This window comes from Zootermopsis nevadensis, unplaced genomic scaffold, assembly GCF_977971745.1.
Source record: "Zootermopsis nevadensis isolate Lab colony 2312 unplaced genomic scaffold, Znev_1.0 Znev_ptg000066l, whole genome shotgun sequence".
NCBI classification, from domain to species: domain Eukaryota; kingdom Metazoa; phylum Arthropoda; class Insecta; order Blattodea; family Termopsidae; genus Zootermopsis; species Zootermopsis nevadensis.
The window spans coordinates 1-144,179 of record NW_028259197.1 but is presented as its reverse complement, the minus strand read 5'-3'; the positions used below and the strand labels follow the sequence as shown (position 1 = coordinate 144,179).

At 38.0% G+C, this 144,179-nt stretch overlaps 6 protein-coding genes, 1 long non-coding RNA gene and 2 pseudogenes across 20 annotated transcripts; 2 read left to right on the top strand and 7 right to left on the bottom strand.

Moving 5' to 3' along the window:
- The first annotated feature begins 35,477 nt into the window (after positions 1-35,477).
- Positions 35,478-50,722, top strand: LOC147871095 (uncharacterized). Of its 4 annotated transcripts, XM_087341241.1 has the most exons (6): positions 37,458-37,666; positions 39,464-39,631; positions 43,513-43,664; positions 44,071-44,254; positions 45,609-45,696; positions 47,198-50,722. In XM_087341241.1, the coding sequence occupies exons 1-4, from the start codon at positions 37,664-37,666 to the stop codon at positions 44,138-44,140; spliced, it is 393 nt and encodes a 130-aa protein (XP_087197367.1). In that variant the 5' UTR covers positions 37,458-37,663; the 3' UTR covers positions 44,141-44,254; positions 45,609-45,696; positions 47,198-50,722. The 4 variants fall into 4 exon arrangements, with proteins under 4 accessions (XP_087197368.1, XP_087197370.1, XP_087197369.1 ...); XM_087341242.1 differs by lacking the exons at positions 37,458-37,666; positions 47,198-50,722 and adding an exon at positions 35,478-35,576 and having other exon boundaries at positions 45,609-45,776; XM_087341244.1 differs by lacking the exons at positions 37,458-37,666; positions 43,513-43,664; positions 44,071-44,254; positions 45,609-45,696; positions 47,198-50,722 and adding exons at positions 35,478-35,576; positions 40,985-41,378.
- Positions 45,969-61,397, bottom strand: LOC147871093 (ryanodine receptor-like). 8 transcript variants are annotated; one of them, XM_087341227.1, is made up of 12 exons: positions 61,162-61,397; positions 60,682-60,867; positions 60,488-60,593; positions 58,912-59,077; positions 57,616-57,786; positions 56,999-57,169; positions 55,536-55,660; positions 54,547-54,747; positions 53,662-53,831; positions 52,390-52,580; positions 51,540-51,683; positions 45,969-46,900 (listed from the first exon to the last, which is right to left on the bottom strand). In XM_087341227.1, the coding sequence occupies exons 2-12, from the start codon at positions 60,703-60,705 to the stop codon at positions 46,819-46,821; spliced, it is 1,551 nt and encodes a 516-aa protein (XP_087197353.1). In that variant the 5' UTR covers positions 60,706-60,867; positions 61,162-61,397; the 3' UTR covers positions 45,969-46,818. The 8 variants fall into 8 exon arrangements, with proteins under 8 accessions (XP_087197353.1, XP_087197354.1, XP_087197352.1 ...); XM_087341228.1 differs by having other exon boundaries at positions 61,254-61,397; XM_087341226.1 differs by lacking the exon at positions 61,162-61,397 and having other exon boundaries at positions 60,682-61,155.
- Positions 56,103-57,277, top strand: LOC147871094 (uncharacterized). Its single transcript, XR_015532819.1, has 2 exons — positions 56,103-56,417; positions 56,980-57,277. It is a non-coding gene; the product is annotated as an uncharacterized LOC147871094 (long non-coding RNA).
- Positions 61,398-61,917: 520 nt separating the features above from the next.
- Positions 61,918-85,032, bottom strand: LOC147871092 (TBC1 domain family member 4-like; annotated as a pseudogene).
- LOC147871091 (ryanodine receptor-like) lies at positions 85,016-91,260 on the bottom strand. Its single transcript, XM_087341236.1, has 6 exons — positions 90,531-91,260; positions 90,337-90,442; positions 89,588-89,681; positions 87,604-87,786; positions 85,571-85,742; positions 85,016-85,152 (listed from the first exon to the last, which is right to left on the bottom strand). Exons 1-6 carry the CDS (start codon positions 90,552-90,554, stop codon positions 85,120-85,122), a joined length of 612 nt encoding a protein of 203 aa, XP_087197362.1. The 5' UTR covers positions 90,555-91,260; the 3' UTR covers positions 85,016-85,119.
- A 489-nt stretch (positions 91,261-91,749) lies between these two features.
- Positions 91,750-114,864, bottom strand: LOC147871090 (TBC1 domain family member 4-like; annotated as a pseudogene).
- On the bottom strand, positions 114,848-121,092 carry LOC147871089 (ryanodine receptor-like). The gene is made up of 6 exons (XM_087341235.1): positions 120,363-121,092; positions 120,169-120,274; positions 119,420-119,513; positions 117,436-117,618; positions 115,403-115,574; positions 114,848-114,984 (listed from the first exon to the last, which is right to left on the bottom strand). The coding sequence occupies exons 1-6, from the start codon at positions 120,384-120,386 to the stop codon at positions 114,952-114,954; spliced, it is 612 nt and encodes a 203-aa protein (XP_087197361.1). The 5' UTR covers positions 120,387-121,092; the 3' UTR covers positions 114,848-114,951.
- A 489-nt stretch (positions 121,093-121,581) lies between these two features.
- LOC147871088 (TBC1 domain family member 1-like) lies at positions 121,582-135,322 on the bottom strand. Of its 4 annotated transcripts, XM_087341239.1 has the most exons (7): positions 135,150-135,322; positions 131,892-132,163; positions 128,979-129,109; positions 128,418-128,557; positions 124,860-125,021; positions 123,848-124,005; positions 123,539-123,676 (listed from the first exon to the last, which is right to left on the bottom strand). In XM_087341239.1, the coding sequence occupies exons 1-5, from the start codon at positions 135,168-135,170 to the stop codon at positions 124,998-125,000; spliced, it is 588 nt and encodes a 195-aa protein (XP_087197365.1). In that variant the 5' UTR covers positions 135,171-135,322; the 3' UTR covers positions 123,539-123,676; positions 123,848-124,005; positions 124,860-124,997. The 4 variants fall into 4 exon arrangements, with proteins under 4 accessions (XP_087197366.1, XP_087197365.1, XP_087197364.1 ...); XM_087341238.1 differs by lacking the exons at positions 123,539-123,676; positions 123,848-124,005; positions 124,860-125,021 and adding exons at positions 125,958-127,667; positions 127,761-127,917; XM_087341237.1 differs by lacking the exons at positions 123,539-123,676; positions 123,848-124,005; positions 124,860-125,021 and adding an exon at positions 125,958-127,917.
- On the bottom strand, positions 135,285-143,116 carry LOC147871087 (ryanodine receptor-like). Its single transcript, XM_087341234.1, has 7 exons — positions 142,391-143,116; positions 142,197-142,302; positions 141,448-141,541; positions 139,481-139,663; positions 138,178-138,349; positions 137,194-137,272; positions 135,285-135,481 (listed from the first exon to the last, which is right to left on the bottom strand). Exons 1-7 carry the CDS (start codon positions 142,412-142,414, stop codon positions 135,285-135,287), a joined length of 855 nt encoding a protein of 284 aa, XP_087197360.1. The 5' UTR covers positions 142,415-143,116.
- Between the last annotated feature and the right edge of the window lie 1,063 nt (positions 143,117-144,179).

Here is a 144,179-nt window from a genome sequence, read left to right as displayed (position 1 = left end):
TTTGAAAAATTGACTTTCGAATAACCTTCAAAAATTTAAACTTCTCTATTCTGCAAACACTTTGACTTTCATTGACGTGACTTTGGCATGACGATGATATATACGTTTCCTCAATCTGACATATTTTTGTCTCTCAGATTTCTACAGGTAGGGAGATATATGCCTTTGAAAAATTGACTTTCGAATAACCTTCAAAAATTAAAAGTTGTCTATCCTGCAAACCCATGGACTTACATTGACGTGACTTTGGCATGACGATGATATATACGTTACCTCAATCTGACATGATTTTTGTCTCTCAGATTTCTACAGGTAGGCAGATATATGCCTTTGAAAAATTGACTTACGAATAACCTTCAAAAATTAAAAGTTGCCTATCCTGCAAACCCTTTGACTTACATTACGTGACTTTGACATGACGATTATATATACGTTACCTCAGTCTGACATGAGTTGTGTCTCTCAGATTCCTACAGGTCGGGAGATATATGCCTTTGAAAAATTGAATTTCGAATAACCTTCAAAAATTTAAAGTTCTCCATCCTGCAAACCCTTGGACTTACATTGATGTGACATTGACATGACGATGATATATACGTTACCTCAGTCTGTTATGAGTTGTGTCACTCAGATTCCTACAGATCGGGAGATATATGCCTTTGAATAATTAAATTTCGAATAAAATTAAAAAATTAAAAGTTCTCTGTCATTCAAACCCTTGGACTTACATTGACGTAACTTTGACATGACGATGATATATACGTTACCTCAATCTGACATGATTTTTGTCTCTCAGATTTCTACAGGTAGGCAGATATATGAATTTGAAAAATTGACTTACGAATAACCTTCAAAAATTTAAAGTTGCCTATCCTGCAAACCCTTTGACTTACATTGACGTGACTTTGACATGACGATGATATATACGTTACCTCAGTCTGACATGAGTTGTGTTTCTCTGATTGCTACAGATCGGGAGATATAAGCCTTTGAAAAAATGACTTTCGAATACCCGTGAAAAATTAAAAGTTCTCTATCCTGCAAACCCTTGGACTTACATTGACGTGACTTTGGCATGACGATGATATATACGTTACCACAATCTGACATGATTTTTGACTCACCGATTCCTACAGATCGGGAGATATATGCCTTTAAAAAATTACTGTCGAATACCCGTGAAAAATTTAAAGTTCTCTATCCTCCAAACCCTTGGACTTACAGTGACGTGACTTTGACATGACGATGATATATACGTTACCTCAGTCTGACATGAGTTGTGTTTCTCAGATTGCTACAGATCGGGAGATATATGCCTTTGAAAAATTACTTTAGAATACCTGTGAAAAATTAAAAGTTCTCTATTCTGCAAACCCTTGGACTTACATTGACGTGACTTTGGCATGACGATCATATATACGTTACCACAATCTGACATGATTTTTGACTCACCGATTCCTACAGATCGGGAGATATATGCCTTTAAATAATGACTGTCGAATACCAGTGAAAAATTAAAAGTTCTCTATTCTGCAAACCCTTGGACTTACATTGACGTGACCTTGACATGACAATCATATATACGTTACCTCAATCTGACATGAGTTGTGTCTCTCAGAATCCTACAGATCGGGAGATATATGCCTTTGAAAAATTTAATTTCCAATAACCTTCAAAAATTAAAAGTTCTCTGTCCTTCAAACCCTTGTAATTACATTGACGTGACTTTGACATGACGATCATATATACGTTACCTCAGTCTGACATGAGTTGTGTCTCAGATTCCTACAGATCGGGAGATATATGCCTTTGAAAAAATGACATTCGAATACCCGCGAAAAATTAAAAGTCCTCTATACTGCAAACCCTTGGACTTTTATTGACTTGACTTTGCCATGACGATGATATAAACGTTACCTCAATCTGGCATGAGGTGTGTCTCTCAGATTATTACAGATCGGGAGATATATGGCTTTGAAAAATGACTTTCGAATACCAGTGAAAAATTAAAAGTTGTCTATCCTGCAAAACCTTGGACTTACATTGACGTGACTTTGGCATGACGATGATATATACGTTACCTCAATCTGACACGATTTTTGTCCCTCGGATTCCTACAGATCCGGAGATATATGCCTTTGAAAAATTGAATTTCGAAAACCTTCAAAAATTAAAAGTTCTCTATCCTGCAAACCCTTTGACTTACATTGACGTGACTTTGACATGACGATGATATATACGTTACCTCAATCTGACATGAGTTGTGTCTCTCAGATTCCTACAGATCGGTATATATATGCCTTTCAAAAAATGACTTTAGAATGCCCGTGAAAAATTAAAACTTCTCTATCCTGTAAACCCTTTGACTTACATTGACGTGACTTTGACATGACGATGACATATATGTTACCTCAATTTGACAAGAGTTTTGTCTCTCAGTTTCCTACAGATCGGGAGATATATGCCTTTGAAAAATTGACTTTCGAATAACCTTCAAAAATTAAAAGTTCTCTTTCCTGAAAACCCTTTGACTTACATTGACGTGACTTTGGCATGACGATGATATATACGTTACCTCAATCTGACATAATTTTTGTCTCTCAGATTAGTACAGGTCGGGACATATATGGCTTTGAAATATTGACTTTCGAATAACCTTCAAAAATTTAAACTTCTCTATTCTGCAAACCCTTTGCCTTACATTGACGTGACTTTGGCATGACGATGATATATACGTTACCTCAATCTGACATGATTTTTGTCTCTCAGATTCCTACAGGTCGGGAGATATATGGCTTTGAAGAATTGACTTTCGAATACCCGCGAAAAATTAAAAGTTCTTTATCCTGCAAACCCTTGGACTTACATTTACGTGATTTTGACATGACGATGATATATACGTTACGTCAGTCTGACATGAGTTGTGTCTCTCAGATTCCTACAGGTCGGGAGATATATGGCTTTGAAAAAATGACTTTCGAATACCCGCGAAAAATTAAAAGTTCTTTATCCTGCAAACCCTTGGAATTACATTTACGTGATTTTGACATGACGATGATATATACGTTACCTCAGTCTGACATGAGTTGTGTCTCTCAGATTCCTAGAGATCGGGAGATATATGCCTTTGAAAAATTTACTTTCGAATACCCTTGAAAAATTAAAAGTTCTCTATCCTGCAAACCCTGGAACTTACATTGACATGACTTTGGCATGACGATGATATATACGTTACCTCAATCTGACATGATTTTTGTAACTCAGATTCCTACAGATCGGGAGATATATGCCTTTGAATAATTGACATTCGTATAACATTAAAAAATTAAAACTTCTCTATCTTGCAAATCCTTTGACTTACATTGACGTGACTTTGACATGATGATGATATATACGTTACCTCAGTCTGAAATGAGTTGTGACTCTCAGATTCCTACAGATCGGGAGATATAAGCCTTTGAAAAAATTACTTTCGAATACCCGTGAAAAATTAAAACTTCTCTATCTTGCAAACCCTTTAACTTACTGTGACGTTTCTTTGACATGACGATGACATATATGTTACCTCAATTTGACAAGAGTTTTGTCTCTCAGTTTCCTACAGATCGGGAGATATATGCCTTTGAAAAATTAACTTTCGAATAACCTTCAAAAATTAAAACTTCTCTTTCCCGCAAAACCTTTGACTTACATTGACGTGACTTTAGCATGACGATGATATATACGTTACCTCAATCTGGCATGATTTGTGTCTCTCATATTATTACACATCTGGAGATATATGCCTTTGAAAAATTGACTTTCGAATAACCTTCAAAATTAAAACTTCTCTATCCTGCAAACCCTTTGACTTACATTGATATGACTTTGGCATGACGATGACATATACTTTACCTCAATCTGACATGATTTTTGTACCTCGGATTCCTACAGGTCGGGAGATATATGGCTTTAAAAAATTGACTTTCGAATAACCTTCAAAAATTAAAAGTTCTCTATCCTGCAAACACTTCGACTTACATGGACGTGACTCTGATATGATGATGATATATACGTTACCTCAATCTGACATGAGTTTTGTCTCTCAGATTCCTACAGGTCGGGAGATGTATGGCTTTGAAAAATGACTTCGAATACCCGTAAAATATTAAAAGTTGTCTATCCTGCAAACCCTTGGACTTACATTGACGTGACTTTGACATGACGATGACATATATGTTACCTCAAATTGACATGAGTTTTGTCACCCAGTATCCTACAGATCGGGAGATATATGCCTTTGAAAAAATGACTTTCGAATACCCGTGATAATTTCAAAGTCTTCTATCCTGCAAACCCTTGGACTTACATTGACTTGACTTTGACATGACGATGATATATACGTTACCTCAATCTGGCATGAGTTGTGTCTCTCAGATTATTACAGATCTGGAGATATATGCCTTTGAAAAATTGACTTTCGAATAACCTTCAAAAATTAACACTTCCCTGTCCTGCAAACCCATTGCCTTACATTGACGTGATTTTGGCATGACGATGATTTATACATTACCTCAATCTGACATGATTTTTGTCTATCAGATTCCTACAGGTCGGGACATATATGGCTTTGAAAAATTGGCTTTCGAATAACCTTCAAAAATTTAAACTTCTCTATTCTGCAAACCCTTTGATTTACATTGACGTGACTTCGGCATGACGATGATATATACGTTTTTTCAATCTGACATGAGTTTTGTCTCTCAGATTCCTACAGGTCGGGAGATATATGACTTTGAAAAATTGAATTTCGAATAACCTTCAAAAATTAAAATTTCTCTATCCTGCAAACCCTTTGACTTACATTGACTTGACCTTGGCATGACGATGATACATAAGTTATCTCAATCTGACATGATTTTTGCCTATCAGATTCCTACAAGTCGGGAGATATATGACTATAAAGAATTGACTTTCGAATAAACTTCAAAAATTAAAAGTTCTCTATCCTGCAAACTCTTCGACTTACATGGACGTGACTCTAACATGACGATGATATATACGTTACCTCAATCTGACATGAGTTGTGTCTCTCAGATTCCTACAGATCGGGAGATATATGCCTTTGAAAAAATGACTTTCGAATACCCGTGAAAAATTAAACGTTCTTTATCTTGCAAAACCTTGGACTTACATTGACGTGACTTTGTCATGACGATGATATTTTCGTTACCTCAGTCTGATATGATTTTTGTCTCTCAGAATCCTACAGATCGGGAGATATATGGCTTTAAATAAAAGACTTTCGAATAACCTTCATAAATTAAAACTTCTCTATCCTGCAAACCCTTTGACTTACATTGACGTGACTTTGGCATAACGATGATATATACGTTACCTCAATCTGACATGACTTTTGTCTCACAGATTCCTAGAGATCGGGAGAAATATGCCTTTGAAAAATGACTTTCGAATATCCTTGAAAAATTTGAAATTGTCTATCCTGCAAACCCTTTGACTTACATTCACGTGACTTTGTCATGACGATGATATATTCGTTACCTCAATCTGACATGATTTTTATCTCTCAGATTCCTACAGGTCGGGAGATATAAGACTTTGAAAAATTGACTTTCGAATAACCTTCAAAAATTAAAAGTTCTCTATCCTGCAAACCCTTCGACTTACATGGACGTGACTGTGATATGATGATGATATATATGTTACCTCAATCTGACATGAGTTTTGTATCTCAGATTTCTACCGGTCGGGAGATATATGGCTTTGAAAAATGACTTTCGAATACCCGTGAAATATTAAAAGTTGTCAATCCTGCATACCCTTGGACTTACATTGACGTGACTTTGGAATGACGATAATATATACGTTACCTCAATCTGACATGATTTTTTCCCCTCAGATTCCTACAGATGGGGAGATATATGCCTTTGAAAAATTGACTTTCGTATAACCATCAAAAATTAAAACTTCTCTATCCTGCAAACCCTTTGACTTACATTGACGTGACTTTGACATGACGCTGTTATATACGTTACCTCAGGCTGACATGAGTTGTGTCTTTCAGTTTCCTACAGATCGGGAGATATATGCCTTTGAAAAAATGACATTCGTATATTAGTGAAAAATTAAAACTTCTCTATCCTGCAAACCCTTGGACTTACATTGACGTGACTTTGACATGACGATAACAACATGTTACCTCAATTTGACAAGAGTTTTGTCTCTCAGTTTCCTACAGATCGGGAGATATATGGCTTTGAAAAATGAATTTCGAATACCCGTGAAAATTTAAAAGTCCTCTATCCTGCAAACCCTTTGACTTACATTGACGTGACTTTGACATGACGATGATATATACGTTACCTCAATCTGGCATGAGTTGTGTCTCTCAGATTATTACAGATCTGGAGATATATGCCTTTGAAAAATTGACTTTCGAATAACCTTCAAAAATTTTAACTTCTCTATCCTGCAAACTATTTGACTTACATTGACGTGACTTTGGCATGACGATGATATATACGTTACCTCAATCTGACATGATTTTTGTCTCTCAGATTCCTACAGGTCGGGAAATATATGGCTTTGAAAAATTGACTTTCGTATAACCTTAAAAAATTCATAGTTATCTATCCTGCAAACCCTTCGAATTACATAGACGTGACTGTGACATGACGATGATATATACATTACCTCAATCTTACATGAGTTGTGTGTCTCAGATTCCTACAGGTCGGGAGATATATTCCTTTGAAAAAATGACTTTCGAATACCCGTGAAAAATTAAAATTTCTCCATCCTGCAAACCCTTAGACTTACATTGACGTGACTTTGACATGACAATGACATATAAGTTACCTCAAATTGACATGAGTTTTGTCTCTCATTTTCGTACAGATCAGGAGATATATGCCATTGAAAAATGACTTTCGTATACCCGTGAAAATTTAAAAGTCCTCTATCCTGCAAACCCTTGGACTTACATTGACTTGACTTTGACATGACGATGATATATACGTTACCTCAATCTGGCATGAGTTGTGCCTCTCAGATTATTTCAGATCTGTAGATATATGTTTTTGAAAAATTGACTTTCGAATAACCTTCAAAATTAATTTTCTCTATCCTGCAAATCCTTTGACTTACATTGACGTGACATTGGCATGACGATGATATATACGTTACCTCAATCTCACATGATTTTTGACTCTCAGATTCCTACAGGTCGGGAGATATATGCCATTGTAAAATTGACTTTCGAATAACCTTCAAAAATTAAAAGTTCTCTATCCTGCAATCCCTTCGACTTACTTTGACGTGACTCTGACATGACGATGATATATACGTTACCTCAATCTGACATGAGTTTTGTCTCTCAGATTCCTACAGGTCGGGAGATATATGGCTTTGAAAAATGACTTTCGAATACCCGTGAAAAATTAAAAGTTGTCTATCCTACAAACCCTTGGACTTACATTGACTTGACTTTGGCATGACGATGATATATACGTTACCTCAATCTGACATGATTTTTGTCTCTCAGATTCCTACAGGTCGGGATATATATGGCTTTGAAAAATTGACTTTCGAATAACCTTCAAAAATTTAAACTTCTCTATTCTGCAAACCCTTTGATTTACATTGACGTGACTTTGGCATGACGATGATATATACGTTTCCTCAATCTGACATGAGTTTTGTCTCTCAGATTCCTACAAGTCGGGAGATATATGACTATGAAGAATTGACTTTCGAATAAACTTCAAAAATTAAAAGTTCTCTATTCTGCAAACTCCTTGACTTACATGGACGTGACTCTGACATGATGATGATATATACGTTACCTCAATCTGACATGAGTTGTGTCTCTCAGATTCCTACAAATCGGGAGATATATGCCTTTGAAAAAATGACTTTCGAATACCCGTGAAAAATTAAAAGTTGTCTATCCTGCAAAACCTTGGACTTACATTGACGTGACTTTGTCATGACGATGATATATTCGTTACCTCAGTCTGATATGATTTTTGTCTCTCAGAATCCTACAGGTCGGGAGATATATGGCTTTAAATAAATGACTTTCGAATAACCTTCATTAATTAAAACTTATCTATCCTGCAAACCCTTTGACTTTCATTGACGTGAGTTTGGCATAACGATGATATATACGTTACCTCAATCTGACATGACTTTTGTCTCACAGATTCCTAGATATCGGGAGAAATATGCCTTTGAAAAATGACTTTCGAATACCTTTGAAAAATTTAAAGTTGTCTACCTTGCAAACCCTTCGACTTACATTCACGTGACTTTGTCATGACGATGATATATTCGTTATCTCAATCTGATATGATTTTTGTCTCTCAGAATCCTACAGGTCGGGAGATATATGGCTTTAAAAAATTACTTTCGAATAACCTTCAAAAATTAAAACTTCTCTATCCTACAAACCCTTTGTCTTACATTGACGTGAGTTTGGCATGACGATAATATATACGTTACCCCAATATGACATGATTTTTGTCTAACAGATTCCTAGGGATCGGGAGAAATATGCCTTTGAAAATGACTTTCGAATACCAGTGAAAAATTAAAGTTCTCTATCCTGCAAATCCTTGGACTTACATTGACGTGAGTTTGGCTTGACGATGATATATACGTTACCTCAATCTGACATGACTTTTGTCTCACAGATTCCTACAGATCGGGAGATATACGCCTTTGAAAAATTGACTTTCGAATAACCTTCAAAAATTAAAACTTCTCTATCCTGCATACCCTTTGACTTACATTGACGTGACTTTGACATGACGATGACATATATGTTACCTCAATTTGACAAAAGTTTTGTCTCAGTTTCCTACAGATCGGGAGATATATGCTTTTGAAAAATTGACTTTCGAGTAACCTTCAAAAATTAAAAGTTCTCTGTCTTGCAAACCCTTTGATTACATTGACGTGACTTTGGTATGACGATGATATATACATTACCTCAATGTGACATGGTTTTTGTCTCTCAGATTCCTACAGGTCGGGACATATATGGCTTTGAAAAATTGACTTTCAAATAACCTTCAAAAATTTAAACATCTCTATTCTGCAAACCCTTTGACTTACATTGACGTGACTTTGGCATGACGATGATATATACGTTACCTCAATCTGACATGATTTTTGTCTCTCAGATTCCTACAGGTCGGGAGATATATGGCTTTGAAAAATTGACTTTCCAATAACCTTCAAAAATTAAAACTTCTCTATCCTGCAAGCCCTTTGACTTACATTGACGTGACTTTGGCATGACGATTATATATACGTTACCTCAATCTGACATGATTTTTGTCCCTCGGATTCCAACAGATCGGGAGATATATGCCTTTGAAAAATTGACTTTCGTATAACCTTCAAAAATTAAAACTTCTCAATCCTGCAAACCCTTTGACTTACATTGACGTGACTTTGACATGACGATGACATATATGGTACCTCTTTTGACAAGAGTTTTGTCTCTCAGTTTCCTACAGATCGGGAGATATATGCCTTCGATAAATTGACTTTCGAATAACCTTCAAAAATTAAAACTTCTCTTTCCTGCAAACCCTTTGACTTACATTGACGTGACTTTGGCATGACGATGATATATACGTTACCTCAATCTGACATGGTTTTTGTCTCTCAGATTCCTACAGGTCGTAACATATATGGCTTTGAAAAATTGATTTTCGAATAACCTTCAAAAATTTAAACTTCTCTATTCTGCAAACCCTTTGTCTTACATTGACGATGATATATACGTTACCTCAATCTGACATGATTTTTGTCTCTCAGATTCCTACAGGTCGGGAGATATATGGCTTTGAAAAATTGACTTTCGAATAACCTTCAAAATTTAAAAGTCCTCTATGCTCCCATTGGCTCTGGGCAGGCTACACCTTTTACTTCCCTGCCTATAAAATCCAACTCCTCACACCCTATTGGCATATTCATCGCCCTGATGACGGGGGCAGTATGACCTCTGAAACGTTGGTTAACATCTACCAGACTACACAGCGCAATAACCCAGAAGACAAATCTTCATACTCACCGCTGTGAGAACCTCAAGTCTTATATACTAAATATGACAAAGAAAATACAGTACATAGGTAACAAATCACTTTCTTCTCCGGCGAATTCTCTCTACCTGATTCACAATTTACGTTAGGCGTTTGCCGTGTTGAGATCTTAACTTACATGTTTACACAGTCTATTGTTTCTTTCACATTCCATCTCTTAAGTTACATTCGCCAACAGGAGACCTTTATTTTCACAACGAGACACACATGTGGAGTGTGGTCACTCAAATATGCACTGATTCACTTCATGTTGCCATACGCACGACACTATGCATCACTAATCTTGCGGTTGCAATTGGTTTGCCTGTTTAGTAATGCTTCACTCACATAATCATTCATACCCAAGCATTCAATAGACTGAAAAAGTGACAAACTTTACAAACTCTACTCTCATTCTGTTATATTACTAAATTATAGTACCTATAGTTCAACTGGTAACCTTTCTTATTACTAGTGCACGTTATCTCAACCTGGTTCGGGACCGTTTGTTAATAAACTTCAAATTTCAAAAAAAAAGGTTTAACGACCAAACATAAGTAAGCTTACGGGTCCTTAAACGAAAGAAGAAAAGGATAGGGAAGGAGACGACTTCGGCGTTCCAAATTAGCTGTTTCCAAACCGTACCATAATTCAGCACGAAAAAGAAACGTCGAGCGATACTAACAAAAAAAAAGAGAATATAACCGATGATGGACTCGGGTTTAGGCTTCGTCCTCGCTCTTCAAGAACGGCTTTAATGCCCGCTTGTTAAACCGGCCACGCGGCTTCCCATCTTGATCGGCAATCTCGTACGTAGCCGGTGGGCATATTCCCACAATCCAATATGGTCCTTCAAATGGCCGTACGAATTTTGCCGTGATGCCCTGTGCGGCGTCAGACGTAGGTTGGACGCGCACCAGCACCTGGTCATCAACTTTTGGCTCCCAGTTCGCATTTCCGATTTTCCTTTTTCTTTTACGTTCAGCCGCTTTCAGTCGCATTCTGGCGTATGCCCGCAGCCATTTCTCCTCGAGGGATATCTCTCCTGGAACGTGTTCCGCGGTCTTCTTCAGCACATCCCGGAAGAGGTCCGGTGTGGGGTCGTCAAACATCAGCTCCACCGGAGTGTAGCCTGTAGCAGCACTTGTGGTTGAGTTAATCCATCGTTCCGCGTAAGCTACAAGTTCCGGCCACTTCTTATGTGCCTCATGACAGTAAGTTTTGAAGTATGTCCCGAGGCCACGCATAACGCGTTCGCTCGGGTTACTCTGGGGATGGCGAATGGGTGAAAATTTGGTTTCTATTCCCATGTCCTTTAGGGTGCCTTTCCATTTGGCATTGTTAAATTGTGTCCCGTGGTCGCTCAAAACCGCTTTAGGTCGGCGCACCTGAGTAAAATAATGACCTGTTAACTTATTAAGGCAAGCCTTGGTGGTGGCGGCCCGCAATGGATATAGCTTAACGTGCCTTGAGAACACATCCAGACACACCAAGACGTACCTCAGGCCTCCCCTAGCCCCAGGCAAATTCCCATATAAGTCCACTGCTAGGAGATCTCCCGGTTCTCTAGGCAAATGCGACCTAATCTGCGTGTCATAACTTCGGTTAGGGTGTTTCACTTTCTGACAGATCGCGCAGCTAGCAACAAATCTTCTCACTTTTCTCGCAAGATTTTTCACATAGAACGAGTGAGCGATTTGTGCCATGCACTTGTCTGTCCCCGAGTGACCTAGTGAACAATGCACAAACTTTATCACTTTCGTTTCCAAGTGGCTAGGCAAGTAGGGTCGCCAATACGTTTGAAGCTTGCCTTTGCAGTACAAGATTCCATTTTCAACTTTGTGGCTTGAAGCCCCCGAAGATGCGTCCTGTGAGAGCCTTTGTGTGAGTTCCTGGATGCGAGGGTCCTGGGTTTGGTGGACACTAAGGTTTTTAAGTTCCCTCTTCACAGTAGGGTCTAGTTCTAAATTGATCCTAGTAACCAGAACTTCCCTCGGTCTGCTCATGTTTTCAATCTGCCTACCTGTCAGACCAACCGGGTGTCGACTCATTATGTCGGCCAAGAAGTTGTCAGTTCCCTTGATATGTACGATTTCTAAATCGTATTCTTGAATCTGCATAACCCAACGGGTTATGCGATTCGATACCAGATTACACCTTTTCATGAATGTTAACGCCTTATTGTCGGAATAGACTACAATACGCTGGCCAAATATGTATAGTCTGAACTTTTGCAGCGCGTACACGACCGCAAGAAGCTCCAATTTGCACACAGAAAATTTACATTCAGCTGCCGTTAATACTCTTGAGGCAGTCGACACAATGTATGCTCTACCGTCAGTTCGCCGTTGCATCAGGATACCACTGATGCCGTATCGGCATGCATCGGTGTAGATACAATAAGGCGTGTCCGCGTCAGGGTGGATCAATTGAATGCTACGCGCGAACTGCTCGCGTAGCGATTCGAATGCTAACCGCATGTCATTCGTCCAGTTCCACCTTGTCCCCTTTTTCATCAGCGGGAGCAAAGGACCCACATAATTTGCATAGCCGACGATGAATTTGCTATGGAAGTTACAGGTTCCCAAGAACTGACGCAACTGTTTCTGGTTTCGCGGCGCCGGATATTTCAGAATTGCCGCGATTCTTTCAGGGTCAGGACTGACACTTGTCTGGTTTATTCTGTGCCCAAGAAAAGTCACCTCGGCTTGACAGAAGCGGCACTTGGACGCGTTAATAGTAAAGCCTGCTTCTGTAAGTCTTCCCAATATCAAGTCCAAATGAGCTACGTGTTCCCTATAACTGCGTGAGTAGACCATAACGTCGTCAACATATGCTGCGACAAACTCGGCGGTGTCACCACCTAGCACCAGCTGTAGTGCTCTAATAAAAGCTGACATGGAATTTTTATATCCATACGGAGTACGCTTGTACTGAAAATCTGTGGATTCGAACAGAAAGGCGATGTATGGCCTTGATTCCTCTTTCAAGGGTATTTGCAGAAAAGCGGAACTCAAGTCTATGGACGACATATACCTAACTCCATGAAACTTCTGCAAGAGTTCGTTTAGCGGAGGAGTCCTAGCCCTGTCTGGTACGGTTACGTCGTTAATCTTCCTGGCATCGACACATATCCTTGGCTCTTTACCTTCCCTGGGGACAACGGTAAGTGGATTCAAGAATGGCGAGTCGGATACTTCGATAATATCATCCTCCAACAGCTGACTTAGGTGTTCCCTAACCACCGGTCTCAATTTAAACGGTATAGGCCTAACCTGACCTACAACTGGCTTATCATCAATGAGCTTGAACCCATATTCAAAAACCTTACAACGGCCTGGCCTGGATGTTAAGAAAGGGGCGTATTTCATTAGTAGATCTATCAAAATAATCTTCTCATCTTCCTTCAAATAACTATTACCACTAACCAAATTCGAGATTTCCGCTTCACCAATAGCACGAGGATCGGGACATTCGTTACCTACATTGCGAGTACGATCAGGAATCAGCTGCATACTCTCTGGTCTGTACCACATTTCTTCATCAACCATTTGCCTATTTCCCAGGCTACCTCTAACTTCAAAAATATCCACACAATCTACCTCATCAGTAACATGGCATTCGCGCCGTACATCAACATCATCAACACAAAGCGAACTCCGCTCGAACACATTAGCTTCACTAGCTATAGATTCCTCTAAATCGTCGGGACTGCTTAAACTTACTGTGGTCTCAGGTGTTCTAGATGGACTACCGTACCGGCTGTACCGAATATTGCTGCACAACAAACCGTGCTCTACCTGTTCTACTTCGCGAGCTTCCGTCTCTATATTCTGGCTAAAAGTTATAGTCCCCCTTACTCCACCCCGGGCATACTCCATACACTTACTATTAAAATCAAGAACAACGCCGTGTAATGAACAAAAGTCACAACCTAATATCATATCTGACGCTAACTGGGACGTTACCAGAAACACATGTTCGAACTCATCCTCTCCTAACTTAAACTCCAAAAAGGCCTGGTTCCTAACTCGTTTAGACTTCGTTCCAAAAGCATTAATGAGTACCAAATTCTGAAGTGGCAAAACCAAAACGCCTACACCTGCCGTTACTAACTCATTGTAAGCTCTCTCTGACAATATACTGGCCTGTGCGCCTGTGTCTATGATGCTGCTAATTACTATGTCCCGAACAGAAACTTCTACACGCGGGCAATTACTCAAAACAGAATCGTTGATACTACAAACAACCAAAGTTTCTGCTTCTCCTAGGTCCGAATCATCATCAGGATCCTGAAAATTTAAATATTCTGCCGAATTAGAATCTTGAAGATTGCTGGATGCAAAGTGGTGACCCGTATCGTAATGACTAGCGGACAGACGTAGGGTCGTTAATCCGTCCCTTAGCAGTTTTCCGCTTGCTGCCGGCTGGTTGCAGTATCCTGCCTGTCGCCACCGCAATTCCTACTTGTGAACTCATTGGCCGAAGGGTTTAGGCAGTTCGGACCCGTTCCATTTTGCCGTCCTTGTGGACCTGCGTGCGCGTATGGTCTTCCCGAATTCCAATTATCGCTTCGGCGGTGTTGATGAGGTGGTCTATGCTGCACATAACCCTGCCTGACTGGTTGGCCCTGTGGCTGCGGCCTGTTGTTAGCCCCGTTATAACGGCCGTTAACACCACCGTGTGATCTGTCATGGCCCTGATTTTGCGAAGTGCCGGCAGAGTTGGCCCGCCTCAGCTCTTCTCGTATTTCAATACCTTCCAGCCGCTTTAGCAGATCTAAAGCATCTTGAACACCAGTTAGCTGAGCTGCCGCGAAGCTATTCTGAACATAAATCGGGAAGTGAAACTTTAGTGCATCCATAAGCTCCACGTCCGTCATTTTAGGTTCAAGATAACTTGCGAGCACCGCGTACTTCAAGAAGTGCTCGGACATGCTCAAACTCGAGCCCTTTTGGTACCGGTCCTGATAAATTGAACACTTCACAATACTCTGCTTGCTTGCTGACCAAAAATTTCTCATAAACTCTACTTTGAATTGCTCGTAGTCCTGGAGATTGGGAGCAATAGCAGATAGCCAATCAACTGCAATGGGATCGGTGACGGCTTTGCGAGCGATAGCGAGCTGGAATTTAACCGGCACAGCTTTCAGCTTCATAAAGTCGTCTAACTGTTTCAGGAAGAAGACGGCGTTAACTTTGGCACTGTCATGGAAGTAAGGGAGTGTTAAGTCGGAAGGAGCAATAAAGCTACTAGCGCTGCACACCTGGTTGGATGGCATGCACAGGTTCATATCACTCTGAATCCCACTAGGCACCTGGTTGTTACAGAGCGTTGTACCATACGTACCACTGGCATCATCAACATTGACACAAGATACACTGTGATTACCCTCACTTTCAGGGTGGTAAGCAGAACCACACGTCGAATGGCTTCCTACTACATTTTTGTCAGTGGGTGGCAAAGAACTAGCGTTCCCAACCACTGTTGACCCTTCCGAAATCTTCCCCTTGATGCTGCTTAATTCAGCATTCAATTTATCTAGCCCTTCTTTATAAGTTTCAACTAGCTTATTATTTCTTTCTACTTGTGCCCTTGTTTCATTCTGCCACTTACTCACATCACCTCTGAGGCTAGTTTGCACTGACTTAATAGTGCCCTCGAGCTTAGTGAACCTTTCCTCCGACCTCTCTTTGTTTACTACAGTGTTGCTGGTCATTTCCTCAAATTTCTGATTGAGTTCATACGTAAGTTCTTTGGCCATTTCTTTACTTTGGTTGGTCACCCCTTCTATCTGATCGGAAACGTGGTTGACCAAACTACCAAAACTACATTTCATGCCAGAAAATTCTTTATCGGTGTTATCTTGGACCTGTTTTAAATTTGTCTCTAACCTAGAAGTCTCGCTTTCCAGCCTCTCAGTTAACTCTTTGCTTAATTTATGGTGCTCACGATCGAATCTTTCAATGAGTCTTTCATTTTGTACTCTAATGTTTTCTTCCAATTCCCTCCTTAGTTCTGAATTTCCTTTTTCTATACTAACTTTGATATCTTGTATTTCGTTCTGAACTTTTTCACTTAAGTTAACATTGTCCTCCTTCAAACTACGAAGAGCATTAGCGATAAAATCGAGTAAGGAATCGGTATTGGAACTTAGAGTTTCCGTGTTCCTGAAACCTATAGTTGTTTGCTGAAGGTCGCCAGTACTTCCTGTTCCTTCTCGTGTATTTACACCACTATTTTCTGGATCGTCCTCCGTCCTTAGTATAGAATTGTCGATCTCTGAGCTGCTTGCCTCACTGAATAACTGCCCACACCGCATTTCAATTTCAGTTTCTGCCTCACTGTTTCCGCTTGTCTCCATTCTTGGTCCTACAGTTCTACTCCTCAGCTGCTTTCCGTACATCTTTGTGACGACGTGACTGACCTGGTTATGGTAATGCTGATATGATGAGTCCTGCACCCTGGATGCTGTGGTTCGTGTGCGTTGCTTTCCTTGGGTCCTCGGTGCCGTTGAGTTGGCGTTGCGACTGTGCAAGTTGTGGTCGCTCCCCCCGCCCAAGTCACTGACAGCTGCTGTTTATCTGTCGGAAGTGGCCTTCCTTCAATCCTTCGGCTCGGCTGCTGGGAGTCCAGAAGTCGTGCCCCTCGTTGTCGCGCCAATCTTCCTGTAACCGTCCACTGCTCGTGGCCTCGTAACAGCTGCCTTATCAGGGTGTAGGATTTTTAGGGGCTAGCTAGCTAGTCGGGATGTAGCTCTTGTCTCAGGTCGTGTTAACGGCCTGATCACACCAGCCAATAATGATTCGGATTGAAGTTGGAAGGCACTACTATTTATTTGTATACAATATACAGTTTCCAGTATGTCCTAGAACCTTCGCTATCGCGACTTAAAACAAGAGTGAGTCTCTACCCTAATTTTCTTCGGCGCCTGGGTCCCGGGCTTGGTGCGAAGCACCCCCCCGCTGTCAGAGAGAGACCTCTCACTGACCGCCCAACATGATCCTCCACACTTGCTCCTAAAGGCACTTCTATGTCTGTCGTAGACGGAGTCGAAATCGGATTGTTACCCAGATGGCCTAAACATGACTTCTAGCTCTTAGGGCTGAAGTCCACCCTTGTTCTCTGCAGGTGGTGCTAGAATCTTACACAAAGATTTTGAAATACTGGAAACACACACAAAAGAAAAACTAACAAAACCTAACTACTTCCAGATGAGCGGTTACAACTCTGTCTCTGCCTCACCCGAGCTCTGCTTCCCATTTCCTTTGACTCACCACGTCTTCGCCTCACTCTGTCTGTCATACTTCTCTCCTTGCTTTCGGTCTGTGCCTCACCCGGTCTCTGCCGAACCACGTCTTCCACAGACGGCCTGGCAGATGTCGGGTGATACAGACGACGTATCCTGCAGAGAGCGAGTCCGGCAGACACCGCGTCCGACAGAGAAAGAGGGCGGCAGAGACCGGGACGTGCACAGACAGTCCTGGCCGGGATAGTGAGGAGAAAATTTTGATAGAAAATTTTCAAATTTTTCGAAAAATCAAAAACGTAGGAAACCATTCAAAAAGCGCACAAAACTAAGAATTTTTGAAAATTTTCAACTTTTAATTTTTTCAGAATTTTTCGAAAATTCTTCGTTATGTGCGCTTTTCAGGAGATTTGCAGCGTTTTTTGATTTTTCGAAAATTTCGAAAAAATTGAAAATATTTTTTCTAAATTTGACCTGACAATTATTTCCTGTCAGAACTAGGCTATGCCAGACCCCGACCCTGCTATTGTCTACTTCACACAGTCTCAGCCGTACTCTGTCTGTGCCTCAACCGGTGTGATTCACCAGGTCTCGTCATGACTCCGTCTCTGGTTAACAGGGTCTCTGCGTGAATCGGCCTGTGCCTCACCGGTCTCTGCTTGATACGGTATGTGCATCAGCCTGTTCATGCTTGACTCTGTCTCTGCCTCACCCGGCTCTGCTTCCCATTTCCTGTGACTCACCACGTCTTCGCCTCACTCTGTCTGTGTCATACTTCTCTCCTTGCTTTCGGTCTGTGCCTCACTCGGTCTCTGCCGAACCACGTCTTCCACAGACGGCCTGGCCTGGCAGATGTCGGGTGATACAGACGACGATTCCTGCAGAGAGCGAGTCCGTCAGACACCGCGTCCGACAGAGAAAGAGGGCGGCAGAGACCGGGACGTGCACAGACAGTCCTGGCCGGGATAGTGAGGAGAAAATTTTGATAGAAAATTTTCAAATTTTTCTAAAAATCAAAAACGTAGGAAACCGTTCAAAATGCACACAAAACCAATAATTTTTGAAAAATTCCGTTTTCAAAATTGTTGTCTAAAATTTCAAATATTCTTTTTTATCTTCGCGTTTCATGCTATTTGCAACCATTTTCCATTTTTTTAAAATTTCGGAATTTTTTGAAATTTCTCAAAATTTTCAAATTTTTCGAAAATTTTCGAAAAATCAAAAAACGTAGGAAATCGTCCAAAAAGCGCACAAAACTAAGAATTTTTGAAAATTTTGAACTTTTAATTTTTTTCAGAATTTTTCGAAAATTCTTCGTTATGTGCGCTTTTCAGAAGATTTGCAGCGTTTTTTGATATTTCGAAAATTTCGAAAAAATTGAAAATATTTTTTCTAAATTTGTCCTGACAATTATTCTCCGTCAGAAGTAGAATATGGCAGACCTCGACCCCGCTATTGTCTACTCCACACATTATCAGCCGTACTCTGTCTGTGCCTCAACCGGTATCTGCTTTACACGGTGTGATTCACCAGGTCTCGTCATGATTCCGTCTCTGGTTAACAGGGTCTCTGCGTGAATCGGCCTGTGCCCCACCGGTCTCTGCTTGATACGGTATGTGCATCAGCCTGTTCATGCTTGACTCTGTCTCTGCCTCACCCGAGCTCTGCTTCCCATTTCCTGTGACTCACCACGTCTTCGCCTCATTCTGTCTGTGTCATACTTCTCTCCTTGCTTTCGGTCTGTGCCTCACTCGGTCTCTGCCGAACCACGTCTTCCACAGACGGCCTGGCAGATGTCGGGTGATACAGACGACGATTCCTGCAGAGAGCGAGTCCGGCAGACACCGCGTCCAACAGAGAAAGAGGGCGGCAGAGACCGGGACGTGCACAGACAGTCCTGGCCGGGATAGAGAGGAGAAAATTTTGATAGAAAATTTTCAAATTTTTCAAAAAATCAAAAACGTAGGAAACCGTTCAAAATGCGCACAAAACAAATAATTTTTGAAAAATTCCGTTTTCAAAATTTTTGTCTAAAATTTCAAATATTCTTTTTTATCTTCGCGTTTCATGCCATTTGCAACCATTTTCCATTTTTCAAAATTTCGAAATTTTTTGAAATTTCTCAAAGAATTTGAGAATTTTCAAATTTTTCGAAAATTTTCGAAAAATCAAAAAACGTAGTAAATCGTCCAAAAAGCGCACAAAACTAAGATTTTTTGAAAATTTTCAAATTTAATTTTTTTCAGAATTTTTCGAAAATTCTACGTTATGTGCGCTTCTCAGAAGATTTGTAGCGTTTTTTGATTTTTCGAAAATTTCGAAAAAATTGAAAATATTTTTTCTAAATTTGTCCTGACAATTATTCTCTGTCAGAAGTAGACTATAGCAGACCCCGACCCCGCTATTGTCTACTCCACACATTATCAGCCGTACTCTGTGCCTCAACCGGTATCTGCTTTACACGGTGTGATTCACCAGGTCTCGTCATGACTCCGTCTCTGGTTAACAGGGTCTCTGCGTGAATCGGCCTGTGCCTCACCGGTCTCTGCTTGATACGGTATGTGCATCAGCCTGTTCATGCTTGACTCTGTCTCTGCCTCACCCGAGCTCTGCTTCCCATTTCCTGTGACTCACCACGTCTTCGTCTCATTCTGTCTGTGTCATACTTCTCTCCTTGCTTTCGGTCTGTGCCTCACTCGGTCTCTGCCGAACCACGTCTTCCACAGACGGCCTGGCAGATGTCGGGTGATACAGACGACGATTCCTGCAGATAGCGAGTCCGGCAGACACCGCGTCCGACAGAGAAAGAGGGCGGCAGAGACCGGGACGTGCACAGACAGTCCTGGCCGGGATAGTGAGGAGAAAATTTTGATAGAAAATTTTCAAATTTTTCGAAAAATCAAAACCGTAGGAAACCGTTCAAAATGCGCACAAAACCAATAATTTTTGAAAAATTCCGTTTTCAAAATTTTTGTCAACAAATTCAAAAATTCTTATTTATCTTCGCGTTTCATGCCATTTGCAACCATTTTCCATTTTTTTAAAATTTCGAAATTTTTTGAAATTTTTGAGAATTTTCAAGTTTTTCGAAAATTTTCGAAAAATCAAAAAACGTAGGAAATCGTCCAAAAAGCGCACAAAACTAAGAATTTTTGAAAATTTTCAACTTTTAATTTTTTTCAGAATTTTTCGAAAATTCTTCGTTATGTGCGCTTTTCAGAAGATTTGCAGCGTTTTTTGATTTTTCGAAAATTTCGAAAAAATTGAAAATATTTTTTCTAAATTTGTCCTGACAATTATTCTCTGTCAGAAGTAGACTATGGCAGACCCCGACCCCGCTATTGTCTACTCCACACATTATTAGCCGTACTCTGTGCCTCAACCGGTATCTGCTTTACACGGTGTGATTCACCAGGTCTTGTCATGACTCCGTCTCTGGTCTGCGTGAATCGGCCTGTGCTTCACCGGTCTCTGCTTGATACGGTATGTGCATCAGCCTGTTCATGCTTGACTCTGTCTCTGCCTCACCCGAGCTCTGTTTCCCATTTCCTGTGACTCACCACGTCTTCGTCTCACCCTGTCTGTCATACTTCTCTCCTTGCTTTCGGTCTGTGCCTCACTCGGTCTCTGCCGAACCACGTCTTCCACAGACGGCCTGGCCTGGCAGATGTCGGGTGATACAGACGACGATTCCTGCAGAGAGCGAGTCCGGCAGACACCGCGTCCGACAGAGAAAGTGGGCGGCAGAGACCGGGACGTGCACAGACAGTCCTGGCCGGGATAGTGAGGAGAAAATTTTGATAGAAAATTTTCAAATTTCTCTAAAAATCAAAAACGTAGGAAACCGTTCAAAATGCACACAAAACCAATAATTTTTGAAAAATTCCGTTTTCAAAATTTTTGTCTAAAATTGCAAATATTCTTTTTTATCTTCGCGTTTCATGCCATTTGCAACCATTTTCCATTTTTTTAAAATTTCGAAATTTTTTGAAATTTTCAAATTTTTCGAAAATTTTCGAAAAATCAAAAAACGTAGGAAATCGTCCAAAAAGCGCACAAAACTAAGAATTTTTGAAAATTTTCAACTTTTAATTTTTTTCAGAATTTTTCGAAAATTCTTCGTTATGTGCGCTTTTCAGAAGATTTGCAGCGTTTTTTGATATTTCGAAAATTTCGAAAAAATTGAAAATATTTTTTCTAAATTTGTCCTGACAATTATTCTCTGTCAGAAGTAGAATATGGCAGACCTCGACCCCGCTATTGTCTACTCCACACATTATCAGCCGTACTCTGTCTGTGCCTCAACCGGTATCTGCTTTACACGGTGTGATTCACCAGGTCTCGTCATGATTCCATCTCTGGTTAACAGGGTCTCTGCGTGAATCGGCCTGTGCCTCACCGGTCTCTGCTTGATACGGTATGTGCATCAGCCTGTTCATGCTTGACTCTGTCTCTGCCTCACCCGAGCTCTGCTTCCCATTTCCTGTGACTCACCACGTCTTCGCCTCATTCTGTCTGTGTCATACTTCTCTCCTTGCTTTCGGTCTGTGCCTCACTCGGTCTCTGCCGAACCACGTCTTCCACAGACGGCCTGGCAGATGTCGGGTGTTACAGACGACGATTCCTGCAGAGAGCGAGTCCGGCAGACACCGCGTCCGACAGAGAAAGAGGGCGGCAGAGACCGGGACGTGCACAGACAGTCCTGGCCGGGATAGTGAGAAGAAAATTTTGATAGAAAATTTTCAAATTTTTCTAAAAATCAAAAACGTATAAAACCGTTCAAAATTCACACAAAACCAATAATTCTTGAAAAATTCCGTTTTCAAAATTTTTGTCTAAAATTTCAAATATTCTTTTTTATCTACGCGTTTCATGCCATTTGCAACCATTTTCCATTTTTTTAAAATTTCGAAATTTTTTGAAATTTCTCAAAGGGGTACCCTTTTGAAAATTTTCAAATTTTTCGAAAAATCGAAAATCATAGGAAATCGTCCAAAAAGCGCACAAAACTAAGAATTTTTGAAAATTTTGAACTTTTAATTTTTTTCAGAATTTTTCGAAAATTCTTCGTTATGTGCGCTTTTCAGAAGATTTGCAGCGTTTTTTGATTTTTCGAAAATTTCGAAAAAATTGAAAATATTTTTTCTAAATTTGACCTGACAATTATTCCCTGTCAGAACTAGGCTATGCCAGACCCCGACCCTGCTATTGTCTACTTCACACAGTCTCAGCCGTACTCTGTCTGTGCCTCAACCGGTGTGATTCACCAGGTCTCGTCATGACTCCGTCTCTGGTTAACAGGGTCTCTGCGTGAATCGGCCTGTGCCTCACCGGTCTCTGCTTGATACGGTATGAGCATCAGCCTGTTCATGCTTAACTCTGTCTCTGCCTCACCCGAGCTCTGCTTCCCATTTCCTGTGACTCACCGCGTCTTCGCCTCACTCTGTCTGTCATACTTCTCTCCTTGCTTTCGGTCTGTGCCTCACCCGGTCTCTGCCGAACCACGTCTTCCAAAGACGGCCTGGCAGATGTCGGGTGATACAGACGACGTATCCTGCAGAGAGCGAGTCCGGCAGACACCGCGTCCGACAGAGAAAGAGGGCGGCTGTGACCGGGACGTGCACAGACAGTCCTGGCCGGGATAGTGAGGAGAAAATTTTGATAGAAAATTTTCAAATTTTTCGAAAAATCAAAAACGTAGGAAACCGTTCAAAATGCGCACAATACCAATAATTTTTGAAAAATTCCGTTTTCAAAATTTTTGTCCAAATTTTCAAAAATTCTTATTTATCTTCGCGTTTCATGCCATTTGCAACCATTTTCCATTTCTTTAAAATTTCGAATTTTTTTGAAATTTCTCAAATTTTTCGAAAACTTTCGAAAAATCAAAAAATGTAGGAACTCAGATAAAATAATTTAACCACCAGGAATATTTTGGTCATAAAATCTTCGTTGGGATGAACAAGTTTATTCGCTGTATCAAGTCAAAACTTGAACGTGGCAACGAAGGGCCGGATAAAGTTGGAGTCTGCAGTCGACAGCAAAGGCAACTGCACATCATCGACTTGCCGCCAGAGGCGCTGGCTCGCATTTTCGAAAACTGCCCTTACGACGTCTTGGCTAGACGAGTGAGGCCCTTGTGCAGACGATTCTGCGACGTCGCCACTTTAGTTCTCCATCAGGGGTTCTTGACCTTGGGTTCCAAGATTGATCGAGCTATGGTGGATGCCGTGTCTCGTTCTGAAGAAGGTCGAACATTGGGAGAACTGGTGGTAACGACTTTTCCTTTCACTTCAGCTATGGTGGATGTCGTGCCTCGTATAAGACAAGGTCGACCAACTGAACAACAACTGCTGATGGATTAACATTGCATTGCGCTGATGATGATGAAAGTTGAGGTAAGAGAGCGGGGAAGGGCCGAATCTTTGTGACGCGCGCTGAGTCACGAACAAACCCTTGATAGTGTTGACGAGGGTCTAACATTTCTGCTTCTAAAAGAAGGGCGTAACTCCTGTTGTCTGACGCGGACTGAGACGGGGCAGAATCAGACGCGTTCCTGAAAACTGCTCTAGGCCGAAGACTGCTCGTTACATCAGCAACACGAAGCTAAGAGTGCACGTGGTTTAAGACCACAGTCAAAGCGACGTCGAGCTCTTAATCGACCAGAATAAATTGTCAGCGACCTAGAAACTGGTCGACAATCAGGTTACAGTTCTGATACTGTTACTACATAGGCGTCTTTACGGAACAGTGAGACAACAATATTCATATGTTTGAGAATCGGGTGTTGAGGAGGATATTTGGGCCTAGGAGAGAAGACGATGGGGCGTGGAGAAAACTGCATAATGACGAGCTTAAAAATCTGTACTCCTCCCCCAGTATTGTGAGGGTGATTAAGTCGAGAAGAATGAGATGGGCTGGGCATGTAGCGCGCATGGATGGGACAAGAGGTGTGCACCGGGTATTGGTTGGGAAGAAAATCCATGAGGAAACAGGCATGCCTCCAGGCAAACAAAAGTTGCAATGGGAGGTACGTATGTGCATTACCAGTGAGATCTCCGTATTTGTTATCAGTTTATTAATGATTCTGGTCTCTAAATGTGTTTTTTTACAGTGAATGTCTGCAGTAATTGAGGGTTGACGTAGCACAGATGATTACAAATAATGGAAAATCCAAGAATTTATGCTACATTCAGCCCTGAAATCCACTTCAGTATGCTATAAACTTGTGTTCTTCTGACTGTTTTTCAAGAAGTTGACAGTTTCATCATTTTTTGGTTTTATAAGCTGCTGGTAGAATCAAAACTGCTAACAAAATATATTAATTTATTTTAAATTTCTGCTGTTCGTATGTCAATTTTGTATTTGTGGTGGAATTTCCTTCCTTGGAATTCTGTTATAACGTGTAACTAATTTCCTTATTTTGGACTTCATCCAACATCAATTGCGAGTTTTTAAAATGCCTTAAGAGATCACATTTTGAAGAAAGGTGCATCCTTCAAAGTATGATTTTTTAAATTATTTAAAAAACTTACAACAGACAATGGATAAGGCCATAAGAGAGAGATTAGTAAACAGTCATGTTCACAGAGTCTGCTGCACTTGAATTTTACATGATTAATTCTGTACATTGACTGCAGATTGCTGGATAGATAATTTATGTAGTGCAAGACATTGATTTTGGCAAGAGACGGAAAGTAAATAAATTCTGCCAGCCTCTAATATGTAGAGTTAGTAATGGCCAGCTGCACTGATGTCCGAGCAGTGTAATGTCATTTTTAGCTTGAAATTGTTATGATGACTGAATCCCATTATCCTAATTCTTGCTTTGCTTCCCACTTCTGTCCAGAGAAGAAAGTGTCTACAGTAACAATTAAGTTTCCTTGTACAATTCTGTGTTGCAGGGTTTGTTTTTTAAAAGATTCCAATTCCTTGGCATATTATATCATCGTGCCTGGTACAGTCATCATTTTGCAACTGAAGGAAAGAGGTGGCAGGAAGAAATAAGCACCACAGATCATTTAATTGGTTACTATTCAGTACCTCTAATTTCAGATGCTCAAGCTTGGTAGGTTTCATTCATACAGAAATCACTGATTACCCCATTCACATAATTTGATAAGGTAATCCAAAATTCGAGTAGTCGTGGGCACAGAAATTGGAAAGGAGTGATGGTTTCATGAAGAAGCACCATTGGGATAGCTGTGATGTGGTGGCACGCTAAAGTGTTGAAATGCAATGTGCTGAATTCTCCATCGATCGGGCGTTCTCCTCGTCGGTAGTCAAGGCGTCGGCATTGTAGCTTCTTGGCGGATGCCAAGGTGACAGTGCTCGTTGTCTTGCCATCCGGCTTTAACCTCTTCAGGTTTGTGAAATCTCATCTGAAGGGACGGGCAAGGTGAAGGATGCTGCTCTGAAGATCATTCCAGGAGATGGTTTTGAGTGGTACTTCCAAGAACTGTACAGCTGATGGCAAAGTGTATAGTTGCCCAAGGACAGTACTTTGAGGGCAGTGTTGTGTAATCTCAAATTTGCATTATCGGTTGGTGACAATAAATCCACATCAGAATTTTCTGAACCAACTTTATTAATGGAATGCAGCATTCCCTTCACAAATTGGATCCAATTTCTTAATTGTCTTAACAAAAAAATATAAGGTGAGATAAGAAGATATCTGTCTTCTGGGTTGTTGCGCTGTGTAGTCTGGTTAACATCGACCAGACTACACAGCGCAACCCAGAAGACAGAAATCTTCATACTCACCGCTGTGAAAACCTTTCTTTCTGAGGTAAACAGGGTTACAGTCTGAACGGGATCATCACTTGGTCTGTGCTGTGCATAGAATCAAAATATTGCGTACAGTAGCAGACCTTTCCTTTTTAGTACGCATATTTCCTAGTTCTCTTCCTAAATTATAAAAAGGAAGCACGGCTATGTATGAATTCTCTTTAAAATCTTTTTTCAAGTTCATTTAAAAAGTGAATTTGTACAATAAATGTAGGTGCATGATGGCAATAAGAAGTCGTGGAAAAAAACATCTGGGATGATTACAGTCGGATTAAGCGTGCTGACATGCGGACAGGCTGATTGAAGAAAACAGGTTCGCAGATGCGCCTCACTATTGCTTTCTGAAATGTTACTCTATCAGAAGCATTTAAATTAATCACGGATTTTTCTTGAAAAGTTGATGTCTATTCAGCTGTCAAATAATTCCGTACTAATGGAACCTCTACGGCCAGTACTGTCAACAGCCCAGTGCTTGATCCTAACTATAATGTCCATGTTACATTCCCACACACATTCCAGTATGAAGCCGTCATCTGTGCCCGACATAAAACAAAATTACTGCACGTGATTGAGTTTATTACCAAGTCACACTACGTTTTTTCCAGTGCCTTCTTAGTTCCTTGTCATTCTCAATGCCTGAACATATGAAGATATTTGGATTAATCAAATTAACAATTTAGTTTTTTAGGAAATGGTCTGTCCGATAACAATAGTGAATGAATAGTTAGTAACGTGTGTTCGCTGAACTGTGCAGGTAAGCGTGAATAATGAACTGAGCAGAACAAAATTTCAAGTGCACCTAAATCATTTCCACTGACTTCAAGTCTATATTCACGTTATTGCTGCATGAGCTGGGCCTAGCGGGAAGGAGCGTTGTCAGATTCCTGTTTTAGCAGCTGTTCACAGAGATGACTAAAGGAATGGCTAATTCAGGCATTAGGTGGTTCTCAGGTGCATTTGCAGATAAAAATCATGTGCCTATCAGCTTGTCTGCATGTAACAACCTAAGAACTGCTGAAGAGGTTTTCATCACATCAGATGCTCGGCAGGTTTTACCAACATTTGTCTAAATGTGTGAAACTGGACAACCATTACAGGCAAATATCTAGATGCCTTCCTGCACATGAAAATGATGGGAAATCCCAGCCAGCCAAACAATCACACGAGGAAATTCTCACCCAGCAAATGTGCAGATCAGAAAAAGGGTCGTTGGTGCCTTCCATTCACAAAGGGCAGATTACACTGAATATACCAGAATTGGTAAGAGTGAATTTCCTGTCTTGCTCAGAACATATTTTCCCTTCCAAATAGCGTCGAATGAGAGGGCCATTGTGAATAATGAATTGAAAAGGATGTGCAAGGAAGCGATTGTGCCCCAATTTAAGGTATTCCGGAATTTGCCTGAGGGACTCGCTCCTTGTGCATGCCAGCCTTAGAAAGTGCAATGTTTTTCTTTCCTGAAAGTAAACACATTTATTTTATGTAGATTATCCTATACAATATACGAGTATGTGAGCAAATCTAGATCATAGACTGGAAATATTAAAACTATTCCTTGTCAAAGACCAAGGCATGGAGGGGGGGGGGGGTAAATACTTAGCTTCAAGCCAATGGTATCCATTTGATGGCCCTAGGGCCGGAGTGGACCAGCAACTAAGATAGAAGACTTCCTGCGACAACAAACTGAACGCCAATCTATTCAGCAGCACAACCACTACAATGAGAACCTGTTTTTCTACCACACACATATTTTAACATGTAGCAGTCTGTACGCCCGTCCTTTGAGGCCGATAGAATATTATATCCCCCCCCCGTAATAACAGTGAAAATAAAAACTGACCAGTGTTTCATACCAAATATTTAGGCGCTCATATGCTCTAATCAGTGATAAAAGGTAAACCTTGACGACAAACAACTACTGAAGTTGCAAGTCAGAGTCAATCTGGCGGCGGCAGTTTAAAAAGAAATTCCCTCGCTCACCCGGTTGTCTCGGCTGCAACTTAGTCTCTATACAGGAAGAGCCAACTGGCTCCATATCATGGTTAGCGCCATTCACCAAACCTGAAAGGGTTATAAAACAAAAGCAAAATGAAATGGTTGGGGCATAAAGATAGCACTACGCCACAAAGTCGTACTCTTAAAACTCCATATTACGTGGATAAGCAGTGCTTCTGGGGACCACTGAATTGTTACAAAGTGTCAATGGCAAGAATACAAATTGCCTAACTGGAAATTGAATCTGGGAGTAGTGAACATCCAGTCGATTTGTAAGTAATTACTAGCATCCACATTGAGGAACAGAGGGATAACAAGACATTATAATAGCTAAATCCTATCTTTCCTAGCAGTCTCTACAATACACCTTACTTTCTGATTCACTAAAAGTGTGCGAGAATATTATCTGTCAGGCACCGCCTAATAACTGATAAAACAATTTAATCCCTAATCATATTCTCTATGAAATAGTAGTCTCTTCACTCTAACAAGAATAGGTGTGTCGGTCTAGTAGTATAACTTGTTCCTTGCTGCACACAGTCAACTTTATGCTCCGAGCGGAAAGACCTCCGAGCACCACTTGCATAAAAAATAATCTAATCGACATGATGAAGTAAGGCATCCTGGCTTCCTTCTGTCTATAGCCTTTCATAATTCAGAGCTCAAGTAGCTATAGTCATTCTCTGAACCATGCAATATATGACAGCTTCCGAGGATTAAATTTGTAGGACTGCATTCATTAGGAGCTTTGCCAGTAAGGATAAGAGAAAAGTGTACAAGCCCATACATAGAAACTGGTTTATTGAACAATACAAACTTATATAATCACTTACAATTTATGGCTACTGATCGTTTCCTTCTGTAGACTGAATGTGCTGATAGACTCCCATTTCCTCAAGCAATCCGTCATCTCCCAAGTTCGCTGCTTATGCCGGTTTTCAAATATCTATTGATATCCCATACACACGGCCAAACAAATGTTGTCCCGAAATTCACACAAAACAGATGTATCATGTATTAAACAACTTTAAATGTACGCCCCCTCTTTGGAGGACTAGCAATGATGAGCAACATCTTAATTGTCAGCCAACCAACAAGAAGTACCTCACCAGGCAAAAGACGAACAGAAATGGGGTTCTTCAGCACAAATTTTGGTGTTGGGATTTCTGCTGCAAGTGCAGGTCCCACATCACCTCTCAGTCTCTTCAGACAAAGGAAGGAATTGAGTAAAAGTCATGCAAAGACAACAGCTTGGTCAGGGTGTGAGAATGCTGAGCCCAGGACATCATGTAAGCTCCTACAGCCTGTTCTGAAATAAATGTGACTCCTTGGGGCAAAATAAATACTCATACCAACATAAAAAAAAAACAAATGCCCAACACGTGACTAACAGGAATGTGTCTTCCCCCAAATTCCTAATTTTTCAACCAAATGAAACTTTACAATAGCATTTACCATACAAAGTCATGATACATTGTATTACAACAAAATCAGTCCGATTTTTGTATCACACTCTCTTTCACACATCCAAGATGCAACACTGTGTTGTAACTCGATACATCCATCTTTTCAATTTATCTCTTGTTGGCTTACGGGTTTTCACACCACGGCAGAGGCCATGTAACATCTTCTTGGCTTACGGGGTTTTATACCGCGCCAGAGGCCATGAGCACTCATTCAGAATCATTCTCTTGGGTTTCAGTAGGGAAATAGTAAACCAAATATAATAATTTCAGATTTAGATAAAGTCACAATATTAATACATCTCCAAAACCCTAATCATGGCCAAAATTCGGCTTGAACTGACTGACAGCTCCTGGTCAACATTCTCACTTATGTGAACACACTTTTCCTTTGTCATAAACAACTTTCTTTAAATGGCGTTAATTTAACTGGAAGGCTAAGTGACAAATAAAATTAGTATATACAGAGTGATCAAAAAGTCAAGCAACGTGTTCCTGGTACATGGTATAAAAATAAAAAACATTGAAATCAGAAAACAAAAACAGTTATATTGTGTGTCAGAAATATCCACTGTGCTCAGCGATTCACTCTTTAAATGTCTGAAAAAGCCAGTTAAGTGCAACTTTGTTATAGAAACGGTTCATCATACAATATTCTCGATTTCTCTGGCACAGGTGAATCAGAAAATGTATCATTCTGGAAAGTTAAGTTCAAGCGAGATGCCATATGGTGTTTGATGACAAACTCGTTACACTTGATAAAGATATCTTTGCACAACATACTGTTGTAACGACCTTACAACATGATGTGACCTCAGTGAACAATAATTACACATGAATTACTCTACATCATAAGGGAGGTTCACACGAAGTCGTGGACCGGGCGAGAACACGACCAAGAGCACCGGAGGTCGTGCTCACTACCGAGTGGGAACTAGTGGTCGTTGCACAGTTGGTAGTATACGACCTTGAAGACAGCGGTCGTAACCACTCCGGCATGTTGGAGTGATCAGGACCGAGTCAGTCGTGTGCCATTTTCAAACACCGCGACTCTGAAGGTGAGAAGAAGCATTTGCGAAGTCAAGTGGGGACTGGAGACCGGCGTTGTTAAGCAGGTCGTGTGACTCACTCAAATAGAGCAGTGTTCTCACCTGGTCCACGACTTTGTGTGAACCCCCCTTTACTCTCAACAGCTGCTCAAACCTAAAGTATAAACATATCAGGTAATAGTTTTGACATCAAAGAAACACTGAATCTTAATGTGACTTAAGAGTCTCCTTTGTTCCACAGTTTTGTTCTGGAAGGCTGAGGCAAGAAATATGAATAGCCCACAAAAGGCTGGTTCTGTTCCATCTTGGCTCACAGTGGTTGCTGCTTCTTCATCTCAGGTGAGTGCTTGGCTCATCCAAGTTGACGTCTGCCGATGCCTTCACCCCTCCATCTAGTCTGTACACTTATACACTCCTATATAACACAGATTGGTAACTGGTACAGTACACATTAAAACGATGGAAACTTTCGTCTAGAACTTGACAGTTTAAGGCTTTCAGTTTCATTTGTAAATCCTGGACATCTTTAAACTGAAATTCACTAAAATCCACAAAGCTTTCACCAAATTAATTAGTGATAATGAACTGCCGAGTGTATGAAATTCCTCTTTTGAAATAAGCACTAATCATATCAGGCTGATACTGACTGTAGGTGAAGTTTGTGATAATTTCTCCCTCACTAGATGGCAAAGTACTCATTGTGATAACAGTTGTGCAGTGAGTTTGTCAAGGCAAATACATTAATTTCTAGTCAATATTCTGCCAGTGTTCTGGTAGACCATGTGGGATTTGAGGTTTTCATGGCGGTGAGTCTGAAGATAGCTGTCTTCTGGGTTGTTGTGCTGTGTTGTCTGGTAGATGTCCAACATTTCAGAGGTCCATGCTGCCTCCATCATCACGGCCATGAATAAGCCATGCGAGTGGAAAGCGCTAGATTTATAGGAACAGGACATTAAAAGGAATGGCCTAATCCTAACCAGTGGGGACTGGTGTCAGAATGAGGCAGGGGGTGGGAACCAACAGGAAAGAAGGAAAAAAGGTCTAGGAGACAGCCCTTTTGAGGGCCTCAGGGAGTCCATCTGGTGGGACACACTGGAGTTGGGTCAAGATGCAGGGGGGAAGCAGGAGAGTGGAAGGAAACACTGGGCGGGGCCAGATTTGTCTGGAAAATGGCAGAGTAGCGGTGGGTGGGATAAGCAATGCTCTCTGGGATGGTTCCAGAGCCTTAGGAGGGAGTGAATGAGGGGCTTCCATGACCGGCTCAGGCGAAGTTCATCCTCCCTGTTGACGTTGGGATGCAATTCAATTTTGATGGCCTCCCTAATCATCCAATCCATGTAACCAGATTTTGTAGGCAAGGTAGATTTATAAGCAGTTTTCTTAGCTTCCACAAGATTATGATCCGTTGTTTTTTGGACTATGGCATAATAAAAGCCCATACACTGTTCAAAGTATGAAGGATGCAGTATGACTGATGAAAAATGAAGGCTGGCCACCTTACAAAAGAAAGTCACATGATACACCATGTTGCACTCTAAAAGACTACAAAAAGCATCCGGACGATCCTGCAAGTATGGACCTGGAAAAGACTGAAAAACCATTTCTAATCCTTCCAAAGTATGAAGTGGAAGCATAAGGCTGTCGGACTAACCATCAATCAAGTCAGATGGGCAGCCTACAACGTTATTGAAGCTGAAGGGATAAATTATCCATTTATATATGAAAGTCAATGGCTGGTTGGTATTGGTGGTTGAAGAGTTAATAAAATCCCAACGTCAACACTGAAGACGTGCCACCTGTGAGTAAAAAACAGTGTGAAGTGCCTGGAAACAATCCATCTGCAGAAATATTTTCTCGAACTAGGCCCACACCAGTAGCCTCCATCACCCCCCACCCCCCGGCGGTTCATGTGGTGGATTGTATTTTGACAATAAGAAGAATACTGTTAAATGGATTCAGTGATGGATCAATTTCACTTCTCACGTGTGATGGGTGCGAGGACTCAGAAGATTGAATAATTACAGCACGTCTGCAAAATTGGCGTAAACGTCAATTTTGAAATTAACTATACGACAATACGGTGTTACAGGCCAATCTCATTTATTAAACCAGGCCACATTCCTTCACGTTTTGTATTCACTGCCAAGACTCCTCAAGAATGCAATTAAAACTTGTACAGTAGAATTTACCTAACGACAGAATTCACAGACTTACATAAACATCACTAAGTTACCTAATTTTAAATTTTAAAACTTGTTTCAAATTTATTAATTAAAACAACTAAATTCTGCCAGCAGTATAAAAAATTATCACTCTTAATCTGACTCTAAAGCCAAAAGTATACTAATAAATTTGAGGAGATTGTCGATAAGTATTAGCATACAAAAGTAACCTGAACTTCGATTGAAGTTACTCCCAGCAGGGAGTCCAATGATGGCTGTCTTTTGGGTTGCAGCACCGTGTAGTCTGGTAGACGTTTTCTATGTTTCAGAGGTCCTTGCTGCCTCCATCACCACGGCGAAGAATTGCATGGTGCTAAACTCAGAAGACAGCCATCTTCAAATTACCCCATGTTTCCCCAGCCCTTGGTAACAGGCCATAGTGAAGTGAATAGGACTATCACCTGCAACTAACTTTTCAGAATGCCTGTACTTGAAACTGTTGCCACAGCAGTCTGTACTCTCAAGACACTTCCTCAGCAACTCTTTGCAAGTTTCTTTATTCCTCTGAAACAGAAAATATCCAGAAATGTTGGCTGGTGACCGCTGCGCCCCCAGACCTTCACGATCGCAAAGTTCCATGGCTACGCCACTTCTTCTCGGAAACAGCGCTGCTGGGAGGCTGAAACAAGAACAAAACCTGCGGGACACGAGGCTTATGCCTCACCGCTGCATTTGCTTATGTTAGTGGGATCTAAGAAAATTTAATGTCTGTCTGTGGTAACTACAAAATAAGGAACCAGTGCGATTAACTATATCGACAAAGTAGGAATCAGTCCTATGGTTTTGGTGAGTTGCAACTCTCGCACTTGGTACAACTCATGGTATCCATCGGCCAACTTCAGAGGCACGTCTGTGATTATCCAAATCTAATTTTGGTTCCTAATGCATGGACATTCACTGAAAAAAAGTTGTGAGCACATGGAAACCATGAAGGAAAGTAAATTTGCAATCAGTGGAGAATGTGTAGTGCCCAATCCATTTGGGTACAAGATTGCAAATTGTACACAACTACATGCTAATGCAATAATAGTAAAAGTATGGAAGTTGTTTAAAGTGGCGGCCACTATGTTACACGGGCTACATTACAAGTTGGATAATTCAAAATGGTGAAGATAAGAATTCAGCTACAAAACATATTGATGTAGACCACTCTTTCCCACAAATAAATGACGTGGAAAACGGGAAACCTATGTGAATTCTGTTTCCTGTAAAGGCGATTATTTCCATAGGAAGACTTTCAGCGAGGGACAGTGCGTTCATAAGAGTTACTCAGACCAGGTAATTGCTAAATCATATTTTTAAACAAGTTCAATTGAGGTGTAATTTCGCGTTCTACATAAATGTTTCAACATTGGACCTTCATGTCAGCCATATATAACACCTCCATCCATTACGTATTATCGCAAACTCAACAATATGAGTAGTCATGGTTAAGACAAGCTAGATGCTATTAATTAGAAATACGGTCCAAGAAATGGATACCTGTAACAATGTTCAAAAATATGTTTGTGTTAGTAAAAGTAAATATTAGCAAATATAAAATACTTAGTGTTAAAACTGGGATCTAAGTGAGGAGACCGTACAGGGCATAAACATTTCCCGCGTAAGCTAGGCCAAGATAAAGCATTTACTGTTAATAAATGCAAAGTTATTTGTCCACAAGTACAAGGTGAAACACAACGTTACCATTGGAAATTAACCCTTTCACTGTTGTCAAGGGAATAATTGTTCCAGGTGGGAAATTCTGCTCTACATCAATCCCGTATTTTATGTAGGCAACATTGTATTCAATTCCTGTTTAAATTCGCCAATAAGGTGCCGTGTCTTGGACAACCAATGAGATGTCTGCATTCTATGACACCAGAAATTCTACAGCGTCAGTTGTTTGCAAACGTTTGAAGTAGTAACTGTCTTGGACAGGAAAGCACGTAGAAAGGGCAGTTTTTGAGGACTCTGAGCCCACAGTAGTAGGTAGTACTTGGCCTGCACGACACTATACAGAGGGGATGTTGAGCCCCCGGCCACAAACACAATGAAGACGAAGCTCGAATTGAAGTTCGTCAGCAAATATGAAAATGCCTTCTTGGTTGGCGTCAACTCCAAGCCACCGACTGTGGTTCCTGGAGGAGACCTGGTAAAGGCAGAGCGTGCCGTATGCACATTGACCAACACAACCGCCATTGCCCCAGGTATGTGATGGCTTTATCAGCACATTTAACCACATGTACCTTAAAAGAGACCACGTTCAGGAGTTCCTGAATGATGCGGTTATGGAAAAAGTAGAGTTAACAGAAGCTCGTGAGGGCCTTGAAGCCTTGGTTAGGGAGTGTGTGGAGGCTGGCGGGAATTCTGTTTCAGGAGAAGGTTCACAGAAGCAGTAAATGTCTCCTCCACTTTTAATTTTGTGTAGTGAATTAATTTTAGTTAACATATTGTAAATTAGGAACGTAGAAAATTGAACGTAGTTAGAATGAAGTATAGTAGACATTTGCATGTAGGAATGTGTTGATTCATTTCCTGTCTAGAGGAAAGCAGCAAGGCTAGTTCACCTTACTCTCAGGGGAAATGCAGACGTAGTCATTAGGCAGTCAGCAGAAGGGAAAAGTTGACAAGGAAAGTTGAAGAGAGATCAAGAACAGAAGGGATGAAACTTCGAAGATAGCAGGAGGTCACGAGAGTCATCATGACCAAGGTGCAGCTCATCGGGCTACTTTTAACAGGTGAGCGCTGAGGAGATGAATCCACGTACAGTACGGGTGGATTAATAAATATTCAAGATTTACGTAATTAGAGTGTACTAAGGATAAAGTGAATTAGACTAAATTAAGAAGGTAATGTTTTAACTTAAGTGTGAAATTTATGTAGAACTTAGTGTTAGAAATAAATGTGATAGTCTTAGGGAACAAGCTGTAGCCTCATGGACGTATTATCATATTTGGTGAGCATGTTGAAGCTGACATCAGCATCCTTGGGAACTTGCCAAGCCACGCTACCACATGAGTAAGACTAAACCCAAACGAATCTATCCAAAGTAGAACGTTACAATTGGTTTGCAGCGGCGGGATTATTCATTACTTTGTTATAAACACTTTCGTTTGGAAACCAGGACTGAATACTAGATGAAGTGTTTAAGAAGCAAAGTCAAAATCTACACCAGCACAGTTCTCCTGAAATAAAGCACTCCACAGACTATAAAGTAAATATAATCTACAAAAACAAATAGATGTTCCACAGGATCTAACAAGCTGTTCCATCACTGTGTACTATCATAGTCACTGTTACCAATGCAACGATGAGCTGAATCACAGCCGCGACAGAATGCTAAATGCATGCTCGCATCTACTGTTTCACTGAGTAAGATCACATATAATTAAAAATAATAAAATGATTTTCAGAAACCCTTGAAACTAAACCATATATCTGCCACTTTCACAAATTCAGGTTTTTAATTTTAATTACACAAGAAAACATAACCACTATTACATGTTTTTATAATAGCTGACAATTTTTGGTTAAAGGTACAATTTGGCTGCACGCGACAGAGACAAGCGACCGAGACAGGCGACAGAGTTACGAGACCGAGACTGGTCGCTTCCTGTCTGCTCTCTGTACAATCGTATGAAGTACAATTACGAGCGCGAGACAAAGCACAGGAGACCGCTCTCGGACCAGTAGTGTCTCGCGACGGGCTCAGGCAGCACGTGTGTTGTTGAGTAAAATAATGGTAGAAATTAAATTTACTGGTGACCAAGATGAGCAATTGGTAGAATCAGTAGCAGAAAACCGACCACTGACCACCGACAGAAAGATCCTTCTTCACGTCTGGTTTTGAATATTGAACTCATAGGTTTTCTTTGTTTCTTTCGCAACAAATAACACAGCAACACATCATCTTCTTCTTCGAGTAACGTTTTTAGAAGCATTTTTGTACTCATTTTTTACAGAATATGTACACGTATGTCTCAACAAAACAAAGAAAACAAACACTTTGCCGCATGTCTCGGTCGTCACCTCAAAAGTGTGTGTCGACAAGCTGCGATGTGTCCGTCTGCCGTCTCTGTCGCCTGTCTCGGTCGCTTGTCTCTGTCGCGTGCAGCCAAAGTATACCTTAAGGCAGGGGTGACCAACCCGCGGGCCGCATGTGGCCCGCCATGAACATTTTATTATTATATTATCTACGTTTACATGTAAGAATAATAGTAAACACAATAATAATAACTCGTTATGTTTCAATTTTTCACTCCAAAAAAAGTCTATAGTGTATCTAAATCTAATATGGGGATATATAATTTTATATGTGGCCCGCGGAGTTATGATGCATTTCCAAAGTGGCCCGAAAGATCATTTGGGTTGGCCACCCCTGCCTTAAGGTAAATTATTGTGGCGTATACGGAGCTGATGCAACAGCGGCTATTCCATCATCTTACCCCACCCCAAATATTTTATGTACGCAATTTTGTAAAGCCGTTTAAAATAAACAAATATCTTGATTGATATTTGTTTTTAAAATGAATTGTTTCATAATAGATTATGGCTTTATTAATACTTTATGCTTTAATCGTTTATAGATTAAATTGCTGTACAAATGATTCCTGTTTAAATTCGCCAATAAGGTGTCGTGTCTTGGAGGACCGCACCCATACTAACCAATGAGATGTCTGCATTCTATGCCGCCAGAATTTCTATATATCCAATGCACAGCGTCATTTGGTTGCATTGTCAGTGTGTGTTAAGTACTTGGGTGCTGGAAACGCTTAACTATTAAAACTGTTTTTTGTTATCAGTCATCAAATTATCTATTACAACAATGGTGAGTTCTATATTTTGCTCATTTCAGATATTTTAAGGAATTTTTGTGATTGATTGAAATGGTTTTCACGAATGGATGTGCTACCTCTGTGAAATACGTTATTACGTATGATTAATAAAATATAAGTTCTGGCATCTAATTAATGCGAAAGTAATATGAATTTCTAATTTTGTGTAATACGTTTATCATATTATCTAAATTTAATTAATTTTGCTTCCACGTGGCGGTGGCTCGACAGAAAGTTCTGAAGTGTATGTATATTGTATTGTGCTTTCAAATGATGTTCAGTTAGACAAAGAATATGTGGTAATTTGGCACTTATCAATTCTTCAGTTTTTGGGGAAAGTCCTCTGATGTTCTGATGGAAAACCAGGAGATTTTCTTTCTGGGTGGTTTCTAAGTTTTTGGTTGAAAGGCCTCTAATGTTCTGATGATATAACATGAAATTTTCATTTTGATTGTGATCTAATTTTAGAACTGGCTTATTTACATTGACTTGGATATCTTTCAGGAATTTAGTGATACATTTGGGCCTTAACCTAAAAAAGGCCTAGGTCTTACACCAGTGATAACAGGAATCTTACCAGTATTTGGTTTGCTCCTAATCTCATTGGCAATGAGTTGCACAAGCTTCTCCTTACCCCTTGAGTTTAGGTGCAATCCATGTCTGGTGTGGTCATATTTATTCACAGATGGCACATCAATTAATCTAATGTGCGATCTGTCCGCATTCCAAAGCGCACGCTCAAGTCTCACATTTGCACTCCTAACCCACTTGCTCATATGAGGCCTGTCATGCCGCTCGAGAAGGCCAACATTAGTATGTAAGCTTTTCCTGGCAATGCTGTCCATATAATTTTCAATCTTGTAATTTCGGTCCATGTCAAGGCTATTTCCCGGTCCTCCCACTATAATTACATTATCATCCTTAGTGAAATCCTTGCTTAGTGTTTCTAGTTCCCCAACAACATTGCCAAGTGTAGCATTGGGTTTGAATATATTTGTAACCATATATTCATCCCCTAGGACTGATTGAAGACGTTCACATAGTCCCCTACCATGACTACTGCCTAAGAGCAGGACCTTCTTACATTTTTTATTCTTAACAATTTGTTTTGCATCTTTTTCCTTTAACTGAGCAGCACCTTAAGGTTCCGACACAGTCAAAGCCTCAAATTTGTTGCGCAGTTTAACAGTAAATTTTGAACCCTTACTGGAGCAAAGACTTTTGTTTCTGCGTTGCGATTTGGCCTTAAAATCAGTCCAAAGAGTGGACGAATAGTTACATTTAATATTAGAGCTGTTATCAGCTTTAAAACTAGCAATCTGATCATATGCCAAAGCCAACTCCCTCCGTAGATCCAAAATAGTTTTCTCCTGTTCCCTAACTAACCTGGCCTGGTTACACATCAAACAAAACCATGGCTTAGCTACATCTACATTATTAACAGTGATGTTGGCACATTCCCAGTGGAACCACCAATTACAGTTGTCACATAATATACCTTTACAGACTTCTTTCTGGCAGGAGCCACATTTACCTGATAACTCATTAGACCTATTCTTATCTTAAAACTTACTCAAGTTACAAAGGCTTAGACTAAAGAGAACTATTAATAACAGTGAACAGATTGGAGATGTGGATCTAACTTATGTCAAGTTATTATATCAGGAGCAGGTGGTAAGTCTTTACAAAGCAAGATTCTTCAAATTTAGTGAAATTTGGTGTGAGTATAAGTTCTATAAAAAACGTGTCATTGTAAAATTATAACTTAAGGGTTTGTGTTTCTTCTACAGCAAAACCCAGTACAAGACGACCCACCCCTATCATCATCACCACCACAAGACCATGCAAGTCCTCAGAAATGGGTTCTAGCATCATCTTCTGTTTTCAAAGCACAACAAGCACAAATACTACAAGACCTAAAAAATGAAAACGCAGTACTACAACAACAACGAGACCGAGTAAGTCCTCAGAAACGGGTTCTAGCATCGTCTTCTGTTTTCAAAGCGAGATTCTGCAATTTTAGTGAAATTTAGTGTCCGTGCATTAAAAAAATTCTTCTCTGTGTCTGTCTTGCACGCGCATGCACTTTAAACCTAACTTCTGAGCTTGAGCTTCTCACAAAATGTACTGTTTTCTGCAAAACATAAAAATTTGCTTCATATTGAGTTGCATTTCATGGATCCATAAGACAGTCAGATGACGATAGGATGTGGAAAAAGTCATAATAATACAATACATATTATAAAGTACAATTCGTACCATTATATAAATTTCACATAATACAAACTAAGGATTCACCTAAAGAAATGATAAGCTACAAATAGATCTACCCATTACACACAGAAGAAAATTTACCACTTATTTGTAAACAACATAAATTCATTGACAGAGTAAAAAGAATGCGTAAGTAAGTGTCTTTCTGACGCTGCCATAGCTATATATAGCTATAATCATGAAATCTGCCTCGCATTTTTATTTGACATTCTTTCATATCAAAGGCTGGAAGATGTCTCACTATTTTATGGACTGTGAATTGTGTAAATTCTTATGGCAACTATAATTCTGGCCAATCTCATCTCTTGGATGGCAAGAATGTCAATTTTATAATCATTTGTTACTTCAATTAATTGTTCCAGCGCCCCACTTCTATATAATGAAAGCAAATTACACGTTCCTAATCGGAGTTCCATGTTCTTGCTAGGTTGTCACATTTTTTGGGAATTCTCAACAGAATTGCTTTTTCCAAGGTGGGGGTCGTCAACCCCCAACCTGGAAATCCAGGTCCCCGAACTTACATCCCCCAGGCACTGGGTAGCTCATGAACCTCGGGAGCGCTGCTCCCCGCACTCCCAAGACGCGAGCCCCTGAGAGGGTGAATTTGGGTTATGTCTGTTTATTTGTGGTCGTGTGACTGACATTAAGTGAAATAGTTTTATTTGTGGATTGACATTAAACTAAATTAGGCTTTAGGAAAGCCACACACAAGAGCGTTTTATATTAAGAATTGTAAAATTGTGAATAATGTTATAAAAGAGGCTAGAAAGCAGCATTACAGGAGACTTATAGCAAAATCAGACGACGAAATAAAAACAAAGTGGAACGTAATAGAAAGGGAGACAGGAAAAATATACGAGGCGCGTCCCAAAAGTAAGTTTCCCATTCGTCCCACAGCTAGCAAACCTTATATTGCGCGAAGCGACTGTGCGTACGTGATAGAGCAATGACGTAGCATGGCGCATGCACTAACGGTACTTCCCGCGTTCTCACAGTAGCATCGTTGCAGCTGTTGAAGATGGAGATTCTTATTCCAGCTCCCGCCGACTGTGAAGTGCGGTCAGTGATAACGCTAGGCCGCACACAGCTCGACGGACAGCAAGTCTCCTGCAGGAGTTCAGCTGGGAGGTGTTTAATCATTCACCCTACAGCCCGGACCTCGCTCCCAGTGATTTCCATCTTTTCCTACACCTCTAGAAATTCCTGTCCGGTCAGCGTCAGCGTTTTGAGAATGACAGAGAGGCGGAGATGGTTGTCACACAGTGGTTCCAATCCCAGGCGGCAGACTTCTACGACACAGGTATTCAAAAGTTGGTCCCACGGTATGACCAATGTCTCAATTCCGGTGGCGAATATGTTGAAAAATAGCTGGACACTTGCTGTATCTGTTGCAATAAATATTTCCATGAAATTGTGTTTTGTTTCTGTAAACGGCCCCAGGGAAACTTACTTTGTGGACCAGCCTCGTATTTATCAGATCAGACGCCATCTCTTCTAATAAACAATGAAAAAGTAAAGGATCCTGGAAAAGTGGCTTAAGTTTTTGAATATCACTTCTGCCCAAACACTTTGTCACTAGTCGAACTTCACAGAGGCGACGGGCTTCAATTTGAGAAAAGAAAACTCCCGTAATATTTGGTACCTTTTCGATGACGTATCGACGGATGCCAAGTGGCGACTCTTGTGAACGCAATCGATAAAACAGATTCATCACTCTGACGATGCAGCAGTGTTGCCAAATGGGTATCTCATTTGATAAAAGCTGCGACCCACACAGTTGCCAAATTGGCGAAAGAATTTTTGTGCGCGTTGACGAAACCGCGTAGAAATGGATTAAAATTGACTTTCAAACTTTGAAGCTGTTAAGTTTGAAATGCAGTGAAATTTAAGCACTATGTGCGGATGGACGAATGCCCACATTCACAATACTATAAGTAATCAGCCGCGTTAACTGGTTACAGCAGTAAACCGACGTTTCGGGAACAAACTGTGTCCCAATCTTCAGGGTTCTGACGGGACTGGATCCTCGGAAGTCACCTGTGTAACTTCCTGCTCGGGACCAGTGCACGCAGTTGCACAGGCGACTTCCGAGGATCCAGTCACATCAGAACCCTGAAGATGGGGACAGAGCTTCCTCCCAAGAATCGCGAAGGTCCCGGCTAGCCTCCGAATAAAAGTGAAATGTAAAATTTTCTTCCGATGTTGCATTTACAGAGACAAAACTTGGAATCAATTGATGAGAGGGATGGGTAGAAATAACGCAGACTGTTCTATCTGATAGCAAAGGAGATTTGTTGCCTCATTAGGTTATTGCTCTTACATTTGAGCTATTATCTACATTTTAATTTTTAAAAACTCCGATCTAGTAATTCTGAATTCTGGATAATTCCATAACCAATCGTAGAATGTCAGACACTTCGACGCGTGTAGTCGACCTGCGCCAACTTGCCTGTCGATTAATTTCGACCAATGAAAAATGCTGAAGGCAGAAACAAAGCAAACGCTCGCTGCGTGAGAGCGATTCTGTTCTTTGTTTGCAATCTTTTTATCCTCTCATGTTCACATACAAAGTCGCGCAGTTGCGACAGTCACTGAGTTGAGTGACTGAGGAAAATCTGAGGCCAAGTAGTAGTTGGCGTGGCGGGCGGCCGACGCAGTAGGAGGTAACATAACGATAAGTCAACTGGAGTACAACAGCAGGCCTTCTTTTGCTAACCCTTTTTGTCAATGAACTTCGTTTTTCTCTGGCCTCTGCAGTGCGATAACTCACATGGAAAAATTAGCGAAGAATTAAACCAAAATGTGACAATTAAATCAGACAAACATCGACATAAACAAACATTGGCACGCTGTAAATAATGAAGCTTAAGTTACCAAAGGAACGAAATGATTGGTCAATTAAATGAAAGTGATCTTTTAATCCTAATTCTAGATCAGTCGGGTAGGTCATGGGTGTGGGTTATGCTATTCCGAATTGTTTACAACTAAAATACTTTTGTGTGGGCTCTATGTCGATTGGTTACTCTCAACATTACTCATAAGTGGACCTAATGGCACCGTCACGTGATTTTTCCCAGAGAAATTACTTTCTTTAATTTCGAAAAACTACGCTAGAGGTGGGAGAGTCGAATTTATGCAGATTGTTCGTCCTTGAAAGACTCCACATTCACGTAAAGAACTCGGAAGGCGTCCGGCATTTCCTTCACGAGCGAGAATGAGGCACGCAGGCATTCAACTGCGTATTTGCCCTTAAAACACACGCACGGAGAGAGAAATTAGCAAATCAAAATGACCCGGGTCTGAATGTAAGCAAAAACTCGTCTAGAAAACCGGATTTTCCTCGGTTCTTCCGGGCTAATTGCCGGATGTAGGCTGAGAAAGCGTTTTTTATGAACTGGATAATTTAAGAACTTCTTATTGTCAGAGACAAATATTATTCAAAGGTAAATAAATATCCCGTTCAGGGTGCTGGAGTGTCCCTAAGTGACGCATAAATCATCGATCAAGATACGTAATTGCAGATCTTGATCGCAGGGATCAAAATATTTGCACTTTCACTTTACAGCACCCGTGCCTGAAGAAATTTTCCAAGTTTCTGGCGGTGGTCGTCTTAATCGCTGGTTTGATTAACCAGGGAGTGGCGGTTTATGCTGCCGTTATGGATGGCCGCACGAACACCGCCGGCTTCATTCTAATGGCATCGGCGTATTATTCGGGGTAAGTGACAGGTAGTCTTAGGTTTCCGTGTTCATTGCTCGCACGCTCATTCTGTTCCTGTCTAAGCCTTGAACGATCTACGAGATTCTTTGCCGCGATGATCCTGCTTGTAATAAGCAGACTCCAGTTTAAAATATGAGGACAGGACCAAGGGATCTTTATCTGTTTTACTTTGGCCTGCCATTTTAAGCCGCTAATCTACTGCACAGAAATCGATGCTCGATTGATCTGTTTGGAAATTCCTTTGGTCACAATTAATTTGTAAGTACATAGCAATAATATAATAGCGTAATTTCGATTCACTCGCGTAACTTTAAGTCAACATTTAATTTCAGATGTGACGGGTATCGCTTTGTTGTAAGTTACGAAATGTAAACTGACTCGCCTTTGTTTTTATTTCCCACAGCTTTCACGCTTCTACATTTGCCTCAGTCGCCACGAGTGCTGCTGCTTCCAGTGGCCTTGTCCCAGGGTAAACATTGAAACGGTCCGCCTTTGGGTGAAGATTCTCATATATACAGTCGGCATTGCTGCCAACATAATTGGCACATGCCTCCACTGGATCGAGTCAACGCCCAACTTGTTCCCCGGTAAGATCGAGTCTTGAGCCAGACACAGCTCAAGAGTGCGACGACTAAGCCACGTCTTCACCGCCGTCAGAACCTCCAATGTCGCCAAAAATCTCATTTCAGGAATTGTACACTTTATTTTCGTAAATCGTGATTTTCCGAGGGGTGGCCCATGCAAGAGTAACCCCAAAACGCACGTTTTAACGGAGCCTCGTATTCGAAATTGCACTTAAAGAGCAGTTTCAGAGGCTTTTCATATTCCAATACATTTTAATTATTCTTCCTTGTTCTGGGCCCCGCAAGGAGTTTCCTCCCTTGTGGGTTCCTAACAAACATGTTTTGATTTATTTCTATTCGACGCGTGCTGTATGCCCCGTCCATCCCTCCATTCCAAAAGCAAAAACGTATTCCCCCTCCACTTTGATCCCTGTTACTTCATGCTGATTCGCATCAACTGAGTGAGATTTCGGGTTCTCACGGCGAGAAGCGTGAAGATGGCTTTGCCACCAGCAGCGCACTGAAGATGGAGGCAGGATTTACCACAGAAGAGTCTGTAATCTGATACCAAATTATCATGGTGCATAAACCCACAAGATAACCATTTGAAACCAAAAAACAAAGCGGGATCACTTTGGCTGATGGTCAAATTGTCTATTTTCTTCTTGGGGTGGGAGAGGGGGGAACTCGAGTTGAATTAAGGGGCAATGCGGGGAAGTAGAGGAGTTTCTTTACACAGAGTTGGAGGGAGGGAAGGCCGCTGAGTGGAGTCTGTTATTTCCACGCAAATATGAAGGCTGTTGTGTTTCAGAAATAAATGCTCTTCTAGAAAGTGGGAACCTAGAAACGTATTATTGAATTGACGTACGAGAATCCTCCTTGAGAAGCTGGTGGTGGCTCAGCTGGCTTAGACGCTATCTGCAATTTATTTGATCGAAGATTCCCTCTGGGGATTGTTCTCGGCCACGTTAAAACAGGCCCTGGTTCTTTAAATATACATAATGTATGGAAATAGTTTTTAAGCTTTTTATAATTTAAAATAATTACACGTTGAACGATGGATCTTGCAAAGTTGTGTCAGAATTACCATTTTTGAGCTTTCCACATCATTGAATAGTTATTTCAGATAATAAGAAAGATGGTAAAAGCTCTGATTGCAGTGACGTAACAGAAAGTGTTTGGAAGTTTCTTTAGTGATGATTCACCATGTAACATAAGAACCAGAAAATTATTTAAACATTTCTGATACATTTCATTACATTTACCATAAATCAGATGTAAATGCGGTACTTTCAGGTTAACTATAAAATATTTGTGCCAGTCTGGTTTTTAAACGTGACTTAATTATTAGGAAGTAAACTTTATCTTGTGTTTGCAGGCACCAACAGAGAAAACAACATTCTTCCATCCGGGCTGAAATGTAACATCAAAGTTAGCCACCGTGAAAGTATTTTTGGGTGCACTTTGTAAGTTGTAACTTAATTGTTTTGGTTGTATGCTCAAACGTGTTTGTCTTGTCAGTGCCTCCCTTCGTAAATAAGCTTCATCAGTTTCATTGGATGCTGCATTGTGCAGAAAAAATTATGTTCTCTTCACATTTGACGGTATTATGACATTTGTACCTCAATATTATTATTTAAACAAATAATTTAAAATAACTGCACTTGCAAACATCTGTAAATTATGCTGGAAGGAAAAAGAAGTTCCATTCGCATTGCCGACATTCTAAACTGTGATATATATTTATTTATTTATTTATCAAGCCAATATTTACGTAGGATTTGAATAGCAGATCTTTGGTCTCCTTCTTACGCAAGCAGAATTAAATCTTACGAGTGTTTAGGTACGTCAGTGCTAGTTGTCAAAACTATAGAGGACAATCCTAATGCAACTATAATGACTCAAAGGAACATAGTTTAGCTGTAGATACTTTCTCTTTTGGAGAACTGCGTGATGAGTCTGCTTGTATAATTCAAAAATGTCTTTTAAAAACTTTTTGCAAATATTCACTGTGAAATGATGATAACAATTATTTTATACTTGTACGAGTAAGCGTGTGACGCTCCGTGACAGCATAGCTGTAAAGTTGTTGCTCCATATCATTACTGTATTGAAGTTAAAGTGTTAGAAAATTTAGCTTTGCAACTCGTCGTTGGATATTATATGGTTACGCCATTGTAAGTACGTGATTCTAAATGGAGGTCAGCAGCACATGAACTGATTCCAATATAGGGAAATAAATATTCACAATGGAAGTAAAGTTAATGGCATTGAAGAAATGTTATGCAAATGATGAGAAAAATTAACATGTTCCATATGGACTGCCCTAAGACTAGGATTGAAGCCAGGCCTCCAGAAACTAAGTCCCAAATTATAGCATAGTTTTGGTGCCCTTTAACTTGCTTTTTGATTAAATATGAGTTTTATCCTTTGTATATGAATTTAAATATTTGCATTTTGCGTGTAGAGTTTTCATTTTCGTCTCAGTGTCTCAACATATGTTTTCATCTTAACTAATCTGGAAACACTTGATTATAATCCTCATCAGCATCATTGATCCAGGCTTTTGAATTGTAGTATGCTGGTAATCACTCCTGCTTTACATGTGTGAGGTCCTGAATTTGCACTTCATCCAGGAGACAGACTATCAGGAATTTGCCAAAATACCACCTGAAAGTAGACCAGGACTTCATGTTCTAAGTCTTTAACCAATTCACTATTTGTACATAATCCATAATGTTTCATTTTTACATTAAATAATCTCTTTAGCTGATACCATTAAACATCTTACCTTGTGGCAGTTTTGTATGTGCAGAATAGATTAATGGATTTTGTAAACTTGCAAGTCTGCATTTTGTGTTGGTACATTGAAACATAATGTTCACTGTAATCGCTGAAGTTTGGCAGTTTTATGCAATTAGAAGCAGAATGGGTGATTTTGTGAGTGAAGATTTTTCTGTCATGCAGATTCAGCGAGCAGTTGGCAGTCGAATGGAAGTGAATCTGAAGCTTGAGCAGGATGGGATGGAGGGTGTTGATGAACATGAGTGGGTGAGTGTAGTGTTTCTGAACCTACTTAAGTAGCTATCGCAGAGAATTGCCACTTTGCTGCATCCAAAATCAGAGAGTTTGTTTGCCTCCAGTGGCACTGTTTGTATGACGTCAGTTTTCTTAATTTCTTTTATATCACATTTGGCTGTAATGTAATATTATTTCTTCCTTTTCTCCCTCTACTATTTATCCTTATCTTTTTATATGAATTTTCTGTAAGCAAGGAATTGATATGTAACTTCAGCTTTTGGGTGAGAGCCACATTGAATTTTGGCAAACATTTCAGTTGCCATTTTCAAGATGGCTGCGAGATGGGGCAAGGGCAAGTTCACGAGGCTGTATATAGGGAAGGCAGTGAGTGGTGATATAAATTTGATGGGGCTGGTTGGTGGAGTGGAGGAATGGGCTGCTGTCCAATGGGAGAGGAGCATGTGGTTGAGGAAAGGCGGCGTTGACATTTTGGAGCCGACATGGTTCTGGTAACCATGTGGGTGGGAAGGATTTGCAGGAATTGATGCTTGAAATTTTTCATATTATGCAGAATAGTCCCAATGGTCAGAATTGACAGAGAACTGATTTCTGAACCTCTCGCTGGGGGGGTGTTCCTTATAGTCTGATGCTGCTGAGCGTTATGTATATGACATGCGAGACAAGTGGTGACGTGATGACATATGAATACCCAGTGACAGATATGGAAACGAAGGTTTTAAATAGTGGACGGCGGATATAGAAAGCACTGGATTGGGAAGCAGAAAGATATTGAGGGCCTTCTGTAGAAGAGTGGAAGTACAGGGGTTCAGGAACAAAGAATTCAGAAGATAAATAATTTCTGTAGATTGAAACTGTAGTGATTGGGGAGTGTTAGCTTGTACTGACAACAGTTGTAACTGGATATATTTGAATTTTGTAAATTGGGCTTTGGAAAGAACAGTCCGTGTGATTGAAAGACAACTAGTGGAAAAGTTAATATGAATGAAAACAAACGAAATATGTTCTTTGTTTATTATCATATAAGTAAATTTAAAACTGTCAGTTTTAAAATGGAGGTGTACATAACAAGTATAGTCTGCAATATCAGGTCATCTTACTTTTTTCATAGAAGTGACTGTGGTCAGTTGTTGGTTGCTGAGTTTGCTTTTATGTCTGTGTATGCTGTAAATGTACTCATTAATTTGTGACTGTACGGTGAATTGTTTTTGGTTGGTGGGTTTGTTATAGAATTTAAGTGATAACTATGTTAAATTTTGGCCCGTGTCTCTTGTAATTGCCCTGAATAATTATTATGTGTGGCTGGTAAAATTTTTGTCTTTTTTACATTGTGAATGTTTTTGTTGTACGGTATTTAGCTTTGGGTATCTCTAGTTGGCTTCCGCCTGTGCCCTTTTATGAATTTGTAGATGTCAGGACTGAAGAGTCTGTAATTTATCATTTTATGAGCTTGATTCTCTTTGTAACAGTCGGGAGCTGCAGCTGTAGTGGTTGCAGGTCCCCCATCTGCAGTAACCGTGAGTCGTGGTTCTGGCAGAGCATCTATACTGGCAAGTTTTCGCACTCAAAACAGGTTACCTGTGTCAGTTCCTCCTCTGCAGGATGTGGAGGAAGAGGAGTCTCCCAGAACTCTTGGTTGGGGCTATGCACTGCTGAATTTAAAGAGGAATAGATCATCGTAAGTTGTGTTTGACCTTTGACCAGCAAACTTTGAACACTGGGTAAAGCAAACTATGAATATGTGTTGTAAGTCAATTTCAAAATTTCTAATGCTGCTGTGGGCTGTCACTGCCTATTCCCAAACTGACCCACTGCTAGCAAACTACTGAAGCCTGAAATAAACACATGTAGGGCTGCCCTTATGACTGAAGTTGAGAACATCTGATGCATTTGGATGTAATTTGGTATGGACGTTATGCAAGAGGCGACTACCCTAAAATTGTACCTTACAATTTCTTACGGTTGATGCTTTTAATTGGTACAAGAATAAGCTGTCTTTCTTAATTAGGACCATTGGTGTAATTATTTTAGTGAATCAGAATATGGGAAAATTTAAAGAAAGCTTAAATTTCAAAATTAAAAGACTCTGAAATTTGTTGACAGAGGAAGGAAAAACTAATTTATCATATTTTATAAATATGGTTACCATTTGATATTTAAGATATCCACCAAACTCTCATCCCAGACTCAAGGATTGCAGACTTTTTTTTAAAGAGGGATGTTATGTCAGTGCATTGTGAAAACGGGTACCTTAGAGTACAAGAAGATTTTTATTTGTGCCACACATGTAAGAGTGCGCGCAAGGAGTGGCTGTTTAGCAATCTCACCATTCTTGTTGAAACAGCAGAGAAAAAATTTAGCCTCCCTGCTTGAGACAGGTTGATGCTTTAAATGCTGACCGGACATTGTGAGCTCTTGAATAAGAGAAATTTTGAAATAATTAAGTACAAAACAATTTTGTTCACATGGAAGGACTTTTCTCTTTCGTTGCCACTTTATGTTCATATCTTTATACAACTTTTTCATGTTTTAAGATGTATAAAGTCTTCATTGTATAAGGTATCATGTAATTATGTTATATAATATACAGTGAAACCTCTATCCATCATTCCCGGAACTATCGTTTTCCCGGATGCATCGTCCGTTTTGTTCGGTCCCGAATACATCCCATATAAAATAATGTTACATTTTCCCGCTTCTATCGTTCCTCGAACTATCGTTTTATCGCATCGATCGTTCAAAAATCTTAGTCCCGCCCCACAATTTTCCCGCAATGATCGTTTCTGAGAATTTAAAATGCTGGGTTTTGAGATAAATTAATACCGAAAGACGCACAATGTTTTTGGAATACGCAGTAGCGGTAACCTGTTATGTCGCCCAACCAGCACAGATTCTTTTGGAATGAGGGGTGCTCATTGTCAGAAATTTTACGAGTTAAATTAGGGTGCACTCATATTTCGTTCCAGCGATGCCAGATGGCATGTGCAGTGTGAATTTCTTCACAAATGCTTTTATTACAAGTACAAAGGAAAGGCTGGTGGCACTTTTCATTCTTCTGATTCATCTCCTTTCCAGCGGTTCAGGGTCTTCTACAGCTACGTTTCGTTGAGTTCGGCAGTAATAGTATTTCCATTCTTCCTGTTATTGTCCGCAAAGGGGGTTGGAGTGGTGAGGAAGACGAAGACGACGAATGCGAGCCCGAAGCTTTGCCGAGTTTTGCCGAAGCACACGCTGCATTGGCAAAAGTGAAGTCGTTCTTTTATGCGCGTAATATTAGTGAACGTGACGAGGAAAACATTTTGAACGTGGAAAGGGCTCTGTTTGGCCTAAAACGTGAAGTTTCGACAAACCAGTTGTCCATTAAAGACTTTTTTGGTAAAAAGAAGTAACTTTGAAAGAGAAACATTGTTTTTTTTAAAATTTTTAATGCTTTCCCGCATCTATCGTTTTCCCGCATTCATCGTTTTTATTTCCCACCCCCGCCGAAAACGATGCATCGAGGTTTCACTGTATTATCAGCAAAAATAATGAGCCTCATTACAGGAAATGTGACTTCTAACAGACCTGGTACTGCTCCAAGTGTTCTGAACAGAGTTATAATAATGAACAATACACGTAACGTAATGTGGTCCGCAACCCAAATGTCAAGTCCGAAACTGCAAGAAACTCTTATCACCCAGGGAGCAGCTTGCTAGAGGCGAAGGCGATGCTGCGTGCGTCTACGTATCTACGATGGTTTTTCATCAATACCATATGCGGACATATTCTCTACTGTCTGTAAGAACCATCCACCACAAACACCCCCACGTTGGAATTTGGGAACTACTGCCTCACAATAACATCGGACCAATTCATCAGTCTGCCTTCATATGGAGTTTCTGAACATTTTCTTTTTTCTTTTTCCATAACATCATTATTCTCCAGATCTAGTCCCTGCAAGTTACTGTTTTCAAGAATGAAACCCTCTTGAAGACATGTAAGTTCTATCAAGCACAGGAGGTGGCACATCAGGTCACAGGAATTCTTCCAGCAGTGACACAGTCACTCACTATTTTGAATGTGTGACCATGATAACTAGGAAGCTCACATGGGAAACAGTATATGAATTTTCTGACCATCTCCCACACACATATAAATACGCAGAAGGAAACGTACATTAAGGCACAAACATCACACAGATGAACGTCAATTCATGGACTAATACACGATATCTATATTTTCAATGTGTATTAAGAATACACAGAACACGTACAGTAATATTCACTCTTACCCAGCAGTGTTTGCCCAGCCAATCCTAAGACGTGGCATCATATGGGTTGTCTGTTCAACATGGTCCACTGTTACTTCAAAATACCACTTCTGGTACATTGAAGATCCTTTCACTCTTCCCACAAAGATGTTTGGTCTCCTCACACTGGAGGTACAAAAGGTTTCAATTATGTATCATAACCTTAACATAAAATTATCAATTATTAAACATTTTATAAGGAATTACATTTTATGTGGAATCATAAGTCTAACTTTTTGATCCATGGGATGTTGTTATTTTTTTATTTAGTGTTCTGTCTGACGACAGGTCCATATGAACAGGATCCTTCCATCCTTTTCTCGGACTGGGACCTGTTCATATACGTTCTTGGCAGATGATCCAGAAGTGGTTTGCCATTGCCTTCTTCTGTGTGTGAATGGAGTAATTGTTGGGATGCCACGGAGGAAAACTCCGTGTTGCCTAGACCACGGCCTTGCCCAACACAAGTTATAAATTCGGGCACCGCCGGGAGTCGAACCCGAGGTCCCAGGATTACAAGGCCAGCGTTCTAACCGCTAGACCACCGTGTATAGAAGCATATCTCTGTGTGTCCTTGTGCATGTGTCTCTGTATTTTTTCTGTGTGTACACACATTTGCATGCAAAATATTTCTTCACATAACATAACCTCTACACTGCCTTGTTGAAAAAACCCTCATATTTCTGGTTGGAGGAAATGGTGAAAAACCAACACAAAATCAAAGCACTGGCCTCCCAGGTTGGGCTTTGATAAGAGGCTGCTGATATAACATTTAGTGACTAAATTAAACAATTACAACACATTTATATAATCAAACGAAATTGTGACTGACCTTGCAACACGGTCCACCAGTTGTGTCTGCAATAGCAGATTCTTGCCAGGAAGCAGGAAGTCGCAGATATTGTTCTGTGAACTCCTGACTGCAACACCGTTGCCAACACATAGTGAACACAATACGTCGAGAACCTTGGGGTCTCGGCCATGCTTCTCCAGCAGAGAAATGATGACTTTAATGTGCTCATCCTGAAATAAATGCAATATACTTTCAAATAGTACATGTAATAATATAAAAACATATCTATTCTTTGTCATTGTGGTGAGAAATATACATAACTACAATTACAGTGAAAAATTCTTATATTGAATTTCACGCTTCAAAAAGAGTAAGTTGGAGAGAAAACGGAGAAAGCGAAATCGGTCCAGACAAAGATATAACTGACACTGCTGTTTTACCCATAGGGCAGTTCAACATTAATTTGCAGAGAAAAGTGACAAGATATAAAAATGCTCACATCCATCAAGCTCTACCAAGAAAATAACATAATTGTCAAATTTGCAAAGTTAAGCCACAATGTGCTTCAAAAGTACATTCAAAAAACAATTAAAATTTAAGGTTTAAATGCGTCATGTTTGTGTTTTATAATCAAAATATATAATATAATTCAGGTCTATACACAAACAACAACAGAGCACATACTATAATAATGTACAAAACGGATGAATAAATTTAAAGACTTGCATTGTATTATAAAGTAGTTTTAAAGGAAAAACCTGAAGATGATGCTTCGCATCGAAACATGTAGTAAATGAAGGCGCATTATTGTAACATCGTTGTAACGATGAATAGCGCAAATTTTAAATTTTAACATCTGTAAATAAAGTTTGTGTATAGACCTGAATTATATTATATATTTTAATTAAAATTTGTTAATGGCTTAATAAATAGGTGATTTAAGTTTTACATCCTGTAATTCTTAAACAGAAAAGTATGAAGGAAAGAGCATGAATGTTTATTTTCACCAGAACAGAGATGAATATATGGCAAATCCAGGAACTTAAAAATACCATAACACTTACAGAAATGGCAGGACAGTATGAAAATCCCCTTAAACCTACATAAGTTGCTATTATCTGACTTGTACAGGGATCCATACTTGACGCACTCCTCTCCTTTCACCGACAAGTTTTTGCATATGATGCTAATGTTGTACGGAGTACAACGCTTCAATGAATGCTATTTACATTAACTACTTCCGTACGACAAGGACTTACTGCATTAGCCTACTGACTATCTGTGCATTCTCAGTTCACAAGCAAAGCTTACCCTCATCATGTTCAGAGCTTCAGAGGAATCAATCAGCACACAGTGCAGTACATCCAGCATCCCGGTGCCTTCCCCAGAAGCCTGTGAGCCCAATCTACCGAATAACCAGTTCAATCTGTTTGTGTCGGCAAACTGGGTACAATTAGTGTGATTCCCCTTGATGATTGCAGCTGCACAAAGCAATAACAAATGTCAGTGTGTTAGCTTACCACTTTGCGCACATAATGCATACCGAATCGGAGTGAATGTGTACGCCAACATTTTATTTGTAAGACACGTAATGCAGTTTGTAGTTCTACATTGGTTTTGCACTCTTAATATACTTATTCTTGTAGTTACAGGCACTGATATTCTGTGTGGTGAAAAATATTACGTTGTTTTTATTTGTTTATTTATCTTTAACATATGAATATTGTGATTTGCATCTCACTCTTTAAAACACTCATTTTTTGAACGGTCTTATTATCTAAATCTTATTTAAATTATGAGAAACCAATCACAAAATGGCCTTACCAAATCATCAAGATGCCAAATGTGGCATCTGATACTCGAAGACAAAATCAAGTCAGTCAGTGCTGTAAAAGCACCCTAAAATCTGTTGCCAGATAAATGGAGCACAAAAATGATGCAATAGTGAATTCAAATGAAAATACATGAATATGCTGTGTAAGCAGCTGTTCAGTCATCAAACTACTGGAACACATATTTTCATTATTAATGCTAATACAAAATCAGACCTCCCGCATCTAAGAACACTTCTACAAATACATAAACAGAATAAGAATAACTGTTATTACATAATAAAAATTCAATAAATTAAGAATACAATGTGCATGTGTTCAGGTAATATTATGAACTGTTATAATAATATTCATGATGACTCACCGAGCAACTGATACAAGTAGCCGGATATAACATCCCAGTTTTGGCCTGCTTCATCACCTGTCAGAGACACTAGGAAACCTTGAGAGGTTATGACATTAATTTTGTCTATGGCTTCTAGAATTAGATCGAGTATTCCTTCCTCCTGGAACAGATCCTGCCGATTCCTTAGGGCACGGAGACGATTCTGTTTCTCTTCATGTTCTTGAATTTTGAATATAAAAACCTTTATAAAATTCAAAGTATGAATTATGCAATTATACTTTAGTCCACTTTTAAATTTAAAGCTCCTCATAGTGCAATATGTTAACAATAATATATATTAATAATCATTAAGTATTAATAGCGCTTTTAAATTCTTTATTATTAAATAATTCCAATCTCCTCTTCTTCAAAATTGTATAGCAATGTGTTGTGTTTCTGTATCCAACTGGATATGAACAAAGCACGAAAATAAATTACTGATATAAAATAACCAAACCTTAATTCACCAACCTCCAACTCTCAGAAGTATTTATGTAGAAAAACAATGCAACAAAATTCCCACTGATTTTATATGAAATTATGTACTATCATGTGTCCCGCGCCGTAGCCGCGCGATCAGAGGCATCGTGCTTCGGACCGGCGATACGGAATGCGCGCTGGTTCGAGTCTCGGGGGAGAAGAAATTTTCTTGTGAGCTTTCGACCAGCGTATGGGACCGGTGCCAACCCAGCATCCTGAGGAAATTGGTGAGCTACAATGAGTAGCGTAATCTGGTCAGGAAAGCTAGCAATGGCTGGGGGTTCGTCATGCTGACCACACGTCACCCTATATCTGGTTGGATGATCGTTCACCTCTGCTTAGGCATGTGAACGTGAGGCCAGCAGTCAAGTTAGTCGGCTTTGGCTCTCTGGAGCTGTTAAGCCACGGATTTATTATTATGTACTATCATGTTCTTGTACCTGTAAAATACAAAGTGGATAGAACTATTAACAATAAACTTTAATTACCCATTTCTTCTCCAGGCTCAGCAAAATAGTTAATCAAGTCTTCAAGGCACATCACCATTTCACCTAGATTCACAGACTGGAAGAACAAGGACGCACGTCTGTAAACCTGCAGAGCTTCCAGGCCCCTGGAACAAAAGCACGACAGCTACAATAGGAAGCCATAGACTGGAAATCCACACACCAATTTTTTTATTTTGAAAATTCCACAGGTAAGAACAAATGTAAGACATCAATGACTTAGATGTAAATTAAATTTAAAAACACTGAAAATGACATGCGTCAGTCTGTCTGCCTGCCTGTCTATGCACGTATTTACATTTGAATATCATCACATGCACGAGTGTGCATGTCTCTCTCTCTCTGTGAACGCGCAAGCGTGCGTATGTATTGCTCAGTATTTTTGCAGACCCACACAGGGCAGAGAAAAAGAAGTTGCGGGGAATCAGAATGAAATTTGTACTGTTGTTATGAGTCTAAACAGTTCTCAGAAACAAGTGGCCATTGCAAACTAATTCTCAAAACAATGTATCTTATGTAAAATAATGTAATGAAATTAGTGAAGTTCTGTGAATGCAGTTTTATTTTATTTGTTTAGTGTTCTGTCTGACGACAGGTCCATATGAACAGGATCCTTCCATCCTTTTCTCGGACTGGGACCTGTTCATATACGTTCTTGGCAGATGATCCAGAAGTGGTTTGCCATTGCCTTCTTCTGTGTGTGATTGTTGGGATGCCACGGAGGAAAACTCCGTGTTGCCTAGACCACGGCCTTGCCCAACACAAGTTATAAATTCGGGCACCGCCGGGAATCGAACCCGAGACCCCAGGATTACAAGGCCAGCTTTCTAACCGCTAGACCACCGTGGCGGAGTTGTGAATGCAGTAAGAAATATTTTTGAGTATCCATGTATTTTGATTATTCATGCATCTTATCTTCATTAGCCTGGAGAATCAGAAGTTTACCACAGCAAATTAATGCTTGTACATTTTTAAATTTCCTTTCAAATTTTTATAAATAATTATTGATCGAATAAAGATGACATTAATTCAGACATTTATGTACAATATAAGTTCAGACTATCCTATAAAAAATTAAATATGAAATACGGCCCTTTGGTCTCATTTTAATTAAGTTCTTTATTATTAGTGTGCTGCTTCAACATCCAAAAGGCCTATTACAGATACAGCACAATAATAAATACAAGAAGGTAACAACATATAGATTATACGATTAAATATAATTTTAAAGCTATCTCAAAGCTACAATTAACTTTTATCATACACGAATACAGAATTTAAATGTTGCATTATCAGATTACTGGCTTGATGATTCAGCAATGATCGTACTACTGCAATGCACGGCCAAATGAATTGTGCGTAAGCCATGATGCAAGGACAATAAAGGTTAAAACTCTCCCTCACTCATTCATTTTCCTTGTTGCAGTACATCAGAAGACACATACGTGATGAAGTCGGTGAAGAGAGAACCGCACTTCCGAATCACACGGGCCATTCTAGACTCTTCTTCTTGACTACGGCTGAAGTCTAAACCATCATCCATCTTTCCTTCCTCATGGAGTACAGCTTGCTTTTCCTCAACTTTACCAACTCCTTTCTTTTTTTGTCTCGTATGACTGAAAGAAAGAAAGTGCAGTATTGGAATAAATATTTTATAAAAATTAATTTATCATAGTGTGAATGCTAGGCTGTGACAGAATCTGCTATAAATATTTTACAGCTTATTTTCATTTATTTTATTAAACTTCATAATAGTGCAATGATTCTACGGTGTCCTTAACAAGATTTTTTCTTTGAAGAAACATTTTAAATTTTGCTTCTGAACAGTTTCAGTAAGACAGTATTTGGTTTCTCCATAACTGCATGTTACAATGCCACATTATTATTCATTGTGCAATGACTGTCAGGTAAAACTACAACTCTCTTTGTCAACACTTATTTAATATAATATAATAATTTCAAATTCTTATGTTACAAATCTGGTAACTTGAAAAGTAAACACCTTACTTTCCACCATATCTATTATGACCCAATTTAGTTGACGGACAATACGTATACAGACCTTGTACGAGAGCCACAGCCCTGATTCTGAGTGCTGCACAATGACAGTACTGTCACCATATTGATGATCGGAGCTCCGATCACTTCTAGATCCTTTTCTTCCAGGACCACTTTTAGGTCATCCTTCTCTTGTCGCAAACAGAAAGTGGACGTGGCAAGTGCAGCATCATCTCTGCGTGCAAAAATGTTACATGCATTTTTCCAATATACAGATGAATATACTCTCATCCTAACTTTCAAAGCAAAAGCTATTAACACCAGTTGCCCAGCTGTTCTGTTCAAGAGCGTACGATATTACAATACGTGTAAACTCATTAAAATCATTTGTTTTCTAATTGAGAGAAATTGGAGAAAAAACTGTAAGTCATAAACCTATAATAGTAAGGATATTTTATACTTGAGTTGTAGTAAATCTTTGCAAGACTGTTTACTCTTGGGGTCCTTCTAGTTAATATTATAGGGTTTATAATTACTGATGGGTCAGGCATTGTATATAATGCATGTAGGCCTCAATCTCATGTAATGTAGAAATGAAACTGCTTCAGATTCTGAGGAACAAAAACTAAAACATCATTACCACCTCTGCCCAAGTTCTGTTTATATGAGCATATGCACAGAACGACTGTAAAGTCATGCAACCCATTCCTGACACACATTCTATTCTAAAAAAAATAAATTAAGCTGAAATCAGAAAACAAACAAAAATACATTTTATATTATATGTTGCTAATGTCCATTGTGTTCGGTGATGCACGCACTCAAGCTTTTGCTCAAATTTAATGAACTGCAGTGTAGAGTTCCTGTTACAGAAAAAACAGTTCACCAAACAAGAAATTGTCAATTTCTTCGGCACAGGAAAATCTGGAAATCTAATCATAAACTCATGCTGGCCATTTTTAGTAAGAACGAAATGGTCGAACACTTTTTTGCAACTCTGAAGAAATTATCCTTGCACTTCAACTGCTGTAAGGCGACTTACGGACTAGTGCGAGGAGGTTAAAACATGACATGCCATGTGTGGGCCTTGTACACTCACAGCAGTATTGTGTTTTTATTAATCCAGTTAAATTGTATTGAACTGCAACCATCAGCAAATATTTTAATATGGGTTATGTGACTTCTCAGTTGCCAGCCATCTCTACTGGCAGTAGAATCCAATGGTTCAACACAACTAATGCAAATGTCAACCACTGGATACAACCCTGAGCCAGTTCCACCAACTTCACAACCTATTTCTGTAAAATCCATACTTCTCTTATTCTATGGTTATGCTATTTATCTTCCATAGTTAACATACTTTCTTACTAGGTAGAGCTCATTGTTCTCATTAACTCCCAAGTATCGAACAGTAGTGAGGTGGCGGATCCTCATCGGATGATACCAGTTCATGAAGCCGCCTGCCCATTTGGTTCTTGCCAATTCCAGTCGCCACAGCGACACTGCCACCCTCATAAACAACAATGCTGAAAAAATTAACAATTAATTGCATACAACAGATCGCCATGGCTGTGCGTTCTATGATATGGACCATTCAGAATGGAATCACAGTTTTCAATTCAGGTTGAAGCATGTTTCTAAGTACATAACACAAAAAAACAAAACAATTTCTGTGTTCATTTCCACGTGCGTCTGCCAACGGAGTAACTATCACGTGGCCACTCTCTGTCTTCATACCCCAGGTTTCTGTTACAGACTTGTACCACGACTGGCTACACAGAATTACCATACCAGCTGTTTAAAAATTTAAATTTACCATCACAAACCTAACACTTTGGACATGAAGGGTAAATCCCGTTTTCCTAAATAATCAATTTCTAACACAATTAGAATGAAAAAATTTAATTATAAAAATTAAAAATATTCCAGTGAGATCTGATAATTTCAAGATGAGTATGAAGATGGTTGTTTCTTGGATATAGCACCATGTAATATCGTGTATATCAACCAACATTTCAGAGGAGCTTATTGCCTGCATCATCACTCTGATGACGGAGATGGTAAGCTCCTCCGAAACACAAGTCTATACCTGCAAGACTACACGACGCCACATCCCAGCAGATAGCCATCTTCTTTAAAAACAATCCCTTTCTAAACATATAAAGGACCATACCTCATAACTGTATTTCATCCCTTCCAATAACACAAATCTTACTTTTGTCCAGGTTGGATCGGTCCAAGTAGATGGAATGGTGAGGCATTCATCACCCCCCATGGAAGAACCTTAACACATAACCACCAAAGACATAACCTGAAATATGAATGTGCATTGTCTCAGTTACGCATCTTGCTTCAGATAGCACTAAACCATTCAGTTTCCGTTAACAAATACAACCTATAATAATATCATCTAAATGTATATGCTGAGCAGTCAGTTTTGTGTAACTACATGCATGCATCCCCCCCCCCCACACACACACACACACATACATATATAACAGTTGTCATGTCCACAATATAATACAACTATATTTTAATGGAGGTTCATAATATCATAAAGCAGAATCTCTTCAAGTTAAGAATCAGACTTCAAAGTTATTTTTGGCATTGATCTACTGAGGTAACAACTTCTATATTGTCATTGAAATCACATTTACCAACTTAAATGAAGTGATCAATTTGAAGTATAAAATTTAAAACTGCCAGTAAAATGAAGCATTTGTTGCAACTATAGATTTGAAAGGGACAATGTTTTTTTTTTTGGGTTGTGACATCAAGAAGACTCATAGGAAGACACCAAATTTCAAAGACAGTATGTTTCTCCAAATCCACAGAGCACCACAACTTGGAAGAACAACACCATCATCTTCTATCTATACTTTATAGTATGCCTGATTATAATTACTCTCTAGTGAGCTGAAGTGCTGTATACATACCTACATACTTCATCCTGCTGATACCAGTTCCATACGGTTGCACAGACCAGTGAGACACGTGAAAAGATGCGTTCACCACAGACAGGTCATTTTCTTTAGCTGTTCGCTTTAAAATGGCAAGAATGAGACAATTACAGGTTTTATTCCAACATTACGGCCAGGTTTTAAACCAGGTGTGGGAATATCCAACTTACCATCTTACTTCCCTCTAAAAGCATCTTTCAAACAAATGTTTTGCTCCTTCTACCAACTTCTTCCACTTCCCAACCAGTATCTCAACTTGTAATTGTAGCTCTGCTGCAAAGTTTCGGTCAGCATTGTTCAGCAGTTTCTGTGTTGTTATCATTTGGCTGCAGTGTTTCAATATCATCTTGGAGAGCCTGTATAAAATTTATACAGACTCCACTGTATTTTCTGTTTTTGTCTTACTATTCTGTTATAAAATTCACAGCTACAATAATTAATTTATAAGGGTGTAGGATAGAAATCACCAACATTCTTCTCTCTGTAATTCAGCCTCTTCCTTCAGAAACAGAAACTTGTTCAACTGATCGTAAATTTGATTATTCTTATGAGAGTTGAAGACTCATCACTGTGATCACAAAATCCTGTTATATATTCTGAGTCACTTCAAAACAGAAGTCATTTAAAGAAATAAATATCAATATAATTACTCCTTTATGCCACCACATGTTCTTGTACTTGTGTCGAAAGTTTTGAAGTGCATGTATATTGCATGAAATGACATGTTCGAAATAGTTCTTACTTTAAGTCCTCCACACAAGGGAAAGATAACACACATAAATTCAACAAATGCTCAAATAACGTCACATTAACTTGCACGACCTCGCAATATATGACAGAAGAAATGCAGTGGACAGAAACGACACACAACAGTTACGCCATTTTCTCGTCCGCAGGGATGGCAACATCTGAAAAGCAGCGGACACATCCCGCCATTGCGGGAGAATGAGGGATATTCGATTATCATTCTTTGCGCACTGTAACAGACTCTGCTGCCATCTACCGACCACGGATCTGAAGTAGATCTACGTCGAAGCACACTCCGTTGACCTGCTGTGTGAAATGCTGCCTGCAATACCTCACGTACTGTAATATATGTATGCCAGTAGTTTCTTAATAGGTTTCCCAAACTGTCTCCTTCCTTTACATTTCTGGATCAGAACTTTGTATTTCTCATATGCCGCATATATGTTCCATGATCGCCTATCACATCCTTCTTAATTCAACTGCACTAAAAGTTTTAATTAAAAAATAAATTAAGAAGCTTCTTATTATGTAATTGTTCCCAGTATTCTGTTACCGGATCTCTTCTAAAATCTCAAACATATTCCAAGACCTGTACTCTCAAACTCTCTTCTCTTTTATGAGAGACCAAGTTTCACACCCCAAAAAACAATAGGCAGAAAGACTCTTGCATACATACATACATCTTTATTACATTCCATGGATCCATAACTTAGTCAGATGACAATAGGATGTGGAATAAGTCGTAATAATAATACAATACATGTTATACAAATACAAGTCATATAAATGTCACAAAAATACAAACAAAGGATAAATTACGACTTACTTTTAGACATTAGGGATTCATCGACAGAGTAAAAGGATTGTGTAATTAAGTATCTTTTCAATGCTGATTTAAATTGTGCCTTTTTATTTACAAGACTTGTGAGATTTGATGATAGACTGTTGAAAATTGGTCTATGAAGCAGATTTTTATTCCTTGTGTTGACGTGGTGTATAGTTTGAAAGAGTTCTTGGTTATTTACAATAAAGTTCATTAACAAGAATATGTATTCACATGGAAGAGCTAAGATCTCTAATCTCTTAAATAGACTTCTACATGAATTCCTAGGTCTTACACCAGCCAATAACCTAACAATTTTCTTTTGTAAAGTGAATATCTTTTTGATGTTTGATGAATTTCCGCCCAAAATTATTCCATATTTCATTAAATAGTTAAAATAGGCAAAATATTCAGATCTGAGTGTGTCAGAGTTGCTGACATGCAACAGAGATCTAACTTAGGTATCAGTTTATCAATATGATTAGTCCAATTTAGGTGATTATCAATTTGCAAACCCAAGAATTTTGTGTTTATTGACTCTTGTATATACTTCCCACTATAACCAATACTTAAAGCAAATTGTGGAGAGTTATTTGTTATAAATTTTATTAGATTTAGGGCCAGTTTGTTAGCAGTAAACCATCTACTCATTATGAGACAGAACTGTTTGATGTTGAACAGAAATCATTAAAATTTTTATTTGAAATTATGACGCTTGTGACATCAGCAAATAGTTTAATAGTATGTACTCTTTGCACAGAGAAAATAAAGTTAATTTACAAAAGGGAGGTGTGTATGTCTGTCCTAGCCACTTATTTGTATATTTGAAGTCTATAAAAAGTGGATGTATTTTGACAAACTATTATATTTGAAGTTTCATTAGATCCATCTACTAATTCTAATTTTCATTACCAGCTGACAATAATAACAACCATTTCATATAAACACCAATATACATTATGAAACATAATTGACAAGAATCTCACTAATTATTCCTCTGAACAAAAAACATTCTGGAAAAGACTTGTAAGAAATAATTGGATACACATTTTTATGTAAATTTAATTTTCTGGTAAATTATCAAATACATAAAAACATAAGACGCGTAACTTGAAAATGTCTGTAGAAGTTGCTTACACTATCACGTGTTCTTTGTCATGTATCTTTTTTGATTCATAAAATAAATATGTCAAGTGGAGATTATGTTATCTGTCAATATGTCCATTCAAATGCTTTATGTCAAAAACTGCTTGGAAGATTCTGATGGCTGAATTCCAATGTTTGGAGTTTCCAGCAAAAGTTGTCTTCAGAATGTAATTCTGGTTATCAATCATTTGAATATTATTTCTACTTTACACAAAACAAAAATTAAATTTTCCTAGTAGCTTATCATATAAGAAGTTCATGCACGATGTAATATGTACTTTCCACTAAGTTCTACACCTCTTATTAGAACTATTTTATATAGTATACATTTTATTAAAAAAGCACAGGTAATAATTGATGTCACTAGTGGAATAAGTGTATTATATCTAGTGCACAGGAAACTCAACTACCATACTTTAGGTCCAGTTAAAGTTTAGTTTTAAATTTTGGATTTCAATAGCTGAAAATTACCAACACAGTTCAGTTGACTATGAATCCATTAATGAAACATTATCACTGCTCAGTCAGAGACTTGAGGTGAGTAATGAAAGGGCAATGGCTGCAAATGAGGCACATAAATTAATGGATGTCAAGCATGGATGAAGTACAAACTGTCTCACCTAAGTCTATAAGGATGGCATGCTGATGGGAGGTGAGTTGTCGTAGCAGGTTCTCGTACGGGACGTGATAGTTAGGGAACTTGCTTGTATCTATTGGAGCAACTTTCAGACAGTACTGCTCTGCCAGGAAGTGCCAAACATCCCCACGCTTGCTGCGTGGAACTCCTGCAAAAACATCCAACAATCTTGTGAAATTAAACACTTTAGTAAGAAAGCTCCTAACAAATTTATTATGCAGAGGTGATACAAAGAGTGATTATGAATTATCTTTGCACTTCTAGACATTTTATTCTAAAAAAAATCTACGCTCAATAATAACATTTTCAGGATGTATACCTTAAGTATGAACTGTATGCAGAGAGATAACTGTATGTTGTGGTTTCATGAAATCCCATCAATGAAGGCAATGCAGAGATGGTTTTGAAGAGAGTCTGGGCTAACCTCACCTGCCAAACCATCCACTTATGCTTCATACAAGCCTGTTTCTAAAATAACTGTGAACAGAATGTGAAATGCATTCATATATTGCCCATGGTAACACATTTCATTTTCATTGCAGTGTGACAATTTCTGAACAGCTGTTTGCCCCTAGGTCCCTGCAATTTCTTTTTGTGTCGGAAGGGGGGTTGTTTGACAGACTGTCTACCCCTGCACCAATAATTCAAAACCAAAATGACATCAAAATTCACATCTGAGATGATGATGTATGTGCAAATGTGCAATCTTTGGAATGAGAATGACAATCACTTTGACACATGTAGAATCACCAGCTGGGCTCACATTGAAATTAGGTAACTGACTTCAAAACGAGTTTTTATTCATGCCCTACAAATTTCATTATCGTGCATAGCTTACCTTTTTAAAAACATTTTTTAAAAGTGAAAAGAATATTTATAATCATCTTGTATTGTGAAATAAGGTGATTACGAATGGTATGTTACATGAACGAATTGGTCATGGCTTATTTTAAAACACCAATGTGATGTCTCCTTCAACAGTACAAGGAAAAAAACATTAAAAAATAACAGGCTGGTATTGAAACCAGTAACTCCTCAAATACAAAGCAGCAGTATTAAGAAATACAACACAATATAATGTTAAGTCTACAGATGCTTAAGTATAAAATGATGAAATTTGGCTTTATTAGTGTACTTTACCAAATGCCACATATTTGTCAGTGAAGTTCCCTCTCTGTTCATAGTTATGTAAGGGGTAGGATAACAATCCTTCCCAACCCTCTTCAAATGAGTATAACCCCAGATTTAACTTTATTATTTCTGAGATTAAATTATTTTAATCCTGTCACTGAACTATTTCTCCATTATCTGCTATTATCTCATGTCTTCACCTTGCCTGATGGCTTGGAGCAGCATTTTGGAGTCACACTGAGTTGAGACGTGACTCTCCTTGCTCACCAAGAGATCCCACACCTCCATTACTTCTTGCACACATGAACCTATCTCATCATATTCCAACTTGATGCGCTTCACTGTCGCTTCCTCCTGTCGGGCTGCCAAAACAATGGGTTACTTTACAGTGTCTGATGATGTAACCAATCCTGTGGTTGTTAATTATTATTCATAATTCAATAAAATACAAAATTAGTAAACTACAGCACAGCTCTGATTATCTGGGGCCCAATTTATCCATGGTCTCAGACTGCGTAATTACATTTTCCTTATCTTCACTTTACTTCATGGGAAATGAAAATGACTTTGATTACGATGACCTTTTTACAAATTTGTGAGTATATAAAAAAAAGGCCAACAGAAATATCAAAACAAAATCTATGGACTTGCTTACAAAATGACTTCAAAAAAGAATGTTTAGTATGTTTTGCAATAGGAATATGTATGTTAATATGTACAAATTTGTGAAAGTTCCTATTTTGCTTACACGGATGATGATGATAATGCTAATTAAATATAATCTGCATTAACTGTGTTTTAGATTATCTGGGCCCTTGCCTCCCACAACTACCATGAACAATCAGCGCTCTACTCTAATTTCAATATCAACATAATAATTGCACATTTATTCCAACTTAAAAATATACTGTGCAAAGGAGAAATGTTATTTCCTGGCCTCGTACTGGAACATTACAGGATAAAATGGTGGAATTTTTGTTAGCAGTATTAAACCTCTAGGTTCTGCTACCTGAGAGTGAACGCATTAAATACGGACTTCATTGGATTCCGGACGTAGTGGGAGCACTTCCTAATCACTAGGTCCTATTATCAGAGTTTAAATTTGTTGTTAGAGGTGGATTGGATTGAGGACAGATTCTAAAATCATATTTTAGTGTTACCTTTCGATTCTAATACCAGAGAGTTTGGTGTTCAGAAGAAGAAATTAGATTAATCAATAGCTGTTTCTTTGTGTATGCTGGTATACCTTCATATTCACAAGGTGATTAGATCATTGCAAATAAGGTTATAAACTCTGATAAACAAAAACTATGTATTACTTTCCACTTTTCACAACTTTTACACTTAAACTACTAACATTACTTATCTTTCTTTATAAAAGCACGAGTGTGTGGAAGATACGAAAAAAATTATGGAAACAAATGCCTGCAAACCAAAATTTCAGAATAACAAAAATAATGTTCATCTCCTGCAAAAGAATTGAAAAATATTTTATAATAATGAATAATGATATAATAAAATATCAGTGTAATGCAGCCAAACCCCATTGCTCTTTGAAAATGTGTTAAAATGTCCAAGTAGCAGCAACGACAAATGGCATTACAGGATTAGAAACACTGCTGTTTATTTTAAATAGCATGTAAAATATTCACCAGATGTCACAAGCATACAAATCTCTGTACATACCATAATCTGGACATCAATACAAGATTAAAATAGTCTGATGACAATTTTTACACATTGCAAAACAGATTTCCACATCTAATTTTGAAACACAAACCAATAGGAAGAAGAAATAAAGGACGCCCTTTAAAGAATTCCTGGACGATTGAGGCCAGAATGGGTCATTAGGCCCAAACTCCTTGATAGTTAGATGATGATGATGATGATGAAATTTTTTTTTTTAATTTCCCTTGTAGCAAATGCACAATATGGTGCAAAATGATGATGCAAGTGATGATATTGTGCCAATTCTGGATTGTGCATGTGACAATATTTCAGAAGTAGAATCTGGTTATACTCAAAATGAAATTGGTGATAATCATGAATTTGATCACAAAAGTGACTCATCAGACAGAGAAAAAAAGTGATGAGCAAGCAGAATCAGTTGTCGCAGCAAGATGTGATATGAAACAGCAAATGGAAATATCTGATTCATCTCCCCAAATGGCATGATGTTCAAAACATCACCAAAATACTTTGTGTATACGCATGTGTGCAAAGAATGCATAATAACCTTTATCACAGGGGATTTAAACTCCCATCATGTGGGGCTGTAAGCTGGATTTTAACTTTAGCGTGAAATAGTTTACCACTACGCTACTGCAACACATGATCAGCTAGACCAAGCATAAAACTTGGTGCACAGATGATAAAAGATAATATACATAATCATGTAAATGCTAGATCACTCTTGTTTATGTTTGGATTGCAGAATGAATGATTGAGAATATAATTACAAACACACAATGTGCCACTTCCTCCATCCATCCAATGGCTCTAGAGCCCATATTGGGCCTTGGCCTCCTAGTGCCAATTATTTGGCAAAATGCATTGATGTCTGTAGAAACAATTAATCCGAAGTTATTAATATGTTTATATTGCCTTACACCATCATTAAATTTAATTATTATAAATATAATTTGTCAGTTCATAAAAAATTTGTTTTAACCAAGATTTTAAAAAAAATAAATAAAGCATGACAATAAATTTTTCAAGTAATGTTGATGATAATACAGCGTGTTTCAAAAGTAGCTTTACAACTTGAGGGTGAGACATTGGTAAACTGATAGAAGAAACATATAATTTCAGAACATAGAAATGTAGTCAAACACTTCAAGTTTTATGTCCATCAGATATTTATGGTTCAATGTGACTTCCATTTGTTATGTAGTCAATTTCTTGCCACACGCGGTGTAGCATCTCTGGTGTCACTTCAGCAACTGCGGTGGTAATTCGAGTTCGGAGTTCGGCCACATCTGCAGGTAAGGGTGGCACGTACACTCGATCTTTAACAAATCCCCACAAGAAAAAATCTAAAAGTGTTAGATCCGGGGAACGAGGTGGCCATGCTATTGGTGCGGCCTGACCAATCCACTGACCTGGGAAACGGTTGTTGTGGTACTCGCGCACTTCTCCGAGGTAATGAGGGGGTGCACCATCTTGCTGGAAGTGAATGCGTCCTTCCTGGTCATCTTCGTCAAGTTGAGGAATGAGGAACTATTGGAGCATGTCCAGATACACAATGCCGGTAATAGTCTTCTCCATGAAAAAGAAGGGGCTGTACACTTTATCTTTGCTGAGGGCCCAAAACATTAACTTTTGGACTGTCATGAACATGTTCCAGGAAGGTACGTGGATTTTCACTACCCCAAATCCTGCAGTTGTGGGCGTTGACCTTACCAGTGACATGGAACGTGCTTTCGTCACTGAAAATTACCGAGTCCAGAAATCCTTCGTCGTCTTCAAACCCGCCGCAACATTTCCGTACTACAGTTTACGTGCGTGAAACTCGATGTGTTTGGCTAAATTTGTGCATTTAAAAATATTGCGCACGTCCTTTAAATAAATTTATATTCTCCTGCGAAGTTGTAAAGCTACTTTTGAAACACGGTGTATACTGCATGAAGCTCAATTACAAACAGGCAGAAGAACAAATTTGTGAATATTGACAGCTGACCACATTTCCTGTTTCCTTTGTGACTGTTTATTATACAGTTCTGTTCTAAAACAAGCATTATAATATTTCTGACAGATACCTCGCAGCCTCGCATTCTCCTTCTCCATCCGTATAAGAGCAGCAGTTGCTGGTTGATAGCTTTTTTCCACAGAGCACGCAGTTCTTCTCTGTCTCGCTTCAGTGGGTGCTGCTTTATACTGATTAACCCCAGGCCCCTCTCTGCTTGAACACAACAAACGGATGAGAGAATCACAACAGATAATCACAGAGCCTCTTAGTCTAATACATTTCCTGGGCGTGATGCTGACAAGAGAGAGAGGAGCTATATGGCGTGCAGTGGGATGGCTTTACTTTACTGTATTATATTTATATTTATTCCATATAACCACTGCATCTTTAGTGAAGGAAATGTCTAATTTCAGGAGACTGAATCATTCTGAGCCTCATACAGTACTCCACTACTAGCAACAACTACTCAAGAAATAAGAGGACAAAATCACTTGTTGAAACTGATAACAAATCTGTCTGGTCCTGACAAAATCCAGCAGTTAATCTTCATTAAAAGTTATGAAGCAAATTATACTTTAAGCCATAAAAATTTGTCAGTGCTGGTTCCAAACGAAAGTAAACTAAAGTTTACCAGACAGGTTCTTGTTAGGCGTCAGCATCCGATTGAAGATGGCTTGGCGCCATGATCCAGATTGCCTTGCCACATCCTGATTCAGCTCCTGTGTTGGTGATGTCTTTGAGGTGTGACCAACTTTCAGGAATCTGTTCACAAAATCAATGTTTTGTTTCAATGCTTGGTGTAAAAGTAATCTGGAGAAATTACAGTTTTCAGTTGAATACACTGTGAAAATTCTCTCCTATCTCCCATGTTTCAGCTTGTTAAATACTGCAAAATTTTTGAAGGTATAACAGAATTTAAAACCCTAAACATGTGTCTGTCTCTAAAATGTTAAACTACTGCCCTACATTTATGTGGGCGATTGCTCTACGAAATAACAGTTATGCAATTCCTGAATCAACAAATCAAACGACACTGACAAGCTTATTTTCAGACAGTGTACACCCACAATGTTATTACCTAGATATTTCACATTCTTTTAGATTCATTTATTATTTAATTTTTCAATACTATTAACAAAAATATTTCAACAGACGTGATCTATTTTGTTTTTGTATGATATTCTGGGGGTATAGCTGGACCACCTTGCTTCCAGGTGATGTAAATACGGAGGCCTGGTCTTCCAGGTTGGGGGGGTTGGGCATGGGGCTAACACCCCCACCCTGGTTTGTAGCGTCCATGATGAAGATGATACTCCACATTTTGCTGTATTTATAAGATCTTCAGGTGACCTACAGTTATGTATTTTACTTAAGTAATGGTACAGAGTTAGTAAACATACAACTGTAACTTCTTCATCTGTTATTACTTCTCATTATGTACACATTAATTACAAAATATGTTACAATTTCCTTCTTTAAAAGTGTCATAAAAATATAGAATATACGAATTCTTAAAACTTTATACTAGCCAGACTGTTTTTCATGGCTTTATACTCATAATTTTTATTCACATATTATAGTTTAGTTCTGTTTTCATCATTAAGTACTCTTCCATCCCCAACCTGAAACTCTTTATTACAGTTTTTGCTTAAGATAGTTTGGTCCTGAAGAACATTTGAGGTTAAATTTATGTCTCTCGAAGCATCTGATATACTGATGTTTGAGTGAACTCCAGCATTGAATGATTGGGGTTAGTGCACGTTTGTTTCTATGTCGATTTAGTTGACAGTTTCTGGATTCTTAGAATATAAAAATCACGTAAGTTACTACTATCAATGTGCTGTCTGTTCAGTATGCTTGAGATTTTCCCACAGTTAATTCTGCAAAAATTTTGGAATATTTCAAACAGTCCTCTGAAAGAAGCTGTTCTTCTCTTATTCTACCACAGAATGCCAAAACTAGATAAAAATATCTAAATATGCTTAAAAAAACATGAAGTTTCTGGTGATAGATAATCAAAGGAACAAATTTTAATTTCCAGCTTTGCTTAAAATATCCACTAACTTATGAAACTGTTGTATTTTTTACTGAGAAAGAATCTAACCCCTTTCAGAATTTGCAAATGTTTTATCATAACGCAAACCTATAGACCACGCAACAGTTAATTTCTCTTTCCAGACATGTGTTACAACCCCTTGCAATCTTATTCTCATACATACATACATACACTTCAATCAGATCACCCCTCACCCCGTCAAAATGTAACTCTGTTTTAGTCAGTTCCTGCAGCATTCTCGTCCTCACAGGACAAGAGCAATGTATTCTCATAATATGCAAATTGTCTCATAAATCAGAGGAAGACATTATACTACACCAGGGGTCGTCAACCTGGTCCGTACCGCCCACTAGTGGGCGATTCAAGCTTTCATGGTGGGCAGTGTGGGTTTTTGTCCGTTGTTACAAATTTGGTTCTTCCTTCATATAACGAATACACTGCTAACAACTTCGCGAGTTTGACTTTTTAAAATATGCTTTTGCAATTTACTTTTGAATTCCATCTCTAAAATTTTGAATATAGATAATAATTCACCGGGCACTTCTCGAAGTAAACTCGTGGATGAAGGAGCAACAAATGAGCTCCGTATCAAAGGCATGAGTTTAGTGCGCATAACGGCCATCATTCAGTCTTCGAGCTGTACCTCTTTCATGGTGGTGGGCAGTATGTGCAGCACCGGTGGGCGGTAAGGAAATTTTACCATCAACAAAGATACAAAAGTGGGCTGTAGGTATAAAAAGGTTGACGACCCCTGTACTACACAAATCATGTCCATCACTGCATTTGTAATTGTCATATCACACAAATATCCATTTCAGTCACACACTTTGTAGATCTGTATCCCAAATTGTTTACTGATCCTTTCATATTTATTATCTGAAAATGAGACTTTAATATTTAGCATGAGAATCACCGACATAATTACTCTCATTTTCCAAACTGTGTTACAGTTTTCATCTTGTGTATTATAAGGTTAATATTTGTCACTGAAATGGAGAGATCTCAGAATACAAAAATCTGTCTTGTATATGAGGGTTCAGAAAGATGTTATAGTACGGACTGTATCTTTGCTGATGCTCCATCTGTACAAATATTACATATAAATAACTGTATTTCCTGCATAGTGACATCAGTAAACATTTAAGATTAGGGAGGAAGTGGCGATGAAACAATCCTTCAAAGAAAAGGTTTTATCCAATTTTCACAGAAGAGGCTCTTGCAAACAGGTCATGAGAGTACAATCATTACATTTGTAACAAAGTAAATGTCCATCTCTAATTCTAGAAGAATACTAACATGACGGTATACACATTAATGATAACGTGGAAGAAATTTTATTAACAAAATGTAGATTTATGTAGTTTAAATTCATCAGGCATTAGGTTTGACTGTTTATAAGCTAAGAGTTCCATATAAACATAACACTTGAGAACAGACTTAAAAAAGAAATTCTATCAACCAACTGACAACACCACAAAAGGAACTCACATATTCATCATGGGACTGGTCTTCTGCTGTCCATTGGGAGGAGTGACGGAATTCAACTGTTGCTGGGAGTTGCTGGCAGAAAGGCTGCCATTTGACTGCTTTTCTTGTAGTTCCCGTTTCATTGTCTCGCCTTCTGCAGCGCCCACTGTAGAAGAACGCGGTCGCAGACCACTGGTACCACTGTCTGTTATGTTGTTCTCAGGTACTTCCAGTGTTGGAGCTGGTGATGAACGGGTAGTTGGGCTAGCGTGCCCTGAAGAGGATGGGGGATCCTGGGAAAACAATATGTTTTCTGTATATGAGTAAAATGCACTATCTTTCAGACAAGATATCTGAACCTTGGGAAGATTATGTAAGAGTGGTCTAAAGAAATGCATAATAAAGAGCTTCAGAACTTAGTACTGTTTGGGTTATTAAATCAAGGAGGATAAAATGGGTCAGACACGTAATGTGCACAAAGGATATGAGAAATTCACATTAGAATTGTGCTCAGAAAACATGAAGGGCATGTAATGGATTCAATGACTCAGGTTAGGCTCCAGTGGTTGGATTTATGAACGTAACAGAGATCCTTTGCACTACGTAAAAGCAGGAAATGTACTGGATAGCTGATTATAAACTTTTGAAAATAATCCTTGCAGGGTGGAGTTTGTTCATGATCTTATCTTGGGAATGTTGTTTCACATATATATGTACATAGAAATGGAAGTAGCTTCTTCACAGCTACACTTGGAATTTGTGGACAATCTTCCTTCAAACTGACACAAAAGTTACCAAGAGGAATGTTTATTAATGTATCTTTCAAAACCACGGCCTGCTGAAGTGTCATATTTCTTATATCTGTTTCTAATAACAAACCTTTCTCTGTGACAGAGAACGTACAAAGGTTTCATAACCACTGAAAACGTTCACTGCAACTTGTAGGTCTCATACACGTTCAATTGTATCTGAAAGAAAATCATCACTTATCCAGCTCTCAAGTTCATTGGAAAAGTCATCCAATGGTTGAAAACAGCCAGAAACATTTTTTTCAACCAGTACACGTCCTCCAAAATTCTATTTTATTTATATATAAATTTGTTCACATGCCAAGATAACTGTGATAGTCACACCTTAAAATTTTGTTCACGTATCTTCGTAAGAACGTCCGCTAGGTACGCTACCCTCTGGAGTCACACAGCATCACACAGACTGTTTGTTGTTGGTCATCCAAATAATGTTACACATATACTGACACTCAGATTTCATGTCACTATGAATGACAGTCATCACCACTCTTCTGCCAGTCCTAACTTTATAAAAACTGGTAAAATGTATTGGGAGATGTGAAGTTCATCTCTAATTTGCACCGTTTTCAATAAAGTACTGCTGCACACATCCTAAATATGCATGCTGAGGGCATTAAAAATGCACACAACAATGACTGATAACCTTGTTTCCCTAAATTGTTACAGTGTGACTTAAAAGTGTAATGACGCAGTGTATCAAGTTAACTATATTGCCATAACAGCAAAGGTATTTGACAACTGAGTCAGTCCACCATTTGACAAAATTCTTTCTTAGAACCCTTGAGATTACTCAATATATTGCCAGTGTTCTGTAAAGTACAGTCTGAGTAACACTAGACTAACCCATTAAAGGCTGCAATACAGAATTACAATTCAGTGATTTGCTAATTCCGTGGTGCAGGAGTTGACAGTTATTCAGCCAATCCCACGTGCGCAGAACTTGTAGGTTCATCAAAAAAAACCACCACTGGACACAATCCATAATTAGTTCAGTACAATTTATATGCTCACATGCTAGTTTCTTAAGATCCATTTCGAAAATACTATTCATGTCTGATTCTACCATGAAGTGTTTGAAACGAAGTCATCTGTTTTACTGTTTAAATCATGATGACCATATTATAATCCTTCATTAATCATACTACTACATTAAATGTACATCTTATGGAGTTCAATGTAATTCTCTTAAATTCTGCATTCATTTCTCTTAGTCACAAATATTCTCTTCAATTCTTTGCTGCTGAACACCCTTAAAGATTTTTTATTCTTTCAAAATGAAAAACCACTTTTCCTGTTCACATAATTATTTTATTTTATTTATTTAGTGTTCTGTGTGACGACAGGTCCATATGAACAGGATCATTCCCTCCTTTTCTCGGACTGGGACCTGTTCATATACGTTCTTGGCAGATGATCCACAAGTGGTTTGCCATTGCCTTCTTCTGTGTGTGAATGGAGTAATTGTTGGGATGCCACGGAGGAAAACTCCGTGTTGCCTAGACCACGGCCTTGCCCAACACAAGTTATAAATTCGAACCCGAGACCCCAGGATTACAAGGCCAGCGTTCTAACCGCTAGACCACCGTGGCTGTTCACATAATAACAACAACAAATAAAGTCAATATACAATGTACACCAACTACTCAATTTATAGAAGAGAAATATTCATTGGAAGTCCCTTTAAAGTGAACACAAAAATAAACTTATTAGTATTAACTTACATTCAAAGAAAGTTATATATATCTCTCTCTGTCTCACGTGCGCACTCACACACGAGAGTCAAGGAAGATAAGTATACAGTTCACAAATGTTTATAATAATGAACAGCAATTAATTATAAATTAATGGAGATGCAAATAATAAGATCATGTGAGATGAGACTCTCAAAAATGACTAAGCACAAAGGAGGAACTTGGCTACATGCAAGGTGGGAGTAATGGTGATCAGGGGTGGAAATTATGTTGTATGTTACTTCTTGTCATGTGCTTCTGTGTAATAAAAAATCATTACACAAACTGAAAAAGTGATACTGATTTTTAATTGCGTAAAAATAGAATTTCATTCATTAACATTTGTAAAATGGGACGTTAGTTTGTTCTCAACACAGAGTGCAGCTCTCATTTCTAACTGTAGTTTTTTATTGCAACAGCATCTCACCTTGGATGCCTTGGGTTATGTCAGGGCAGTCCGTGTGGAATTTGTGGTGCACAAAGTGGCACTGAGACAAGTTTCCGTCTAAGTCCTTCACTTTAATCAAGTTCCATATTCACTCATGTATCATCTGGGGGATGGAGAATGGGCCCATTAGCAGCCACAGTTCCACAGAGACAAAGTCTCACCCCATCATAAGAAGAGACTACGATAGTAACAGCATGACGAAACATGAGCAAAATTATTTTGAAGTACTTGAAAGAAGCAATACGGCAGAATTTTAAGTTTCAGGTACTGATCCAGTAACATGCTATTTTACCTTACACAGTGCAGCATTCATTGGCAGACTCAATTCCTTCACAACTGGTCCAAAATCATCTCGTGAGCCCTTGCGCTTCAGCAGCTGAGGGAACGTTTGGCCTTCATGAAGATGGTACTCCCTCCCAGGTACTGATTAAGGAACTCGCTGAGTGTGGCGAGCTTGCTTTCCTTCATAGTGTGCTCTTAGCAGCATCATGAGAAACTCATTCTGCTCACGGAGACTTGAGGTCTCTACTCCTCGGAATTTAGTTAATATCACAGACTGCTCTTCTTCTGGTAACAAATCCAGGCGACGGAAGATGGCGGCTTGTGTGCGCTTGTCATTCAAACCTGAAAGAGAATCAACAAATTGTTTCTCAGAAGTTGTGCGCTCACTAAAATAAAGTGTGCATGTGTTAGATACAAGCGTAATATGGCGAAGACAAAGTAAATCAACTGTAAAGAATTTTTATGACTACTTTAGGTCTGATGATCTAGGAAGAATTCAAAATATCTTTGATCCAGCAAAGAAAACTGCAGATACTTCAGGAGTATTGCTTACATCAGTTCATGATACAGGCTGTCCCAAAAAGATATATACAGACAATCAATGAATTTTCATTGCTTGAAACTCAATCAACCCTCCACCATTTGTGTATATGAATCATGGTATCATCTGTTAAGTGTCGACCACACTAGACTCCCCTCATAAACATAACACATGAAGATGAATAACAAGGCTAATAATCCATATTATAATGTGCATACATATTTTTGGGATACTCTGTATTTTACAGGACACTAAACAAGATGTAGAGAGGACAATTCTCTTTTCTACTCCAAGATAATATTAAAGGCAGTACTATTGATGTCAATGAGCCGGGATAGCTCAGTCAGTATAGTGACTAGCTACGGGCTGGACGGCCGGGGTTCGATCCCCGACGGGGGCAGAGGATTTTTCCTCTAGCCTCTGCGTCCAGACCGGCTCTGGGGCCCACCCAGCCTCCTCTACAATGGGTACCGGGGTCCTTTCCCGGGGGTAAAGCCGGCCGGGGCGTGATGCTGACCACTCACCCCCATCTAGTGCCGAGGTCAAGGAAGAGAGGAGCTATACCTCCTCTCCCCCCAAACGCCTACATGGCGTATAGTGGGACAAACTTTACCTTTACATTTTACAATTGATGTCAATTGGCGCACCTTAAGATACACAAAGCTAATCAAGAAAGAGACAATGTATGCTGTCTTATCACATTCACTATTGGGAATTTAAATGCAGGCTTATATTAAATGCCTGGGCTCATGGAAGAAGTTCTGCACTGTCTGAAGACAAAAAAAATACATTTTGCAAATTACAAAGGAGACAAATGTTATATAATATCATTAGTAGACTTAGAGAGTGTGATACCACGTGTAGCAACAGATTTTAGTGTCACTGACTAAGTCACCACACAACGGCGTGACTTGAATTAAAATTATTTAAAATCCAGCAACAAAAATCTCACTGACAGTGAGAAATATGTTATTCTGGAAATTTTTAAATTTATAAATAAAGTTGTTTGTACTATTGTTACAGTTTCTAATTTTTATTGCTACTTATAATGTACTATGTGTACAAAATAATAATATTTGTTATTAAAAAATGTTACTGGGGGGGGGGGGGGCATGGTGTGATCACATTACAAGCTTTTATTGTACATTTTTAGAATTTATGGCACTCAGTCTCAAAGAGGTTTCGTGTCCTTGGATTAGGCCATTCCTCATGCCTAAAGTAAAATACAAAAAGATAGAACTGTACTAGTAACTGGTCCTTCTAGGAAACAACTGCTATGGCTGCAAGTTTGGAACCACTGAAGAGACAGGAATATAAGAAATATGTCTGGAGCGACATTCAATGTAATGATGTTCATACCTAGTTTAAAAACAATCTGTTCAGTAGAAACATTGCTGACAGTACGTCATTGATCGATAAAGGAACAGACACTGGACTCATAAAAATAACCCTCACATGAGGCAGTCGACATTTTTGTTTCAAGTAAAAAATATTACGATATATATTACGAACATTATCTCATTACACACTCACCTTCTGCTTCGGCACAGAGCTTGTGGTACCACACCTTTGGACAGTGTTCACAAGATAGCACTGGCAGCTTCTCACGTAGCTGTGCCTCTGTCGTGGCAAGAAATGCTTGTCTTGTTGCTGTGGAAGCATACCAACAGACATTTAAACAAAGGATTGGCAACATTCGAAGTAATGGTATGAGTCAATTATGAGACAGCCTCAGAAAGTACACAACATACAGCATTCTCATCACAAAATTCTATAATTTTTATGTCAGATGTTTAACACATTCACTCCCAGGTACTTGGCTGCTGGTTTACCTCTCAGTCATCTTCAGTAGTACTTCATGTTCTACAGATATGAATGACAAATGACCTACAAATTTCAATGAATTCCATTAAGGTAACTGCATGCAGTGACAGAATAAAACTACATGCTCAAAGTGTGTTCTGAAAGCGTTATGTTTTGACTTCTAAAGGCATGCTGCTCTTTGACCAGGATCATACAGCGACGATAGGAATATGCCCTGATAAGACAAAAAGCGCCTTTCTCAGAAAACTGAGAACACAGTTTCACATCCTGTAACTAGATAGTGTATGCAGGTACCTTTCGAAAGTCCTTGAATCACTGATCGACTGCCAATCACTTCTCAAATGTAATACTTCAAAATATTTGGAATTTTGTTAAAAATGGCTTAGCTGTGTGAGCATGTTAAGAACACAGAAAAAAAAGTCAGATTATAATTAATTCAATTCCAATGCCACATAATCATTGTTCACAAAAAGAATATTATTAAATATCCTTGAAGCCGTTTATTTTTTAAATTATTGTTCCTTACAACTTATTATATTTTTTAAATAATGATATTTATGAAAGCAAGTTACATCAAAATTCATTATCTGAAAAACTGGACAGAACGCAAAACATTTATCACATAAATTCAATAATATCGGAATAATAGGTGAATTTGATAGAGAAATGGCGCAAAGAACACTTTGTGGCCAAGGGCTGTCCATCACATCTTTCAGATTAAAAGATCACACTGCCATCTACCAGTTGCCATATGAACTATATGTGCTGTCATCTGTCAGCTGCCATATAAACTATTTGATATCCCACCCATAGGATGTACTTTAGGATGATGATGACAGACTGTTTCCTTTGCCGCAAGGATTGAACTTTCCTGAAACCACAAGAGTCCACTGTCTTTAGAGATATGTTGCATACATGCCACATCCGCTCAATGTGATGTAGAGAATGTCACTGGAACTTACAGCAAACAAATAATGCTTCTAACAGGCATACAAATAAACTATCAGCAAGATCAAAATCTTATCTACATAGTTACAGCAGTGGTATGCAAGTAAGAATGGATTACCTGAGGTGCTGCATGGGTTAGTACATCTTAACTGATGCTGGCAGCATATGGAGGGCAAAAGAGTTTTTATGGCTTACTAAAACCGGCAAAAGAATAATGTCGAAAAAGACCTGTACTGGTTGAATCTCCCAAGGTCCTTTTATTTTATTAGGAACAGTAATAGATACTGAGCCAAATTTAGTAGAATAGTTCAGTGGTTGGAACCCCCTCCCCCCTTCCGCCCCAAATTAAGTAGGATTTGAGGTTCTCGTGGTGGCAAGTATGAAGATGGCCGACTTCTGGGTTGTTGCGCTGTGTAGTCTGGTAGAAGTCATGAGCACAATAATGATGGAGGCAGCAAGTATCTCTGAAACATCAGTAAACTTCTACCAGACTACATGGTGCTACAATCAGCCATCTTCAACTCTCCGAAATGTTTCATACTACATTAAGAATAGGTTCTTCCGATAAAATGAAGTTATAAAATACAGAGATAAACTTATACTTACTCCAGTGGTAATGCTAATTCATTAATCTATGTAATGAGAAATGGTTTCTATCAATTCATCTTCCAGAACATATTCAAAAATAAATTCCCAGTCAAGATGCTACAAGATGTGGCTCACATTCTTTTGTACCAATGAACATTGGAAATAAAGATGTCCATCTCACCTGCTACCAAATCATCAGCTACAGATTCTGACTGGCACTTGAATACATATCCAATGTACGACTCCACATTCAACTCTCGACAGATGAACCCAAAGTGGTCTGCATTCTTGATTCCCTGCACATAAAGTTTGCACCCATCACAGCAAGTTTTTCTGACTTAGTCCCTTAAAGATATTTAAAAAAACAACACTGAAATATGTCAAACGGAATCTTAAGGCTACACGAGAGGCTAAAATGTAGATAAGAAGACATTATTAACAATTTGCTATGCTACTTAAATTCAGTGTTTGCTTATGCTAACAAAGCAATTTAAAACCAGCAAATTTTTATGCTGTGGCAATATGAATTTAAATATAAAGAAGATGGCTGTATTTTGGTTTGTTGTGCCATGTACACTGGTAGACAGTCTTTTTCATATCTGGTGCCACGAGTACCTAAAATATTGTTTTAAATAAAGTGTTTATAATGCCAAGACATCTATAATGACAAAGTTCTTTAAATCTAGTGCTGCTTTACGCCACCACACCATATGGACTTTAAATTCAGCATCAAAAAAATTCTCACACCATGTCAGATGTTAATACTAGTACAAAAATGACTTAAAAATTCACAGAAAATAACTATGCACAATACTAAAGATGACTGGATGTTGCGCCACGTAGTCTGGTAGAAATTGACTGATGTTTCAGAGGCGTTTACTGCCTCCATTATCAAAGACATTTTCCAGGATGATATGACATATAGTCTGGTAGAAACTGACCAACAGTGCAAAGGTGCTTACCACCTCTATGCCTGCTGATAGAGGCTGTAAACACCTCTGAAATGTTGGTAAACTTGTACCAGACTATATGACATATCATCTCAGAAAAACAGTCATTTCATTTTCATGCTTGACACAATAAGAATCTGAATCTCATGTATGTATAATAATGTATTCAAACTTTCACAGTGAGACACACACACTGAATGTAGTTCTAGTGCTGAAACTAGTGTTGACTTGTTAGGCAGTACAAAAAGATTACACCACAAGATAGGAAAAAAAAATGCAGTGTGAACATAGATTATGTATTGGGACGGAGAGATGAAATCGATTCAGTAATGAATTTAAATTTTTCTGGAGTGTAAGGAAAAAGTTAATATCTTCCCATTCATGTGCATGAGCCAAACATTAGGTTTCATGTTACTCTGTTCTAGTGCAACTGTTTCGAAATTGTCCATGTGCACGTTCCCTATTACTGATGACAACGGAAAGCCCATTGTCATTCTATATGTTAGTAAAACTCTTCACTGACTTGGAAGTGCATAGCCAGATCTGCTTCCAGGACATCTTGTGTAAGCACACTGTATTCACTTGATCAATTAAAAATGTACACAAAAGACGCAAATGAGGAGAGGTTATGTGAACGTTACCAGACTTAACATTTATCATATGGAAACAGGGTATCCCCCATCCCCCCCATCATGGAGAAGCCAGCTGGACAGAGCTGTGATCCATGTTCAATAACATTAAAATATAAAATTATGAGGATGGCCTGAAAAGTATTGCCTCCTCTTAATTAAAACATGAATGGGAAGGAATTTTTCAACGGAACAAAAACATAGGAAAAATTTAGAGTTTACTCTTCAAAATTATACATTATTTTTCTACAGTCACCTTCTATTTCAATGTACTTATGCCAATTATAAACTAAATTTTTTAAATAATTTTTTGTAGAGCTATGAGTTTTCACAAAGAAATTATCTCACAGCGGACTTCACTTCTTCATCTGACCTAAGCGAAGAGATGAAAATCACTTTGCTGGATCTGGGCTGTATGCGGAATAATGCGAGAGGGAAAAACCCAGACATTCAATCGCTTCTCGTGTTCAAGTACTGGTGTGAGATCTAGCGTTATGTTGAAGGATTGTGTGGTTTTTGTTATCAACTCTTTTGAATCTTTTTGTCAACTTATTTAAGGATTCGATACAATGTTCAGATTTAATGGTTGTCCCTCATTACATAAAATCAGCAACATCCCAAAATGCAGTCGCCACACTGAGAGCTCAAACACGAGAAGAGATTAAATGCCTGGCTTTTTCCCTCTTACCTCGTCCCCCATATAGCCCAGACTTTGCACTGAGCGATTTTAATCTCTTCCCTAAGCTCAAGGAACATTTAAGGGGCAAGCCCACTGTGAGACAACTTTTTGCACAAACAAAACTCAGAGCTCTATAAGAATAGATTTAAAAAAAATATTAATTTATCGTTGGCATCAGCGCATTGAAGCAGAAGGTAACTGCAGGAAAATAACGTACGATTTTGAAGAATAAACTCTAAATTTTGTATACGTTTTTGTTTCATAAAAAGATTCCTTCCAATTCACGTGTTATTTAAGAGGAGGCATTACTTTTCAACCCACTTTCACGTACATATTCCAGGTCATAACCTCCAGCCCATCAGTACCTGGATGCAGCTAGCAACATCTTTCAGGTGCTTGTGCAGTAGAATTTGCTTTCTGTCTGGACTGATGAGCCTCAAATCGATGCGACCAACTTGAAATAGCATCGTGCGGTTGTGATCAGTCTGAAACAATCAGATGTCATGTACAGTTCCTCATTTTGAGTCTGTGAAAACATTATTATACATGAATATCACTGAGTGAACTCAGTAGTGCTCTGCAAAGTCTCATTTGCAGACCAGTAAATTAAGAGCGGGCAATCTGACAACTAGTACCCCATTTGCCTCATACTGCGCAGTTGGTACAAATACCAGAAGTATAAAAATCTAATTAATAAACATATATCAGCTAAGAGTAAACAATTTAAAGTGGAATTAAAAATAATTTCTTTCGACACACACCTTCCACTCTAATGATGAATTTTTAATTTTGTAATTTATACTATTGCAATCATGTATGTAAATTTCAAGTATGGTCATGAGTATAAACTTTTAGGCATATGGAAAATAACATATATGCATGTATTCTTATGTGGATGTGTTGTTATTTACTTGGTATATTAATTTAATAGTAATGTATTTTGAAATTAGTGTCATGTTATCTATGCTACTTATAAACATACTGTATGGAATTATTAAAAGTGTATTCCCAAACCTGCAGCTCATAAAAATACACTCTTCTCCTACCCAAATAGTCATTGAAACCCTTTCATCATCACATTTCCTGAGTCACATAACTAACTAACTAACTAGATGGCTTACCGAACCCGAAGGTTCATCACCGAATTAACCAAAGCCCTCCACTGGACCCTGACCTCGGCCAACAAAATCCAGTCTCCTTCAACTCCTATCTCCCATAGATCCCACCTGACATTATCCTCCCATCTACGTCTAGGTCTCCCCAGCGGTCTCTTCCCTTCAGGTTTCCCAACCAGTACCCGGTGCACACCTCTTGTCCCATCCATGCGCGCTACATGTCCCGCCCATCTCACTCTTCTCGACTTAATCACCCTCACAATACTGGGGGAGCAGTACAGATTTTTAAGCTCGTCATTGTGCAGTTTTCTCCACGCCCCATCGTCTTCCCTCTTAGGCCCAAATATCCTCCTCAACACCCGATTCTCAAACACCTGCAATCTGTGTTCCTCCCTGAGTGAGAGACCATGTTTCGCACCCATACAAAACAGCGAGCAAGATTATTGTTTTGTATACTTTAATTTTCAAGTTCTTAGAAATCAGACGGGAAGACAAAATATCTTGGACTGAGAAGTAGCAAGCATTTCCGGAATTTAATCCTCATGGTCACCAAAATTGCTTGTATCGCTTTTTCTCATTACCACGTGTCTTTATATAACTTTTCATCACCTCTTTTCCTCAATCATGTGCTCATCACCAATTGGATAACAGCCTACTCTTCTGTTCTGCCTATCAGATTCATCACATTCAACTTGTCACGTACCGCCTGTTCTATATAAGGCTTCAAAACACCCAACCATGTGTTGTTCACACCGAAGACAACAACTGAAATTTTTGCCAAAATACGGAATAACTTTCAAGATTCAACATAGATCATTCTCGGAGTCTGAAGACATTCATCATGTATGTGGTTAGTCTAACTATAGTGAATTTTTCTCCTGAAAAATGTTTAAGAGATATAAATGGATTTAAGAAGTGTTACAAACCTAGAAGTAACTTGATAAAGGATGAGAATAGTGATCTGCTTGCAGATTCCCACAACATTTTGAACACGTGGAAGAATTACTTCTCTCAGTTATTGAACATACATAGGGCCAATCATGTTGGCAGACAGAAACACACAGAGCTGATCCATTAGTACCTTTCTTGAGGTTGAAATTGCTATTGGAAAGTTAAAAGATAAAAACTGCCATGTAGCGATCAAATTCTGGCAGAACTGATTCAAGGAAGAGATGAAACATTATATTCTGAGATCCAGAAACTCTTTAACTGTATTTGGAATAAGGAAGAATTGCATAAGCTGTGGAAGAAGTCTACCAATTTACAAGAAGGGCAACAAAATTGACTGTAGTAATTATCAAGTTATATCATTGTTTCTTCTACTTCATTTTTTTTTATTTGGTGTTCTGTCTGACGACAGGTCCATATGAACAGGATCCTTCCATCCTTTTCTCGGACTGGGACCTGTTCATATACGTTCTTGGCAGATGATCCAGAAGTGGTTTGCCATTGCCTTCTTCTGTGTGTGAATGGAGTAATTGTTGGGATGCCACGGAGGAAAACTCCGTGTTGCCTAGACCACGGCCTTGCCCAACACAAGTTATAAATTCGGGCACCGCCGGGAATCGAACCCGAGACCCCAGGATTACAAGGCCAGCTTTCTAACCGCTAGACCACCGTGGCGGATTTGTGAATGCAGTAAGAAATATTTTTGAGTATCCATGTATTTTGATTATTCATGCATCTTTTCTTCATTAGCCTGGATAATCAGGAGTTTACCACAGCAAATTAATGCTTGTACATTTTTAAATTTCCTTTCAAATTTTTATAAATAATTATTGATCGAATAAAGATGACATTAATTCAGACATTTATGTACAATATAAGTTCAGACTATCCTATAAAAATTAAATATGAAATACGGCCCTTTGGTCTCATTTTAATTAAGTTCTTTATTATTAGTGTGCTGCATCAACATCCAAAAGGCCAATTACAGATACAGCACAATAATAAATACAAGAAGGTAACAACAAATAGATTATACGATTAAATATAATGTTAAAGCTATCTCAAAGCTACAATTAACTTTTATCATACACGAATACAGAATTTAAATGTTGCATTATCAGATTACTGGCTTGATGATTCAGCAATGATCGTACTACTGCAATGCATGGCCAAATGAATTGTGCATAAGCCATGATGCAAGGACAATAAAGGTTAAGACTCTCCCTCACTCATTCATTAACATTCATTCATTTTCCTTGTTGCAGTACATCAGAAGACACATACGTGATGAAGTCGGTGAAGAGAGAACCGCACTTCCGAATCACACGGGCCATTCTAGACTCTTCTTCTTGACTACGGCTGAAGTCTAAACCATCATCCATCTTTCCTTCCTCATGGAGTACAGCTTGCTTTTCCTCAACTTCACCAACTCCTTTCTTTTTTTGTCTCGTATGACTGAAAGAAAGAAAGTGCAGTATTGGAATAAATATTTTATAAAAATTAATTTATCTTAGTGTGAATGCTAGGCTGTGACAGAATCTGCTATAAATATTTTACAGCTTATTTTATTAAACTTCATATTAGTGCAATGATTCTATGGTGTCCTTAACAAGATTTTTTCTTTGAAGAAACATTTTAAATTTTGCTTCTGAACAGTTTCAGTAAGATAGTATTTGGTTTCTCCATAACTGCATGTTACAACGCCACATTATTATTCATTGTGCAATGACTGTCAGGTAAAACTACAACTCTCTTTGTCAACACTTATTTAATATAATAATAATAATTTCAAATTCTTATGTTACAAATCTGGTAACTTGAAAAGTAAACACCTTATGACCCAATTTAGTTGACGGACGATACGTATACAGACCTTGTACGAGAGCCACAGCCCTGAATCTGAGTGCTGCACAATGACAGTACTGTCACCATATTTGATGATGGGAGCTCCGATCACTTCTAGAGCCTTTTCTTCCAGGACCACTTTTAGGTCATCCTTCTCTTGTCGCAAGCAGAAAGTGGACGTGGCAAATGTAGCATCATCTCTGCGTGCAAAAATGTTACATGCATTTTTCCAAAACAGAGATGAATATACTCTCATCCTAACTTTCAAAGCAAAAGCTATTTAACACCAGTTGCCCAGCTGTTCTGTTCAAGAGCGTATGATATTACAATACGTGTAAACTCATTAAAATCATTTGTTTTCTAATTGAGAGAAATTGGAGAAAAAACTGTAAGTCATAAACCTATAATACGAGTAGTAAGGATATTTTATACTTGAGTTGTAGTAAATCTTTGCAAGACTGTATATTCTTGGGGTCCTTCTAGTTAAATGTTATAAGGTTTATAATTACTGATGGGTCAGGCGTTGTATATAATGCATGTAGGCCTCAATCTCATGTAATGCAGAAATGAAACTGCTTCAGATTCTGAGGAACAAAAACTAAAACATCATTACCACCTCTGCCCAAGTTCTGTTTATATGAGCATATGCACAGAACGACTGTAAAGTCATGCAACCCATTCCTGACACACATTCTATTCTAAAAAAAAATAAATTAAGCTGAAATCAGAAAACAAAGAAAAATATATTTTATATTATATGTTGCTAATGTCCATTGTGTTCGGTGATGCACGCACTCAGGCTTTCGCTCAAATTTAATGAACTACAGTGTAGAGTTCCTGTTACAGAAAAAACAGTTCACCAAAAACAAGAAATTGTCAATTTCTTCGGCACAGGAGAATCTGGAAATCTAATCATAAACTCATGCTGGCCATGTTAAGTAAGAACGAAATGGTCGAACACTTTCTGCACTTCTGAAGAAATTATCCTTGCACTTCAACTGCTGTAAGGCATTAAAAATATATTAAAATTAGCCATCAATCACAAATATAATAATATTAAAAGATTAAAATATCATTTTAAGTTCCCTATCGAGTACTCGATTTACATGTGGAACTTACACGACATGTTTCGGCCATATATAGCCATCATCAGGTGTTATGTATTTAAACTTATCACTGAATTACTGATTTTTTTATACTGATTTTAATGATTTTTAGTCTTTATTTTCTTATGATGTTCTTGTCCTTTATATTGTTTCTTCATTCGTTGTAGTATCACAGGTCACTAATATGTTTGTAGTTTTTCGTATTTCGGTAACCAGCCATGATCCAATACAGTACAGTACATCTCCGATCTCTCATAATACTGATACGATATTACTTCTTGGTCCATATACAAAACATTGACATCACTACGAAATACGAAATACAAACATATTAGTGACCTGTGATACTACAACAAATGAAGAAACAATATAAAGGACAAGAACATCATAAGAAAAATCATTAAAAATCAGTAATTCAGTGAAAAGTTTATATACATAACACATGATGATGGCTATATATAGCCGAAAAATGTCGTGTAAGTTCCACATGTAAATCGAGTACTCGATAGGGAACTTAAAATGATATTTTAATCTTTTAATAATATTATATTTGTGATTGAGGGCTAATTTTAATATATTTTTAATACTATATAAATCACAATGACGCATCTACAATATCTTATGCTGTAAGGCAACTGACGGACTAGTGCGAGGAGGTTAAAACATGACGTGCCATGTGTGGGCCTTGTACACCCACAGCAGTATTGTGTTTTTATTAATCCAGTTAAATTGTATTGAACTGCAACCATCAGCAAATATTTTAATATGGGTTATGTGACTTCTCAGTTGCCAGCCATCTCTACTGGCAGTAGAATCCAATGGTTCAACACTGCTAATGCAAATGTCAACCACTGGATACAACCCTGAGCCAGTTCCAACTTCACAACCTATTTCTGTAAAATCCATACTTCTCTTATTCTATGGTTATGCTATTTATCTTCCATAGTTAACATACTTTCTTACTAGGTAGAGCTCATTGTTCTCATTAACTCCCAAGTATCGAACAGTAGTGAGGTGGCGGATCCTCATCGGATGATACCAGTTGATGAAGCCGCCTGCCCATTTGGTTCTTGCCAATTCCAGTCGCCACAGCGATCTAGCTTGACTCATTACACTGCCGCCCCCATGAACAACAATGCTGAAAAAAATTAACAATTAATTGCATACAACAGATCGCCATGGCTGTGCGTTCTATGATATGTGTGGTTTTGGACCATTCAGACTGGAATCACAGGTTTCAATTCAGGTTGAAGCATGTTTCTAAGTACATAACACACAAAAAAAAACAATTTCTGTGTTCATTTCCACGTGCGTCTGCCAACGGAGTGACTATCACGTGGCCACTCTTTGTCTTCATACCCCAGGTTTCTGTTACAGACTTGTACTGGCTACACAGAATTACCATACCAGCTGTTTAAAAATTTAAATTGACCATCACAAACCTAACACTTTGGACATGAAGGGTAAATCCCGTTTTCCTAAATAATCAATTTCTAACACAATTATTTATTATTAAGTGTTCTGTCTTACGACAGGTCCATTGCTCTGCTCAAAAAGAGCTCTCCAGTTGTCCCTATTCTCGGCTTCTCGTTTTCATTCCTGGAACGTCATCTTCTTTCCTTGTTTCAGATCGTCGGTTAGCTGTATCAGTCTTCTTCCCAGTCCTCGCTTTCCTTCAACCTGGCCTTCGATGATATCACTCAGTAATCCATTCCTTCTCATAATATGTCCCAGCCAGTTAGCTTTCCTTCGTGTAATCGCCTGCAGAATGCTTCTTTGCTCGTTGACTCTCCTCAATACTTCTTCGTTGGTCACTCGATCCGTCCACCTGATCTTCTCTATTCTTCTCCAACACCACATTTCAAAACTCTCCAGGTATTTCTGTTCCTTCTTCCTGAGTGTCCAAGTCTCTGCTCCATACGTAACACTTCACTAGTTTCTTCTTCATCTCCGAGCCCAACTTGCTAGTGAGAAGTATCCTCTTCTTGACGAAAGCTGCCTTGGCCATGGCTATCCTTCCTTTTACTTCCTTGGTGCATACGGCGTCCGTCGTGACTATGCTTCCCAAGTACTTGAAATGCTCCACATTCTCAATCTGTTGGTTTCCAATTACAACGTTCAATGGTTCTGCTCTCGGTGCTATCCTCATTACCTTTGATTTTTCAATGTTGATTTCCATTCCATACTCTCTACCTGTTTCCACTAACTTGTCCATCATGTTCTGTAATTCCTCCTCTTACTTCGCCAATATTTCTAAGTCGTCTGCGTACTTTACAGTCGTTATGACTCTTCCTCCAGTTTTGAAGTCTCCAGAGCTTCCTTGGCTAGCCATTCCCCGTACAGGTTAAAAAGAATTGGTGATAAGCAGCATCCCTGTCTTACACCTCTACCTATCTCAACGCTGTTGGTGTCTCCTGAGTCCAGTCTCACTTTGACTTTTTGCTGCATATACAGGTTTTTGATTAGTCTTCTATCTCTCCAATCAATTCCAATTCTTTGTAGGATCCTCATTAATTTCTTCCATTTTACTCGATCGAAAGCCTTCTTCCAGTCGATGAAGCAGGCACATACTTCTTCCTTCCTTCTTCCTTGACATCGAGCTAACACAATTAGAATGAAAAAATTTAATTATAAAAATTAAAAATATTCCAGTGAGATCTGATACTTTCAAGATGAGTATGAAGATGGTTGTTTCTTGGATATAGCACCATGTAATATGGTATATATCAACCAAACATTTCAGAGGAGCTTATTGCCTGTATCATCACTCTGATGACGGAGATGGTAAGCTCCTCCGAAACGCACGTCCATATCTGCAAGACTACACGACGCCACATCCCAGCAGATAGCCATCTTCTTTAAAAACAATCCCTTTCTAAACATATAAAGGACCATACCTCATAACTGTATTTCATCCCTTCCAATAAAACAAATCTTACTTTTGTCCAGGTTGATCGGTCCAAGTAGATGGAATGGTGAGGCATTCATCACCCCTATGGAAGAACCTTAACACATGACCACCAAAGACATAACCTGAAATATGAATGTGCATTGTTTCAGTTACGCATCTTGCTTCAGATAGCACTAAACCATTCAGTTTCCGTTAACAAATACAACCTATAATAATATCATCTAAATGTATATGCATGCAAGTAGTAAATTATAGACCATTCAGACTGAGCAGTCAGTTTTGTGTAACTACATGCATGCATCCCCCCCCCCCACACACACACACACACATACATATATAACAGTTGTCATGTCCACAATATAATACAACTATATTTTAATGGAGGTTCATAATATCATAAAGCAGAATCTCTTCAAGTTAAGAATCAGACTTCAAAGTTATTTTTGGCATTGATCTACTGAGGTAACAACTTCTATATTGTCATTGAAATCACATTTACCAACTTAAATGAAGCGATCAATTTGAAGTATAAAATTTAAAACTGGCAGTAAAATGAAGCATTTGTTGCAACTATAGATTTGAAAGTGACAATGTTTTTTTTTTGGGTTGTGACATCAAGAAGACTCATAGGAAGATACCAAATTTCAAAGACAGTATGTTTCTCCAAATCCACAGAGCACCACAACTTGGAAGAACAACACCATCATCTTCTATCTATACTTTATAGTATGCCTGATTATAATTACTCTCTAGTGAGCTGAAGTGCTGTATACATACCTACATACTTCATCCTGCTGATACCAGTTCCATACGGTTGCACAGACCAGTGAGACACGTGAAAAGATGCGTTCACCACAGACAGGTCATTTTCTTTAGCTGTGCGCTTTAAAATGGCAAGAATGAGACAATTACAGGTTGTATTCCAATATTATGGCCAGGTTTTAAACTAGGTGTGGGAATATCCAACTTACCATCTTACTTCCCTCTAAAAGCATCTTTCAAACAAATGTTTTGCTCCTTCTACCAACTTCTTCCACTTCCCAACCAGTATCTCAACTTGTAATTGTAGCTCTGCTGCAAAGTTTCGGTCAGCATTGTTCAGCAGTTTCTGTGTTGTTATCATTTGGCTGCAGTGTTTCAATATCATCTTGGAGAGCCTGTATAAAATTTATACAGACTCCACTGTATTTTCTGTTTTTGTCTTACTATTCTGTTATAAAATTAACAGCTACAATAATTAATTTATAAGGGTCTAGGATAGAAATCACCAACATTCTTCTTTCTGTAATACAGCCTCTTCCTTCAGAAACAGAAACTTGTTCAACTGATCGTAAATTTGATTATTCTTATGAGAGTTGAATACTCATCACTGTGATCACAAAATCCTGTTATTTATTCTGAGTCACTTCAAAGCAGAAGTCATGTATAATGTATGAAGTCCTGAAGATTATATAAATTGTATGAAATGACACGTTCGAAATTGTTCTTACTTTACGTCCTCCACACAAGGGAAAGATGACACACATAAATTCAACACACGCTCAAATAACGTCACATTAACTTGCACGACCTCGCAATATATGACAGAAGAAATGCAGTGGACAGAAACGACACGCAACAGTTACGCCATTTTCTCGTACGCAGGGATGGCAACATCTGAAAAGCAGCGAACACATCCCGCCATCGCGGGAGAATGAGGGATATTCGATTATCATTCTTTGCGCACTGTAACAGACTCTGCTGCCATCTACCGACCACGGGTCTGAAGTAGATCTACGTCGAAGCACACTCCGTTGACCTGCTGTGTGAAATGCTGCCTGCAATACCTCACATACTGTAATATATGTATGTCAGTAGTTCCTCAGAAATGTTAGATGTGCTATTATCATTCTATTTCTTAATAGGTTTCCCAAACTGTCTCCTTCCTTTACATTTCTGGATCAGAACTTTGTATTTCTCATATGCCGCATATATGTTCCATGATCGCCTATCACATCCTTCTTAATTCAACTGCACTAAAAGTTTTAATTAAAAAATAAATTAAGAAGCTTCTTATTATGTAATTGTTCCCAGTATTCTGTTACCGGATCTCTTCTAAAATCTCAAACATATTCCAAGACCTGTACTCTCAAACTCTCTTCTCTTTTATGAGAGACCAAGTTTCACACCCCAAAAAACAACAGGCAGAAAGACTCTTGCATACATACATACATCTTTATTACATTCCATGGATCCATAACTTAGTCAGATGACAATAGGATGTGGAATAAGTCGTAATAATAATACAATACATGTTATACAAATACAAGTCATATAAATGTCACAAAAATACAAACAAAGGATAAATTACGACTTACTTTTAGACATTAGGGATTCATCGACAGAGTAAAAGGATTGTGTAATTAAGTATCTTTTCAATGCTGATTTAAATTGTGCCTTTTTATTTACAAGACTTGTGAGATTTGATGATAGACTGTTGAAAATTGGTCTATGAAGCAGATTTTTATTCCTTGTGTTGACGTGGTGTATAGTTTGAAAGAGTTCTTGGTTATTTACAATAAAGTTCATTAACAAGAATATGTATTCACATGGAAGAGCTAAGATCTCTAATCTCTTAAATAGACTTCTACATGAATTCCTAGGTCTTACACCAGCCAATAACCTAACAATTTTCTTTTGTAAAGTGAATATCTTTTTGATGTTTGATGAATTTCCGCCCAAAATTATTCCATATTTCATTAAATAGTTAAAATAGGCAAAATATTCAGATCTGAGTGTGTCAGAGTTGCTGACATGCAACAGAGATCTAACTTAGGTATCAGTTTATCAATATGATTAGTCCAATTTAGGTGATTATCAATTTGCAAACCCAAGAATTTTGTGTTTATTGACTCTTGTATATACTTCCCACTATAACCAATACTTAAAGCAAATTGTGGAGAGTTATTTGTTATAAATATTATTAGATTTAGGGCCAGTTTGTTAGCAGTAAACCATCTACTCATTATGAGACAGAACTGTTTAATGTTGAACAGAAATCATCAAAATTTTTATTTGAAATTATGACGCTTGTGACATCAGCAAATAGTTTAATAGTATGTACTCTTTGCACAGAGAAAATAAAGTTAATTTACAAAAGGGAGGTGTGTATGTCTGTCCTAGCCACTTATTTGTATATTTGAAGTCTATAAAAAGTGGATGTATTTTGACAAACTATTATATTTGAAGTTTCATTAGATCCATCTACTAATTCTAATTTTCATTACCAGCTGACAATAATAACAACCATTTCATATAAACACCAATATACATTATGAAACATAATTGACAAGAATCTCACTAATTATTCCTCTGAACAAAAAACATTCTGGAAAAGACTTGTAAGAAATAATTGGATACACATTTTTATGTAAATTTAATTTTCTGGTAAATTATCAAATACATAAAAACATAAGACGCGTAACTTGAAAATGTCTGTAGAAGTTGCTTACACTATCACGTGTTCTTTGTCATGTATCTTTTTTGATTCATAAAATAAATATGTCAAGTGGAGATTATGTTATCTGTCAATATGTCCATTCAAATGCTTTATGTCAAAAACTGCTTGGAAGATTCTGATGGCTGAATTCCAATGTTTGGAGTTTCCAGCAAAAGTTGTCTTCAGAATGTAATTCTGGTTATCAATCATTTGAATATTATTTCTACTTTACACAAAACAAAAATTAAATTTTCCTAGTAGCTTATCATATAAGAAGTTCATGCACGATGTAATATGTACTTTCCACTAAGTTCTACACCTCTTATTAGAACTATTTTATATAGTATACATTTTATTAAAAAAGCACAGGTAATAATTGATGTCACTAGTGGAATAAGTGTATTATATCTAGTGCACAGGAAACTCAACTACCATACTTTAGGTCCAGTTAAAGTTTAGTTTTAAATTTTGGATTTCAATAGCTGAAAATTACCAACACAGTTCAGTTGACTATGAATCCATTAATGAAACATTATCACTGCTCAGTCAGAGACTTGAGGTGAGTAATGAAAGGGCAATGGCTGCAAATGAGGCACATAAATTAATGGATGTCAAGCATGGATGAAGTACAAACTGTCTCACCTAAGTCTATAAGGATGGCATGCTGATGGGAGGTGAGTTGTCGTAGCAGGTTCTCGTACGGGACGTGATAGTTAGGGAACTTGCTTGTATCTATTGGAGCAACTTTCAGACAGTACTGCTCTGCCAGGAAGTGCCAAACATCCCCACGCTTGCTGCGTGGAACTCCTGCAAAAACATCCAACAATCTTGTGAAATTAAACACTTTAGTAAGAAAGCTCCTAACAAATTTATTATGCAGAGGTGATACAAAGAGTGATTATGAATTATCTTTGCACTTCTAGACATTTTATTCTAAAAAAAATCTACGCTCAATAATAACATTTTCAGGATGTATACCTTAAGTATGAACTGTATGCAGAGAGATAACTGTATGTTGTGGTTTCATGAAATCCCATCAATGAAGGCAATGCAGAGATGGTTTTGAAGAGAGTCTGGGCTAACCTCACCTGCCAAACCATCCACTTATGCTTCATACAAGCCTGTTTCTAAAATAACTGTGAACAGAATGTGAAATGCATTCATATATTGCCCATGGTAACACATTTCATTTTCATTGCAGTGTGACAATTTCTGAACAGCTGTTTGCCCCTAGGTCCCTGCAATTTCTTTTTGTGTCGGAAGGGGGGTTGTTTGACAGACTGTCTACCCCTGCACCAATAATTCAAAACCAAAATGACATCAAAATTCACATCTGAGATGATGATGTATGTGCAAATGTGCAATCTTTGGAATGAGAATGACAATCACTTTGACACATGTAGAATCACCAGCTGGGCTCACATTGAAATTAGGTAACTGACTTCAAAACGAGTTTTTATTCATGCCCTACAAATTTCATTATCGTGCATAGCTTACCTTTTTAAAAACATTTTTTAAAAGTGAAAAGAATATTTATAATCATCTTGTATTGTGAAATAAGGTGATTACGAATGGTATGTTACATGAACGAATTGGTCATGGCTTATTTTAAAACACCAATGTGATGTCTCCTTCAACAGTACAAGGAAAAAAACATTAAAAAATAACAGGCTGGTATTGAAACCAGTAACTCCTCAAATACAAAGCAGCAGTATTAAGAAATACAACACAATATAATGTTAAGTCTACAGATGCTTAAGTATAAAATGATGAAATTTGGCTTTATTAGTGTACTTTACCAAATGCCACATATTTGTCAGTGAAGTTCCCTCTCTGTTCATAGTTATGTAAGGGGTAGGATAACAATCCTTCCCAACCCTCTTCAAATGAGTATAACCCCAGATTTAACTTTATTATTTCTGAGATTAAATTATTTTAATCCTGTCACTGAACTATTTCTCCATTATCTGCTATTATCTCATGTCTTCACCTTGCCTGATGGCTTGGAGCAGCATTTTGGAGTCACACTGAGTTGAGACGTGACTCTCCTTGCTCACCAAGAGATCCCACACCTCCATTACTTCTTGCACACATGAACCTATCTCATCATATTCCAACTTGATGCGCTTCACTGTCGCTTCCTCCTGTCGGGCTGCCAAAACAATGGGTTACTTTACAGTGTCTGATGATGTAACCAATCCTGTGGTTGTTAATTATTATTCATAATTCAATAAAATACAAAATTAGTAAACTACAGCACAGCTCTGATTATCTGGGGCCCAATTTATCCATGGTCTCAGACTGCGTAATTACATTTTCCTTATCTTCACTTTACTTCATGGGAAATGAAAATGACTTTGATTACGATGACCTTTTTACAAATTTGTGAGTATATAAAAAAAAGGCCAACAGAAATATCAAAACAAAATCTATGGACTTGCTTACAAAATGACTTCAAAAAAGAATGTTTAGTAAGTTTTGCAATAGGAATATGTATGTTAATATGTACAAATTTGTGAAAGTTCCTATTTTGCTTACACGGATGATGATGATAATGCTAATTAAATATAATCTGCATTAACTGTGTTTTAGATTATCTGGGCCCTTGCCTCCCACAACTACCATGAACAATCAGCGCTCTACTCTAATTTCAATATCAACATAATAATTGCACATTTATTCCAACTTAAAAATATACTGTGCAAAGGAGAAATGTTATTTCCTGGCCTCGTACTGGAACATTACAGGATAAAATGGTGGAATTTTTGTTAGCAGTATTAAACCTCTAGGTTCTGCTACCTGAGAGTGAACGCATTAAATACGGACTTCATTGGATTCCGGACGTAGTGGGAGCACTTCCTAATCACTAGGTCCTATTATCAGAGTTTAAATTTGTTGTTAGAGGTGGATTGGATTGAGGACAGATTCTAAAATCATATTTTAGTGTTACCTTTCGATTCTAATACCAGAGAGTTTGGTGTTCAGAAGAAGAAATTAGATTAATCAATAGCTGTTTCTTTGTGTATGCTGGTATACCTTCATATTCACAAGGTGATTAGATCATTGCAAATAAGGTTATAAACTCTGATAAACAAAAACTATGTATTACTTTCCACTTTTCACAACTTTTACACTTAAACTACTAACATTACTTATCTTTCTTTATAAAAGCACGAGTGTGTGGAAGATACGAAAAAAATTATGGAAACAAATGCCTGCAAACCAAAATTTCAGAATAACAAAAATAATGTTCATCTCCTGCAAAAGAATTGAAAAATATTTTATAATAATGAATAATGATATAATAAAATATCAGTGTAATGCAGCCAAACCCCATTGCTCTTTGAAAATGTGTTAAAATGTCCAAGTAGCAGCAACGACAAATGGCATTACAGGATTAGAAACACTGCTGTTTATTTTAAATAGCATGTAAAATATTCACCAGATGTCACAAGCATACAAATCTCTGTACATACCATAATCTGGACATCAATACAAGATTAAAATAGTCTGATGACAATTTTTACACATTGCAAAACAGATTTCCACATCTAATTTTGAAACACAAACCAATAGGAAGAAGAAATAAAGGACGCCCTTTAAAGAATTCCTGGACGATTGAGGCCAGAATGGGTCATTAGGCCCAAACTCCTTGATAGTTAGATGATGATGATGATGATGAAATTTTTTTTTTTAATTTCCCTTGTAGCAAATGCACAATATGGTGCAAAATGATGATGCAAGTGATGATATTGTGCCAATTCTGGATTGTGCATGTGACAATATTTCAGAAGTAGAATCTGGTTATACTCAAAATGAAATTGGTGATAATCATGAATTTGATCACAAAAGTGACTCATCAGACAGAGAAAAAAAGTGATGAGCAAGCAGAATCAGTTGTCGCAGCAAGATGTGATATGAAACAGCAAATGGAAATATCTGATTCATCTCCCCAAATGGCATGATGTTCAAAACATCACCAAAATACTTTGTGTATACGCATGTGTGCAAAGAATGCATAATAACCTTTATCACAGGGGATTTAAACTCCCATCATGTGGGGCTGTAAGCTGGATTTTAACTTTAGCGTGAAATAGTTTACCACTACGCTACTGCAACACATGATCAGCTAGACCAAGCATAAAACTTGGTGCACAGATGATAAAAGATAATATACATAATCATGTAAATGCTAGATCACTCTTGTTTATGTTTGGATTGCAGAATGAATGATTGAGAATATAATTACAAACACACAATGTGCCACTTCCTCCATCCATCCAATGGCTCTAGAGCCCATATTGGGCCTTGGCCTCCTAGTGCCAATTATTTGGCAAAATGCATTGATGTCTGTAGAAACAATTAATCCGAAGTTATTAATATGTTTATATTGCCTTACACCATCATTAAATTTAATTATTATAAATATAATTTGTCAGTTCATAAAAAATTTGTTTTAACCAAGATTTTAAAAAAAATAAATAAAGCATGACAATAAATTTTTCAAGTAATGTTGATGATAATACAGCGTGTTTCAAAAGTAGCTTTACAACTTGAGGGTGAGACATTGGTAAACTGATAGAAGAAACATATAATTTCAGAACATAGAAATGTAGTCAAACACTTCAAGTTTTATGTCCATCAGATATTTATGGTTCAATGTGACTTCCATTTGTTATGTAGTCAATTTCTTGCCACACGCGGTGTAGCATCTCTGGTGTCACTTCAGCAACTGCGGTGGTAATTCGAGTTCGGAGTTCGGCCACATCTGCAGGTAAGGGTGGCACGTACACTCGATCTTTAACAAATCCCCACAAGAAAAAATCTAAAAGTGTTAGATCCGGGGAACGAGGTGGCCATGCTATTGGTGCGGCCTGACCAATCCACTGACCTGGGAAACGGTTGTTGTGGTACTCGCGCACTTCTCCGAGGTAATGAGGGGGTGCACCATCTTGCTGGAAGTGAATGCGTCCTTCCTGGTCATCTTCGTCAAGTTGAGGAATGAGGAACTATTGGAGCATGTCCAGATACACAATGCCGGTAATAGTCTTCTCCATGAAAAAGAAGGGGCTGTACACTTTATCTTTGCTGAGGGCCCAAAACATTAACTTTTGGACTGTCATGAACATGTTCCAGGAAGGTACGTGGATTTTCACTACCCCAAATCCTGCAGTTGTGGGCGTTGACCTTACCAGTGACATGGAACGTGCTTTCGTCACTGAAAATTACCGAGTCCAGAAATCCTTCGTCGTCTTCAAACCCGCCGCAACATTTCCGTACTACAGTTTACGTGCGTGAAACTCGATGTGTTTGGCTAAATTTGTGCATTTAAAAATATTGCGCACGTCCTTTAAATAAATTTATATTCTCCTGCGAAGTTGTAAAGCTACTTTTGAAACACGGTGTATACTGCATGAAGCTCAATTACAAACAGGCAGAAGAACAAATTTGTGAATATTGACAGCTGACCACATTTCCTGTTTCCTTTGTGACTGTTTATTATACAGTTCTGTTCTAAAACAAGCATTATAATATTTCTGACAGATACCTCGCAGCCTCGCATTCTCCTTCTCCATCCGTATAAGAGCAGCAGTTGCTGGTTGATAGCTTTTTTCCACAGAGCACGCAGTTCTTCTCTGTCTCGCTTCAGTGGGTGCTGCTTTATACTGATTAACCCCAGGCCCCTCTCTGCTTGAACACAACAAACGGATGAGAGAATCACAACAGATAATCACAGAGCCTCTTAGTCTAATACATTTCCTGGGCGTGATGCTGACAAGAGAGAGAGGAGCTATATGGCGTGCAGTGGGATGGCTTTACTTTACTGTATTATATTTATATTTATTCCATATAACCACTGCATCTTTAGTGAAGGAAATGTCTAATTTCAGGAGACTGAATCATTCTGAGCCTCATACAGTACTCCACTACTAGCAACAACTACTCAAGAAATAAGAGGACAAAATCACTTGTTGAAACTGATAACAAATCTGTCTGGTCCTGACAAAATCCAGCAGTTAATCTTCATTAAAAGTTATGAAGCAAATTATACTTTAAGCCATAAAAATTTGTCAGTGCTGGTTCCAAACGAAAGTAAACTAAAGTTTACCAGACAGGTTCTTGTTAGGCGTCAGCATCCGATTGAAGATGGCTTGGCGCCATGATCCAGATTGCCTTGCCACATCCTGATTCAGCTCCTGTGTTGGTGATGTCTTTGAGGTGTGACCAACTTTCAGGAATCTGTTCACAAAATCAATGTTTTGTTTCAATGCTTGGTGTAAAAGTAATCTGGAGAAATTACAGTTTTCAGTTGAATACACTGTGAAAATTCTCTCCTATCTCCCATGTTTCAGCTTGTTAAATACTGCAAAATTTTTGAAGGTATAACAGAATTTAAAACCCTAAACATGTGTCTGTCTCTAAAATGTTAAACTACTGCCCTACATTTATGTGGGCGATTGCTCTACGAAATAACAGTTATGCAATTCCTGAATCAACAAATCAAACGACACTGACAAGCTTATTTTCAGACAGTGTACACCCACAATGTTATTACCTAGATATTTCACATTCTTTTAGATTCATTTATTATTTAATTTTTCAATACTATTAACAAAAATATTTCAACAGACGTGATCTATTTTGTTTTTGTATGATATTCTGGGGGTATAGCTGGACCACCTTGCTTCCAGGTGATGTAAATACGGAGGCCTGGTCTTCCAGGTTGGGGGGGTTGGGCATGGGGCTAACACCCCCACCCTGGTTTGTAGCGTCCATGATGAAGATGATACTCCACATTTTGCTGTATTTATAAGATCTTCAGGTGACCTACAGTTATGTATTTTACTTAAGTAATGGTACAGAGTTAGTAAACATACAACTGTAACTTCTTCATCTGTTATTACTTCTCATTATGTACACATTAATTACAAAATATGTTACAATTTCCTTCTTTAAAAGTGTCATAAAAATATAGAATATACGAATTCTTAAAACTTTATACTAGCCAGACTGTTTTTCATGGCTTTATACTCATAATTTTTATTCACATATTATAGTTTAGTTCTGTTTTCATCATTAAGTACTCTTCCATCCCCAACCTGAAACTCTTTATTACAGTTTTTGCTTAAGATAGTTTGGTCCTGAAGAACATTTGAGGTTAAATTTATGTCTCTCGAAGCATCTGATATACTGATGTTTGAGTGAACTCCAGCATTGAATGATTGGGGTTAGTGCACGTTTGTTTCTATGTCGATTTAGTTGACAGTTTCTGGATTCTTAGAATATAAAAATCACGTAAGTTACTACTATCAATGTGCTGTCTGTTCAGTATGCTTGAGATTTTCCCACAGTTAATTCTGCAAAAATTTTGGAATATTTCAAACAGTCCTCTGAAAGAAGCTGTTCTTCTCTTATTCTACCACAGAATGCCAAAACTAGATAAAAATATCTAAATATGCTTAAAAAAACATGAAGTTTCTGGTGATAGATAATCAAAGGAACAAATTTTAATTTCCAGCTTTGCTTAAAATATCCACTAACTTATGAAACTGTTGTATTTTTTACTGAGAAAGAATCTAACCCCTTTCAGAATTTGCAAATGTTTTATCATAACGCAAACCTATAGACCACGCAACAGTTAATTTCTCTTTCCAGACATGTGTTACAACCCCTTGCAATCTTATTCTCATACATACATACATACACTTCAATCAGATCACCCCTCACCCCGTCAAAATGTAACTCTGTTTTAGTCAGTTCCTGCAGCATTCTCGTCCTCACAGGACAAGAGCAATGTATTCTCATAATATGCAAATTGTCTCATAAATCAGAGGAAGACATTATACTACACCAGGGGTCGTCAACCTGGTCCGTACCGCCCACTAGTGGGCGATTCAAGCTTTCATGGTGGGCAGTGTGGGTTTTTGTCCGTTGTTACAAATTTGGTTCTTCCTTCATATAACGAATACACTGCTAACAACTTCGCGAGTTTGACTTTTTAAAATATGCTTTTGCAATTTACTTTTGAATTCCATCTCTAAAATTTTGAATATAGATAATAATTCACCGGGCACTTCTCGAAGTAAACTCGTGGATGAAGGAGCAACAAATGAGCTCCGTATCAAAGGCATGAGTTTAGTGCGCATAACGGCCATCATTCAGTCTTCGAGCTGTACCTCTTTCATGGTGGTGGGCAGTATGTGCAGCACCGGTGGGCGGTAAGGAAATTTTACCATCAACAAAGATACAAAAGTGGGCTGTAGGTATAAAAAGGTTGACGACCCCTGTACTACACAAATCATGTCCATCACTGCATTTGTAATTGTCATATCACACAAATATCCATTTCAGTCACACACTTTGTAGATCTGTATCCCAAATTGTTTACTGATCCTTTCATATTTATTATCTGAAAATGAGACTTTAATATTTAGCATGAGAATCACCGACATAATTACTCTCATTTTCCAAACTGTGTTACAGTTTTCATCTTGTGTATTATAAGGTTAATATTTGTCACTGAAATGGAGAGATCTCAGAATACAAAAATCTGTCTTGTATATGAGGGTTCAGAAAGATGTTATAGTACGGACTGTATCTTTGCTGATGCTCCATCTGTACAAATATTACATATAAATAACTGTATTTCCTGCATAGTGACATCAGTAAACATTTAAGATTAGGGAGGAAGTGGCGATGAAACAATCCTTCAAAGAAAAGGTTTTATCCAATTTTCACAGAAGAGGCTCTTGCAAACAGGTCATGAGAGTACAATCATTACATTTGTAACAAAGTAAATGTCCATCTCTAATTCTAGAAGAATACTAACATGACGGTATACACATTAATGATAACGTGGAAGAAATTTTATTAACAAAATGTAGATTTATGTAGTTTAAATTCATCAGGCATTAGGTTTGACTGTTTATAAGCTAAGAGTTCCATATAAACATAACACTTGAGAACAGACTTAAAAAAGAAATTCTATCAACCAACTGACAACACCACAAAAGGAACTCACATATTCATCATGGGACTGGTCTTCTGCTGTCCATTGGGAGGAGTGACGGAATTCAACTGTTGCTGGGAGTTGCTGGCAGAAAGGCTGCCATTTGACTGCTTTTCTTGTAGTTCCCGTTTCATTGTCTCGCCTTCTGCAGCGCCCACTGTAGAAGAACGCGGTCGCAGACCACTGGTACCACTGTCTGTTATGTTGTTCTCAGGTACTTCCAGTGTTGGAGCTGGTGATGAACGGGTAGTTGGGCTAGCGTGCCCTGAAGAGGATGGGGGATCCTGGGAAAACAATATGTTTTCTGTATATGAGTAAAATGCACTATCTTTCAGACAAGATATCTGAACCTTGGGAAGATTATGTAAGAGTGGTCTAAAGAAATGCATAATAAAGAGCTTCAGAACTTAGTACTGTTTGGGTTATTAAATCAAGGAGGATAAAATGGGTCAGACACGTAATGTGCACAAAGGATATGAGAAATTCACATTAGAATTGTGCTCAGAAAACATGAAGGGCATGTAATGGATTCAATGACTCAGGTTAGGCTCCAGTGGTTGGATTTATGAACGTAACAGAGATCCTTTGCACTACGTAAAAGCAGGAAATGTACTGGATAGCTGATTATAAACTTTTGAAAATAATCCTTGCAGGGTGGAGTTTGTTCATGATCTTATCTTGGGAATGTTGTTTCACATATATATGTACATAGAAATGGAAGTAGCTTCTTCACAGCTACACTTGGAATTTGTGGACAATCTTCCTTCAAACTGACACAAAAGTTACCAAGAGGAATGTTTATTAATGTATCTTTCAAAACCACGGCCTGCTGAAGTGTCATATTTCTTATATCTGTTTCTAATAACAAACCTTTCTCTGTGACAGAGAACGTACAAAGGTTTCATAACCACTGAAAACGTTCACTGCAACTTGTAGGTCTCATACACGTTCAATTGTATCTGAAAGAAAATCATCACTTATCCAGCTCTCAAGTTCATTGGAAAAGTCATCCAATGGTTGAAAACAGCCAGAAACATTTTTTTCAACCAGTACACGTCCTCCAAAATTCTATTTTATTTATATATAAATTTGTTCACATGCCAAGATAACTGTGATAGTCACACCTTAAAATTTTGTTCACGTATCTTCGTAAGAACGTCCGCTAGGTACGCTACCCTCTGGAGTCACACAGCATCACACAGACTGTTTGTTGTTGGTCATCCAAATAATGTTACACATATACTGACACTCAGATTTCATGTCACTATGAATGACAGTCATCACCACTCTTCTGCCAGTCCTAACTTTATAAAAACTGGTAAAATGTATTGGGAGATGTGAAGTTCATCTCTAATTTGCACCGTTTTCAATAAAGTACTGCTGCACACATCCTAAATATGCATGCTGAGGGCATTAAAAATGCACACAACAATGACTGATAACCTTGTTTCCCTAAATTGTTACAGTGTGACTTAAAAGTGTAATGACGCAGTGTATCAAGTTAACTATATTGCCATAACAGCAAAGGTATTTGACAACTGAGTCAGTCCACCATTTGACAAAATTCTTTCTTAGAACCCTTGAGATTACTCAATATATTGCCAGTGTTCTGTAAAGTACAGTCTGAGTAACACTAGACTAACCCATTAAAGGCTGCAATACAGAATTACAATTCAGTGATTTGCTAATTCCGTGGTGCAGGAGTTGACAGTTATTCAGCCAATCCCACGTGCGCAGAACTTGTAGGTTCATCAAAAAAAACCACCACTGGACACAATCCATAATTAGTTCAGTACAATTTATATGCTCACATGCTAGTTTCTTAAGATCCATTTCGAAAATACTATTCATGTCTGATTCTACCATGAAGTGTTTGAAACGAAGTCATCTGTTTTACTGTTTAAATCATGATGACCATATTATAATCCTTCATTAATCATACTACTACATTAAATGTACATCTTATGGAGTTCAATGTAATTCTCTTAAATTCTGCATTCATTTCTCTTAGTCACAAATATTCTCTTCAATTCTTTGCTGCTGAACACCCTTAAAGATTTTTTATTCTTTCAAAATGAAAAACCACTTTTCCTGTTCACATAATTATTTTATTTTATTTATTTAGTGTTCTGTGTGACGACAGGTCCATATGAACAGGATCATTCCCTCCTTTTCTCGGACTGGGACCTGTTCATATACGTTCTTGGCAGATGATCCACAAGTGGTTTGCCATTGCCTTCTTCTGTGTGTGAATGGAGTAATTGTTGGGATGCCACGGAGGAAAACTCCGTGTTGCCTAGACCACGGCCTTGCCCAACACAAGTTATAAATTCGAACCCGAGACCCCAGGATTACAAGGCCAGCGTTCTAACCGCTAGACCACCGTGGCTGTTCACATAATAACAACAACAAATAAAGTCAATATACAATGTACACCAACTACTCAATTTATAGAAGAGAAATATTCATTGGAAGTCCCTTTAAAGTGAACACAAAAATAAACTTATTAGTATTAACTTACATTCAAAGAAAGTTATATATATCTCTCTCTGTCTCACGTGCGCACTCACACACGAGAGTCAAGGAAGATAAGTATACAGTTCACAAATGTTTATAATAATGAACAGCAATTAATTATAAATTAATGGAGATGCAAATAATAAGATCATGTGAGATGAGACTCTCAAAAATGACTAAGCACAAAGGAGGAACTTGGCTACATGCAAGGTGGGAGTAATGGTGATCAGGGGTGGAAATTATGTTGTATGTTACTTCTTGTCATGTGCTTCTGTGTAATAAAAAATCATTACACAAACTGAAAAAGTGATACTGATTTTTAATTGCGTAAAAATAGAATTTCATTCATTAACATTTGTAAAATGGGACGTTAGTTTGTTCTCAACACAGAGTGCAGCTCTCATTTCTAACTGTAGTTTTTTATTGCAACAGCATCTCACCTTGGATGCCTTGGGTTATGTCAGGGCAGTCCGTGTGGAATTTGTGGTGCACAAAGTGGCACTGAGACAAGTTTCCGTCTAAGTCCTTCACTTTAATCAAGTTCCATATTCACTCATGTATCATCTGGGGGATGGAGAATGGGCCCATTAGCAGCCACAGTTCCACAGAGACAAAGTCTCACCCCATCATAAGAAGAGACTACGATAGTAACAGCATGACGAAACATGAGCAAAATTATTTTGAAGTACTTGAAAGAAGCAATACGGCAGAATTTTAAGTTTCAGGTACTGATCCAGTAACATGCTATTTTACCTTACACAGTGCAGCATTCATTGGCAGACTCAATTCCTTCACAACTGGTCCAAAATCATCTCGTGAGCCCTTGCGCTTCAGCAGCTGAGGGAACGTTTGGCCTTCATGAAGATGGTACTCCCTCCCAGGTACTGATTAAGGAACTCGCTGAGTGTGGCGAGCTTGCTTTCCTTCATAGTGTGCTCTTAGCAGCATCATGAGAAACTCATTCTGCTCACGGAGACTTGAGGTCTCTACTCCTCGGAATTTAGTTAATATCACAGACTGCTCTTCTTCTGGTAACAAATCCAGGCGACGGAAGATGGCGGCTTGTGTGCGCTTGTCATTCAAACCTGAAAGAGAATCAACAAATTGTTTCTCAGAAGTTGTGCGCTCACTAAAATAAAGTGTGCATGTGTTAGATACAAGCGTAATATGGCGAAGACAAAGTAAATCAACTGTAAAGAATTTTTATGACTACTTTAGGTCTGATGATCTAGGAAGAATTCAAAATATCTTTGATCCAGCAAAGAAAACTGCAGATACTTCAGGAGTATTGCTTACATCAGTTCATGATACAGGCTGTCCCAAAAAGATATATACAGACAATCAATGAATTTTCATTGCTTGAAACTCAATCAACCCTCCACCATTTGTGTATATGAATCATGGTATCATCTGTTAAGTGTCGACCACACTAGACTCCCCTCATAAACATAACACATGAAGATGAATAACAAGGCTAATAATCCATATTATAATGTGCATACATATTTTTGGGATACTCTGTATTTTACAGGACACTAAACAAGATGTAGAGAGGACAATTCTCTTTTCTACTCCAAGATAATATTAAAGGCAGTACTATTGATGTCAATGAGCCGGGATAGCTCAGTCAGTATAGTGACTAGCTACGGGCTGGACGGCCGGGGTTCGATCCCCGACGGGGGCAGAGGATTTTTCCTCTAGCCTCTGCGTCCAGACCGGCTCTGGGGCCCACCCAGCCTCCTCTACAATGGGTACCGGGGTCCTTTCCCGGGGGTAAAGCCGGCCGGGGCGTGATGCTGACCACTCACCCCCATCTAGTGCCGAGGTCAAGGAAGAGAGGAGCTATACCTCCTCTCCCCCCAAACGCCTACATGGCGTATAGTGGGACAAACTTTACCTTTACATTTTACAATTGATGTCAATTGGCGCACCTTAAGATACACAAAGCTAATCAAGAAAGAGACAATGTATGCTGTCTTATCACATTCACTATTGGGAATTTAAATGCAGGCTTATATTAAATGCCTGGGCTCATGGAAGAAGTTCTGCACTGTCTGAAGACAAAAAAAATACATTTTGCAAATTACAAAGGAGACAAATGTTATATAATATCATTAGTAGACTTAGAGAGTGTGATACCACGTGTAGCAACAGATTTTAGTGTCACTGACTAAGTCACCACACAACGGCGTGACTTGAATTAAAATTATTTAAAATCCAGCAACAAAAATCTCACTGACAGTGAGAAATATGTTATTCTGGAAATTTTTAAATTTATAAATAAAGTTGTTTGTACTATTGTTACAGTTTCTAATTTTTATTGCTACTTATAATGTACTATGTGTACAAAATAATAATATTTGTTATTAAAAAATGTTACTGGGGGGGGGGGGGGCATGGTGTGATCACATTACAAGCTTTTATTGTACATTTTTAGAATTTATGGCACTCAGTCTCAAAGAGGTTTCGTGTCCTTGGATTAGGCCATTCCTCATGCCTAAAGTAAAATACAAAAAGATAGAACTGTACTAGTAACTGGTCCTTCTAGGAAACAACTGCTATGGCTGCAAGTTTGGAACCACTGAAGAGACAGGAATATAAGAAATATGTCTGGAGCGACATTCAATGTAATGATGTTCATACCTAGTTTAAAAACAATCTGTTCAGTAGAAACATTGCTGACAGTACGTCATTGATCGATAAAGGAACAGACACTGGACTCATAAAAATAACCCTCACATGAGGCAGTCGACATTTTTGTTTCAAGTAAAAAATATTACGATATATATTACGAACATTATCTCATTACACACTCACCTTCTGCTTCGGCACAGAGCTTGTGGTACCACACCTTTGGACAGTGTTCACAAGATAGCACTGGCAGCTTCTCACGTAGCTGTGCCTCTGTCGTGGCAAGAAATGCTTGTCTTGTTGCTGTGGAAGCATACCAACAGACATTTAAACAAAGGATTGGCAACATTCGAAGTAATGGTATGAGTCAATTATGAGACAGCCTCAGAAAGTACACAACATACAGCATTCTCATCACAAAATTCTATAATTTTTATGTCAGATGTTTAACACATTCACTCCCAGGTACTTGGCTGCTGGTTTACCTCTCAGTCATCTTCAGTAGTACTTCATGTTCTACAGATATGAATGACAAATGACCTACAAATTTCAATGAATTCCATTAAGGTAACTGCATGCAGTGACAGAATAAAACTACATGCTCAAAGTGTGTTCTGAAAGCGTTATGTTTTGACTTCTAAAGGCATGCTGCTCTTTGACCAGGATCATACAGCGACGATAGGAATATGCCCTGATAAGACAAAAAGCGCCTTTCTCAGAAAACTGAGAACACAGTTTCACATCCTGTAACTAGATAGTGTATGCAGGTACCTTTCGAAAGTCCTTGAATCACTGATCGACTGCCAATCACTTCTCAAATGTAATACTTCAAAATATTTGGAATTTTGTTAAAAATGGCTTAGCTGTGTGAGCATGTTAAGAACACAGAAAAAAAAGTCAGATTATAATTAATTCAATTCCAATGCCACATAATCATTGTTCACAAAAAGAATATTATTAAATATCCTTGAAGCCGTTTATTTTTTAAATTATTGTTCCTTACAACTTATTATATTTTTTAAATAATGATATTTATGAAAGCAAGTTACATCAAAATTCATTATCTGAAAAACTGGACAGAACGCAAAACATTTATCACATAAATTCAATAATATCGGAATAATAGGTGAATTTGATAGAGAAATGGCGCAAAGAACACTTTGTGGCCAAGGGCTGTCCATCACATCTTTCAGATTAAAAGATCACACTGCCATCTACCAGTTGCCATATGAACTATATGTGCTGTCATCTGTCAGCTGCCATATAAACTATTTGATATCCCACCCATAGGATGTACTTTAGGATGATGATGACAGACTGTTTCCTTTGCCGCAAGGATTGAACTTTCCTGAAACCACAAGAGTCCACTGTCTTTAGAGATATGTTGCATACATGCCACATCCGCTCAATGTGATGTAGAGAATGTCACTGGAACTTACAGCAAACAAATAATGCTTCTAACAGGCATACAAATAAACTATCAGCAAGATCAAAATCTTATCTACATAGTTACAGCAGTGGTATGCAAGTAAGAATGGATTACCTGAGGTGCTGCATGGGTTAGTACATCTTAACTGATGCTGGCAGCATATGGAGGGCAAAAGAGTTTTTATGGCTTACTAAAACCGGCAAAAGAATAATGTCGAAAAAGACCTGTACTGGTTGAATCTCCCAAGGTCCTTTTATTTTATTAGGAACAGTAATAGATACTGAGCCAAATTTAGTAGAATAGTTCAGTGGTTGGAACCCCCTCCCCCCTTCCGCCCCAAATTAAGTAGGATTTGAGGTTCTCGTGGTGGCAAGTATGAAGATGGCCGACTTCTGGGTTGTTGCGCTGTGTAGTCTGGTAGAAGTCATCAGCACAATAATGATGGAGGCAGCAAGTATCTCTGAAACATCAGTAAACTTCTACCAGACTACATGGTGCTACAATCAGCCATCTTCAACTCTCCGAAATGTTTCATACTACATTAAGAATAGGTTCTTCCGATAAAATGAAGTTATAAAATACAGAGATAAACTTATACTTACTCCAGTGGTAATGCTAATTCATTAATCTATGTAATGAGAAATGGTTTCTATCAATTCATCTTCCAGAACATATTCAAAAATAAATTCCCAGTCAAGATGCTACAAGATGTGGCTCACATTCTTTTGTACCAATGAACATTGGAAATAAAGATGTCCATCTCACCTGCTACCAAATCATCAGCTACAGATTCTGACCGGCACTTGAATACATATCCAATGTACGACTCCACATTCAACTCTCGACAGATGAACCCAAAGTGGTCTGCATTCTTGATTCCCTGCACATAAAGTTTGCACCCATCACAGCAAGTTTTTCTGACTTAGTCCCTTAAAGATATTTAAAAAAACAACACTGAAATATGTCAAACGGAATCTTAAGGCTACACGAGAGGCTAAAATGTAGATAAGAAGACATTATTAACAATTTGCTATGCTACTTAAATTCAGTGTTTGCTTATGCTAACAAAGCAATTTAAAACCAGCAAATTTTTATGCTGTGGCAATATGAATTTAAATATAAAGAAGATGGCTGTATTTTGGTTTGTTGTGCCATGTACACTGGTAGACAGTCTTTTTCATATCTGGTGCCACGAGTACCTAAAATATTGTTTTAAATAAAGTGTTTATAATGCCAAGACATCTATAATGACAAAGTTCTTTAAATCTAGTGCTGCTTTACGCCACCACACCATATGGACTTTAAATTCAGCATCAAAAAAATTCTCACACCATGTCAGATGTTAATACTAGTACAAAAATGACTTAAAAATTCACAGAAAATAACTATGCACAATACTAAAGATGACTGGATGTTGCGCCACGTAGTCTGGTAGAAATTGACTGATGTTTCAGAGGCGTTTACTGCCTCCATTATCAAAGACATTTTCCAGGATGATATGACATATAGTCTGGTAGAAACTGACCAACAGTGCAAAGGTGCTTACCACCTCTATGCCTGCTGATAGAGGCTGTAAACACCTCTGAAATGTTGGTAAACTTGTACCAGACTATATGACATATCATCTCAGAAAAACAGTCATTTCATTTTCATGCTTGACACAATAAGAATCTGAATCTCATGTATGTATAATAATGTATTCAAACTTTCACAGTGAGACACACACACTGAATGTAGTTCTAGTGCTGAAACTAGTGTTGACTTGTTAGGCAGTACAAAAAGATTACACCACAAGATAGGAAAAAAAAATGCAGTGTGAACATAGATTATGTATTGGGACGGAGAGATGAAATCGATTCAGTAATGAATTTAAATTTTTCTGGAGTGTAAGGAAAAAGTTAATATCTTCCCATTCATGTGCATGAGCCAAACATTAGGTTTCATGTTACTCTGTTCTAGTGCAACTGTTTCGAAATTGTCCATGTGCACGTTCCCTATTACTGATAACAACGGAAAGCCCATTGTCATTCTATATGTTAGTAAAACTCTTCACTGACTTGGAAGTGCATAGCCAGATCTGCTTCCAGGACATCTTGTGTAAGCACACTGTATTCACTTGATCAATTAAAAATGTACACAAAAGACGCAAATGAGGAGAGGTTATGTGAACGTTACCAGACTTAACATTTATCATATGGAAACAGGGTATCCCCCATCCCCCCCATCATGGAGAAGCCAGCTGGACAGAGCTGTGATCCATGTTCAATAACATTAAAATATAAAATTATGAGGATGGCCTGAAAAGTATTGCCTCCTCTTAATTAAAACATGAATGGGAAGGAATTTTTCAACGGAACAAAAACATAGGAAAAATTTAGAGTTTACTCTTCAAAATTATACATTATTTTTCTACAGTCACCTTCTATTTCAATGTACTTATGCCAATTATAAACTAAATTTTTTAAATAATTTTTTGTAGAGCTATGAGTTTTCACAAAGAAATTATCTCACAGCGGACTTCACTTCTTCATCTGACCTAAGCGAAGAGATGAAAATCACTTTGCTGGATCTGGGCTGTATGCGGAATAATGCGAGAGGGAAAAACCCAGACATTCAATCGCTTCTCGTGTTCAAGTACTGGTGTGAGATCTAGCGTTATGTTGAAGGATTGTGTGGTTTTTGTTATCAACTCTTTTGAATCTTTTTGTCAACTTATTTAAGGATTCGATACAATGTTCAGATTTAATGGTTGTCCCTCATTACATAAAATCAGCAACATCCCAAAATGCAGTCGCCACACTGAGAGCTCAAACACGAGAAGAGATTAAATGCCTGGCTTTTTCCCTCTTACCTCGTCCCCCATATAGCCCAGACTTTGCACTGAGCGATTTTAATCTCTTCCCTAAGCTCAAGGAACATTTAAGGGGCAAGCCCACTGTGAGACAACTTTTTGCACAAACAAAACTCAGAGCTCTATAAGAATAGATTTAAAAAAAATATTAATTTATCGTTGGCATCAGCGCATTGAAGCAGAAGGTAACTGCAGGAAAATAACGTACGATTTTGAAGAATAAACTCTAAATTTTGTATACGTTTTTGTTTCATAAAAAGATTCCTTCCAATTCACGTGTTATTTAAGAGGAGGCATTACTTTTCAACCCACTTTCACGTACATATTCCAGGTCATAACCTCCAGCCCATCAGTACCTGGATGCAGCTAGCAACATCTTTCAGGTGCTTGTGCAGTAGAATTTGCTTTCTGTCTGGACTGATGAGCCTCAAATCGATGCGACCAACTTGAAATAGCATCGTGCGGTTGTGATCAGTCTGAAACAATCAGATGTCATGTACAGTTCCTCATTTTGAGTCTGTGAAAACATTATTATACATGAATATCACTGAGTGAACTCAGTAGTGCTCTGCAAAGTCTCATTTGCAGACCAGTAAATTAAGAGCGGGCAATCTGACAACTAGTACCCCATTTGCCTCATACTGCGCAGTTGGTACAAATACCAGAAGTATAAAAATCTAATTAATAAACATATATCAGCTAAGAGTAAACAATTTAAAGTGGAATTAAAAATAATTTCTTTCGACACACACCTTCCACTCTAATGATGAATTTTTAATTTTGTAATTTATACTATTGCAATCATGTATGTAAATTTCAAGTATGGTCATGAGTATAAACTTTTAGGCATATGGAAAATAACATATATGCATGTATTCTTATGTGGATGTGTTGTTATTTACTTGGTATATTAATTTAATAGTAATGTATTTTGAAATTAGTGTCATGTTATCTATGCTACTTATAAACATACTGTATGGAATTATTAAAAGTGTATTCCCAAACCTGCAGCTCATAAAAATACACTCTTCTCCTACCCAAATAGTCATTGAAACCCTTTCATCATCACATTTCCTGAGTCACATAACTAACTAACTAACTAGATGGCTTACCGAACCCGAAGGTTCATCACCGAATTAACCAAAGCCCTCCACTGGACCCTGACCTCGGCCAACAAAATCCAGTCTCCTTCAACTCCTATCTCCCATAGATCCCACCTGACATTATCCTCCCATCTACGTCTAGGTCTCCCCAGCGGTCTCTTCCCTTCAGGTTTCCCAACCAGTACCCGGTGCACACCTCTTGTCCCATCCATGCGCGCTACATGTCCCGCCCATCTCACTCTTCTCGACTTAATCACCCTCACAATACTGGGGGAGCAGTACAGATTTTTAAGCTCGTCATTGTGCAGTTTTCTCCACGCCCCATCGTCTTCCCTCTTAGGCCCAAATATCCTCCTCAACACCCGATTCTCAAACACCTGCAATCTGTGTTCCTCCCTGAGTGAGAGACCATGTTTCGCACCCATACAAAACAGCGAGCAAGATTATTGTTTTGTATACTTTAATTTTCAAGTTCTTAGAAATCAGACGGGAAGACAAAATATCTTGGACTGAGAAGTAGCAAGCATTTCCGGAATTTAATCCTCATGGTCACCAAAATTGCTTGTATCGCTTTTTCTCATTACCACGTGTCTTTATATAACTTTTCATCACCTCTTTTCCTCAATCATGTGCTCATCACCAATTGGATAACAGCCTACTCTTCTGTTCTGCCTATCAGATTCATCACATTCAACTTGTCACGTACCGCCTGTTCTATATAAGGCTTCAAAACACCCAACCATGTGTTGTTCACACCGAAGACAACAACTGAAATTTTTGCCAAAATACGGAATAACTTTCAAGATTCAACATAGATCATTCTCGGAGTCTGAAGACATTCATCATGTATGTGGTTAGTCTAACTATAGTGAATTTTTCTCCTGAAAAATGTTTAAGAGATATAAATGGATTTAAGAAGTGTTACAAACCTAGAAGTAACTTGATAAAGGATGAGAATAGTGATCTGCTTGCAGATTCCCACAACATTTTGAACACGTGGAAGAATTACTTCTCTCAGTTATTGAACATACATAGGGCCAATCATGTTGGCAGACAGAAACACACAGAGCTGATCCATTAGTACCTTTCTTGAGGTTGAAATTGCTATTGGAAAGTTAAAAGATAAAAACTGCCATGTAGCGATCAAATTCTGGCAGAACTGATTCAAGGAAGAGATGAAACATTATATTCTGAGATCCAGAAACTCTTTAACTGTATTTGGAATAAGGAAGAATTGCATAAGCTGTGGAAGAAGTCTACCAATTTACAAGAAGGGCAACAAAATTGACTGTAGTAATTATCAAGTTATATCATTGTTTCTTCTACTTCATTTTTTTTTATTTGGTGTTCTGTCTGACGACAGGTCCATATGAACAGGATCCTTCCATCCTTTTCTCGGACTGGGACCTGTTCATATACGTTCTTGGCAGATGATCCAGAAGTGGTTTGCCATTGCCTTCTTCTGTGTGTGAATGGAGTAATTGTTGGGATGCCACGGAGGAAAACTCCGTGTTGCCTAGACCACGGCCTTGCCCAACACAAGTTATAAATTCGGGCACCGCCGGGAATCGAACCCGAGACCCCAGGATTACAAGGCCAGCTTTCTAACCGCTAGACCACCGTGGCGGATTTGTGAATGCAGTAAGAAATATTTTTGAGTATCCATGTATTTTGATTATTCATGCATCTTTTCTTCATTAGCCTGGATAATCAGGAGTTTACCACAGCAAATTAATGCTTGTACATTTTTAAATTTCCTTTCAAATTTTTATAAATAATTATTGATCGAATAAAGATGACATTAATTCAGACATTTATGTACAATATAAGTTCAGACTATCCTATAAAAATTAAATATGAAATACGGCCCTTTGGTCTCATTTTAATTAAGTTCTTTATTATTAGTGTGCTGCATCAACATCCAAAAGGCCAATTACAGATACAGCACAATAATAAATACAAGAAGGTAACAACAAATAGATTATACGATTAAATATAATGTTAAAGCTATCTCAAAGCTACAATTAACTTTTATCATACACGAATACAGAATTTAAATGTTGCATTATCAGATTACTGGCTTGATGATTCAGCAATGATCGTACTACTGCAATGCATGGCCAAATGAATTGTGCATAAGCCATGATGCAAGGACAATAAAGGTTAAGACTCTCCCTCACTCATTCATTAACATTCATTCATTTTCCTTGTTGCAGTACATCAGAAGACACATACGTGATGAAGTCGGTGAAGAGAGAACCGCACTTCCGAATCACACGGGCCATTCTAGACTCTTCTTCTTGACTACGGCTGAAGTCTAAACCATCATCCATCTTTCCTTCCTCATGGAGTACAGCTTGCTTTTCCTCAACTTCACCAACTCCTTTCTTTTTTTGTCTCGTATGACTGAAAGAAAGAAAGTGCAGTATTGGAATAAATATTTTATAAAAATTAATTTATCTTAGTGTGAATGCTAGGCTGTGACAGAATCTGCTATAAATATTTTACAGCTTATTTTATTAAACTTCATATTAGTGCAATGATTCTATGGTGTCCTTAACAAGATTTTTTCTTTGAAGAAACATTTTAAATTTTGCTTCTGAACAGTTTCAGTAAGATAGTATTTGGTTTCTCCATAACTGCATGTTACAACGCCACATTATTATTCATTGTGCAATGACTGTCAGGTAAAACTACAACTCTCTTTGTCAACACTTATTTAATATAATAATAATAATTTCAAATTCTTATGTTACAAATCTGGTAACTTGAAAAGTAAACACCTTATGACCCAATTTAGTTGACGGACGATACGTATACAGACCTTGTACGAGAGCCACAGCCCTGAATCTGAGTGCTGCACAATGACAGTACTGTCACCATATTTGATGATGGGAGCTCCGATCACTTCTAGAGCCTTTTCTTCCAGGACCACTTTTAGGTCATCCTTCTCTTGTCGCAAGCAGAAAGTGGACGTGGCAAATGTAGCATCATCTCTGCGTGCAAAAATGTTACATGCATTTTTCCAAAACAGAGATGAATATACTCTCATCCTAACTTTCAAAGCAAAAGCTATTTAACACCAGTTGCCCAGCTGTTCTGTTCAAGAGCGTATGATATTACAATACGTGTAAACTCATTAAAATCATTTGTTTTCTAATTGAGAGAAATTGGAGAAAAAACTGTAAGTCATAAACCTATAATACGAGTAGTAAGGATATTTTATACTTGAGTTGTAGTAAATCTTTGCAAGACTGTATATTCTTGGGGTCCTTCTAGTTAAATGTTATAAGGTTTATAATTACTGATGGGTCAGGCGTTGTATATAATGCATGTAGGCCTCAATCTCATGTAATGCAGAAATGAAACTGCTTCAGATTCTGAGGAACAAAAACTAAAACATCATTACCACCTCTGCCCAAGTTCTGTTTATATGAGCATATGCACAGAACGACTGTAAAGTCATGCAACCCATTCCTGACACACATTCTATTCTAAAAAAAAATAAATTAAGCTGAAATCAGAAAACAAAGAAAAATATATTTTATATTATATGTTGCTAATGTCCATTGTGTTCGGTGATGCACGCACTCAGGCTTTCGCTCAAATTTAATGAACTACAGTGTAGAGTTCCTGTTACAGAAAAAACAGTTCACCAAAAACAAGAAATTGTCAATTTCTTCGGCACAGGAGAATCTGGAAATCTAATCATAAACTCATGCTGGCCATGTTAAGTAAGAACGAAATGGTCGAACACTTTCTGCACTTCTGAAGAAATTATCCTTGCACTTCAACTGCTGTAAGGCATTAAAAATATATTAAAATTAGCCATCAATCACAAATATAATAATATTAAAAGATTAAAATATCATTTTAAGTTCCCTATCGAGTACTCGATTTACATGTGGAACTTACACGACATGTTTCGGCCATATATAGCCATCATCAGGTGTTATGTATTTAAACTTATCACTGAATTACTGATTTTTTTATACTGATTTTAATGATTTTTAGTCTTTATTTTCTTATGATGTTCTTGTCCTTTATATTGTTTCTTCATTCGTTGTAGTATCACAGGTCACTAATATGTTTGTAGTTTTTCGTATTTCGGTAACCAGCCATGATCCAATACAGTACAGTACATCTCCGATCTCTCATAATACTGATACGATATTACTTCTTGGTCCATATACAAAACATTGACATCACTACGAAATACGAAATACAAACATATTAGTGACCTGTGATACTACAACAAATGAAGAAACAATATAAAGGACAAGAACATCATAAGAAAAATCATTAAAAATCAGTAATTCAGTGAAAAGTTTATATACATAACACATGATGATGGCTATATATAGCCGAAAAATGTCGTGTAAGTTCCACATGTAAATCGAGTACTCGATAGGGAACTTAAAATGATATTTTAATCTTTTAATAATATTATATTTGTGATTGAGGGCTAATTTTAATATATTTTTAATACTATATAAATCACAATGACGCATCTACAATATCTTATGCTGTAAGGCAACTGACGGACTAGTGCGAGGAGGTTAAAACATGACGTGCCATGTGTGGGCCTTGTACACCCACAGCAGTATTGTGTTTTTATTAATCCAGTTAAATTGTATTGAACTGCAACCATCAGCAAATATTTTAATATGGGTTATGTGACTTCTCAGTTGCCAGCCATCTCTACTGGCAGTAGAATCCAATGGTTCAACACTGCTAATGCAAATGTCAACCACTGGATACAACCCTGAGCCAGTTCCAACTTCACAACCTATTTCTGTAAAATCCATACTTCTCTTATTCTATGGTTATGCTATTTATCTTCCATAGTTAACATACTTTCTTACTAGGTAGAGCTCATTGTTCTCATTAACTCCCAAGTATCGAACAGTAGTGAGGTGGCGGATCCTCATCGGATGATACCAGTTGATGAAGCCGCCTGCCCATTTGGTTCTTGCCAATTCCAGTCGCCACAGCGATCTAGCTTGACTCATTACACTGCCGCCCCCATGAACAACAATGCTGAAAAAAATTAACAATTAATTGCATACAACAGATCGCCATGGCTGTGCGTTCTATGATATGTGTGGTTTTGGACCATTCAGACTGGAATCACAGGTTTCAATTCAGGTTGAAGCATGTTTCTAAGTACATAACACACAAAAAAAAACAATTTCTGTGTTCATTTCCACGTGCGTCTGCCAACGGAGTGACTATCACGTGGCCACTCTTTGTCTTCATACCCCAGGTTTCTGTTACAGACTTGTACTGGCTACACAGAATTACCATACCAGCTGTTTAAAAATTTAAATTGACCATCACAAACCTAACACTTTGGACATGAAGGGTAAATCCCGTTTTCCTAAATAATCAATTTCTAACACAATTATTTATTATTAAGTGTTCTGTCTTACGACAGGTCCATTGCTCTGCTCAAAAAGAGCTCTCCAGTTGTCCCTATTCTCGGCTTCTCGTTTTCATTCCTGGAACGTCATCTTCTTTCCTTGTTTCAGATCGTCGGTTAGCTGTATCAGTCTTCTTCCCAGTCCTCGCTTTCCTTCAACCTGGCCTTCGATGATATCACTCAGTAATCCATTCCTTCTCATAATATGTCCCAGCCAGTTAGCTTTCCTTCGTGTAATCGCCTGCAGAATGCTTCTTTGCTCGTTGACTCTCCTCAATACTTCTTCGTTGGTCACTCGATCCGTCCACCTGATCTTCTCTATTCTTCTCCAACACCACATTTCAAAACTCTCCAGGTATTTCTGTTCCTTCTTCCTGAGTGTCCAAGTCTCTGCTCCATACGTAACACTTCACTAGTTTCTTCTTCATCTCCGAGCCCAACTTGCTAGTGAGAAGTATCCTCTTCTTGACGAAAGCTGCCTTGGCCATGGCTATCCTTCCTTTTACTTCCTTGGTGCATACGGCGTCCGTCGTGACTATGCTTCCCAAGTACTTGAAATGCTCCACATTCTCAATCTGTTGGTTTCCAATTACAACGTTCAATGGTTCTGCTCTCGGTGCTATCCTCATTACCTTTGATTTTTCAATGTTGATTTCCATTCCATACTCTCTACCTGTTTCCACTAACTTGTCCATCATGTTCTGTAATTCCTCCTCTTACTTCGCCAATATTTCTAAGTCGTCTGCGTACTTTACAGTCGTTATGACTCTTCCTCCAGTTTTGAAGTCTCCAGAGCTTCCTTGGCTAGCCATTCCCCGTACAGGTTAAAAAGAATTGGTGATAAGCAGCATCCCTGTCTTACACCTCTACCTATCTCAACGCTGTTGGTGTCTCCTGAGTCCAGTCTCACTTTGACTTTTTGCTGCATATACAGGTTTTTGATTAGTCTTCTATCTCTCCAATCAATTCCAATTCTTTGTAGGATCCTCATTAATTTCTTCCATTTTACTCGATCGAAAGCCTTCTTCCAGTCGATGAAGCAGGCACATACTTCTTCCTTCCTTCTTCCTTGACATCGAGCTAACACAATTAGAATGAAAAAATTTAATTATAAAAATTAAAAATATTCCAGTGAGATCTGATACTTTCAAGATGAGTATGAAGATGGTTGTTTCTTGGATATAGCACCATGTAATATGGTATATATCAACCAAACATTTCAGAGGAGCTTATTGCCTGTATCATCACTCTGATGACGGAGATGGTAAGCTCCTCCGAAACGCACGTCCATATCTGCAAGACTACACGACGCCACATCCCAGCAGATAGCCATCTTCTTTAAAAACAATCCCTTTCTAAACATATAAAGGACCATACCTCATAACTGTATTTCATCCCTTCCAATAAAACAAATCTTACTTTTGTCCAGGTTGATCGGTCCAAGTAGATGGAATGGTGAGGCATTCATCACCCCTATGGAAGAACCTTAACACATGACCACCAAAGACATAACCTGAAATATGAATGTGCATTGTTTCAGTTACGCATCTTGCTTCAGATAGCACTAAACCATTCAGTTTCCGTTAACAAATACAACCTATAATAATATCATCTAAATGTATATGCATGCAAGTAGTAAATTATAGACCATTCAGACTGAGCAGTCAGTTTTGTGTAACTACATGCATGCATCCCCCCCCCCCACACACACACACACACATACATATATAACAGTTGTCATGTCCACAATATAATACAACTATATTTTAATGGAGGTTCATAATATCATAAAGCAGAATCTCTTCAAGTTAAGAATCAGACTTCAAAGTTATTTTTGGCATTGATCTACTGAGGTAACAACTTCTATATTGTCATTGAAATCACATTTACCAACTTAAATGAAGCGATCAATTTGAAGTATAAAATTTAAAACTGGCAGTAAAATGAAGCATTTGTTGCAACTATAGATTTGAAAGTGACAATGTTTTTTTTTTGGGTTGTGACATCAAGAAGACTCATAGGAAGATACCAAATTTCAAAGACAGTATGTTTCTCCAAATCCACAGAGCACCACAACTTGGAAGAACAACACCATCATCTTCTATCTATACTTTATAGTATGCCTGATTATAATTACTCTCTAGTGAGCTGAAGTGCTGTATACATACCTACATACTTCATCCTGCTGATACCAGTTCCATACGGTTGCACAGACCAGTGAGACACGTGAAAAGATGCGTTCACCACAGACAGGTCATTTTCTTTAGCTGTGCGCTTTAAAATGGCAAGAATGAGACAATTACAGGTTGTATTCCAATATTATGGCCAGGTTTTAAACTAGGTGTGGGAATATCCAACTTACCATCTTACTTCCCTCTAAAAGCATCTTTCAAACAAATGTTTTGCTCCTTCTACCAACTTCTTCCACTTCCCAACCAGTATCTCAACTTGTAATTGTAGCTCTGCTGCAAAGTTTCGGTCAGCATTGTTCAGCAGTTTCTGTGTTGTTATCATTTGGCTGCAGTGTTTCAATATCATCTTGGAGAGCCTGTATAAAATTTATACAGACTCCACTGTATTTTCTGTTTTTGTCTTACTATTCTGTTATAAAATTAACAGCTACAATAATTAATTTATAAGGGTCTAGGATAGAAATCACCAACATTCTTCTTTCTGTAATACAGCCTCTTCCTTCAGAAACAGAAACTTGTTCAACTGATCGTAAATTTGATTATTCTTATGAGAGTTGAATACTCATCACTGTGATCACAAAATCCTGTTATTTATTCTGAGTCACTTCAAAGCAGAAGTCATGTATAATGTATGAAGTCCTGAAGATTATATAAATTGTATGAAATGACACGTTCGAAATTGTTCTTACTTTACGTCCTCCACACAAGGGAAAGATGACACACATAAATTCAACACACGCTCAAATAACGTCACATTAACTTGCACGACCTCGCAATATATGACAGAAGAAATGCAGTGGACAGAAACGACACGCAACAGTTACGCCATTTTCTCGTACGCAGGGATGGCAACATCTGAAAAGCAGCGAACACATCCCGCCATCGCGGGAGAATGAGGGATATTCGATTATCATTCTTTGCGCACTGTAACAGACTCTGCTGCCATCTACCGACCACGGGTCTGAAGTAGATCTACGTCGAAGCACACTCCGTTGACCTGCTGTGTGAAATGCTGCCTGCAATACCTCACATACTGTAATATATGTATGTCAGTAGTTCCTCAGAAATGTTAGATGTGCTATTATCATTCTATTTCTTAATAGGTTTCCCAAACTGTCTCCTTCCTTTACATTTCTGGATCAGAACTTTGTATTTCTCATATGCCGCATATATGTTCCATGATCGCCTATCACATCCTTCTTAATTCAACTGCACTAAAAGTTTTAATTAAAAAATAAATTAAGAAGCTTCTTATTATGTAATTGTTCCCAGTATTCTGTTACCGGATCTCTTCTAAAATCTCAAACATATTCCAAGACCTGTACTCTCAAACTCTCTTCTCTTTTATGAGAGACCAAGTTTCACACCCCAAAAAACAACAGGCAGAAAGACTCTTGCATACATACATACATCTTTATTACATTCCATGGATCCATAACTTAGTCAGATGACAATAGGATGTGGAATAAGTCGTAATAATAATACAATACATGTTATACAAATACAAGTCATATAAATGTCACAAAAATACAAACAAAGGATAAATTACGACTTACTTTTAGACATTAGGGATTCATCGACAGAGTAAAAGGATTGTGTAATTAAGTATCTTTTCAATGCTGATTTAAATTGTGCCTTTTTATTTACAAGACTTGTGAGATTTGATGATAGACTGTTGAAAATTGGTCTATGAAGCAGATTTTTATTCCTTGTGTTGACGTGGTGTATAGTTTGAAAGAGTTCTTGGTTATTTACAATAAAGTTCATTAACAAGAATATGTATTCACATGGAAGAGCTAAGATCTCTAATCTCTTAAATAGACTTCTACATGAATTCCTAGGTCTTACACCAGCCAATAACCTAACAATTTTCTTTTGTAAAGTGAATATCTTTTTGATGTTTGATGAATTTCCGCCCAAAATTATTCCATATTTCATTAAATAGTTAAAATAGGCAAAATATTCAGATCTGAGTGTGTCAGAGTTGCTGACATGCAACAGAGATCTAACTTAGGTATCAGTTTATCAATATGATTAGTCCAATTTAGGTGATTATCAATTTGCAAACCCAAGAATTTTGTGTTTATTGACTCTTGTATATACTTCCCACTATAACCAATACTTAAAGCAAATTGTGGAGAGTTATTTGTTATAAATATTATTAGATTTAGGGCCAGTTTGTTAGCAGTAAACCATCTACTCATTATGAGACAGAACTGTTTAATGTTGAACAGAAATCATCAAAATTTTTATTTGAAATTATGACGCTTGTGACATCAGCAAATAGTTTAATAGTATGTACTCTTTGCACAGAGAAAATAAAGTTAATTTACAAAAGGGAGGTGTGTATGTCTGTCCTAGCCACTTATTTGTATATTTGAAGTCTATAAAAAGTGGATGTATTTTGACAAACTATTATATTTGAAGTTTCATTAGATCCATCTACTAATTCTAATTTTCATTACCAGCTGACAATAATAACAACCATTTCATATAAACACCAATATACATTATGAAACATAATTGACAAGAATCTCACTAATTATTCCTCTGAACAAAAAACATTCTGGAAAAGACTTGTAAGAAATAATTGGATACACATTTTTATGTAAATTTAATTTTCTGGTAAATTATCAAATACATAAAAACATAAGACGCGTAACTTGAAAATGTCTGTAGAAGTTGCTTACACTATCACGTGTTCTTTGTCATGTATCTTTTTTGATTCATAAAATAAATATGTCAAGTGGAGATTATGTTATCTGTCAATATGTCCATTCAAATGCTTTATGTCAAAAACTGCTTGGAAGATTCTGATGGCTGAATTCCAATGTTTGGAGTTTCCAGCAAAAGTTGTCTTCAGAATGTAATTCTGGTTATCAATCATTTGAATATTATTTCTACTTTACACAAAACAAAAATTAAATTTTCCTAGTAGCTTATCATATAAGAAGTTCATGCACGATGTAATATGTACTTTCCACTAAGTTCTACACCTCTTATTAGAACTATTTTATATAGTATACATTTTATTAAAAAAGCACAGGTAATAATTGATGTCACTAGTGGAATAAGTGTATTATATCTAGTGCACAGGAAACTCAACTACCATACTTTAGGTCCAGTTAAAGTTTAGTTTTAAATTTTGGATTTCAATAGCTGAAAATTACCAACACAGTTCAGTTGACTATGAATCCATTAATGAAACATTATCACTGCTCAGTCAGAGACTTGAGGTGAGTAATGAAAGGGCAATGGCTGCAAATGAGGCACATAAATTAATGGATGTCAAGCATGGATGAAGTACAAACTGTCTCACCTAAGTCTATAAGGATGGCATGCTGATGGGAGGTGAGTTGTCGTAGCAGGTTCTCGTACGGGACGTGATAGTTAGGGAACTTGCTTGTATCTATTGGAGCAACTTTCAGACAGTACTGCTCTGCCAGGAAGTGCCAAACATCCCCACGCTTGCTGCGTGGAACTCCTGCAAAAACATCCAACAATCTTGTGAAATTAAACACTTTAGTAAGAAAGCTCCTAACAAATTTATTATGCAGAGGTGATACAAAGAGTGATTATGAATTATCTTTGCACTTCTAGACATTTTATTCTAAAAAAAATCTACGCTCAATAATAACATTTTCAGGATGTATACCTTAAGTATGAACTGTATGCAGAGAGATAACTGTATGTTGTGGTTTCATGAAATCCCATCAATGAAGGCAATGCAGAGATGGTTTTGAAGAGAGTCTGGGCTAACCTCACCTGCCAAACCATCCACTTATGCTTCATACAAGCCTGTTTCTAAAATAACTGTGAACAGAATGTGAAATGCATTCATATATTGCCCATGGTAACACATTTCATTTTCATTGCAGTGTGACAATTTCTGAACAGCTGTTTGCCCCTAGGTCCCTGCAATTTCTTTTTGTGTCGGAAGGGGGGTTGTTTGACAGACTGTCTACCCCTGCACCAATAATTCAAAACCAAAATGACATCAAAATTCACATCTGAGATGATGATGTATGTGCAAATGTGCAATCTTTGGAATGAGAATGACAATCACTTTGACACATGTAGAATCACCAGCTGGGCTCACATTGAAATTAGGTAACTGACTTCAAAACGAGTTTTTATTCATGCCCTACAAATTTCATTATCGTGCATAGCTTACCTTTTTAAAAACATTTTTTAAAAGTGAAAAGAATATTTATAATCATCTTGTATTGTGAAATAAGGTGATTACGAATGGTATGTTACATGAACGAATTGGTCATGGCTTATTTTAAAACACCAATGTGATGTCTCCTTCAACAGTACAAGGAAAAAAACATTAAAAAATAACAGGCTGGTATTGAAACCAGTAACTCCTCAAATACAAAGCAGCAGTATTAAGAAATACAACACAATATAATGTTAAGTCTACAGATGCTTAAGTATAAAATGATGAAATTTGGCTTTATTAGTGTACTTTACCAAATGCCACATATTTGTCAGTGAAGTTCCCTCTCTGTTCATAGTTATGTAAGGGGTAGGATAACAATCCTTCCCAACCCTCTTCAAATGAGTATAACCCCAGATTTAACTTTATTATTTCTGAGATTAAATTATTTTAATCCTGTCACTGAACTATTTCTCCATTATCTGCTATTATCTCATGTCTTCACCTTGCCTGATGGCTTGGAGCAGCATTTTGGAGTCACACTGAGTTGAGACGTGACTCTCCTTGCTCACCAAGAGATCCCACACCTCCATTACTTCTTGCACACATGAACCTATCTCATCATATTCCAACTTGATGCGCTTCACTGTCGCTTCCTCCTGTCGGGCTGCCAAAACAATGGGTTACTTTACAGTGTCTGATGATGTAACCAATCCTGTGGTTGTTAATTATTATTCATAATTCAATAAAATACAAAATTAGTAAACTACAGCACAGCTCTGATTATCTGGGGCCCAATTTATCCATGGTCTCAGACTGCGTAATTACATTTTCCTTATCTTCACTTTACTTCATGGGAAATGAAAATGACTTTGATTACGATGACCTTTTTACAAATTTGTGAGTATATAAAAAAAAGGCCAACAGAAATATCAAAACAAAATCTATGGACTTGCTTACAAAATGACTTCAAAAAAGAATGTTTAGTAAGTTTTGCAATAGGAATATGTATGTTAATATGTACAAATTTGTGAAAGTTCCTATTTTGCTTACACGGATGATGATGATAATGCTAATTAAATATAATCTGCATTAACTGTGTTTTAGATTATCTGGGCCCTTGCCTCCCACAACTACCATGAACAATCAGCGCTCTACTCTAATTTCAATATCAACATAATAATTGCACATTTATTCCAACTTAAAAATATACTGTGCAAAGGAGAAATGTTATTTCCTGGCCTCGTACTGGAACATTACAGGATAAAATGGTGGAATTTTTGTTAGCAGTATTAAACCTCTAGGTTCTGCTACCTGAGAGTGAACGCATTAAATACGGACTTCATTGGATTCCGGACGTAGTGGGAGCACTTCCTAATCACTAGGTCCTATTATCAGAGTTTAAATTTGTTGTTAGAGGTGGATTGGATTGAGGACAGATTCTAAAATCATATTTTAGTGTTACCTTTCGATTCTAATACCAGAGAGTTTGGTGTTCAGAAGAAGAAATTAGATTAATCAATAGCTGTTTCTTTGTGTATGCTGGTATACCTTCATATTCACAAGGTGATTAGATCATTGCAAATAAGGTTATAAACTCTGATAAACAAAAACTATGTATTACTTTCCACTTTTCACAACTTTTACACTTAAACTACTAACATTACTTATCTTTCTTTATAAAAGCACGAGTGTGTGGAAGATACGAAAAAAATTATGGAAACAAATGCCTGCAAACCAAAATTTCAGAATAACAAAAATAATGTTCATCTCCTGCAAAAGAATTGAAAAATATTTTATAATAATGAATAATGATATAATAAAATATCAGTGTAATGCAGCCAAACCCCATTGCTCTTTGAAAATGTGTTAAAATGTCCAAGTAGCAGCAACGACAAATGGCATTACAGGATTAGAAACACTGCTGTTTATTTTAAATAGCATGTAAAATATTCACCAGATGTCACAAGCATACAAATCTCTGTACATACCATAATCTGGACATCAATACAAGATTAAAATAGTCTGATGACAATTTTTACACATTGCAAAACAGATTTCCACATCTAATTTTGAAACACAAACCAATAGGAAGAAGAAATAAAGGACGCCCTTTAAAGAATTCCTGGACGATTGAGGCCAGAATGGGTCATTAGGCCCAAACTCCTTGATAGTTAGATGATGATGATGATGATGAAATTTTTTTTTTTAATTTCCCTTGTAGCAAATGCACAATATGGTGCAAAATGATGATGCAAGTGATGATATTGTGCCAATTCTGGATTGTGCATGTGACAATATTTCAGAAGTAGAATCTGGTTATACTCAAAATGAAATTGGTGATAATCATGAATTTGATCACAAAAGTGACTCATCAGACAGAGAAAAAAAGTGATGAGCAAGCAGAATCAGTTGTCGCAGCAAGATGTGATATGAAACAGCAAATGGAAATATCTGATTCATCTCCCCAAATGGCATGATGTTCAAAACATCACCAAAATACTTTGTGTATACGCATGTGTGCAAAGAATGCATAATAACCTTTATCACAGGGGATTTAAACTCCCATCATGTGGGGCTGTAAGCTGGATTTTAACTTTAGCGTGAAATAGTTTACCACTACGCTACTGCAACACATGATCAGCTAGACCAAGCATAAAACTTGGTGCACAGATGATAAAAGATAATATACATAATCATGTAAATGCTAGATCACTCTTGTTTATGTTTGGATTGCAGAATGAATGATTGAGAATATAATTACAAACACACAATGTGCCACTTCCTCCATCCATCCAATGGCTCTAGAGCCCATATTGGGCCTTGGCCTCCTAGTGCCAATTATTTGGCAAAATGCATTGATGTCTGTAGAAACAATTAATCCGAAGTTATTAATATGTTTATATTGCCTTACACCATCATTAAATTTAATTATTATAAATATAATTTGTCAGTTCATAAAAAATTTGTTTTAACCAAGATTTTAAAAAAAATAAATAAAGCATGACAATAAATTTTTCAAGTAATGTTGATGATAATACAGCGTGTTTCAAAAGTAGCTTTACAACTTGAGGGTGAGACATTGGTAAACTGATAGAAGAAACATATAATTTCAGAACATAGAAATGTAGTCAAACACTTCAAGTTTTATGTCCATCAGATATTTATGGTTCAATGTGACTTCCATTTGTTATGTAGTCAATTTCTTGCCACACGCGGTGTAGCATCTCTGGTGTCACTTCAGCAACTGCGGTGGTAATTCGAGTTCGGAGTTCGGCCACATCTGCAGGTAAGGGTGGCACGTACACTCGATCTTTAACAAATCCCCACAAGAAAAAATCTAAAAGTGTTAGATCCGGGGAACGAGGTGGCCATGCTATTGGTGCGGCCTGACCAATCCACTGACCTGGGAAACGGTTGTTGAGGTACTCGCGCACTTCTCCGAGGTAATGAGGGGGTGCACCATCTTGCTGGAAGTGAATGCGTCCTTCCTGGTCATCTTCGTCAAGTTGAGGAATGAGGAACTATTGGAGCATGTCCAGATACACAATGCCGGTAATAGTCTTCTCCATGAAAAAGAAGGGGCTGTACACTTTATCTTTGCTGAGGGCCCAAAACATTAACTTTTGGACTGTCATGAACATGTTCCAGGAAGGTACGTGGATTTTCACTACCCCAAATCCTGCAGTTGTGGGCGTTGACCTTACCAGTGACATGGAACGTGCTTTCGTCACTGAAAATTACCGAGTCCAGAAATCCTTCGTCGTCTTCAAACCCGCCGCAACATTTCCGTACTACAGTTTACGTGCGTGAAACTCGATGTGTTTGGCTAAATTTGTGCATTTAAAAATATTGCGCACGTCCTTTAAATAAATTTATATTCTCCTGCGAAGTTGTAAAGCTACTTTTGAAACACGGTGTATACTGCATGAAGCTCAATTACAAACAGGCAGAAGAACAAATTTGTGAATATTGACAGCTGACCACATTTCCTGTTTCCTTTGTGACTGTTTATTATACAGTTCTGTTCTAAAACAAGCATTATAATATTTCTGACAGATACCTCGCAGCCTCGCATTCTCCTTCTCCATCCGTATAAGAGCAGCAGTTGCTGGTTGATAGCTTTTTTCCACAGAGCACGCAGTTCTTCTCTGTCTCGCTTCAGTGGGTGCTGCTTTATACTGATTAACCCCAGGCCCCTCTCTGCTTGAACACAACAAACGGATGAGAGAATCACAACAGATAATCACAGAGCCTCTTAGTCTAATACATTTCCTGGGCGTGATGCTGACAAGAGAGAGAGGAGCTATATGGCGTGCAGTGGGATGGCTTTACTTTACTGTATTATATTTATATTTATTCCATATAACCACTGCATCTTTAGTGAAGGAAATGTCTAATTTCAGGAGACTGAATCATTCTGAGCCTCATACAGTACTCCACTACTAGCAACAACTACTCAAGAAATAAGAGGACAAAATCACTTGTTGAAACTGATAACAAATCTGTCTGGTCCTGACAAAATCCAGCAGTTAATCTTCATTAAAAGTTATGAAGCAAATTATACTTTAAGCCATAAAAATTTGTCAGTGCTGGTTCCAAACGAAAGTAAACTAAAGTTTACCAGACAGGTTCTTGTTAGGCGTCAGCATCCGATTGAAGATGGCTTGGCGCCATGATCCAGATTGCCTTGCCACATCCTGATTCAGCTCCTGTGTTGGTGATGTCTTTGAGGTGTGACCAACTTTCAGGAATCTGTTCACAAAATCAATGTTTTGTTTCAATGCTTGGTGTAAAAGTAATCTGGAGAAATTACAGTTTTCAGTTGAATACACTGTGAAAATTCTCTCCTATCTCCCATGTTTCAGCTTGTTAAATACTGCAAAATTTTTGAAGGTATAACAGAATTTAAAACCCTAAACATGTGTCTGTCTCTAAAATGTTAAACTACTGCCCTACATTTATGTGGGCGATTGCTCTACGAAATAACAGTTATGCAATTCCTGAATCAACAAATCAAACGACACTGACAAGCTTATTTTCAGACAGTGTACACCCACAATGTTATTACCTAGATATTTCACATTCTTTTAGATTCATTTATTATTTAATTTTTCAATACTATTAACAAAAATATTTCAACAGACGTGATCTATTTTGTTTTTGTATGATATTCTGGGGGTATAGCTGGACCACCTTGCTTCCAGGTGATGTAAATACGGAGGCCTGGTCTTCCAGGTTGGGGGGGTTGGGCATGGGGCTAACACCCCCACCCTGGTTTGTAGCGTCCATGATGAAGATGATACTCCACATTTTGCTGTATTTATAAGATCTTCAGGTGACCTACAGTTATGTATTTTACTTAAGTAATGGTACAGAGTTAGTAAACATACAACTGTAACTTCTTCATCTGTTATTACTTCTCATTATGTACACATTAATTACAAAATATGTTACAATTTCCTTCTTTAAAAGTGTCATAAAAATATAGAATATACGAATTCTTAAAACTTTATACTAGCCAGACTGTTTTTCATGGCTTTATACTCATAATTTTTATTCACATATTATAGTTTAGTTCTGTTTTCATCATTAAGTACTCTTCCATCCCCAACCTGAAACTCTTTATTACAGTTTTTGCTTAAGATAGTTTGGTCCTGAAGAACATTTGAGGTTAAATTTATGTCTCTCGAAGCATCTGATATACTGATGTTTGAGTGAACTCCAGCATTGAATGATTGGGGTTAGTGCACGTTTGTTTCTATGTCGATTTAGTTGACAGTTTCTGGATTCTTAGAATATAAAAATCACGTAAGTTACTACTATCAATGTGCTGTCTGTTCAGTATGCTTGAGATTTTCCCACAGTTAATTCTGCAAAAATTTTGGAATATTTCAAACAGTCCTCTGAAAGAAGCTGTTCTTCTCTTATTCTACCACAGAATGCCAAAACTAGATAAAAATATCTAAATATGCTTAAAAAAACATGAAGTTTCTGGTGATAGATAATCAAAGGAACAAATTTTAATTTCCAGCTTTGCTTAAAATATCCACTAACTTATGAAACTGTTGTATTTTTTACTGAGAAAGAATCTAACCCCTTTCAGAATTTGCAAATGTTTTATCATAACGCAAACCTATAGACCACGCAACAGTTAATTTCTCTTTCCAGACATGTGTTACAACCCCTTGCAATCTTATTCTCATACATACATACATACACTTCAATCAGATCACCCCTCACCCCGTCAAAATGTAACTCTGTTTTAGTCAGTTCCTGCAGCATTCTCGTCCTCACAGGACAAGAGCAATGTATTCTCATAATATGCAAATTGTCTCATAAATCAGAGGAAGACATTATACTACACCAGGGGTCGTCAACCTGGTCCATACCGCCCACTAGTGGGCGATTCAAGCTTTCATGGTGGGCAGTGTGGGTTTTTGTCCGTTGTTACAAATTTGGTTCTTCCTTCATATAACGAATACACTGCTAACAACTTCGCGAGTTTGACTTTTTAAAATATGCTTTTGCAATTTACTTTTGAATTCCATCTCTAAAATTTTGAATATAGATAATAATTCACCGGGCACTTCTCGAAGTAAACTCGTGGATGAAGGAGCAACAAATGAGCTCCGTATCAAAGGCATGAGTTTAGTGCGCATAACGGCCATCATTCAGTCTTCGAGCTGTACCTCTTTCATGGTGGTGGGCAGTATGTGCGGCACCGGTGGGCGGTAAGGAAATTTTACCATCAACAAAGATACAAAAGTGGGCTGTAGGTATAAAAAGGTTGACGACCCCTGTACTACACAAATCATGTCCATCACTGCATTTGTAATTGTCATATCACACAAATATCCATTTCAGTCACACACTTTGTAGATCTGTATCCCAAATTGTTTACTGATCCTTTCATATTTATTATCTGAAAATGAGACTTTAATATTTAGCATGAGAATCACCGACATAATTACTCTCATTTTCCAAACTGTGTTACAGTTTTCATCTTGTGTATTATAAGGTTAATATTTGTCACTGAAATGGAGAGATCTCAGAATACAAAAATCTGTCTTGTATATGAGGGTTCAGAAAGATGTTATAGTACGGACTGTATCTTTGCTGATGCTCCATCTGTACAAATATTACATATAAATAACTGTATTTCCTGCATAGTGACATCAGTAAACATTTAAGATTAGGGAGGAAGTGGCGATGAAACAATCCTTCAAAGAAAAGGTTTTATCCAATTTTCACAGAAGAGGCTCTTGCAAACAGGTCATGAGAGTACAATCATTACATTTGTAACAAAGTAAATGTCCATCTCTAATTCTAGAAGAATACTAACATGACGGTATACACATTAATGATAACGTGGAAGAAATTTTATTAACAAAATGTAGATTTATGTAGTTTAAATTCATCAGGCATTAGGTTTGACTGTTTATAAGCTAAGAGTTCCATATAAACATAACACTTGAGAACAGACTTAAAAAAGAAATTCTATCAACCAACTGACAACACCACAAAAGGAACTCACATATTCATCATGGGACTGGTCTTCTGCTGTCCATTGGGAGGAGTGACGGAATTCAACTGTTGCTGGGAGTTGCTGGCAGAAAGGCTGCCATTTGACTGCTTTTCTTGTAGTTCCCGTTTCATTGTCTCGCCTTCTGCAGCGCCCACTGTAGAAGAACGCGGTCGCAGACCACTGGTACCACTGTCTGTTATGTTGTTCTCAGGTACTTCCAGTGTTGGAGCTGGTGATGAACGGGTAGTTGGGCTAGCGTGCCCTGAAGAGGATGGGGGATCCTGGGAAAACAATATGTTTTCTGTATATGAGTAAAATGCACTATCTTTCAGACAAGATATCTGAACCTTGGGAAGATTATGTAAGAGTGGTCTAAAGAAATGCATAATAAAGAGCTTCAGAACTTAGTACTGTTTGGGTTATTAAATCAAGGAGGATAAAATGGGTCAGACACGTAATGTGCACAAAGGATATGAGAAATTCACATTAGAATTGTGCTCAGAAAACATGAAGGGCATGTAATGGATTCAATGACTCAGGTTAGGCTCCAGTGGTTGGATTTATGAACGTAACAGAGATCCTTTGCACTACGTAAAAGCAGGAAATGTACTGGATAGCTGATTATAAACTTTTGAAAATAATCCTTGCAGGGTGGAGTTTGTTCATGATCTTATCTTGGGAATGTTGTTTCACATATATATGTACATAGAAATGGAAGTAGCTTCTTCACAGCTACACTTGGAATTTGTGGACAATCTTCCTTCAAACTGACACAAAAGTTACCAAGAGGAATGTTTATTAATGTATCTTTCAAAACCACGGCCTGCTGAAGTGTCATATTTCTTATATCTGTTTCTAATAACAAACCTTTCTCTGTGACAGAGAACGTACAAAGGTTTCATAACCACTGAAAACGTTCACTGCAACTTGTAGGTCTCATACACGTTCAATTGTATCTGAAAGAAAATCATCACTTATCCAGCTCTCAAGTTCATTGGAAAAGTCATCCAATGGTTGAAAACAGCCAGAAACATTTTTTTCAACCAGTACACGTCCTCCAAAATTCTATTTTATTTATATATAAATTTGTTCACATGCCAAGATAACTGTGATAGTCACACCTTAAAATTTTGTTCACGTATCTTCGTAAGAACGTCCGCTAGGTACGCTACCCTCTGGAGTCACACAGCATCACACAGACTGTTTGTTGTTGGTCATCCAAATAATGTTACACATATACTGACACTCAGATTTCATGTCACTATGAATGACAGTCATCACCACTCTTCTGCCAGTCCTAACTTTATAAAAACTGGTAAAATGTATTGGGAGATGTGAAGTTCATCTCTAATTTGCACCGTTTTCAATAAAGTACTGCTGCACACATCCTAAATATGCATGCTGAGGGCATTAAAAATGCACACAACAATGACTGATAACCTTGTTTCCCTAAATTGTTACAGTGTGACTTAAAAGTGTAATGACGCAGTGTATCAAGTTAACTATATTGCCATAACAGCAAAGGTATTTGACAACTGAGTCAGTCCACCATTTGACAAAATTCTTTCTTAGAACCCTTGAGATTACTCAATATATTGCCAGTGTTCTGTAAAGTACAGTCTGAGTAACACTAGACTAACCCATTAAAGGCTGCAATACAGAATTACAATTCAGTGATTTGCTAATTCCGTGGTGCAGGAGTTGACAGTTATTCAGCCAATCCCACGTGCGCAGAACTTGTAGGTTCATCAAAAAAAACCACCACTGGACACAATCCATAATTAGTTCAGTACAATTTATATGCTCACATGCTAGTTTCTTAAGATCCATTTCGAAAATACTATTCATGTCTGATTCTACCATGAAGTGTTTGAAACGAAGTCATCTGTTTTACTGTTTAAATCATGATGACCATATTATAATCCTTCATTAATCATACTACTACATTAAATGTACATCTTATGGAGTTCAATGTAATTCTCTTAAATTCTGCATTCATTTCTCTTAGTCACAAATATTCTCTTCAATTCTTTGCTGCTGAACACCCTTAAAGATTTTTTATTCTTTCAAAATGAAAAACCACTTTTCCTGTTCACATAATTATTTTATTTTATTTATTTAGTGTTCTGTGTGACGACAGGTCCATATGAACAGGATCATTCCCTCCTTTTCTCGGACTGGGACCTGTTCATATACGTTCTTGGCAGATGATCCACAAGTGGTTTGCCATTGCCTTCTTCTGTGTGTGAATGGAGTAATTGTTGGGATGCCACGGAGGAAAACTCCGTGTTGCCTAGACCACGGCCTTGCCCAACACAAGTTATAAATTCGAACCCGAGACCCCAGGATTACAAGGCCAGCGTTCTAACCGCTAGACCACCGTGGCTGTTCACATAATAACAACAACAAATAAAGTCAATATACAATGTACACCAACTACTCAATTTATAGAAGAGAAATATTCATTGGAAGTCCCTTTAAAGTGAACACAAAAATAAACTTATTAGTATTAACTTACATTCAAAGAAAGTTATATATATCTCTCTCTGTCTCACGTGCGCACTCACACACGAGAGTCAAGGAAGATAAGTATACAGTTCACAAATGTTTATAATAACGAACAGCAATTAATTATAAATTAATGGAGATGCAAATAATAAGATCATGTGAGATGAGACTCTCAAAAATGACTAAGCACAAAGGAGGAACTTGGCTACATGCAAGGTGGGAGTAATGGTGATCAGGGGTGGAAATTATGTTGTATGTTACTTCTTGTCATGTGCTTCTGTGTAATAAAAAATCATTACACAAACTGAAAAAGTGATACTGATTTTTAATTGCGTAAAAATAGAATTTCATTCATTAACATTTGTAAAATGGGACGTTAGTTTGTTCTCAACACAGAGTGCAGCTCTCATTTCTAACTGTAGTTTTTTATTGCAACAGCATCTCACCTTGGATGCCTTGGGTTATGTCAGGGCAGTCCGTGTGGAATTTGTGGTGCACAAAGTGGCACTGAGACAAGTTTCCGTCTAAGTCCTTCACTTTAATCAAGTTCCATATTCACTCATGTATCATCTGGGGGATGGAGAATGGGCCCATTAGCAGCCACAGTTCCACAGAGACAAAGTCTCACCCCATCATAAGAAGAGACTACGATAGTAACAGCATGACGAAACATGAGCAAAATTATTTTGAAGTACTTGAAAGAAGCAATACGGCAGAATTTTAAGTTTCAGGTACTGATCCAGTAACATGCTATTTTACCTTACACAGTGCAGCATTCATTGGCAGACTCAATTCCTTCACAACTGGTCCAAAATCATCTCGTGAGCCCTTGCGCTTCAGCAGCTGAAAGAACGTTTGGCCTTCATGAAGATGGTACTCCCTCCCAGGTACTGATTAAGGAACTCGCTGAGTGTGGCGAGCTTGCTTTCCTTCATAGTGTGCTCTTAGCAGCATCATGAGAAACTCATTCTGCTCACGGAGACTTGAGGTCTCTACTCCTCGGAATTTAGTTAATATCACAGACTGCTCTTCTTCTGGTAACAAATCCAGGCGACGGAAGATGGCGGCTTGTGTGCGCTTGTCATTCAAACCTGAAAGAGAATCAACAAATTGTTTCTCAGAAGTTGTGCGCTCACTAAAATAAAGTGTGCATGTGTTAGATACAAGCGTAATATGGCGAAGACAAAGTAAATCAACTGTAAAGAATTTTTATGACTACTTTAGGTCTGATGATCTAGGAAGAATTCAAAATATCTTTGATCCAGCAAAGAAAACTGCAGATACTTCAGGAGTATTGCTTACATCAGTTCATGATACAGACTGTCCCAAAAAGATATATACAGACATTCAATGAATTTGCATTGCTTGAAACTCAATCAACCCTCCACCATTTGTGTATATGAATCATGGTATCATCTGTTAAGTGTAGACCACACTAGACTCCCCTCATAAACATAACACATGAAGATGAATAACAAGGCTAATAATCCATATTATAATGTGCATACATATTTTTGGGATACTCTATATTTTACAGGACACTAAACAAGATGTAGAGAGGACAATTCTCTTTTCTACTCCAAGATAATATTAAAGGCAGTACTATTGATGTCAATGAGCCGGGATAGCTCAGTCAGTATAGTGACTAGCTACGGGCTGGACGGCCGGGGTTCGATCCCCGACGGGGGCAGAGGATTTTTCCTCTAGCCTCTGCGTCCAGACCGGCTCTGGGGCCCACCCAGCTTCCTCTACAATGGGTACCGGGGTCCTTTCCCGGGGGTAAAGCCGGCCGGGGCGTGATGCTGACCACTCACCCCCATCTAGTGCCGAGGTCAAGGAAGAGAGGAGCTATACCTCCTCTCCCCCCAAACGCCTACATGGCGTATAGTGGGACAGCTTTACTTTTACCTTTTACTATTGATGTCAATTAGCGCACCTTAAGATACACAAAGCTAATCAAGAAAGAGACAATGTATGCTGTCTTATCACATTCACTATTGGGAATTTAAATGCAGGCTTATATTAAATGCCTGGGCTCATGCAAGAAGTTCTGCACTGTCTGAAGACAAAAAAAATATATTTTGCAAATTAAAAAGGAGACAAATGTTATATAATATCATTAGTAGACTTAGAGAGTGTGATACCACGTGTAGCAACAGATTTTAGTGTCACTGATTAAGTCACCACACAACAGCGTGACTTGAATTAAAATTATTTAAAATCCAGCAACAAAAACCTCACTGACAGTGAGAAATATGTTATTCTGGAAATTTTTAAATTTATAAATAAAGTTGTTTGTACTATTGTTACAGTTTCTAATTTTTATTGCTACTTATAATGTACTATGTGTACAAAATAATAATATATGTTATTAAAAAATGTTACTGGGGGGGGGGGGCACATGGTGTGATCACATGACAAGCTTTTATTGTACATTTTTAGAATTTATGGCACTCAGTCTCAAAGAGGTTTCGTGTCCTTGCCTAAATTAAAATAGAAAAAGATAGAACTGTACTAGTAACTGGTCCTTCTAGGAAACAACTGCTATGTCTGCAAGTCTGGAACCACTGAAGAGACAGGAATATAAGAAATATGTCTGGAGCGACATTCAATGTAATGATGTTCATACCTAGTTTCAAAACAATCTGTTCAGTAGAAACATTTCTGACAGTACATCATTGATCGATAAAGGAACAGACACTGGACTCATAAAAATAACCCTCACATGAGGCAGTCAACATTTTTGTTTCAAGTAAAAAATATTACGATATATATTACGAACATTATCTCATTACACACTCACCTTCTGCTTTGGCACAGAGCTTGTGGTACCACACCATTGGACAGTGTTCACAGGATAGCACTGGCAGCTTCTCACGTTGCTGAAAGTACACAACATACAGCATTCTCATCACAAAATTCTATAATTTTTATATCAGATGTTTAACACATTCACTCCCAGGTACTTGGCTGCTGGTTTACCTCTCAGTCATCTTCAGTAGTATTTCATGTTCTACAGATATGAATGACAAATGACCTACAAATTTCAATGAATTCCATTAAGGTAACTGCATGCAGTGACAGAATAAAACTACATGCTCAAAGTGTGTTCTGAAAGCGTTATGTTTTGACTTCTAAAGGCATGCTGCTCTTTGACCAGGATCATACAGCGACGATAGGAATATGCCCTGATAAGACAAAAAGCGCCTTTCTCAGAAAACTGAGAACACAGTTTCACATCCTGTAACTAGATAGTGTATGCAGGTACCTTTCGAAAGTCCTTGAATCACTGATCGACTGCCAATCACTTCTCAAATGTAATACTTCAAAATGTTAGAATTTTGTTAAAAATGGCTTAGCTGTGTGAGCATGTTAAGAACACAGAAAAAAGTCAGATTATAATTAATTCTAGGCTGTGACAGAATCTGCTATAAATATTTTACAGCTTATTTCCATTTATTTTATTAAACTTCATATTAGTGCAATGATTCTATGGTGTCCTTAACAAGATTTCTTCTTTGAAGAAACATTTTAAATTTTGCTTCTGAACAGTTTCAGTAAGATAGTATTTGGTTTCTCCATAACTGCATGTTACAATGCCACATTATTATTCATTGTGCAATGACTGTCAGGTAAAACTACAACTCTCTTTGTCAACACTTATTTAATATAATATAATAATTTCAAATTCTTACGTTACAAATCTGGTAACTTGAAAAGTAAACACCTTACTTTCCACCACATCTATTATGACCCAATTTAGTTGACGGACAATACGTATACAGACCTTGTACGAGAGCCACAGCCCTGATTCTGAGTGCTGCACAATGACAGTACTGTCACCATATTTGATGATGGGAGCTCCGATCACTTCTAGATCCCTTTCTTCCAGGACAACTTTTAGGTCATCCTTCTGTTGTCGCAAGCAGAAAGTGGACGAGGCAAGTGTAGCATCATCTCTGCGTGCAAAAATGTAAAATGTTACATGCATTTTTCCAATACAGAGATGAATATACTCTCATCCTAACTTTCAAAGCAAAAGCTATTAACACCAGTTGCCCAGCTGTTCTGTTCAAGAGCGTACGATATTACAATACGTGTCAACTCATTAAAATCATTTGTTTTCTAACTGAGAGAAATTGAAGAAAAAACTGTAAGTCATAAACCTATAATAGTAAAGACATTTTATACTTGGGTTGTAGTAAATCTTTGCAAGACTGTTTACTCTTGGGGTCCTTCTAGTTAAATGTTATAAGGTTTATAATTACTGATGGGTCAGGCATTGTATATAATGCATGTAGGCCTCAATCTCATGTAATGCAGAAATGAAACTGCTTCAGATTCTGAGGAACAAAAACTAAAACATCATTACCACCTCTGCCCAAGTTCTGTTTATATGAGCATATGCACAGAACGACTGTAAAGTCATGCAACCCATTCCTGACACACATTCTATTCTAAAAAAAAATAAATCAAGCTGAAATCAGAAAACAAACAAAAATACATTTTATATTATATGTTGCTAATGTCCACTGTGTTCGGTGATGCACGCACTCAAGCTTTCGCTCAAATTTAATGACCTGCAGTGTAGAGTTCCTGTTACAGAAAAAACAGTTCACCAAACAAGAAATTGTCAATTTCTTCGGCACAGGAGAATCTGGAAATCTAATCATAAACAAATGCTGGCCACGTTAAGTAAGAATGAAATGGTCGAACACTTTTTTGCACTTCTGAAGAAATTATCCTTGCACTTCAACTGCTGTAAGGCGACTGACGGACTAGTGCGAGGAGGTTAAAACATGACGTGTCATGTGTGGGCCTTGTACACTCACAGCAGTATTGTGTTTTTATTAATCCAGTTAAATTGTATTGAACTGCAACCATCAGCAAATATTTTAATATGGGTTATGTGACTTCTCAGTTGCCAGCCATCTCTACTGGCAGTAGAATCCAATGGTTCAACACTGCTAATGCAAATGTCAACCACTGGATACAACCCTGAGCCAGTTCCAACTTCACAACGTATTTCTGTAAAATCCATACTTCTCTTATTCTACGGTTATGCTATTTATCTTCCATAGTTAACATACTTTCTTACTAGGTAGAGCTCATTGTTCTCATTAACTCCCAAGTATCGAACAGTAGTAAGGTGGCGGATCCTCATCGGATGATACCAGTTCATGAAGCCGCCTGCCCATTTGGTTCTTGCCAATTCCAGTCGCCACAGCGATCTAGCTTGACTCATTACACTGCCACCCCCATGAACAACAATGCTGAAAAAGTTAACAATTAATTGCATACAACAGATCGCCATGGCTGTGCGTTCTATGATATGGACCATTCAGACTGGAATCACAGGTTTCAATTCAGGTTGAAGCATGTTTCTAAGTACATAACACAAAAAAACAAAACAATTTCTGTGTTCATTTCCACGTGCGTCTGCCAACGGAGTGACTATCACGTGGCCACTCTCTGTCTTCATACCCCAGGTTTCTGTTACAGACTTGTACCATGACTGGCTACACAGAATTACCATACCAGCTGTTTAAAAATTTAAATTGACCATCACACACCTAACACTTTAGACATGAAGGGTAAATCCCGTTTTCCTAAATAATCAATTTCTAACACAATTATTTATTATTAAGTGTTCTGTCTTACGACAGGTCCATTGCTCTGCCCAAAAAGAGCTCTCCAGTTGTCCCTATTCTCGGCTTCTCGCTTTAATTCCTGGAACGTCACCTTCTTTCCTTGTTTAAGGTCGTTGGTTAGCTGTATCAATCTTATTCCCAGTCCTCGCTTTCCCTCAACCTGGCCTTCGATGATATCACTCAGTAACCCATTCCTTCTCATAATATGTCCCATCCAGTTAGCTTTCCTTCGTGTAATCGCCTGCAGAATGTTTCTTTGCTCGTTGACTCTCCTCAATACTTCTTCGTTGGTCACTCGATCCGTCCACCTGATCTCTATTCTTCTCCATCACCACATTTCAAAACTCTCCAGGTATTTCTGTTCCTTCTTCCTGAGTGTCCAAGTCTCTGCTCCATACGTAACACTTCACTAGTTTCTTCTTCATCTCCAAGCCCAACTTGCTAGTGAGAAGTATCCTCTTCTTGACGAAAGCTGCCTTGGCCATGGCTATCCTTGCTTTTACTTCCTTGGTGCATAGGGTGTCCGTCGTCCCAAGTACTTGAAATGCTCCACATTCTCCATCTGTTGGTTTCCAATTACAACGTTCAATGGTTCTGCTCTCGGTGCTGTCCTCATTACCTTTGATTTTTCAATGTTGATTTCCATTCCATACTCTCTACCTGTTTCCACTAACTTGTCCATCATGTTCTGTAATTCCTCCTCTTACTTCGCCAATATTTCTAAGTCGTCTGCGTACTTTACAGTCGTTATGACTCTTCCTCCAGTTTTGAAGTCTCCAGAGCTTCCTTGGCTAGCCATTCCCCGTACAGGTTAAAAAGAATTGGTGATAAGCAGCATCCCTGTCTTACACCTCTACCTATCTCAACGCTGTTGGTGTCTCCTGAGTCCAGTCTCACTTTGACTTTTTGCTGCATATACAGGTTTTTGATTAGTCTTCTATCTCTCCAATCAATTCCAATTCTTTGTAGGATCCTCATTAATTTCTTCCATTTTACTCGATCGAAAGCCTTCTTCCAGTCGATGAAGCAGGCACATACTTCTTCCTTCCTTCTTCCTTGACATCGAGCTAACACAATTAGAATGAAAAAATTTAATTATAAAAATTAAAAATATTCCAGTGAGATCTGATACTTTCAAGATGAGTATGAAGATGGTTGTTTCTTGGATATAGCACCATGTAATATGGTATATATCAACCAAACATTTCAGAGGAGCTTATTGCCTGTATCATCACTCTGATGACGGAGATGGTAAGCTCCTCCGAAACGCACGTCCATATCTGCAAGACTACACGACGCCACATCCCAGCAGATAGCCATCTTCTTTAAAAACAATCCCTTTCTAAACATATAAAGGACCATACCTCATAACTGTATTTCATCCCTTCCAATAAAACAAATCTTACTTTTGTCCAGGTTGATCGGTCCAAGTAGATGGAATGGTGAGGCATTCATCACCCCTATGGAAGAACCTTAACACATGACCACCAAAGACATAACCTGAAATATGAATGTGCATTGTTTCAGTTACGCATCTTGCTTCAGATAGCACTAAACCATTCAGTTTCCGTTAACAAATACAACCTATAATAATATCATCTAAATGTATATGCATGCAAGTAGTAAATTATAGACCATTCAGACTGAGCAGTCAGTTTTGTGTAACTACATGCATGCATCCCCCCCCCCCACACACACACACACACATACATATATAACAGTTGTCATGTCCACAATATAATACAACTATATTTTAATGGAGGTTCATAATATCATAAAGCAGAATCTCTTCAAGTTAAGAATCAGACTTCAAAGTTATTTTTGGCATTGATCTACTGAGGTAACAACTTCTATATTGTCATTGAAATCACATTTACCAACTTAAATGAAGCGATCAATTTGAAGTATAAAATTTAAAACTGGCAGTAAAATGAAGCATTTGTTGCAACTATAGATTTGAAAGTGACAATGTTTTTTTTTTGGGTTGTGACATCAAGAAGACTCATAGGAAGATACCAAATTTCAAAGACAGTATGTTTCTCCAAATCCACAGAGCACCACAACTTGGAAGAACAACACCATCATCTTCTATCTATACTTTATAGTATGCCTGATTATAATTACTCTCTAGTGAGCTGAAGTGCTGTATACATACCTACATACTTCATCCTGCTGATACCAGTTCCATACGGTTGCACAGACCAGTGAGACACGTGAAAAGATGCGTTCACCACAGACAGGTCATTTTCTTTAGCTGTGCGCTTTAAAATGGCAAGAATGAGACAATTACAGGTTGTATTCCAATATTATGGCCAGGTTTTAAACTAGGTGTGGGAATATCCAACTTACCATCTTACTTCCCTCTAAAAGCATCTTTCAAACAAATGTTTTGCTCCTTCTACCAACTTCTTCCACTTCCCAACCAGTATCTCAACTTGTAATTGTAGCTCTGCTGCAAAGTTTCGGTCAGCATTGTTCAGCAGTTTCTGTGTTGTTATCATTTGGCTGCAGTGTTTCAATATCATCTTGGAGAGCCTGTATAAAATTTATACAGACTCCACTGTATTTTCTGTTTTTGTCTTACTATTCTGTTATAAAATTAACAGCTACAATAATTAATTTATAAGGGTCTAGGATAGAAATCACCAACATTCTTCTTTCTGTAATACAGCCTCTTCCTTCAGAAACAGAAACTTGTTCAACTGATCGTAAATTTGATTATTCTTATGAGAGTTGAATACTCATCACTGTGATCACAAAATCCTGTTATTTATTCTGAGTCACTTCAAAGCAGAAGTCATGTATAATGTATGAAGTCCTGAAGATTATATAAATTGTATGAAATGACACGTTCGAAATTGTTCTTACTTTACGTCCTCCACACAAGGGAAAGATGACACACATAAATTCAACACACGCTCAAATAACGTCACATTAACTTGCACGACCTCGCAATATATGACAGAAGAAATGCAGTGGACAGAAACGACACGCAACAGTTACGCCATTTTCTCGTACGCAGGGATGGCAACATCTGAAAAGCAGCGAACACATCCCGCCATCGCGGGAGAATGAGGGATATTCGATTATCATTCTTTGCGCACTGTAACAGACTCTGCTGCCATCTACCGACCACGGGTCTGAAGTAGATCTACGTCGAAGCACACTCCGTTGACCTGCTGTGTGAAATGCTGCCTGCAATACCTCACATACTGTAATATATGTATGTCAGTAGTTCCTCAGAAATGTTAGATGTGCTATTATCATTCTATTTCTTAATAGGTTTCCCAAACTGTCTCCTTCCTTTACATTTCTGGATCAGAACTTTGTATTTCTCATATGCCGCATATATGTTCCATGATCGCCTATCACATCCTTCTTAATTCAACTGCACTAAAAGTTTTAATTAAAAAATAAATTAAGAAGCTTCTTATTATGTAATTGTTCCCAGTATTCTGTTACCGGATCTCTTCTAAAATCTCAAACATATTCCAAGACCTGTACTCTCAAACTCTCTTCTCTTTTATGAGAGACCAAGTTTCACACCCCAAAAAACAACAGGCAGAAAGACTCTTGCATACATACATACATCTTTATTACATTCCATGGATCCATAAGTTAGTCAGATGACAATAGGATGTAGCATAAGTAATAATAATAATACAATACATGTTATACAAATACAAGTCATATAAATGTCACAAAAATACAAAGGATAAATTACGACTTACTTGTAGACATTATGAATTCATCGACAGAGTAAAAGGAGTGTGTAATTAAGTATCTCTTCAATGCTGGTTTAAATTGTGCCTTTTTATTTACAAGACTTGAGATATTTGATGGTAGACTGTTGAAAATTTTGATCCTGCATAATATGCACTCTTCTGAAAACATGAGAGACTGGCAATTGGTCTATGAAGCTGATTTTTATTCCTTGTGTTGACGTGGTGTACGGCAGAATTATTTTGAAAGAGTTCTTGGTTATTTAAAATAAAATTCATTAATGAGAATATGTATTCACATTAGAAGAGGTAAGATCTCTAATCTCTTAAATAGACTTCTACATGAATTCCTAGGTTTTACACCAGCCAATAACCTAACAATTTTCTTTTGTAAAGTGAATATCTTTTTGATGTTT

What these genes read in the sequence shown, in the direction of transcription:
- LOC147871088 (XM_087341237.1), bottom strand. Translation starts at nt 135,170, where the DNA reads ATGAATGCTGCACTGTGTAAG. An exon ending in ACCAGTCCCATGATGAATAT is followed by an intron (nt 129,110 to 131,891) that starts GTGAGTTCCTTT and finishes TTTTGTGAACAG; the next exon opens with ATTCCTGAAAGTTGGTCACA. An exon ending in GCCTAACAAGAACCTGTCTG is followed by an intron (nt 128,558 to 128,978) that starts GTAAACTTTAGT and finishes GTGTTCAAGCAG; the next exon opens with AGAGGGGCCTGGGGTTAATC.
- LOC147871095 (XM_087341241.1), top strand. An exon ending in TACAACAACAACGAGACCGA is followed by an intron (nt 39,632 to 43,512) that starts GTAAGTCCTCAG and finishes TTCACTTTACAG; the next exon opens with CACCCGTGCCTGAAGAAATT. An exon ending in GCATCGGCGTATTATTCGGG is followed by an intron (nt 43,665 to 44,070) that starts GTAAGTGACAGG and finishes TATTTCCCACAG; the next exon opens with CTTTCACGCTTCTACATTTG.
- LOC147871087 (XM_087341234.1), bottom strand. Translation starts at nt 142,414, where the DNA reads ATGCTTTTAGAGGGAAGTAAGATG. An exon ending in GAGCTCTACCTAGTAAGAAA is followed by an intron (nt 138,350 to 139,480) that starts GTATGTTAACTA and finishes TTTTGCACGCAG; the next exon opens with AGATGATGCTACACTTGCCT. An exon ending in GGCTGTGGCTCTCGTACAAG is followed by an intron (nt 137,273 to 138,177) that starts GTCTGTATACGT and finishes GTGTACTTTCAG; the next exon opens with CAACGTGAGAAGCTGCCAGT.
- LOC147871091 (XM_087341236.1), bottom strand. Translation starts at nt 90,554, where the DNA reads ATGCTTTTAGAGGGAAGTAAGATG. An exon ending in CAGCAGGATGAAGTATGTAG is followed by an intron (nt 89,682 to 90,336) that starts GTATGTATACAG and finishes TTCATATTTCAG; the next exon opens with GTTATGTCTTTGGTGGTCAT. An exon ending in ACCGATCAACCTGGACAAAA is followed by an intron (nt 87,787 to 89,587) that starts GTAAGATTTGTT and finishes AATTTTTTTCAG; the next exon opens with CATTGTTGTTCATGGGGGCG.
- LOC147871093 (XM_087341227.1), bottom strand. Translation starts at nt 60,705, where the DNA reads ATGCTTTTAGAGGGAAGTAAGATG. An exon ending in TTTTAGAGGGAAGTAAGATG is followed by an intron (nt 60,594 to 60,681) that starts GTAAGTTGGATA and finishes GCCATTTTAAAG; the next exon opens with CGAACAGCTAAAGAAAATGA. An exon ending in GGCTGTGGCTCTCGTACAAG is followed by an intron (nt 57,170 to 57,615) that starts GTCTGTATACGT and finishes TCTTTCTTTCAG; the next exon opens with TCATACGAGACAAAAAAAGA.
- LOC147871089 (XM_087341235.1), bottom strand. Translation starts at nt 120,386, where the DNA reads ATGCTTTTAGAGGGAAGTAAGATG. An exon ending in GAGCTCTACCTAGTAAGAAA is followed by an intron (nt 115,575 to 117,435) that starts GTATGTTAACTA and finishes TTTTGCACGCAG; the next exon opens with AGATGATGCTACATTTGCCA. An exon ending in GGCTGTGGCTCTCGTACAAG is followed by an intron (nt 114,985 to 115,402) that starts GTCTGTATACGT and finishes TCTTTCTTTCAG; the next exon opens with TCATACGAGACAAAAAAAGA.